This window comes from Equus caballus, chromosome 25 (assembly GCF_041296265.1).
Source record: "Equus caballus isolate H_3958 breed thoroughbred chromosome 25, TB-T2T, whole genome shotgun sequence".
Classification (NCBI taxonomy): domain Eukaryota; kingdom Metazoa; phylum Chordata; class Mammalia; order Perissodactyla; family Equidae; genus Equus; species Equus caballus.
Window position 1 is genome coordinate 12,070,178 of NC_091708.1, and position 144,179 is coordinate 12,214,356.

At 43.3% G+C, this 144,179-nt stretch overlaps 1 protein-coding gene and 1 long non-coding RNA gene across 3 annotated transcripts; one reads left to right on the plus strand and one right to left on the minus strand.

The window, feature by feature from the left end:
- The first annotated feature begins 27,392 nt into the window (after positions 1-27,392).
- LOC138920732 (uncharacterized) lies at positions 27,393-93,757 on the plus strand. Of its 2 annotated transcripts, XR_011432436.1 has the most exons (10): positions 27,393-27,578; positions 39,428-39,523; positions 40,034-40,091; positions 41,866-42,082; positions 51,727-51,858; positions 55,323-55,427; positions 59,624-62,633; positions 64,324-64,390; positions 89,080-89,171; positions 90,724-93,757. It is a non-coding gene; the product is annotated as an uncharacterized lncRNA (long non-coding RNA). The 2 variants fall into 2 exon arrangements; XR_011432437.1 differs by lacking the exons at positions 40,034-40,091; positions 41,866-42,082.
- LOC106782581 (uncharacterized) lies at positions 40,353-96,838 on the minus strand. Its single transcript, XM_070250878.1, has 10 exons — positions 96,480-96,838; positions 90,795-91,556; positions 79,866-80,078; positions 76,634-76,775; positions 75,481-75,694; positions 46,657-46,732; positions 43,765-43,813; positions 43,179-43,296; positions 41,969-42,088; positions 40,353-40,718 (listed from the first exon to the last, which is right to left on the minus strand). Exons 2-10 carry the CDS (start codon positions 90,852-90,854, stop codon positions 40,496-40,498), a joined length of 1,215 nt encoding a protein of 404 aa, XP_070106979.1. The 5' UTR covers positions 90,855-91,556; positions 96,480-96,838; the 3' UTR covers positions 40,353-40,495.
- Positions 96,839-144,179: the final 47,341 nt, after the last annotated feature.

The following is a 144,179-nucleotide window of genomic DNA, read 5'->3' on the forward strand; positions in this document are numbered from 1 at the left end:
ATATATATATATGTGTATTCTATTGGTTCTTTTTCTCTGGAGAACCCTAATACAGAGGGCTAACACTACCTGATTTGAAGACTTCTCATAAAGCTACAGTAATCAGTACAGTGTGCTATTGGCATAAGGACTGATAAATAGACCAAGGGAACAGAACAGAGACTCCACAGACCTACACATATATGGACAAATGATTTTTGACAATAGAGCAAAAGCAATTCAGCGGGAAAAGAATAGTCTTTTCAACAAGTGGATCTGGAACTATTGATATCAATATGCGAAAGCAATTCATTTCAATCCATTCCTCTCACCACATACAAATATTAATTTAAAATGGATCAGAGACAAAACAATGTGAATGTACTCAATGCCATTGAACTATACACTTAAGAGTGGTTAAAATGGTAAGTTTTATGTTATGTACCTTTTACCAAAATAAAAAAAATAACAGATATTTGACTGTGGGGCAAAAGTCTTTACAAACATATATTATTTGTGGCTGCAATCGGCCCCTTGTATTTGTGTATTCTGCATCTGTGGATTCAACCAAGCGGGGATTGAAAAGCCTACAACGGTTGCTTCCATACTGAACACGTACAGACTTTGTTTTCTTGTCATTATTCCCCAAGCAATACAGTATAACAACTACTTACATAGCATTTACATTGTATGAGGTTTTACAAGTAATCTAGAGATGATTTAAAGTACACGGGAGGATGTGAGTAGGTTATATGCAAATACTACGCCATTTTATCCAAGGGACTTGAGCATCCGTAGATTTTGGTACCTGTGGCAGGGGGAGGGGGTCCTGGAACCAATCCCTCAAGGACACCAAGGGACAACTGTATTCTTGTGCTAAGACCCATGCAGTACAGCAGAATAAAAGACAGTATTTACTATTCATTTTTTGATATTATCTTTGTCAGCTTTTTAGTATCTACATAGTTTTTCCTTAGGAAATACGGGATATTTCCTTTTAAAAAAATCAATATTAATATATGAATGGGGAGGTCTCTGCAAATATCATTTAAAATTGAAACGTTTAGTTTAGTTTTAACTGTTTATGGAATTTTTCATGTAATGCTATTTGCATTTGCTGAGATCTTGTGTTATTAATAGAGAAGATAAACTGGCATTTTTTTGGTGTAAAAAATTCTATTGGATGCAGCCCTTCTAATGAACGGTTTCTTCAAAAATACAAAAAATCAAAGAACTAAAATAAAACCTAAAACTATAAAACGTCCAGAAGAAAACATAGGAGAAAATCTTTGTGACCTTGGGTTAGGCAAAGATCTCTCAGATATTACACTGAAATTATGATCCATAAGAGAATAAATTGATGAATTGGGCTTCATCAAAACTAAAAACTTCAAAACCAACATTTTGAAAACTCTAGTGAATTAATGGATCTAGTCATTAATCATCAAACATCACTGACATCATAAACAGATAACCAGATACTATGTGCTTTCCAAAGGAAGAACACACAACCACCTATGAAGTATTCTTGCCAAAAAGAATTAAATTTAAATCTGATCAAACCTCTGAATCTAACTACCAATTAATAGGTAATACAGAGGACAAAGAAACATCCTAAACCATAGGGATGCAATCACCAGAATCAAGACTATAGATAACTGATCTAGTTTCTTCAACCAAAACATTTTTAAGGAAAAAGAGTAAAAGCAATGGAGCAGAACCTACGGATTAAGAGACTTAAGGGACATTTCAACTAATTGCCATTTATGGACTATACTTGTAGTCTAATTCCAACAAATAAACTGTAAAAATAAAAATAACACTTATGAGCCAATCAAGGGAATTTAAACACTGATTGGATAATTGATGATATTGAGAAATTACTGTGAACTTTCTAGCTTTGATAATGGTAGTGCAGTCATTTTTTTAAGTTTGTATATTTTTAGATACGTACTGAAATATTTACTGATATAACTGCCTGATGTCTGGGATTTACTTCAAATTAATGGGGTCAGAATAGTGTGGGGGTACAGAAGAAACAATTGTGTACCCATAAGTGTTAATTGTTGAAGTTGAGTGACAGTTATATATTCTCTTAACAATTGTAATATATTTGAAATTTTCCTTCATAAAAATATAATTAAAAACAGAATCTTCCAAAATAAAATGCTTTAAAATACCTTACTAACAACTAAAAACTGTCACAAGACAGGAGATGTTATGTTAAACATAAACATATGTAAAAATGCTTTTGAATTAATATACATATAAAGCTTTTTATAATCAAAATGATTAAATTTTATTCATGTCTTATAAACAGCATATTACTCTGATTAAAAAATGAATTTTTATTCTTATATAAAATGTGTTATTCTATTGAATATTACTGAAAGTTACCCATTCAATCAAAGAAAATATAATTACCTTCCCATTTGCCTTAAATAATATACCTAAAAGAAACAGCTATAAAAATTAAACTTCAGTCATGATTTCAAAAATGTTTTCAGGAGCTACATCTTTTTTTTCCCACTTAAAGACATACTTCTAAATGTTCTAAAATTTAACTCCTATTTATGATGGTTTTTAGTTAAGAAAAAGAAAAGAACTCCCATAGGGAGGGGTGATAGCAAAAGACCCATAAAATTTAAAGCAACTCTCAGTGGATCATATTGTGAAACATCTTCCTATAGTAGGTGAGTTTGGCCATCTCTGGCAATGATCTAGCCTTGACAGTGAACTATAAATGGAGGTTAAGAATTCAGGAACACAAGGAAGAAAGGGGAATTAACCCTGATGAGCAAAGCTACCATGTGTCAAGCCCTTTACACACATCACCTCAACCAGTCCTTACCACCAACCGGACCCAGGTATTGTTATCACATGTTATATATGAGGAAACTGAATCACTGAGAAGTTAAGTAACTAGGCCAAGGTCACACAGCAACTTAGTGATAGATAAAAAGTTTCTCTCTAAACTCCATCAACCTTGCAACGTCCATTTCAATCAAGTTGAAAGAACATAGACATGCAGTATGATTATAAGAAGATATCTGAAAGTGCAGACTACTCACACGCCCAGTAGTTTCTGAAGAGGAGGGCCACAGTAATAAGTGGAATCTAAGACAGGAGCCAAAGATCAAGGCTGGGTCCAAAGGTCTGCAATGCCATCTAGGCACACACCTGCTTCCCCTCATCAGGTGTGTCCCCTGGTAGCAACAGGTGTCAGGCTGCCACAGCACCTGAGATTGTCCCATTCACACCCCTGGCTTGATTACAGACAGACTCATCATTCCGACTAGAATCTAACTTTCAATTTAATTGACCTATAAGAAGAGAATGCCCTGACCGGCAGGTGGGAGTACACCAGGATCCTTGGAATTATATTCCCAGCATAAATTAGTATATGAGCATTGCGATTTATGCCTCAGACTCTTTTCAGTTTAAGTACACTTGGCCTATCCTGAAGAAATCAGTTGTCTCCGAGAGCCTTGACAAGATGGTGCCTTTCTACCGTAAAGGTGAGGAACACTGACTCCTAGCTCTCCCTCCTGTCTGTTCCTCCTAGTTAGTGTCAGCCTCCCGACCGGCCACACGGGCAGGGAGTGCAGTCCTAAACATCTGGCTGCCACAGTGACCACAGTCCCAGCCTCTTCACAGATGAGAGTGAGTGCCACCATTTCTCAGTCTAAGCTGCCTTCCTCTTGGGCTTGAGTTGTCCCCATTAGTGTAAAGTGGTATCTATTAAAGGCTATTTATTGAATAAAGTCTTGGGGGGAATATGAAGGTTATCTAGAAGTGAATCCTGATCACTTAAAAGTTGTATCTTTCCAGCCAGGTAGGGAATAATTGGTAGTTATACAAAAACACTCCAAATATCTCAGAGTGTGCCTGGTACAGATAAACTGTTACATAAATCTCCTATAAAGATGAAAGAGATTATTTTTGGCTGAAGTGATCTGGGGAAGCTTCTCATAGAAAATGGTATTTAAGCTGGTGCTTGAAGCAAAGAGAGGCTTTTAATATCTGAAAGTGGAAGAGAAAGTGATCCAAGTGCAGGGATCAGCATGCACAAAGTTTGCCGGTGTGTCTGTCTAACGAGGACAACAGAAGGATTCCTGAAGTATTTATTTCACTCTGGGTACATTTTAATTTGCATATAGTCGATCTCAATGAAGTGAGCTTTAGGTTTCGTTTGTGTTTGTGCGGAAACTGACTGTGGACGTCTCCTTGTGGGTGTATTTTTCTGCATCACGTGGATGTGAACTGTGGAGGTGGGTCTCCTGAATCTGACCACGTGTGTTTCCAGGTATAAACATCCGTGTGGGCGCACTTCTCTATAGGTTTTTTGGTCTTTGTGGGTGTGTACACATGCAGTCCTGAGGGGATGAGAAGGAAAGACAGAGGAAAGATTAGAGGGGAGAGGGAGAAGGGAGGGGAGAAAGGGAGTGAGAAGTTGAAGCCCAAATGTGAAACCATGACACAGCGTTAGTATTTGAAGTAATTGATAACTGATTGTCCCATCGACATTGGAAGTTCTTTTTCTAATAATACAACATTTATTGGTAAAAGGCTTGTGTTTCAAAATGCCATCTTTTATCCATCACAATCTATCTCTTTTCTTGTCATTTGATCTCTCTTTCATCCAATTTAATCCTCTTTTTGGATTTTTTTTCTTTTAGTTTCTTCTTCCTGTCTATTCTTATCTTTCTAGTTCTATTTCTTTCTTCATTGGAGTTTTCTCTTTCTGTAAGTTTCTCCTTTCTCTTCTAACTTATGGAGATAATACCACACCCCACCTATAGCCCAGAAACAAATGTTTTTAAATTGGGAAGAGGGGTACCTCTTGTTGTAAAGATACTTTAGGCTCAGTCTTAGGCTTTTGTATCCATTGCCACTGCCACAGTCAATTCATTCATTGACTCAGCAAATTTTAGGGGCCAGACCTGTGGGCGAGTGGTTGAGTTCATGCACTCCGCTTCAGCAGCCCATCATTTTGCTGGTTTGGACCCTGGGTGTGGACCTAGCACTGCTCATCAAGCCATGCTGAGGTGGAGTTCTATGTAGCGGAGGCAGAAGGACCTACAATTAGAATATACAACTATGTACTAGGGGGCTTTGGGGAGATGAAAAAGAAAAAAAAGGAAGATTGGCAACAGATATTAGCTCAGGAGCTAATCTGTAAAAACAAAAAACCAAAAAAAACCCCAAAGTTTAATTGGGCACTTTTATGTATGTTAAAGGCATTGCTCTAGTTACTGGAGAAACAGAAAAAATATCTAGCGTAGTCAACCAATTATATTATCATCTTTAACTAAAGTAACCAACTTTTCTTTTCTTCAGACATAAGAGAAAACTAGAAGACAGAAAAGCAATAGTGATTCAGCTAGTTTTTTCATGGGCATCTACTGCATATTAACTTAATAAAATTGAGGTAGCAAATAATCATCTAGTGCATTTGCATATTTGTTAATACACTGCCATTCTAAGAAATGAGGATAAATCAAAATTATGTTTAGTGAATAGTATTTTTGCATACACTTATTATAAATAGTTCAGGCATCTAAAGATTGTTTATTAATTAACTTAATCATTTGTTTAATGACTAAGCTCTTAAAGTTAGTTAAGGATACGGAGCTCTAGAATTTTAGGAATTTCATGAAATTAAACCCCTTCAAAAAGATATCCATTATTACCATTTCATTTAGTCTAATACACATATATATACACACACATCTCTATCTATCTATCTCTCTATACATCATGGGTACAGGAAATACATGAAGAAATAATGCCTGAAAATTGCCGGAATTTAGTGAAAGTCACAAATTTACAAATTCAAAAATGCTCAATAAACTGCAAACAAGATAAACTAAAAGAAAACCATGCCCAGACACATAATAGTCAAGCTTCTTAAAACCAAGGATAAAGAAATCTTGAAAACAACCAGAGAAAAACAACATGTTATAGTTTGAATGACTGTGGATTTTTCATCAAAAACCATATAGGCCAGAAGACAGTGTAACAACATCTTTAAAGTGTTAAAAAAAGAAAGACTATCAACCCACAATGTTATATCCAGCTAAAGTGTCCTTCAAACATGAAGATGAACTAGAAACAGTCTCATATGAAAGAAAACTAAGAGAATTTGTCACCAGCAGACCTGCTCTAAAAGAAACACTAAAGAAAGTTCTTCAGACTAAAGGGACATGATCTCAGAAGGAAACTTGGAACTTCAGGAATTAAGAAAGAACAACAGAAAGGGTAAATAGACTATTTCTCTACTCTTAAGTACTTTAAAATATGTATGAATGTTGAAAGCAACAATCACAACATTGTGTTTATAGATGTAATACATACGACACTGACAAAGGGAGAAGATAAAGGGACTTCTGTGGTTGCAAGCCTTCTGTGTTTAATTTGAAGTGATAAAATATTAAATCTAAGTAGACTGTGAGAGCTATGTATGTATATTATAATCACTGAAGAAATCACTAAAAAATAATGCAAAGCTATATATCCAAAAGCCAATAGATAAATTAAAACAGACACTAATAAATAGGTAAAAATTCCAAAAAAGCCAAGCAAGAGGAAAAGAGAAGCAAGAAACAGAGAAGACAAACAGGAAAATAATGTAATAGTACATCTAAATCCAACTATTTCAATTATCACAGTAAATGTAAATGGTTTATACATATCAATTAAAACAGAAATTCTCAGATTCAATTTTAAAAAGACCAATCTATATAACTATATGCTGCTGTCAAGAAACCTACTTTAAACATGATTTTATATATGTATAGATTACACATACATATGTATAGATTTCATACACATATATATAAAGATAGCCCATGCAAACACTAATTGGAAAACAGCTGGACTGACTCTTTCAATATCAGACAAAACCTACTTCAGACAAGGAAAATTACCAGCAGTAAAGAGGAAAATTATATAGTGATGAAAGGGCCAACTACCCATGAAGACATAACAATTTTAAATATGTATGCACCTAAGAACAGAGCTCCAAAATACGTGAAGTGAAACTGACATAACTGAAAAGAGATCGAGACAAATCCACAAACATACCTGGAGACTTCAACACTCCTCCCTCTGTAATAGGTGGACAGAAAGTTAGCAAGGATATGGAATACCTGAATAATACTATCAACCAACTTGACCATATTGACATTTATAGAGCAATCCATCCAACAAGAGCAGAACACACATTCATTTGTATGATGGAATATTCATCAAGATAGACCATATTCTGGGCCATGAAACAAACCTTAACAAACTTTTAAAAATTGACATCATAGAAAGTATATTGTATGACTATAACAGAATTAAACTAGAAGTCAATAACACAGAGATATCTGAAAAAATCCCCAAATATTTGGAAATTATAAAATGTTGATGAAAGAAATCAGAGAAGACCTAAACAAAGAGATATATTAAGTTCAAAGATTGGAAAAATTAATATTATTAACATTTCAATTTCCCCAAACTGATCTGTATATTCCCAGCAGGAACTTTTTGTAGATTTCTATGGAAAGGCAAAGAAACTAGAACATCTCAAACAATTGAGGAAGAGAAGAATAAAGTGGAAGACTTACGTTACCTGATTTCAAGACTTACCATAAGGCTATATACACTAACACAGTGTAGTACCGGAGAAAAGAGAGAGAGAAAAAAAATCACTGCAACAGATTAGAGCAGGAGTTGGAAAACTGCAGACTGTGGACCAAATCTTGTCCACTGACTATTTTTGTAAATAAAGTTTTATGGAATATAGTCATGCCCATTTGTTTACATATTGGCTATGACTGCTTTCATGCTACAATAGCCAAGTTGTGTAGTTGCTACAGAGACCATATGGCCTGTAAAGCCTAAAATATTTACTATCTGGTCCTTTAAGAAAAAAAGCAGTCAATTCCTGTAATAGAGTCCAGAAGTAGATTGAACACATAAATGGCCACATGATTTTTGACCAAAGTGAAAAGTCAAGCCAATGGAGAAATGATAATCTTTGCAACAAAATGGTGCCAGAATAATTGGGCATCCATTTGCCCCCCACCAAAAAATCAACTGAATCTTGGCCTATACTTCACACACTCCAAATTAACTTAAAATTGATCATAGACTTAAATGCTAAATATAAAACAATCAAACTCTTAGAAGAAAACACGGGAAAACTTTCATGATTTTGAGCTAAGGTCAGAGAGTTTGACCCATAAAAAGAACACACTGAAAAATCAGACTTCATCAAAATTCTAAACTTCTGCTCTTTGAAAGACATTGTTAAGAGAATGAAAAGACAAGCCACAGAGTGGGAGAAAACACTTGCAAATTACCTGTTTGACAAAGGACTTGTATGCAGAATATATAAGAACTCTCAAAACTCAACAACAAAACAAAGAACCCAATGAAGATATGGGCAAAACATCTTAACAGACACCTCACCAAAGAAGATGTACAAATAAGCATATGAAAAGATGCTCCATATCATATGTCAGCAGGGAAATGCAAATTAAAACAATGAGATACCACTACACACTTATTAGAATGGCCTGAATCTGGAACACTAACACCACCAAATGCTAGCAAGGATATGAAGCAACAGGAACTCTCATACATTGCTGGCAGGAATCCAAAATGGTACAGCTTCTTTGGAAGGCAGTTGGGCAGTTTCTTACAAACTAAACATACTCTTACCCTATGATCTAGCAATTGTGCCCCTTGGTATTTACCCAAAGCAGTTGAAAACTCACTTTAACATAAAAGCCTGCACACAGATGTTTATAGCAGCTTTATTCATAATTGCCAGATCTTGGAAGCAACACAGAACACAGATGTCTTTCAATAGGTGAGTGAATAAATAAATTGTGGTAGATCCAGACAATGGAGTATTATTCAGCACTAAGAAGAAATGAGCTATCAAGTCATGAAAAGACATCAAGGAACCTTGAATGTATATTACTAAGTGAAAAAAGTCAATCGGAAAAGGCTACATACTGTATGATTCCAACTATATGATGTTTCAAAAAAGGCAAAACTATGGTGACAGTAAAAAGAATAGTGGTTGCCAGCGGTTAGGAGTCAGGGGAGGAATGAATAGGCAGAGCACAAAGGATTTTTAGGGCAATAAAAATACTCTGTATGATACTATAATGACGGATACATGTCATTGTACATTTATCCAAACCCATAGACTGTGTAACACCAAGAGTGAACCTTAATGTAAACTATGGACTTTGGGTAGTTATGATGTGTCAGGATAGGTTCAATAATTAAAACAAATTTACCACTCTGGTGGGAGATGTTGATAATGGGAGAGGCTATGTATGTGTGGGGGCAGAGGATATCTGAGAAATCTCTGTACCTTCCTCTTGATTTTGCCGTGAACTTAAAACTGCTCCAAAAATATAGTCTTTAAATTAAAGAAAAGGTCAGCGGGAACTCTTGACCCCAAATTTAGTACTTTGAAATAAGGAAAGGAAACCATCAACAAAACAAAAAGACAACCTACCAATTGGAGAAAATATTTGCAAGTTATATTTCAGATAAGGGGTTAATATCCAAAATACATAAAAACTTATATAATTCAACAACAAAACAACAAAATTAAAAAATGGGCAGAGGATCTGAAAAGACATATTTCCAAAGAAGATATACAGATGGCCAAAAGGCACATGAAAACATGCTCAGCATCACTAATTATTAGGGAAAGGCAAATCAAAATTACAATGACATATCATCTTACATCTGTTAGAATAGCTATTATTAAAAAAGACAAGAGATAACAAGTGTTAGAGAGGATGTGGAGAAAAGGGAACCCTTGGGCAGTACTGGTAGGAATGTAAACTGGAACAGCCACTATGGAAAACAGTATAGAGAGCTCTCAAAAAATTAAAAATAGAGGGGCTGGCCCCGTGGCCGAGTGGTTGAGTTCGTGCGCTCCGCTGCAGGCGGCCCAGTGTTTCGTTGGTTCGAATCCTGGGCGCGGACATGGCACTGCTCGTTGGGCCACGCTGGGGTGGCGTCCCACATGCCACAACTGGAAGGACACACAACAAGGAACATACAACTATGTACTGGGGGGCTTTGGGGAGAAAAAGGAAAAAATAAAATCTTTAAAAAAAAAATTAAAAATAGAACTACCATATGATCTAGCTATTCCACTTCTGAGTATTGATCCAAAGAACATGAAAACACTAATTTGAAAAAGATATATGCACCTGTATATTCACTGCAGCATTATTTGCAACAGCCAAGACTTGGAAACAATCTAAGTGCTCATCAATGGATGAATGGATAAAGAAGATGTGGTGTATGTATATACAATGGAATACTACTAAGCCATAAAAAGGATGAAATTTTGCCATTTGTGACAACATGGGTGGACCTTCAGCATATTATGCTAAGCAAAATAAGTCAGAGGAAGAAAGCCAAATACCGTATGATTTCACTCATCTGTGGCAGATAAAAGAACAACAACAAACAAACATGCAGATACCAAAAATAGATTAGTGGTTACCAGAGAGGAAGTGTGTGTGGGGGTAAAAGAACACATTTGTATGGTGACAGATGGCAACTAGACTTTTGGTGGTGAACACGATATAGTCCATACAGAAGTTGAAATATAATGATGCACACCTGAAATTTATATGATGTTATAAACCGATGTTAACTCAATAAAAAAATAAATTAAAAAAAAATCAATGGGAACTCCTGACCCCAAATTTAGTATTTTGATATCATCTGTAAATTAAAAATTAAAAAATGGTCAAAAAGACTTGAAAAGACACTTAACCAAAAAAGATATATAGATGACAAATAAGCACATAAAAAGATGCTTGATATCACTAGTCATTAGGAAAATGTAAATTAAAACCACAGTGAGATACCAATATACACCTAATAGAATGCCTAAATACCAAATCAAAACAACAGCAAAAACCTGACAATAGCAAGTGCTGATGAGGCTGTGGAAGAACTGGAACTCTTATATTGCTGGTGGACATGCAAAATGGTACAGCCACTTTGGAAAACATGTTAGCAGTTTCTTATAATTTTAAGGAACCTACCACACAACCCAGTAATCCCAGGCCTAGGTATTGACCTAAGTGAAATGAAAGCCTCTGTTTACACAGAAACCTGAATGTGGACTTTTCTCATTTTTCTCTCATTTTCAGCCTTGAGCCTGCCTCCAGATGTTTCAGTTCCTTTTGGCTTCTCAGCTCGACTCTCAGCTTTGCTCACAAACTTTCTTTATAACTCTCCCTCTAATCATCCTGCACTTGCTGCCTTCAGTAGCTTACACCCTCTTAGCATGAGCCCCTGGAACCCAACCCCTACCAGTGGCAAATGCTCCACCAGGAGGACCAGTTTCAATTGTAAGCATGACATCATGCAAGCGCATTGCTCTGTTTCATCCATGGGCATTTTATGAGAGCGCCTAATAGTTTACTAACTCCAGCTTCCCTTATCATCTTCCAGTCTCTTAATATTTATCAGGCCCTTAATGTTATGTAAGATTCCATAAAATGGAGTCCTGCATGGAACCTTAATGTCAAACAAGGTTCCTTATTAAAAATATCACACACAGGGGCCAGCCCTGTGGCCTAGTGGTTAAGTTGGGCACATTCTGCTTTGGTGGCCTGGGTTCAGTTCCCAGGCATGGACCTACACCACTCATTGGTGGCCATGCTGTGGCAGTGACCCAGATACAAAATAGAGTAAGACAGGCACAGATGTTAGCTCAGGGCAACTATTCCTCAGGAAAAAAAAACAAAAACAAAAACAAAAAAACCCCACAACAAACCCACAAAAAACAAATACAGTAAATAGTAGTCTGAAACAAAATCTGGACTCCAGTTTAGCTTCTTAATTGTACATTATTGCTTTTCTTGTTCTACTCCGTTTGCCATCCTCAGGCACCATTAAAACTTCTGAGATTAGTCAAACTTCATCCACTCACTGAATTTTTCAGTCTGTACTTTGAGCACACCGTCCTTTGAGATAGCTTTTGAACACTGCCTCCAAGAAGCCAGCAATTAGTGAATTTGACAACTGTTTATTCTGTGCTTCAGCACCAGAGCAGCCTCAGAGGGTAACCTTCCTGAATGGGTGGCAAAAACCTTTCAACCTAAAATATTTTCTAAGGAAGAGTATTCATACATGGACTTGGTTTTGCAGCCACTGGGGGTATCTTGCCTTGTAATTAGGTTTTCTTGGCCAAGTACAATACATTGTATGATTTTGTACATCCGTGAGTGTAAGCGCTTATAACATGGGTGGGTGGGTGGGTGTGGGCCCAACCTCTCAGTGGCAATCTCAGCTAGGAGTTCATGCTTCAGAGAGAAGAAAATGGTTACTTCCTGCTTGGAACTCACACAGGATACTGGGAAGAAACATTTTTAAACATACTAGACCTACTTGTTGAAATAATAGATTTTTTTGTATTTAGGATTTATAGGGATTTGAGAGAATTCCAAAAGGTTACTTAGCCCAAGTCCCTCTTCTGAGCCAGGTTCAGCTTTTGTGAGAACCAGAAGATGGGTAGGAGGTGCAGGGAAATATCTTGGTTCACACAGAGTTCAAGCTCTTATGATCTGAAGGTTTCTGTTTTCTGACCTTTAATCTTCTGTGTCCACCAGAGTATCACATAGTGCTGGCTCTTAAAATAAATTTGTTTGATGATGACTTCCACTGTCCTGAACTTGTGTTCTGAAGTTTTAAGTGCTAGCAATGAATACAGGTATGAGACCAAATGAACCCTCACATTTTTCAGTATTCCTTTAAAATGAGTATATATCCTCTAAAAATCATAGTATTCTCATAATAGTTAATCGAATTTTAAGATAGTAAAAGGATTAGGACTAATTTTATAGACATATAGGGTATAGGTAGTCTTCACTTGTCACAGTCACAATATGCACAAATTTCAGGTACCATGGTTTAGTCAAATAACACCAGTTCCCAAACATGGTTCAAATCTCAGTCACCACAGTATATTAACCACATAAGTGAGTAACCGCATGAAGTACAAACTTCACTGCTAACATTTTAGTCCACAAATCACTACATAAATAACAGATGAGCACCATGGTCAGTGGCCAGTGCATCACTTTTTTCAAAGCCTGTCAGTGATTGTCACTGTGCATCAGTCATTCAGTTCACACAGACAACAAAGAGAGTACAGTTGTGTTGCCTCCTTTTCTCCAGGTGATAAACTACATGGCACTTTACCAAAACAGATATCCAAGAGGGAATTAGGCAACAAAAATGAAAGTACAGTGACTGATGTCGGCATCAGGGTGGAGTGAGTTGTTCCCTTTGTCTCTCCCCTCTAAGTTACAACTAAATGGGCATTTCATTAACCAGCAGAGGAGTCTCTGCACAGGACAACAGGACATCTGAGAGATTCATGCAGCCATGCATCTGAAGGTGGGAGGACTTGATCCCCGGGAGGCAGTGGAATTAGGTGAGCACTCCCCTCCCCATCCCTGGTGGCAGCAAGCCAGGTTGTGGATCCTCACACAGTGGCGGGTGCAAATGTAAGAGGAGGCAGGGGCAGCCTGGCCTGCGTAAACTCTTTCAGAGTGGTAGCCTGGCCTGTGGGAGCACCCACTGTGCTGTGGCAGCCCTGCCCATGGGAATACTCCCAACTGAGTCATGAAGCTCAGCCCCAGTGTAAGCAAACCTCCCACCTAGTGCAGCAGCTCAGCTGGTCCCCTGCTGAGCACAGTGGCCCTGCTCATGCAAGAGTGACACACCCACAGAGCACAGAGGCTTTGCCTATGGTGTGCAATCTGCCTGCTCAGCACAGAGGTCCTGCCCACGTGAGCGCAATCTACAGAGCAGCTGTGGCCAACCCTCACAAACACAGAGCAGCTCTCCCTGAACAACTTCCAGCAGAGGGGGCAGGATCAGAAAACACAGCTCCTGCTCCCTCCCAGTGGTAGCAGGTGATACTGATACTGAGACCTGATACTACCACAAATGTACTGGCAAAGGATCAATTCATCAAACATCATGAAGAACTATAGTAACACTTCAGAGCAGAAGGACAATGACAAGTCTCCAAAAACAATCCTGAAGTCACAGGAGTTTACAAACTAAATGACAGAGAATTCAAAATAGTTTTCATAAGGAAACTCAATGAGTTACAAGAAAACTCAAAAAGACAGTTCAATGAGCTCAGGAATAAAATTAATGAGCAGAAGGAATACTTCACCAAAGAGACTTACACTCTAAAAAACAAAAAACCAAACAGAAATTCAGGATATGAAGAACACAATTAATGAGATTAAAAATACTCTAGAAATCATAAAAAATAGAGCTGATATTATGAAGGAGAGAATTAGTGACTTAGAGGACAGAAACATAGATGTGCTTCAGGTAGAGGAGGAGAGAGAACTAAGATTTTTTTTAAAAAATTAAGAAATCCTTTGAGAAATATCCAACTCAATTAGGAAAAGAAATATGAATATTATAGGTATTCCAGAGGGGGAAGAGAGAGAGAAAGGAGCAGAGAGCTTGTTCAAAGAAATAATAGCTAAGAACGTCCAAAACCTGAGGAAAGAACTGGACGTATAAGTACATGAAACCAATAGAACTCCTAATTACATCATTGCAAAAAGACCTTCTCCAAAGCATACACTATTAAAACTGGCAAAAGTCAATGACAGAGAAAAAATATTAAGGGCAGCAAGGCAGAAGAAAATAAGCTACAAAGGAACCCTTATCAGACTTTCAGTGGATTTCTCAGCAGAAACCTTACAGGCTAGGATAGAACGGAATGATATATTCAAAATATTGAAAGACATACACTTTCAGCCAAGAATACTCTATTCAGCAAAACTATCCTTCAGATATGATAGAGAAATAAAAGCCTTCCTGGATAAACAAAAGCTGAGGGAGTTCATTGCCACTAGACATCCTTTATAAGAAATGATAGCGGAAACCCTCCTACCTGTAACAAAAAGGCAAAGGTTTACAAAGGTTTGAGCAGGGACATAGATAGACAAAATTAAAAAAATTGCAGCTATCTATTGGAAGAGGTTAGCAAACAATTATAACAAAAAAGATAAACGGAAGGAAAGGATCAAAAATAATTATAAACACTTAAATTTAGTCACAAACTCACAACACAAAAAAGAATAATTTGTGTCAACAATAACTCAGAAGGGGAAGAGGAAAGAGATGGAATCTACTTAGGCTAATGGAGATAAGAGGCTATCAGAAAATGGACTATCTCATCTATGAGATATTTTGTACAAACCTCATGGTAACCACTAAAAAAGAAAATCAGAGCAGAATTACAAATCATAAATAAAGAGAAAACAGAAAATCATCACTGAAACCCACCAAACTGAAATGGCAGTCAGAAAACAAGGGAAGAGAAACAATGGAAATATAGAACACCCAGAAAACGAGATAAAATGGCAGTATTAAGACCTAATATATTGATAATCACTCTAAATGTGAATGGATTGAATTCTCCAATCCAAAGACACAGAGTGGCTGGATGGATTAAAAAACAAGACCCAACAATATGCTGCCTCCAGGAAACACATCTCAGCTCTAAAGACAAACTTAGGCTTAGAGTGAAGGGATGGAAGACGATACTGCAAGCAAATGGCAAGCAGCAGAGCGCAGGTGTTGCCATACTTATATCAGACAAAGTGGACTTCAAGATAAAAAAGACAATGAGAGACAAAGAACGGCACTAGATAATCACAAAAGGGACATTTCACCAAAAGGACATAACAGTTATGAATATATTGCACCTAACACAGGAGCACTAAAGTTTATAAAGCAGCTACTAATAGACTTAAAGGGAGAAATTGACAGCAACAAAATAGTAGAGGAACTCAACAACCCACTTACATCAATGGATAGATCATCCAGACAGGAGGTCAATATGGAAACGGTGGCCTTAAATGAAACACTAGACCAGATGGACTTATTAGGTATATATAAATAGAACATTCCATCCAAAAACAGAAGACACATTCTTCTCAAGTGCACACGAAACAAGGCAAGCCTCAAAAAAGTTAAGAAGATTGAAATCATATCAAGTATCTTTTCTGACTACAATGCTAAGAAACTGGAAATCAATTACAAGAAAAAAGCTGGGAAAGGCACAAATATGTGGAGACTAAACAATATGCTACTGAACAACCATTGGATCAGTGATGAAATCCAAGGAGAAATAAAAAAATACCTGGAGACAAATGAAAATGAAAACACAACATACGAACTCTTATGGGATACAGCAAAAGTGGTCCTAGGAGGGAAATTTATAGCAGTACAGGCTTACCTCAACAGACAAGAAAAATCTCAAATAAGTAATCTTAAACTATACCTAATAGAAATAGAAAAAGAACAAATAAAGCCCAAAGTCAGCAGAAGGAGAGAAATAATAAAAATTAGAGCAGAAATAAATGAAATGGAAACTAAAAAAACAATAGTAGGATTGATGAAACTATAAGCTGGTTATTTGAGAAGATAAACAAAACTGACAAGTCCATGGCCAGACTCACTAAGAAAAAAAATAGAGAAGACTCAAATATGTAAAATTAAAAATGAAAGAGGAGAAATTACAGTGGATCCCACAGAAATACAAAGGATTTAAGATAATACTATGAAAAACTATATGCTGACAAATTGGATAACCTAGAAGAAACGGATAAATTCTTAGACTCATACAACTTTCCAAAACTGAATCAAGAAGAAATAGAGAATTTGAATAGACCAATCACAAGTAAAGACATAGAAACAGCAATCAAAAACCTCCTGAAAAACAAAAGTCCAGGACAAGCTGGCTTCTCTGGAGTATTCTACCAAATATTCAAAGAGTTAATATCTATCCTTCTCAAACTAGTCCAAAAAACTTGAGGAAGACAGAATGCTTCCTAACTCATTCTATGAAGCCAATATTACCCTGATACCAAAACCAGACAAGGACAACACAAAGAAGAAAAATTACAGGCCAATATCACTGATGAACATAGATACAAAAATCCTCAATAGAATATTGGCAAATTGAATACAGCAATACATTAAAAGAATCATACACCATGACTGAGAAATACATTAAAAGGATCATACACCATGACCAAGTGGGATTTATACCAGGGATGCAGGGATGGCTCAACACCTGCAAATCAATCAATGTGATACACCACATTAACAATATGAGGAAACAAAATCACACGATCATCTCAATAGATGCAGAGAAACCATATGACAAGATCCAACATCCATTTATGATCAAAACCATCAATAAAATGGGCATAGAAGGAAAGTACCTCAACATAATAAAAGTCATATATGACAAACTCACAGCCAACATCATACTTAATGGTGAAAAACTGAAAGACATCCCTCTGAGAACAGGAACAAGACAAGGGTGCCCACTCTTTCCACTCTTATTCAACATAGTACAGAGGTTTTGGCCAGAGCAATTGGGCAGAAAAAGAAATAAAATGTATCCAAACCGGAAAGGAAGAAGAAAAACTCTCGACGTTTGCACATGACATGATTCTCTATATAGAAAACCCTAAAGAATCCACTAGAAAACTATTAGGAATAATCAAGAACCACAGCAAACTTGCAGGGTACAAAATCAACTTAGAAAAATCAGTTCATTTTTATACACTAGTAATGAACTATCAGAAAGAGAAGTCAATGATATAATCCCTTTTACAGCTGCAACAAAAGGAATAAAATATCTAGGAATAAATTTATCCAAGGAGATGAAAGACTGATACACTGAAAACTATAAGACATTATTGAAAGAAATAGAGGAAGACATAAAGAAATGGAACGATATTCCATGCTCATGGATTGGAATAATAAAAATAGTCAAAATGTCCATATTACCTAAAGCAATCTACAGATTCATGAAATCCCAATCAGAATCCCAAAGACATTCTTCATGGAAATAAAACAAAGAATCCTAGAATTTATATGGAATAACAAAGATCCAAATAGCGAAAGCAATCCTGAGAAAAAAGGACAAAGCTGGAGTTATCACAATTCCTGACTTCAAAATATACTACAAAGCTATAGTAATCAAAACAGCATTGCACTGGTATAAAAACAGACACACAGATCAAGTGAACAAAATTGAAAGCCCAGAAATAAAACCACACATCGATGAACAGCTAATCTTTGACAAAGAAGCCAAGAACATACAATGGAGAAAGGAAAGTCTCTTCAATAAATGGTGCTGGGAAAACTGGACAGCCACATGCAAAAGAATGAAAGTGTACCATTATCTTTCACCATACATAAAAATTAATTGAAAATGGATTAAAGACTTGAATGTAAGACCTGAAACTATAAAAATCCTGGAATAAAATATAGGCAGTACACTATTTGACATTGGTCTTAGCAGCATCTTTTTGAACACCTGTCTACTCAGGCAAGGGAAACAAACAAACAAAATGAACAAATGGTACTACATTGGACTAAAAAGCTTTTGCAAGGCAGAGGAAACCAGGAACAAAACGAAAAGACAACTCACCAACTGGGAGAAAATACTTGCAAATCATATATCTGACAAGCGGTTAATTTCCAAAGTATATAAAGAAATCATACAACTCAACAACAAAAAGTGAACAACCTGATCAAAAAATGGGCAGAGGATCTGAACAGACATTTTTCCAAAGATGATATACAGATGGCCAACAGGCACATGAAAAGATGTTCAACATCACTAATCACTAGGGAAATGCAATCAAAACTACTATGAGATATCACCTGTCAGAATGGCTATAATTACCAAGAGAAAAAATAACAAACGTTGGAAAGGATGTGGAAAAAAGGGAGCCGTCAGACACTGCTGGTGGGAATGCAAACTTGTGCAGCCACTATGGAAAACAGTATGGAGATTTCTCAAAAAATTAAACATAGAAATACCATACAATTCAGCTATCCTACTACTGGGTATTTATCCAAAGAAATTGAAATCAATGATCCAAAGAGACTTATGCACCCCTATGTTCACTGCAGCATTATTCACAGCCAAGATATGGAAGCAACCCAAGTGCCCATCAACTGATGAATGGATAAAGGAGATGTGGTATATATATCCAATGGAATACTACTCAGCCATAAAAAAGACAAAATCGTCCATTTGAAATCACACGGATAGACCTTGAGGGTATTATGTTAAGTGAAATAAACCAGACAGAGAAAGACAAATATAATATGATTTCACTCATATGTGGAAGCTAAACAAACACATGGATAAAGAGAACAGATTAGTGGTTACCAGAGGGGAAGGGGTAGGGGGTGGGGAAAAGGGGTAAAAGAGCACATATGTACAGTGACAGATAAAAACTAGACTATTGTGCTCGCTTCGGTAGCACACATACTAAAAACTAGAATATTGGTGGTGAGCATGATGTAGCCTATGCAGAAACTGATATATAATAACGTGCACCTGAAATTACATAGTTATAAACCATTATGACTAATAAATTCTTTAAATCAATAAAATAATTTAAAAATCAAAGTACAGCAAAGAATCAGAAAGTGATAATGCTGGAGGTGAAATCTGAATCTATCGTAAATGGAGTTATAGAAGAAACAGCTGACCATGGATGACACTCACTATTCAAGAGACCCTAGATATGCAGTGAGAGGAGTGCAGTGACGATGAATTTATCAACATAAATGAGGAAAGGATGACTACGTCCCAGAGGAAGTGATGCCAGCAAAATACTTCACATTAAAGTGACTCTCAGAGATATGTCATGACATTGAAAGCATAAGGGATAAAATGTTGGAAGCTGATCCAAACTTAGAAAGGAGTATGGTAATTTGTAAAGGGATAGAAAAGATGCTCACTCTGTACCGTTCTAGTTACATTATAAGAAGAAGGCCAGCACTATTCAAATCATTCTAGGGAAGTTTGTGTGGTTTTTCTTGGTAGAAAGTGTTTTATTAAATCTCAGCAAGACAGTTCAAAGGGCGTGTGAGAAGATTATCTTCACTCTTACACTATGGAACCTTCTTAAAAGTTAGTTTTTCAAAGAGAAATACATACTTTCCATGTACGTGGAAAATAATATTGCAGAAAGAAACATCCTTCTTTCTTATATAAATTACTTCATAACTTTGAAAAATTTTAAACATCACTGAATAGTTTAACTTAAAAACTCAGAACCTTTTGAATACTAGAGTATTCATGAACAAAAATCATGGGGGATTTTTTGTTTAATGAAGTTATTAAAGTACTCACTCCCATAAAATTCCTCAGTGTTAAAAAAAAAGATATAAAATACATCTTCCAAAGTGTCTCCTGTAAGTAGGAAAGACCAATCTGTATGCCTTGAGACATCAGTTAAGAATTTAGAGACAGAGGAAAGGAAAATCCTTAGCAGTGGTGTCTTGGTAAATTTTCTTTAATAATAAAACAAAAAAGCACTTTAAGTCTCAATATTCCCAATTACAGTGTACTAAATATTTGTTTTAGTACTTTTTTCATTTCTCTATTCATTATTACTGACAATAAGAGACTTTTTAATGTTTTGACAAAAAAATTTTAAAGGCCACTAAACAGTGGTAATTTTTCCCATTGATTATTAAGGTCACTTTGCACGGCTTCAGCTTGCACGGTCCCACTCTATTGTGCAGAGTACACTGAATTACCTCAAGACTTGTTTACATTGATCAGACCAGGAGTTTCATGTGTGCTTTGCCAAACTCTGGGTTCCAGCAAAGTGTTCCAGAGCTTCCAAACATTTTTGGATTTAATTTCATTTTTAAAATGTAGGTTAACTTGTTTTTAAATTAATAGACTATTTCTTAGAAGTTTTAGATTTACAGAAAAATTGAGCAGACAGTGCTGAAAGTTCCCATTTACCTCCTTCCCTCTCCTGCCTCCCCGAGCACTGTTTCCCATATTATTAATTATTATTGTGTTAGTATGGCACATTGTTACAATTAATGAACCAATATTAATACATTATCACCAATAAAGTCCACACTTTACCCAGATTTCCGTAGTCTTCACCTGGCAGCTCCTTTTGTTTCTGGACCCATCAGGACACACACCACGCTCAGCTGTCCTGTCTCCCTGGGCTCCTCTTGGCTGCAACAGTTTCTTGGGCTCCCCTGTTTTGATGGACCTGACGGTTTTGAGGAGCACTGGTCAGGGATATTGGAAGACGCTCCTCCACTGGAATTTGTCTGGTGTTTTTCTCACGATTAGACTGGGGTTATGGGATTTGGGGAGGAAGATGACACAGGTAAAGTGCCATTTTCATTGCATAGTAACTTTTTTTTAAGTGAAGACACAATAGCATACACCTTCTACTAACTTGTAACACACTGGAAACCAACAAATTATGAAGTTTTACAAAAATTGGAACAAAGCATCTCTTCTGATACGTGTTTGAAGAAAACCCTCAGATTGCAAGACAGTAGATAAAAATAAATTGTTACCACTTACAACTACTTGTCTACTTGTATAAGGACTTTCCTAATGCTGTTCAAAACAAAAGTCAGAAATACAAGGGGAGAGAGGCTGGAAAATAAGATCAGATCAGTTGAAAAGAAAAGCTACTTTTTTTTGGTATATGTGTTTGAGTTTTAAAACTCTCGTCTGCTCTCATCACCCCTATTCAACATCATCCTGGAAATCCTGGGCAGTGCAAGAAATAAAAACAAAATAAAAAGCATACAGATTGGACATAAATAAATAAAACTGTTTCTAGTCACATATAACATGATTGTCTAATGAAAAATTCCAAGGGATCTAAAAAAAAACCTCCTAGAACTAATATATGAGTTTAGCAAGTTCACAGGATATAAAGGCAATACAAAAACCAATTATATGTCTCTATACTAGTAATAAATAATCAGCAACTGAAATTATGAAAACTGCACAAAAAACATTAAAGACTTATGACTAAATATAACAAAATATGTGCAGGAGCTATATACTGAAAACTACAAAACACCAATAAAAGAAATAAGAGGAATCTAAACAAATGGAGAGATATACCATGTTTATGGATTGTAAAATTCAATGTTGTTAAGATGACAATTTTCCCCCAACTCATCTAAAGATTTAATGCAATTCCAAATAAAACGTCAACAGGATTTTTTGTACAAGTCGACAAGCTGATTCAAAAACTTATATGGAAAGGCAAACGAAGTAGAATATCCAAAACCATTTTGAGAAAGAAGAATAAAATTGGAAGACTCACACTACCTGACTTTAAGACTTACTACAAAGCCACAGTAATGAAAGCGACAATATGGCATGGGTTTTCACCCATGGAGACAGAGATCAGTGGAGCAGACACTGATCCACACAAAAACGCCCAATTGATTTTTGACAAAGGTGCAAAGGCAATTCAACGAAGAAAGTCTTTCCAACAAAGAGTGCCCAAACAATTAGGCATCCACATACAAAACAATCTCAATCCATATCTCACACATTATGCAAAAATTAATTTGAAATGGATCATAGACCTAAGTGTAAATAATGAAACTATAAAGCTCATTTTCCTATAAAACATAGGACAAAACCTTTTGTGATCTTGAGTTAGGCAAAGAGTTCTGAGATATGACACCAAGAGTGTAACCTATAAAAGATAAAATTGATAAACTGGATTTCATAAAATTAAAAACTCTGCTCTACAAAAGATACTGTGAAGAAAATGAAAGGACAAGCTACCAATTGGGAGAAAATTTTTGTAAATCATGTAACTGAAAAGGGAATTATATACAGAATATCTAAAGAACTCTCAAGCCAGCCCCTGTGGCCTAGTGGTTAAGTCTGGCACATTCTGCTTCGGCAGCCTGTGTTCAGTTCCCAGGCACGGACCTACACCACTCATCAGAGGCAAGGCTGTGGCAGTGCCTCACATACAAAAAGAGGAAGATTGGCAACAGATGTTAGCTCAGGGAGACTCTTCCTCAGCAAAAACGGGAAGATTGGCAACAGATGTTAGCTCAGGGAGACTCTTCCTCAGCAAAAAGGGGAAGATTGGCAACAGATGTTAGCTCAGGGAGACTCTTCCTCAGCAATAAGGGGAAGATTGGCAACAAATGTCAGCTCAGTACCAATCTTCCTCAGCAAAACAAAACAATAGGGGCCAGCCCCATGGCTTAGTGGTTAAGTTTATGTACTCTGCTTTGGCAGCCCAGGGATCACAGGTTTGGATCCCAGGTGTGGACCTACACACTGCTCATCAAGCCATGCTGTGGCAGCATCCCATATACAAAAAATAGAGGAAGACTGGCACAGATGCTAGCCTAGGGACAATCTTCCTCAAGCAAAAAGATAGAGATTGGCAACAGATGTTATCTCAGGGCCAATCTTCCTCACCAAAAAAAGAAGAAAGAAAAGAAAAAAAAATAAAGAACTCCCAATACTTAATAAGAAGACAATCCAATTTTTTAAAAGTCAAAAGATTTGAACAGACACTTCACCAAAAATGTCAAATGGATGGCAAATAAGCACAGGAAAGGAAGTTCAACATCATTAGTCACTATAAAAATTCAAAGAAAATCAATGATTTACCAATACATACTTATTATAATGGCTAAAAACAGAACAAAAAACTGATAATACTAAGTCCTGAAGAGGATGTGGAGCAACTGGAACACTCATACATTGCTGAGGGGAATGCAAAATGATCCACCTATTTCGGAAAACACTTCATAAGTTCCTTATAAAGTCAAACACACACTTACTATGCCACCCAGCAATCATACTCCTAGGTATTTACTCAAGTGAAATGAAAACTTATCACACGAAACCTGTACATAAATGCTTCTAGTGACTTTATTCATAATCACCAGAAACTGGAAACAGCCCCAATGCCCCTCAAATGGCTGGCTGAAGCGTAAGGAACAGGGATGGAAGAAAGATAAGAACCACCAAGATGCAGGAAGGGCAGGGACCCACACAGCTCCGGGTGAGAGCAGCAGCAGCAGGTGGATCTTCTCTTCAGGACACTCTCACTAACCCGGGTCCAGCAACTCCCAAGCTCGTGCTGCTTGGTTCTGAGTTTCAAATTTCTTGGAAAGACTATGATTGCACCAATTTAAGTTGGATGTCTACTTCTGGATCAACTGGTGGCAGCGAGGGGATGAGTCGCCTACATCTAAGAAGGCCACCGGGACCTTGTCCCTGTGCGCTGGAGCCACTCACAGCAAAGGGGAATTGTGTGCTAGGTAGTTGCCCCGAGGGATGCGCATTGTAAGCAAAAAGGGGGCACTGGTTCTCTTCCACTGGAGGTCACCACCAGCATATGAAAAGGACAAAACAGGGTTCAGGGGCATTCTGATCCACCCCCCCCCCCCAGTCTCTTTAATATCCCAACAGGTTTTTGCCTAAGGCCTAAGAGAAATTACCCTCACACTCACGTTATTTTAAACTTTCGTTTAAACTAGTGATGAAAGATCATATGCACTCTCATTCAGTTTTTTATCTAAAAGATAATGTTTCTAAATGTTTAACGTGGTCTTTTATTTTTTCCCTAAGTAATTTTATTGAGATCATAATGATTTATAATAGTGCGTAATTTCGGGTGTACATTATTGTTCATCAATTTCTGAATACACTTCACTGTGCTCACCTGCAGTAGTCTAATTTTTATTCATCACCATACATATGTGCCCCTTTATCCCTTTCATCGAACCCCCAATCCCCTTCCCCTCTAGTAACTACTAATCTGTTCTCTTTATCCATGTGGTTATTATCTTCCACATGAGTGAAATCATGCATTTGTCTTTCTCTGTCTAGCTTATTTCACATAACATCATATCCTCAAGGTCCATCCATATTGTTGCAAATGAGACGATTTTGTCTTTTTTATGGCTGAGTAATATTTCATTGTATATATATATACCACATCTTCTTTATCCATTCACCTGTAGAAGGGCACTTGGGTTGCTTCCACATCTGGGCTGTGAATAATGCTACGATGAACATAGGGGTGCATATTCTCTTTGGATCATTGATTTCAAGTTCTTTGAATAAATACCCAGTAGCGGGGTAGCTGGATTGTATGGTATTTCTATGTTTAATTTTCTGAGAAATCTCCATACTGTTTTCCATAGTGGCTGCGCAAGTTTGCATTCCCTCCAGCAGCGTATGAGGGTACCCTTCTCTCCACATCCTCTCCCAAATTTATTGTTTTTTGTCTTGGTAATATAACCATAAAAATATGGCTATAATTAACACGTTCTTTAACATGCTACCACCCTGCTCAAAAACTTGTATGGGCTCCCTCTTATGTACCATGTTAACATCTAACTATTTAGAGTTCTTTATCAAATAGCCCCTCTCCGCCTTTCCCAGCTCCCTACTTATTAACCGTTTGTTGAACATACAACAATCTCTGCTTTCTAGACACTAACATGGACATGGCGATCATACTTGTCAATCTTATTGACAAGGACGTATGGGCATAATGGAATCAAATAACTGAACTCAGACCATCCAAGACTATTTGTGGCATATGTTTGCCATAATTAAAGTATATGCCAAAAAAAAAAAAAGTTTAACACACAGTCTGTACTTTACAAGAGCAGTTCTCTGTGGGACAAGCTACTGTCCCACAACCTTTGACCCTGTCCAGTCAGAGTCCTGGCTTCCCCCAGACCTACCTTGTTCACTCCCACCCTGCTTTTGCTCATCCTTTGACCTTGAAAATCTTACTTTGTGCATCATCGTTCTACTCTGTGCCCACAACTTGAGGAGATAAAGGGAACCGTCTTCAGAAAGTTTGCACTTACGAACCTCTCCACACCCCGAACATTCCTTCTAACACGGTAAAAAGCTGTCTTCTGAACATGAGAAGAACTTCGCAGGTAATTTTAAAAGAATGAAGGAATCTGATAAATTTTTACACTGTTTCTAATTCTTGATCACCAGCAGGAGTTAACGATCATTACGTGGTTTCCCTGACCCCAGCCCCTCCCTGCATGGAGTAACGTCTCCTCCTGGAGCTCCCCTCGCCCTTCTCTCGCCTCTTGAGCGCGGAGCGCGACCCGCGTTCCGTCTTGTGCTCAGGTCCCTGTCAGCACTGCTCCTCCGAGACCGCGGCCCCGTGAGGGACGGCGCCCTTACTCTTCTTTGCAGCCCTCGAGCGCTCACACGACGCCCGGCGAGCTAAACGTGCACAACACCCGTTTCTGCAGGAAGGACGGAATTAACCAGCAGGGTCTGTGGCGATGTTACTGCAGCCGCCCCTTCCTTGTAAACCTGTCGAAAGGCCTAGAAGTAAAACACCGAAAACGTCCCGAGAACGCGATCTGTGAAACACACGTGACGCCAAAGCTCAGGGGCCCGGGCTGCACAGAGGGCCGTCCGCTCTTCTGTGCTCCTTCCACAAGACAGAGGACAGCGGTTCCGAGAAATCAGGGCTCACGTCAGGATCCCACACGTGGGGCTTAGCAGCCTCTCCTTCGTCAGCGGCGCTCAGCGAAACGGTTAGGAACTTGGGGTCTGAAGTCAGAAGACAGCTTTCGACCTCACCTCCCCCAGGCTAGCTATGTGATCTTGGGCAAGTTGTTGAACCTCTCTGTGCCTCATTTTCCCCATCGGCAAAACGGAGAAACTCACAGATGAGTCCCCCAAAGGGTGGGGTGAAAATTAATGACAACACACTGAGAGCGTTTGGAGGGGCAGCCGGCGCTGCGTTTACAAGGGACGGCAATGTGCGGCACTCCTCTTCCCTCATACTCCCCACTGGCAAGTTCCACGACGTCCAGGTTAAGGAAGGCGTCCTCGCCTCCGTCCTCCACGGCACCTAGCACGGGGCGGACCAAACACGAACGCTCCAACAGCGACGGCGCGGACCGTGTTCGCGGCACGGCGACGGGACGCACCAGCAAACGAAGCCACGTCAAACCGGGAGCGCAATTCCCGCACAGAAAGGGCTCTGGGCGCGTGGCGGCCCCGCAGCGCCTCCCCCGCGCGGGTCGCCGGCCGCTCTGCCGCCTCTCCCGTCCCGCCCTCCGCAGAGGCCGCAGCGCGGCGCCTGGCCCCGGCTGCTCGACGGCCGAGGGCAGCGGCCGAGCACAGGGCTCCCGTCCAGGGCCGCCTCGCCGCGGGAGCCGCGAGGCCACAGCTGCAAGGAGCAGCGCCGGCCGCGCCGGGCCAGCCCAGGCCTCTGCGAGGCGCGTCCGCACAGCCCGCGGGGGGCAGCGCGAAGGGCAGCGCCCGGACGCCCGCTCGGGGGCCGGGGCCGGCGCGGGCAGCGGGCTCGGGCAGAGGCAGAGCCGGCCGCGGCCCCGCGGGGCTCAGGCCCCCTCCCCGGGCACGCCGAACCCCACGCGTCGCCCGCCGCCCGCCGGGCCCCTCAGCGCCTCACTCCCGCGCGGTCGCGCCTGCGGCGCCAGGGCCCCGCCTCAAAGCGCCACAGGGCGGGCGCGGGCGCATGCGCGGAGCTGCGCGGCGGGGCGGGACGGTGGGCGCGCGCCGCCTCAGCCCGCGGCTCCGCCCGCGCCACCGCCTCCCTCAGCCCAGCGTGCCGGCTCCGGAGCGGACCCGAGAAGCGCGGGGCCCGCGGGGTAGAGGCCGCCAGCCCCGGAGCGCGTCCCGCAGCCTGACGGGCCCGGTAAGCGGGGGCGGGGCGGCGGGCACCCCGGGGGCCGGCCTGCGGGCATTGGACAGCGCTCCGGGGGCTCTCAGGCGTGGGGTGGCGCCGTCCCTGGGGGTCGGTGTGCGAGCGGAGGGACCCCGAGGGTGACCGCCTCTGCCCCGGAGAGTCCCGGAGGCGGGAGCGGCCGGCCCCGGCAGACCCCGTGTGAGCGGACACTCTCGGGGCGCCCGCTCCCCGCGCTGGCGGAGGCCGAGCGGGCAGCGCCCGGTCCCTGGAGAGGCCGTCGGAGCCCCTCCGGGAAGCGGCGCGTCTCGGGGCGGGCTGGGTGGACAGCCGCTCGGGAGCAGAGGGCAGCCGCGGGCGCCTGCGTGGGGGAGACCGTGCCCTGGGGCCGCCGGGAGGGAAGCTCTGCCCGGAGGAGAGGACCCTGCCCTGGGGTCCGGCCGGGAGTAGCTTCCCAGCGCCCGGAGGACTTGCTTGGCCTTGACCTCTCTCGGGGCTCAGCGCGCCCTGACCGCGTCCCTCCAGCGTGGTCGAGAGGCGGCGGCCCTGTGGGCTGCTGCCCTTGTGCGTCGCCCCCTCTGTTGGGATGCTGATCCTCCGTGGTGGCCCGTTGGCCCCAAGCTGGGTTTCAGCGGAGGCAGGAGCTGGCGTGAGAGCCCAGCGCACAGGGGAGGCCCATGAGGCCTCTGAGGGAGGGAAGGAGGCTGAGCCCGGGCCTGACCTTCCGGAGGACGGCTGCGAGAGCAGGCGGAGTAGTGACGGGCAGGTCCTGTCGGGAAAGTCCTCGGGAGCAGGGAAGGGTAGGTAGGGTGACTGCGCGCGGTGGGCCGGGTCCCGTGCCGGGGTGTGGAATATCTCATGCCATCCTCACAGCAGCCTCAGGACTTTATCCCCTTTTGAACATCAGGCTTGAGACTCTGAGAGGTTTAGCAGCCTGGAGCCATGAAATCTGTGTTTGGAAATTTTGGGGGGGAAAAGTGTCAAGGAGAGGCAGAAGCAAGAGTGTACGTTTGTTAATAAGTCGCACTGAGATCCCAAGCACAGGGCTTTGCAATAGTATGTGCTCAGGAAATGTGGTGATTAAATAGGCGGATGAGGACAGTTTAGGGACGAAACTGCTGCAGGAACTGGTTTCCACTGAATCCCCCGATTTCGGAGTGTGGCTTCCTCCACTGGCAGCCCCCCTGTGACGATGCCTCCGGGTGGCTCTGGACTTAACTGGGCCTCGGAGAGGCCTCTGGGTGTTCTCTCTGACAGGACGTGCTCTGGAGAACTAAAGGGACCCTTGAGAGGATGGGGTGTTCTGAGACAGAATCCGTGAGAAAGAGGAACGAGACAGGGTCACTGAGGAAGCATGACCCACAGTGTCTTTGTGGCCGTCTGACTATGTGCACCACAAACACTGGTCCACAGACACCACCCAGGACGCTTTTGCCCAGCAGTGCTTCTGAACGAGGAGGAGGAGAGCGGGAAAGGTGCAGAGCCAAGGAAGGCTTATTGGGAGTCCGTTGTCTGGGGAGCGCAGAGGTCTGCGCCTGACACAGTGATGCACCCTCATCTCGTCCCCTCGGCTGTGGTAACCCTTCATTCCACCCCATTCCCACGGGTGCGAATTGGGGCCCAAGGATAGACTCTGGTTTCTTGTCCAAAAATGGAGTGGTGAGAGAGCTAAGCGATGGAATTCCACAGAGCCATTCTGGGAGAGCTTCCATGTTCCCCTGCCTCCCTTCCACACTGCCAAACCCAGTGACATCCTCCGTTAGTAGAAGTGGCTTCCTTGGGCTCCTGGGCTTACATGGAAGAGAGATCAGGCTGGTGAGAAAACATAAGAACCTGCTTTACCAATTGCTAGCTCTTCTTTTTAACTCCATGGCGGCCTGAAGCATGTGTGTGGCACCTCATGCACAGCTCAGTGGAGTAAATTCCGAGGTGTAAATGGGTTAAGCACCTCCCCATTACAGAGCTGTCCCCTTTCAGTTCCAACCCCTCTCATCAGCCTAACACACTAACCTAAACAGGGATATATTTTTTTTTAAAGAAAATCAGAAGGAGCAAGGCTGCAAATATGATCTTTGCTCCAATTCAGAGATTTGTCATTGGGATTTTATTCCTAAACTGGTCTTTTCACTGAGGGCTCTTGGTGTCACACCCACTGATAACCCTGGAAAAATTGCTGGATGGCTCCAGGTGCTCCCCAAATATTAGACCTTGGATATCGCCTCCTTGATGTCCAGCATTGGGTAAACATTAAGATTACAAAAATCCTAAGAATATTAACTCTCCCCTAATCACAATATAAGTGCAAATCAAATCACTCAGGATGGATGTGAAGGATGTCACCAGGTGGCCTTAATCTCCTCAAAACAACAACAACACTCCCTCCAAAGGAAGATAAAAGGGCAGAGATGGCTCACCCAGTTTCACTAGAGTATACAAAAATGTGTGTGGGTTTTTCAGCCTTTAATCTTCCACATCTTCTCTGACCACGTTCTTAGGGTTTTCTTCCTCCTGCTTTTGCCATGTTTTTGACAGTGGTTCTTTTTCCTGGAGCATGAATGGTAGGACCTTCCCTGGCCCATTTCCCACACTCCCTGTATTTTTTTCCAGTACACCTGTTCCTAAGAGGATCATATTTATACAAATAGTTTCCTTTCTCTTTAGCTACAGAATCTATTATCTTCCAGCCCCCCATGCTCTTTTCCAGCAGAGCTCTTGGTTTCTGCTATCTTCATTTCCCAAAGTGACTTACTCTTTTCTCATAGGGATATCGTTATCCACTCCACCTCTCAATCTTAATGACCAACTTCTGACACAACTTGCTTACCAGCTTTGGACCAAGAAACCAAGACATCAGTGTACGGCTGGAGACGTGGTTATTTTTTCCATTATAACATCGCCCTCAATCCTTCCTCCCTTTTCAGCAGTCGCCTCAGGGACCCACATACGTTTACTAAGTGCTGCCTACTTGCCAGGTGCTATGCTAGGTAAATATAAGGGCCCTTGCCCTTGAGGAGTTCACATAGAATCAGTCTGCATTTCTCTAATCATTTACTATAAAGAGTTGGAAAAGAAAGGGGAAAATTACAGCTTTACAGAGTATCTACAGGGATCAGTGTAGAGTGTGCCTCTTCCCAGGCATCACTGAAACGCAACTGCTGTCCTGTGCTGCTTCGGGCAGCCACATTCTCAGTCCACCTGCCGTTGCCCTGCCAAAATTGCTTTTGCCCATATGCTTCGAGTGAACTGGCCACACTCCTGGCTTCCTATGATAGGGATGACAGTACCTTGTATTTGGATATCACGTGACAGTGTAGAAAGTCCTTTTACATAGGTGATCTCTATTTAGTTTTGAGAAATGTTTCATCTTACTGGGGTCTTCTCACTAAAACAACAGCGTGTAGGTTGGCTTGGCACTCTCACCGCCACAGCCCGGATTAGTTTCCAGTCAGGGAACCACACCCCTTGTCTGTAGGTTGTCATACTTGGGAGGCTGTGTGTTATTGTGATGCTGAAAGCTATGCCGCTGGGATTTCTGATGCCAGCAGGTTCACTCACTGTGGGCAGGTTTCAGCAGAGCTTCCAGACTAAGACAGACTAGGAAGAAGGACTGGGTCAGCCGCCTCCAAAAAACTTGGCCATGAAAACCCTGTGAATGGCAGCAGAGCATTGTCTGATGTAGCGGAAGGTGAGAGGATGGTGCACAAATCCAGGCAGGGTTCCGCTCTGCTGTCCACAGGGTTGCTAGGAGTCAGAATCCTCTGGAGGGCACTAAACAGAATCAGGTTTACGGGTCTCCTGGGGGAAAGCCCCGGGGATTCACTACAGTCACCACCTCCCAGCTCTTAGGCTGTGGAGGGGCGTTTCCTGTTGGTCCAAAGGCCAAGCAGTGTACTTGCTGGTTAGCCCTGGGACTTCTCAGGGCTGTCCTGCTACCTGGCCTCAGAAAATCCAATTCTCTGGGGGTGTTTTCCCCTTGAAATCCAAATACATATTCCCTTCTAAGCAAATATTTTTAGCATCCATCTCACACTGATTCCTTGGGCGGATTCTTACGTGAAAACAGGTTTCCCTGCCTGTTTCTACCCAGCACCCGGCTGGCTTCATACTCCCTAAGCCACAATGGATCCCCAGAAGGCTCCGTGCCTTGGCATGTGCTTTTACCTCTGCTTGGATGCCTTTGTTTTTTTCTTATTCACTGGAGTAACTCCCACTCATATTTCAAAATTTAGCTCAAGCAACACCTTTTTTTTCTTTTCAGGAAGATTAGCCCTGAGCTAACATCCGTGCCCGTCTTCCTCCGTTTTATATGTGGCACACCTGCTGCAGCATGGCTTGACAAGTGGTGTGTAGGTCTGCGCCGGGGATCCGAACCGGCAAACCCTGAGCTGCCAAAATGGAGTGCGTGAACTTAACCCATTCGCTACCGGGCCGGCCCCAACACCTTTTTTTTAATCCTATACTTATGCCCCCTACACAAACACGTACTCACACTGCATTCTCACAGGCTGAGTGAGGTTCCGTTTGTTCATTCTACCAGCAGTTATTCAGTGCCTGATTTGTGCCTTTACACAGTAGCCCGCATTCAGCAAATATTTGTAGAATCAACAAACAAGTCAAGTTGAGATGGTGACAGTGTAATAGCTGCATCAAATGGGACTGAATCGGTGCTTCCAGGGCCCAGAGCAGAGAACAGGGGCGCCCCTCCATCTTGCTGAAAAGCTCTGCTTGCTCAGTGCGATCACACCCGCTGATCACTGGTGGTGTGATGTTCCTTAACCATCGCTCTGCTTCTGTGGGAAGTCGGCACTGTAGCTTTTCATGAAGATTCATCCCAGGGCTTCTGAGGCTAAAGATCAGACCATAGATTTGTCCTCATGTAGATTTGAACTTCGTGAGCTTCCAGTAAATGTTAAACAATAGCAGCACCTTCCTCACGCCTCAATCTCTTGAGCTGACTCCGGGAAGATGGTTTTCCTCAGTCTTTAGTAGCCCTTCTGCTCCTTAGAAACCCCAGAAGAGCTCTGTGCAGTTGGGGTGACTATGTCTTTCTGGGCTGACAGAAGCCGGTGCTGCTGTGCTGGATAAATGGGAGAATGGAGGAAGACGGGGAGGTACCAGGTAGACCCCTTCAGGGTCTGTAGACATAAAAGCGAAAAGGAGTCTGTAGGCTACGGCCAGACAGCAGAACTGACGGGGAACAGGCTCCACGAGCACTGCGGTGTGGAACTGGAGTCCTGAAGGACACCCAGGCCCTGGAGAACAGCTACACCATTTCCGGCTTGAATTTCTCAAAGACCAGCAGAGGGTAAGGAGTCTCTTTTTGAGGGTTTTTGTTTCAAGTCTCGAGATGGATGTTGATGGGCGCAGTGAGCTTAGGGTCTATGCTGTGCATTCTGCATTTTTTACACCCTGGTTCTGCTGGTTTTCCATACCCTTGTGGCCGGTCACCTTCCTTAGGTATGTGGCTTTCCCTGAGGCTCTCAGACAGTCTTTCAGGCAGGTGCCTCGTGGAGCCAGTTGTCAACCACCTTGAAATTTTTCACCCTTATGTGCAGATGCTGCTTGTCCTCAATTTCTCCAGCCCAAACCCAGGAGGGAGGAGACATTTTCAAGCTTCCTACACATGCCCTTGGGGCAGCTGTCCTCCTGTGGGCCAGGCCACAGTGCCCCAGGACATACAAAAATGCAGGGGACGTTGACTTTGGTAATGTTAGTCTCTCTTTTCTTATGATTGTGGTTGTGGAAACTGGCTAAATTCCAGAATTCTGTAGCTCTCCCCTGTGGTCACAGAAATCACTCCTAACTGCTGTGTGCTTACCTGTTCTCACCCCTGTTGACCCTGAATTAACAGTCAGGGTCCACCTCGGGGAAGCAGAGTAGATGTGATGAGATGAGCTGGTGACCGTGTAGTGTCTAGAAATGAGTTCTGAAGATTTGGTCCGATCAGTCTCTGGCCAACTTTGAGGAAGAAAAAAGAGTATGGACACCACGGTCTCAAATAAACCTTTTATGTTGCCCAGTCACTCTGCAACGTTCCTTCAACAAAGGTTTATAGAACACATGCTCTGTGGGAGGCAGTGGGAACCATCTAGATTTTTCTCCCTCTTGATCTCAGTGAAATACTGGGATTCCTTTTTCTACCTGCCCAACCCACTCTCTGGTTGTTTTCCTCTGTCCCCCAACTCGGAGGTTTTCTTTGCCTTGTTCCTGCCTAGGGAAGCCCTCATAACCTCCAAGCAGTCACTTTCAGTTGCTTTGGAGCCTTTTAGAAACAGCTGCCATTCGCACATCAAGAATCAGATGAAAGCAAGTAAATGTACTTTACCTTTAGCATGCCGAATGAGGAGACTCCTGCCTATTAGGAGGGGTGCCCCGTGCTCGTCGCAGCTGTGAATCTTTATAGAGAGCTTGGGAAGAGGTTCCCTAGCTGCCTTCCCACTTCCTTATTTCTCCAGCAACTGCTGCTGTGGAGCAACCCCCCTCCTCCTACTCCCACAGCTTTGCCCTTATAATAATCGCTCTGCGTTGTGAGCATGTTCTCTGCAGAGGATGGGTGTGTCTTGCACACACACATTCCAAGCTGCCCACATATGTCGTTCTGCCTGACAAACACATCTAGACAGGCTTCTCTTACCCGAAGAAAGATTCAGGTTGTCAGCTTTTCATTTCCTCCAGATCATATAGTCACACGGCCCTATTCTACATTCTTGTCCCTCTGTTATTCATCACCACCTGCTCCTGCCCTCTGAGGTTTTTTTCCAAGTTTTCCCTAGATGCCGCAAATTCTCTGACAGTCACATCATTCTTGGGACAATGTCTTTTTATCCCTCCTTCATCCTTGTTAGGGAGGGAGAAAACCCCAATTCCACCCACCAGCCAAAGAAGTAGTCATTAGGTATCATTTGTGGGATCTTTGCATCTTGATTTCCTTTTAACTCACTCTTCTTCCTGGGAATTCTCCCAGCACAGGAGAGGCCAGGTTTTTCTCACCAGGCACTTGTTTTTACCCATCGCTAATCACTACCACCTGTTTCTCTAGAAATTAGAGCTGGTTTTGTTACTTTCTCATACATCCCAGGTGCACAATCTGGATATTTCAGCACACTTGCTTTTAATCAAGCTGTCTTTTGTATCCAGGTTTGATCCTCTCCATTAAGGGTTTTAGCCTCCCTCTCGAAGCCTAATTCTGTTGTGTCCTCACAGTTTATCTCAAAATCAAAGCCATGTTGATTCAAAATGACTTGGGGTCTTCTTCGGATTTTGATAGTTTCTTTTTAATGGTTCTTTTCTACATTTTTCTGCCCGTATGGGCATAAAGTGCTCTAGAAAATTGAACCATCTCAAGTAAAAGGATAAGCAATACTCTAAGATCCTGCGGTCAGGACTAGAAAGTGGTTTTTTGTTTGTTTGTGTTTCTTTGTTTTGCTGGTGGATGGCATCTTCAGTCTTCACTGAACTTCATTTAAGGATAAACTCCCAAAACCATTGCAGTGACACGACTAACAACTGAGATAGCTTAACAGTGATTCTTGTTATCCTTGCAGAGACTAATGGTTGTGGCAGGACTACAGTGTGTTTTGGGATGCCTGTGGTTACTTTGCTAATACACTATTAATGAGTCAGTTCCCTTGCAGAGTAACCCTCCTAATTGGCTGGCCTTTGTTCAGGACTCTTACTACATTATCTGAACAAGCCAGTAAGAACCAAATGCATACCGCTGATTTTCCTTCAATGAATCTTTCTTGAAAAAGTGAATTTTGTGTGGTTATTCCAGGTCTCCAAATAAGTGTTCTTCAACTTTTTTTTCCCATCTCATGCCTTCTTGCTGGTAAACGAAAATGTCTTAGGCTTGCTCCCTAAAACTTCTAATACAGGTTGTGGGAGGGGGGTGCCCCAACTGTTTGGAGAACTAGCACCTTCTGTATATCTCTAGGAACCACAAGGATACTGTCAAACTGTGCTATTTTGTAGTCTATGTTACCAAAAAAAAAAGGTGATGGTTTATAATATTTGCTTTCCAAATATAAGTATATATTATAATTGATGTGCTTTTCTAGTTCACTATTTCTCTTCTCCTCTTGGAGTTCTGATACATACCTCCAGCTGCCCCAGGATCCGCCTGATGAGAATCATTGCACTGATCTTTGTGTTCCTATTGGACTGAAACAGTTTTTTTCTCTTTTTATTTTTATAGCATGAATATATCACAAGTTATTCAATAATTCTCCTATTGAGGTTATTTCCACCTTTTATCACTGTAAAAGAATGCTCCACTAAATATTTTCTTACATATGCCTGCAGGTCAAAGAGGATCAGCCTCTCGTATAGAGAAAGGTATATTAGTAGCTGTCCATCTCTGCTAGACCTTCCAACCACACAGACTCTAAGAGAAGCTTGAGAATTCTGTTCTTGCATCACTCCAGTCAAGGGGAAAGCTTACCTTATACCCCACAATGCTGTCCTTGTCCTTTAGAGGTAACCATCTTAAAAGACGAAATGCAGTTCTCTAAGCAAAAATGTAAAATGATCCTAAGCCTGTGTTTTTCAAATTGCAGGTCCAGACCCACTAGGAAGTCCTGAAATCATTTGAGAGTGTCACTGTCAGGATTGTTCTAATGAAATAGGAGAGAGAGGATAGGAAATACCAGGGAGCATCACTTGTAGTAAAAGTAGAATTCTTTCCCAAAACATTGAGTTTAGTTATAGATCTATGAACAAATGTTTATAGCTCTGTGTACAGGGTCACATTGTAAACTCTATTTCTTACTATGGGTCACAGTCAAAAACTTTGAAAAACGTACCATGGAAGGTTTCTGAGGAAAACGCTGTGGCCTTGGAAATAGTAATTGATCGTGAGGAAGGTGGGCAGTGAAGCATTGTGTGTCGGGTTTGCGTTCTCCCTCTTGGTGTGCCTGTTCCTCTCACTGCTAAGTTGTGGACTTGTTTTCCCACCTAACAGAGCTGGTGCTCTGGAGGCATGTGGGCAGCCTCTGGGGACTACAGGCCCAGCCTCTTCAAGAACTCCCGGGTCCACAGCCTCAGCAAAAGCTCTAGGGGTGTCCTCTCTACCCCGAGCCCCACCCCGACCCAGGCTGCATACCCTCATTAGGTCACATGGACTTTTAAAAGAATATGAAAAGAGCATTCTAAATGAGCATTCTGAATGCTTAGACTACATACTCCAGGCACACTCATTAACACATAGGGAACTGACACCCAAAGCGGCAAAGCAACGTGTTCCAGGTCACAGCAGATCCAGAACTAAAGCAAGTCACCAGGTTGCCAACCCTAGGATGTTTAATTATGTAACTAATGTGCAATGTAAAAAAGTTAGAAAATAAAGGTCAACAAAAAGATGGAAAAAATATATATGCATTCTTTCTTACAAAAATTAGGTCATAACATGAGCATTTTTGTGATGCTTTTTTCATTAATATGTTCATATATTTTGAATATCTTTCCATATTGATATATAGGCTTCTACCTAAATATTTTTCATATTGTTTGGTCTTCCGCTGTACCATAATTTAACCAATATTTGCAATCAGGGATAAAAAGGACTTTTTAATCACAGCTTATTATTAATTATCCACTGAGGTATGAATACCTTAAGTGATTTCCTGCATTTGATCAATAAACCTTTCCTCAATAAATCTCCTTCGCCACCGCTCTTTAAAAGACAATTACTTATTCAAAATAAATATTCCTTAGTTGTATACTTTAATTTTACAAATGAGGAGAGGGAATCTTTCTTATCAGTCAGTTTTTAAATTAAAAAATATGGATTGGGTTTCTTTGGCAACAACCAATGGCAGGGCAAGCACCCAGGCAGTGTAGGAATTTGCACCACTGTAGTGCATACAGGAGTTGTTTCTGGAAAGAAGATGTGGCTATCATCAGATATTATTGTGTATTAAGGCTTTATTATAAAAAATCAAAAAGACTTCTCCACAGTTAATTGGGAAATGTTTGTTAAGTGCCTGTTCTCTTCCAGACACAGTGCTAGGCAGTGGAGACAGGCATTGTGCAGGGTAAAAACGATCTCGTAGAGGAAACTGACATTGATCAGATAATCATCCTATTGAATATGTAATAACGAAGGTAAGTGTGCTAAGCAGAAGAACGTGATGGTGTGAGGGCTTTGAGTTGGACTGGGACGTCAGCAGTGACTTCCCCGAGGACCCAGTCCTTGAGCTGAGCTCTGACAGATGAATAGGCACTAATCCGGTGGGAAGGAATGTTCAGAGGTCCCCCAAATAGTGGGAGCAGGGCACACAAAGACTGAAAGAAGGCCAGAGTGGTTGGAATAGAGCAGAAAGGAGGGAGCCCAGGCCAACAGGGCGTGACAGGCTGCGGTAAACAGGCTGATGAGGAGGGCTTTATCCTGAAAGCTTAGAAAGCCTTTGAAAAGTTTTAAGCAGGGGAAAACATAACACCTGAACATCCCAGAGACATCTTTAATTCAACATGTGCAAAATCCAATCTCACTGTCTCTCTTTCTTATTTCCCAATTTCTGTAAATGGCATTACTATTCTTCTAGTTAGTCGACTTAAAACTGCCCTCTTGATAAGTCAGAGAAAGACTGAATGAAATACTGTATGATTTCACTTATGTGTGGAATCTAAAAACATCAAACTGATAGAAACAGAGTTAGTATGATGGTTCCCAGGGGCTTAGGGGTGGGGAAAGTGGGGAGATGTTGGTCAGAGGGTACGAACGTTCAGTTATAAGATGAATACATTCTGGGGATCTAAGGTATAGCATGGTGACCATAGTTAACAATACTGTACCATATACTTGAAAGTTGCTATGACAACAGGGCTTTAATGTTCTCACCATAACAACAACAAAATGGTAATTAGGTGAGGGATGTGCTAACTAACCTTATTGTGTAAGCATTTCATAATATATACGTGTATCAAATCTTCACATTGTACACCATAAACTTATACAATGTTAGATGTCAGTTATAAAGCTGGGAAATAAATACAGTCATGTGTCACTTAACAACTGGGATACGTTCTGAGAAATGCATCCTTAGGCAATTTTGTCATTGTGCGAACATCATAGAATGTACTTACGCAAACGCAGGCAGTATAGTCTACTACACACCTAGGCTATGTGGTACTAATCATATGGGACCACTGTCATATCTATGGTCCATCCTTAACTGAAACGTTGTTTTGCCATTTGTATTTCTATGGAAATTTTGAAATTAGATAGTGGCTACCAGATATCTGCTGAGATACTTTATTATGATTGGGTGAATCTATAGATCAGTTGGGGAAGAAGTGACATCGTAACAATACATAGCAAAACAGCAAACACCAACAAAGCAAAGGAAGAAATGAGAAACTGGGAATAAATATTTGCAATTCCTATTACAAAGGGGGCTCACATCCCCAATATATAAAGAGCTCCTAGAAATGGATAAGAAAAAAACCCAGAAAAATTGGCAAAAGACGTGAACCTACAGTTCACAGAAAAAGAAATATAAATAGCCTTAAATATATGAAAACATGTTCAGGCTCAGTCATAATATGACAAAATTGTGAAATTTAAAAGTTTGACAATACATTCTAAAGCTGGGGGAGAAGTAAGAGTGAGTCCCTCCTTTCCAGACTTTTCAGGCCCACCATGTCCAGTGCCCTCTTTACCTGCCTGATTGCACTGGGGGTCCCCAAGGGGCTCCAGAGGACTTGGGGCACTCAGAGGTGGAGGTGGAGAGGATGGCAAAGAACTCACTTCCTGAGCAGAGCCATTGGTCCAGGGCACATGCGTGCACAGCAAGGTGAGGCTCAGCTAGAGCAGGCGGGGCTCCAGCTCCCCACCTCACAGCTCATTCTCTTCCCCTCCCCAGGAATGCTGAGTCCTCAGGAACTTCTCACTATACACCATCCTCTGCTCTGCAGAGCACCTCCATGCACCGTCTGAAGACATGGGGATAATTTTCCAGGTGGGTAGGCCTCTTTCTATAGGAGCACCAGGGTGGATGAGAAATCTCTCATGGGGCTGGCATTGTTCCCTCTTTCAGATGGGACCTCCTGGGAGGCAGCGAACCTTGGGGACTGGGACTGGGCTGGGGGACAGGGTCTCTAAGCCTCCCTAGGACCTTAGGCCACCAGTTCTGCTTCAGGAATCAGTTTACTTAAATGTCAGAGACTAGGTTGAGCCAAATTGGAGATTTTCAGGTATTTACTTTATAGCAACAAACTCTATGTCCAACTGAAACCAAAACTGGTCAAACAGAGCTGCTCAGAAGAAATGAGAATGGAAGCCCCAAGTAACCAACATGAGGACTCCCCTCCCCAGGCCCACGGAGCCCTTTGAGCTCGGAGGAACGTGGTGGAAACCCTCATCCAAACAGTTTGGATCTTTTGGGTTCTCAAATAAAAGGAATTTGTACTCACGCCTGTCCCCTAATTCCCAAATTTCTCCTTTCTTCTTTCCTTTCCCCTCCCCTCAGGAAGTGCTCCCAAAAATGTCAAAAGTTGTGCAGCAGAGACAACTCACTGGACTGATGAGTGAGTGAGTGAATGGACACTGCCCAGAAATAGAACAAAAAACATTTTTGCTCCACAGAAATGCCTTTGATTTTGGAGTATTTCAACTGAACAGACCATTTTCTTAACTAAATAACTTTCCAACTAACAATACTAGTAATTCTGAGATGTGTTCTTTCTCAAAATTTTGAGGGCCATGCATTCGTAAATTACCTGCTGACTGTTTGGACAGAATTCCACTACCTCTCACTGCCCGCCGTGGTACCTCAGAGGTCTGTCACGTGTGAGGGGTTTAATAGCCTGACCTCCCTTCTGAATGAGTGTGTTTTTCCTACTCAGCTTTGTAGCCTCCATGGGAAGATAAGCTCTGAATGTAAGTGAAGAGTGTGAACTGTGGCCTCTGACCCCTGCCCTCCAGGCAGCTTCTACAAAGGTGAAGACCAGCCCTCGCCAGATGCTTGGCCATTAGGGGCTGGCCACTCACCCATGTCTGCTCCCTCATAGCCACTCTGCATGATGGTCCTGTTGATGCGGGCGATGAGCCACGCGCCCAGGATGCAGCTGATGAGCAGCCTGGAGAGGCAGGCGCCCAGGCCCAGCAGCACGTTGTAGAAGAACAGAAAGTAGTTGAAGTTGTGGAACGCTTTCCTGCAAACGGAAGCAGGCAGAGGGCAGCACCCTTTCAGTATGGGAAGGTGGCTAGGCAGGTGGGCTCAGGGCGTGCCCAGACCTGTGGTCAAATCCTACATCTCCTGTCTGCTAGCTGTGTGACCCCGTGCTGTAAGCAGGAGCTGACCGTTCCCACCTCACAGCACTGGTGAGAGGACCAGCTCAGAAGCAGTGTAGGGGGCACTGAGCGCAGTGCAGGACAGACGTTAGCAGAGACTGTAAAGTTGCATGGAATCCTTGGGTTTTGGGGTTTCCTGTACGATAAGAAATCTCATGTTGCTACAGCTCGTTTTGTGGCTATAGCAGAGGCTGTAACAGTGGAAAAGCACTGTTGTGACAGTGACATGCCCCTAGTGGGGACTGCTCCAGGTCCTCCAGATGAAACTTCCCAAATGACCACCTGATCCCATGGTTTCCTGTTGCCTATGGGATAAAGCCCAAGCTTTGCATACTGAATTTCTAGGCCCTCTCTGAGAGGGGCTTTCTGGCATTGTCACTTTGTGCTTCCTCCCTGACGCTCACCACCTGAGGCCATTGCACAGCCACCATATTGGATTCTCACTCTGCTCCCAACATGTCCTGCCTTTCATGGCTTCCTGCCTGTATCCATGCAGCGGGAGCTGCCAGCCATGCCCTCTCCTCATCTCTACCTGTAGGAATCCTGCCAACCTACTCAGCTCAGCTCAGATGTCCACCAGCAGCTGAGTTAATACTCCTGCCTCTCCTCCATTACTTGCGTTTCTCTAGTATCCTCCCACACCCTCTGGAGTCTACCGTCCCTATGGCTCTGTGTCTGTCAGCTCCAGTGGACTGTGAGGAGCTCACAGGGAAGTCATGTGGGGATATCTCTTTATCCTCAGTGCCCATGTGTTTGCTCCATGAGTGATGAACTGGAAAGGATTACCATGGGCCAGGCACTGTTGTTCTAAGTTCATATCTTAACATTTCATCCTCTGAACACCTCTTGGGGTATGCACAGTTATGTGTAAAATGAGGCAGCTGAGGTTCACAGATGTTTAGTAAGGTCACATGAGGTCACACAGCTCATAAAGGGTGGAGCCAGGATTTGAACCAGGCAGTTTGGCCCCAGAGCCCACTCCTGAACCACTGCCCCTCACCCCCTCAGAGAGTGCAGAGTCCGCCCAGGAACCTGCCACGGGTGGAGAGGAAGGAACGAGAGACTGCCGAAGCCAAAGCCCTACAGTGCCCGTTCCCTTCTCTGCCCACACTTGTTGTTGAGAGCCAAGGGCTTCTGCGTGTCGGCTGTGCCCATCTTTGGTTGCAGGAAGAACCTGGTGGCGATCCATACCTGCAGCATCATGAGACCCAGGACGGTGGATATGGTGAGGCTGAAACACAGGGTGAGACCATCCTGAGGTGGCCTTGTCCGCTCTTCCCAAGCCCTTCTCGAATGCCGAGTGATACAGAGGGGACAGGTGCTGACGGCCCGCCACACTAACAGTAGCACAAGCTTTGTGCTTTCTGCTTACAGAACATTCTCACACTCATTGTGCAGATGAGAAAATTGAGGCTCACAAAGGGGAGATGACTTTCCTGAAGCTGCAGAGTCAGGTCTTCTGGCTCCTGAGCACAACTCCAGGGTTTAATTGATGTCCTTTTGTCCAGAATGCGGGCACCTGGGATGAGTGGTTTAACAGCACGGGACTCCATGAAAGGAATGGGGCTTTGAGAAAAGCTCACAAGGCCATGAGAGAGTGGACAGGGCAGGCTCTGCCCCAGGCTCACAGGGGGCTCTAGAGGAGGAGGGAACTAAGGAGCTCAGAGCAGGGAGGTCCCCAGACAGTACCACATCCCGTGTGTGCATCCTCTGAGCACCAGTGTCAGGTAGGGCTTAAGTGAGGTTTTGATGTTGATTGCCCAGCTCCAATCCTGCCTCTTCCCCCTCCTTGGACAAACTGCTTAGCCTCTCTGTGCCCGTTTCCTCATCTGACAAAAGGGGGCTAATGTAAGCCCTAACCTCAAAGGGTTCTTAAGAGAAAAGATGCATAGTAAATTCTCAATAATGGCACCATTCACCTTCATATTCCATATGGGTAACCTGAGGCTCAGAGAAGCAACTTACCCAAATTCAGAGCTGATCTAAAACCGAAGCTCAGATTCCCTCTTTCCTTCCACTATACTGTCCTATCTCTCACTTCACCTCCCTGAACCTCAATCTTCCCAGCTATAAAATGGACATACATATATCTTCCCACACACAATTGTGAGGACCCTGCTGGACAGTGAGAGTGGAACCATCCTGTAAACTCTAAGGCTTCCATCCTGTGAGTTACTATGATGGCTCATCCCTGCATCAGAGCTGAGAGCATGGTGTCACAGGTTGGTGAGAGCCCAGAGGGAAGGGGCATTTTGGAGAGGGGTGGCAAGAGCCCACCAGCCCCCAGGCCCTGGGTAATGACAGAAATGCCCAACACTTACGTCCCGATGCCCAGTCCTCGGAGCATCTCCAGGCCCTGGTTGTGGATGATGGGCAACACTAGGCCATACATGATTGCCAGGCCACACAGGCTCTGCACCACGTGGATGATGAGGTAGCCTGTAGGCCAAGGGAGCCCGCAGTCACTCAAGGTCCTTCATGATCCAGTCCTGCATGTCCCTCCTTGCAGTCCCCCTCTATCCTCCTCTCACCGAAGCCCTGGCACTTATGCTTATGCTGCTTCTCCTGCCTGGCATGACTTCCCTTTTCTTCCTGCTCATCACCTGCTCATCCTGTCAGGTGCAGTTCAAATGTCAACTCCACTAGAAAGCATTTGTGCCCTACCCTGGGCGTGAACTGTCACATCCCCCTCTGGGTCACCACCACCCTTAGTGTATACGCCCTGTGGGCTCAGGACAGATGGTGATGATGATCTATGTGAGTGTTGCTTCTCCCTCCTTCCTGCAGGTCCCTCAAGGAAGGGCTAGGGCTGCTTCTGCCTCACCTCTCTCCTCCCTGCCCACACCAGGAGTCTACAGGTGCCCACGGAATGTGGGTTGACCGACTGGGTCACGTAATGGCACTTACCCCACAGAATGTAGGCTATTTGCCAGCCTGGGTACCTTGCAGTGGCCACCTGAGATTTAAAAGAAAGGAGGGTCTCTCAGAGGGGAGAAAACCTTGATTGCCTCTGACACATGCATCCAGCATCCCTGTCTCATTTGAGGTTCCCCCGCCAACCCACTGAGGCAGGTGTTGTGATCATCCTCATTTTACAGATGAGGAAAGCGAAGGCCGGATGGGCACAGTGACTCATCAGCAGTCAGCAGGAGAGCGTACTAGAATCGAGGACTCTGGACTCCAGTCCGGGGCTCTTCCTCCCCCAGCTCCTGCCCCCGTCTGAGAGGCAGGAGAGCAGGTTTTGGCAAATTTCTTAGTGTCAGCAGAGAGAAGCCTCTGCAGGCTTACCACACTCTCTAATGAGGAAGGATGGTAGAACTTCAAAGGGAGAAAGTATTTATCTCCTGCCCACAACCTCCTCATGTGCTTTCTAGAGAAAGAGTGGGAAATCAATAATGTCCATAACTACGGCTCTTTATGCACCTAGAGCTCAATAGATATAAGCTAGAAGGCTTGTGGAAGGAGATGACGGGCAGCTCAGCCCCCCTGTATTGACCACAGCTCATGGGAGGGTTCTGATTAGCCTTAAAAATCTTAAATTTACTGTATTTTGTAAAAAAAATAACATATAGTTTCCTAGTCTTAATGGAGATTGAATGTGATAGTTGAGACTGTGTATGTGGCTTTTATTTTCTTCATTTTACTCCATTTTCTTATTTTTTCTGTAATGAATATGTATTACTTAAGTAATAATCCTTTGAAACAAAAACAAAATCTTATTTTTATTTTTTTGGTGAGGAAGATTGGCCCCGAGCTAACATCTGTTGCCAATCTTCCTCTTTTTGCTTGAGGAACATAAGCCCTGAGCTAACACCTTTGCAAATCTTCTTCTCTTTCTTGTATGTGGGATGCCACCACACCATGGTGTGTGTGTGTGTAGTGGTATGTAGGTCTGCGCCCAGGAACCAAACACGCAAACCCATGCTGCTGAAGCAGAGCATGCAAACTTAATCACTACACTACTGGCAGGCCCAGAAAGCCATTTTTAATGATGGCCCTGCCTTATAACATAAAGGGAAATTAAAAAGGGGCCACAACCCTTCACAATCCCACACCCCAAGAAATCTCGTGTGCTAGTCTGGCCCTTTGCATAAAGATTAGGTCGGCATAGTTATGATCACAGTCCACATCCACACCTGTGTCCTGCTTTTTTCCTAAGCTCCGGTCTCCAGCATTTCCCAAGTTGTTTTGCAATTTCATGACCACTGAATTGGGAAGACTTAGTATGAAATAAAGGATGTAAATATCTCATTAATAGTTTGTATTTTATTACATGTTGAAATGATGATATCTGGGTTATGTTGGGTTAAATTACTAAGTTGTTTTCACCTCCCCTTTTACCTTTTTAATAGTGTCTACTAGAGAATTCAAAATTGCACCTGTGGCTTTCGTTGTGTTTCTGTTTGGCAGCACTGGAGTAGAGTGCGCTACCAGGAACACGAACACATGCAGATATATTTGACTACAAAATTCCTGGAAGGAAGCTCAGAAAATGAATGCCAATGTTTAGCTCTGGGGCAAAAAGTTGGGGTCTGAATAGCAGGAAGACTTAGTTGACACTAAATATTTTTTGTAACATTTTTTTAAAAAGAGCCCGTATGTAGGTTGGAATAATGCTAAGGAAAATAAAAATACTGGCACAGTGGTAGTGCTTCCCACTTTTTAGGATGCTTTCCCATCCAGTATTTCCTTTGCCCCACAGTCCTGGAAAGGAGACAGGGCAAGGATCATCACTCCTGGGTGACAGGTGTGGGGGTGAGGGGCCAGCCTGGACAGGAAAGAGGCCTCCTCAGCACAGGTGCCCTCTCTTCCCTGTGCCACCTCCACCCACGTCCATGCAGCCGGCTCTGCACAGTAGTTGTCCCTGGTTGTGGTCAAATGCCTCTGAAAATCTCCCAGCCACTTGCAGCCTGATGAAGGAGCAGACATCCCTACGTCAGATGGGGTGGGGAGAGCAGCAGAGTGCCATCCACCCACTGGGTCCAGGGAGAAGAAAGCAGAGAGAGGGAGCAAGCCAGGGTGGGGATGGAGAAGTGGGCCCTCTTCGTGCCAGGAGAGTCTTCTCTTGGATGCCAGCTGCAAGAGACCCCACCCTTTGGGCAGCCAGGTGGGGAGCATGTGAAGGCAGGATGCTCTGGAGCAGTGGGAAGTGGCCCTGGGCTTCCTGTGAGTGAGTATGAGTTACAGACTCAGCCAGAAAGACAAAGAGGCAGAGGCAGAGAGACAGAGACAAGGGAGCAGTAGATACCTAAAATTCATCTGCTATCTGCATGCAAATGCTACCTACAGATTGAAGGCCATCGCCTCCTCCTGCACTGCTGTTCTAGAACCTGCTACACCTGGGCCCCTGGACTCAGTGTCCTGTGAGGTCCCCTTGAGCCAGATTCACCTGCTGGGAGCCCAGTGTGATTGGTTCTGAAGAGCAGGGCACGTCTGACATCCAATAGAGATGCCAGAGTGGACAAGAAATGACGGTCTCTGGGGTCAGAAGACATGATTGGCTGCTAATTGCTTGGGTAAGTTATTTTGTTGAGTCTCAGCTGTAAAAAGGGAGAATGAAACTACCCCTCAGGGTTATGGTGACAATCTAAAGACGATTCTAGCACAATGTCTAGATAATAGTAGAAGCTCAAATCAATAGTTTTCTTTTTCTTACTACCAAGAGATGTGGTTGTCCCTGGATCTTGCATATGCTCCTGGTTCCAGTGCGGCCACTGCTGCACTGCTTGGGAATTCTTAGGAAAGTCTGTCAGATGCTTTCCTGGCAGAAGACACAAATGACTCCCAGAGCCCTCTTACCTGTAACAGGCCAAAATGTGGAACAGCTGGCTCACACACATGAAGGAGGCAGGCAAAATGGTCACCACCCAGACTCCTGAAATACAAAAAGAGGTATGAGAGGCCTCAGAAGATGAACCAGAAACAGTATTCTCAAAATGCAGAAACTGACATCAGAAAGGTCTGGGCAAAATACATTAGACCTCCTTTAACACGTTTCTTGTGTAAAGTTTTGCTTATATTTCTGATCCATCTTAGCCACACAAACCCTTGATATACTTTACTTCCTATACAATCCTCTCCTTCGGTATTATTTTCAATCTACAGTGAGTAACGGGAAGAGAAAATTATGGAGTATACACATCACAGGTCGCTTCCATCCTTGTGAAACCGTTAATAGTTGAACTTCTAACTGCCACTTTTCGGGTGGTGGTGACTCACCCCCAGTTAACCATCAGCCACGTGCTAGGATAACTGGAATCGAGAGGGCTGGAGTATCCATTCACCCATCTTCCAGCAAGTTTTTAATACTTTGTATCTAATTTGCTTTCAGAGGGATTCTGTGTATTTCTGAGAGAGTGATGGAGAAACAAGGAAGGACAATGATTTGTGGTTGTAAAAGCTTCCATACAAGCTGGTTCTCAATAGGTGCAGAGAAGGCTTTGAAAGAACCCAACACCTCTTTATAATTAAAAACATTCTATAAACTAGAAATAGAAGGCAACTTCCTCAACCTGATAAAAAATGTCTGCAAAAACCCACAGCTAACATCATACTCAAAGGTGAAAGATTGACAGTTTTCCCCCTAAATCCAGGAATAAGAAAATCAATATCCACACTCGCCAATTCTATCCAGTACTAGACTGGAGGGTCTAGCCAGGGCAATCGGGCAAGAAAATGCATCCTGACCGCCAAGGAAGAAATAAAACTCTCTCTATTCCCCAATGACAAATCCTTATATACAGAAAATCTTAGGGAATAAATAAACAAAACATTAAAATTAATTGAGTTCAAGTTTGCAGGACACAAGACCAATATATAAAAATTAATTGTATTTCTGCACACTAGCAATGAACAATCTGAAAATGAAGTAAGAAAACATTGCATTTGCAATAGTATCAAAAAGAATACTTAAGAATAAATTTAGCAAAAGTATACAACCTGTACACTGAAAACTACAAAGATTGCTGAAAGAAATTAAAGAAGCCCTAAATTAATGGAAAGACAACCCATTTTCATGTATTGGATGTTCTCTGTTTACAGGGCAATACTCCTAATACAAATGATCTACAGATTCAACCCAACCCCTATCCAATTCCAATGCCATTTTTGCATAAATTAACGAGCTAATCCTAAAACTCATATAAAAATGAATGGACCTAGAATAGGCAATACCATTTTGAAAAGGAACAAAATTGCAGAACTCAAATTTCTTGAATTCAATCATACCACAAAGCTATAGTAATGAAGACAGTGTGGTACTGCCATAAGGCTAGACAAATGGATCAATGGAATCAATTGAGAATCCAGAAGTAAGGCCTCATTGTCAATGTATTTTCCACAAATGGTAATGAGACAACTTATATTCACATGCAAAACACTGAAGTTAGACCGTTACCTCACACCATATACAAAAATTAACTCAAAATGGATTGTAGGCTTAAATGTAAGAGCTAAAATTATAAAGGTCTCAGAAGAAAATATGAGAGTAAAACCTTGGATTAGGCAGTGGTTTCTTAGATATGCACAGGTGATCAAAGAAGAAAAAGATATGTTGGACTTCATCAAAATTAAAAACATTTATGTTTCAAAGGACACCACCAAAAAAGTGAAAAAGCAACTCACAGAATGCGGGAAAATATTTGCAAATTATATTTCTTAAAGGAATTTGTGTATAGAATATACAAAGAACTCTTACAGCTTAATAATAAATAACCCAATTTAAAAATGGGCCAAGAGGGGCCGGCCCAGAGGCACAGCTAAGTCCGCATGTTCTGCTTTGGCGGCTTGGGGTTTGCCAGTTCGGATCCTGAGTGCAGACCTACGCACTGCTTGGCAAGCCATATAAAATAGAGGAAGATGGGCATGGATGTTAGCTCAAGCTCAAGGCCTGTTTTCCTCAGCAAAAAGAGGAGGATTGGCAGCAGATATTAGCTCAGGGCTAATCTTCCTCCAAAAAAAAAAAAAAAGGGCCAGAATTTCAATAGACATTACTCAGGGCAGATGGTCAACAGGTACATGAGAAGATGCTCAACATCATTAGAGAAGTCAGGGAAATGCAACTAAAAACCACAGTGAGATGCCAGTTCACGCTTACTAGATGGCTATAATAGAAAAGATGGATACTAACAATTGTCGGTGAAGATATGGAGCAATTGAACCCCCCGTACATTGCTGGTGGGAATACACAATGATGCAGCTGCTTTTGAAAACAGTCTGGCAATTCCACAAAACATTAAACATAGTTACCTTATCCAGAATTCCACTCCTAGACATATACCCAAGATATATGAAAACATATGAAAAACTTGCAGAGAAATGTTCATAGCAGTATTATTCATAAAAGCCAAAAAGTTAAAACAACCCAAACTTCCATCAACTGATGAATGGATAAATACAATGTGGTATATTCACACAATAGAATGAAATTCAGCAATAAAAAAGAATGAAGTTCAGACACATGCTATGACATAGATGAACCTTGTAAACATTTTGCTATGTGAAAGAAACCAATCAGAAAAGACTACATATTGTATGATTCTATTTATATAAAATGTCCAGAATAGGCAAATCCGTGAAGCCAGAAATTAATGGTCATCTAGGGCTGGGAGAGTGAAGGAGAAATGAGGAGTCATTGCACATGGTCGCGATTTCTTTCTAGGGTGATGAAAAGGTTCTAGATTTGATTGTGGTGATAGCTGCACAGCCTTGAGAATGTAATAAAACACAAGGAATAGTATATTTAAATGGGTGAATTTTAAGTTATGTGAATTATGTTTTCATAAAGGTATTTTAAAAAGAAGGGAAAAAGGTGATTTCCATTCCTTTCAAGTTTCAGATGTGTCTTTGTCTCAGCATCACCAGGATTATTGCTTTCTCTCAAACCTCAACCAACACAAAGGATGCCAGTAGATAGCCATGAATCTCCTGCCTGGGGATGCAGGGGAGACATCCTTAGAAGGGAAGGATGGGAGGAGTCTGGCCACAGGAGAGTGAGTGAGGACTTGCTCCAGCAAGCAGCAAGAACACGACTGCACACCTTTAATGTAATGCCCTCATCTTCCCCAAGGGGAAGCACGTTCAGCTTAAAAGTCTCTCTTGGCGAGAGAGTAGCTGCTTTAATGCTGGAAGAGATTGAGATACAGTGAAAATTTTACGTTCTGATCCTCAAAGTGCTTAAACATGTGAGAAGTATATCAAAGAGGGAATAAAACATGAGTGAATATGGTGATGTATTCACTACAATTCACCCAGACCAAGAAACTGAGGTTTGCATGAAAAACTTGCCCAGAACAGAGATGGAAATGTGTATTTTTAAAAGTATGACTTGGAATAGTGTTACTGAAATCGTAGAATGTGCTAGCTGAGTATTACACTCAAGGACTCATCAGGCTGAACATAAATCCACATTAAAGATGAATAAAAATGCTCAAGGGCAACAATAAAGTATGGTAACACAGGAGAAGCAGTACCTGCCTGTGTTCATGTAAAAGGTATTCCATGTCACATATATGTAAAAGAATTTTCCTCACATGATTCATAGACCTATACCCCTCGCGTTTTGATGTTCTACTAGCTTATGAATTTTAAGTAAAAATATCATTTGCATCACTTGTTTCATGACTTAAGGAACATTTGGTAATTCACAGCCATCAAATATTAGAGCTCAAAGGCTTTTGGAAACCATCTAGCACCCCTATCCAAACCCCGTTTTAAATATGAGGAAACTGAGGCCAAGAGAGGTGACCTGACTTGTCCAATGACACAGAGTGAGTTTATCCTGACATCTTGTCCGGGGTCCTTTTTCATCAGGGAATAGTGAAGAACTCTCCCTCCTCCATGGGCAAGGGACATATAATTAGAATATGTCATTTTCAAAGAAAGGTGAAGTGGCTGCTATGGATGGGATGTTTGTGTCCCCCTGATTTTCATATGTTGAAACCCTAATCCCCAACGTGGTAGTGCTTGGAGATGGGGCCTTCAGGAGGTAATTAGGTCATGAGGATGGAGCCCTCATGAAGGGATTAGCGCCTTATAGGAAGAGACACGAGAGAGCTTGCTTCCTCTCCTTGTTCTCCAGCATGTGAGGATACGAAGAGAAGATGGTCAAAGCAGGAAGCAGGCCCTCTCCACACACCAGATCTGCCGGCACCTGGATCCTGAACTCTGAGAAATAAATGTTTGTTCTGTATACCACCCAGCCTACGGTAATTTGTTATAGCAGCCTGAACTAAGAAATAAAATTTGAAAGACACAAACTTTTCATATAATCTTAAAAAAAAGTCAAGACTTGGTGTTTTACTTTTTCCAAAGGGAAAGATATATGATGATTTTAGTTGTTCCCACTGGCATTAAAACAAAATAGGCTATTTAGGATGAGAAATTCTTAGGGCTTATTCAATTCAGCCCCAAATGGGTTTTAACAAAATGGCCTGTGTCCTGACCCCACTGACCTTCTAGTCAATGTAGGCAGGCATTTATCAGTTGTAACACATTTTTCTCCCAGACCAGTCACCTCATGCATGTAATATCAATACTAGCAGCAATAATTATACAGGTGTGCACCTGCCAGCAGTTACAAGTCCCTCTTTTTCCCACGCAGGTGGCAGGAACAAAGGTGGCGGGATGGTTTTACCTTTGGCGACGTTCATCAGCTCTTTCACCTGCAGGATGACTGGGGTCAGAGTCCCCGTCTGGTTCACGGAGGCGATGTAGCTCTCCAACTCTCCCTCAAACAGGTCTAGCTCATCTCTCACATACACGAACACGCAGAACTCAATGGCAGTGAACTGGGGACACAGAGTGAATGTTTCAAGGTCTCACCTGAGTCCAGCTCAGTACGTGAATAACATGGGTCTCTCTGGTTTTAAGGCCAAAGCTCACTGAAGTTCGAAACTCATCTGAAATAGACTTCAGATTGGCTATACCGAGATGAACGGGATTGTGACTTCTTTGGAGACAGGAGTTACCCCACGCTCTGTTCTTCACCCTCTAGCATACAAGGTTAGGCCCCACAAGGGCTCAAGGACTTTTCAAACATTAATGAAATCAGAGTGAAATGAATGGCTCACTTTGAATAAGGGGTGACCTTGGGGACAATTCCAGCCATCTCTCTCACGGCTCCCCTTCTTGCATCTTGGTGGTAACCAAGTTGGAGAAGGTACTGCTTCCTGTACACATATCATGCTTGCTCATTCCCACCATCCTGTCACCATGCCATCATGCCTCCTATCATCATGCCACTGCTTCTAGAGTTCCTGCTGCCATTTTACTTCACCAACTGAATCTTGTTTGTCTCTGAATATGGAGCTCAAATGCTATCATCTTCAGGCAGCTTCTCAATCTGGAATAATCACTAAACTTTTGGAGCACTTTCACCTTTCCTTTTTCTCTCTTTAGAGGGCACGTGCTTTATACCATATCTTAGCTCCTTCTCTTAGACCATGGGCTTCTCCCAGGCCAGGACTCTCTTCCAGGTCTTAGCATAGTGATTGTCACAGAGTAGAGAACCAATAAAAATTTAAGAAACACAATAACTCCAAGTGAGTTATTTATTGTTGCGAAGAATTCTAGTTGTCCATTAAAATCCATTCTCCCTTCCTTGGGCACAAAGCTGGACCACATTTCCCAGCCTCCCTTGAGTTAGATGTGGCCACCTGACTGGTTCTTGCCAATGGAAGAGGAGTGAGTGGGAGGAATGTGTGCTGCTTCCACATGGCCTTTGAAAACCTCCCACATGCATTTCTCCACGCACTTTCCCCTTCTGCTGACTGGTTACAGATGGTGAGGGTTCTCGGGCATGATGAAGGCCCACGATGGAAGAATCTGGGTTATGGAATAACACGGAGAACTGCTGCCTCCCAAACCTGAACACCACTCAACATTGCTATGTGGGCAAAAATATATAGTGTTAAGTCATTGAAATCTGGGGGTTTATGTGGTACTCCAGCATAACTTAACTAATATATTCACCTAAAACTTAATCACAGGATTACTTTACATAAACATCATCCTAGAACATTTAAAATGAGCAGAAGACAATTTGGCCTTGCTATTTTTATCCCTCCATTTTGACTCAGACATTTTAGCTCAGATAACTTTGACCACATGAAATGTTTTGATTCTGTGCTTAATAAAATATTGAAGTCAGAATGATGCCAACATTTAAAATTTCTTGTTGAGAAAGCAAACTTAAATATGAGCAAAATGAAATAAGACATTTAAATTCTTGATCCATTTTTTGAAATATAGTACAGTAAACCAATTCGACTTTATCCATGTTTATTTTCAATTCAATGAAATTATTAGTATCAATAACTTTATGTTTAAATGACGTGATTTTTGTTCATGGCATAATTTGGTGACTATAGATTCTGCTATTGTAAGTTTCCATTAGGTATCATTATTTCTACCAAGTCAACATTCTTGGGTTGAATTTTGCATATCAAAATGTTTTCAAATATATTTCTCTCCCATCAATTTTTAGTCAATGATAAATTTTACCATGTGCAGGTTTAACCATTATCAGTTTGATTTTGTGTGGATTACTTTTTTAAATTTAAGATTATTAAAGTTTATTATTATTCAAGATTACTATTAAAGATTTTATTTTTTAAGAGGGGTTTAGATTCACAGTAAAACTGAGAGGAAGGTACAGAGACATTCTGTAGTCCTAACTGCCCCCACACTTGTATAGCATCCTGCATTATCAACATCCCCCACTAGAGAGGTACATATGTTACAATTAATGCACCTATATTGAAACACCATTATCATCCAACGTCCATAGTTCAGCATCATAGTTCACTTTTGGTCTTGTACATTCTATGGATTTGGACAAATGTCTAATGACATGTATTCACTATAATAGTATCATACAAAGTATTTCCATTGCCCTAAAAATCCTCTGTGCTCCGTCTCTTCATCCTTCCCTCCCCTGAAACCCTGGCAACCACTGATCTTTTACTGTTTCCCTAATTTTGCCTTTTTCAAAATGTCATACAGTTGGAATCATATCGTATGTAGCCTTTTCGGATTGGCATCTTTCACTTATTAATATGCGTTTAAGTTTCCTCCATGTCTTTTCATGGCTTGATAGTTCATTTCTTTTTAGTGCTGAATTGTATTCATGTTGTCAGGACGGTACCACAGATGATTTATCCATTCACCTGCTGAAGGACTCTTGGATGCTTCTACATTTTTGCAATTATGTGTAAAGCTGCTATAAACATTCATGTGCAGGTTTTTGTGTGGACATAAATTTTCAGTCTCGTTTTAGCTTGCATTTCCCTGATGACATATGCTGTGGAGCATCTTTTCACATGCTTATTTTCCATCTGTACATCTTCTCTATGAAGTGTCTATTAAGGTCTTCGGTCCTTTTTCAATTGAGTTGTTTTTCTTATTGTTCAATTTTAAGAGTTCTTTATATATTTTGGCTAGCAGCCTTTATCAGATGTGTCTTCTGCGAACATTTTCTCCCAATGTGTGGCTTGTCTTTTCATTCCCTTGGCAGTGTCTTTCACAGGCAGAAATTTTTTATTTTAATGAAGTCCAGCTTACCAATTCTTTCTTTCATGGATTGTGTCTCTGGTGTCGTATCTAAAAAGTCATCACCAAACCAAGGTCATCTAGATTTTCTCCTATGTTATCTTCTAGGAGTTTTATAGTTTTTCATTTGACATTTAAGTAGGTCTGTGATCCATTTTAAGTTAATATTTATAAAAGATGCAATGTTTGTGTCTAGATTCATTTTTTGCATGTGGATGTACAGTTGTCCCAGCACCATTTATTAAAAAGCAAATCTTTGCTCCATTATATTGCCCTTGCTCCTTTGCCAAAGATAAATTGACTATATTTATGCTGGTGTATGTCTTGGCTTACTATTCTGTTCCATTGATTCATTCGTCTATTCTTTTGTCAACGCCACACTGTCTTGATTAATGCTGCTTTATAGTAAATCTTGAAATCAAGCAGTGTCAGTCCTTCAACTTTCTCCTTCTCCTTTAATATTGTATGATTATTAATGAGTCTTTTGCCTCTCTATACAAACTTTAGAACTAGTTTGTCAGTATCCACCAAATAACTTCCTGGGATTTTGATTGGAATTGCACTGAATCCCAATACACAGATCAATCTCAATATACGTAGATCAAGTTGGTAAGAACTGACATCTTGACAATATTGAGTCTTCCTATCCATAAATATGGAATAATCTCCCCATTTATTTAGTTCTTCTTTGATTTCTTTCAACAGAATTTTGTAGTTTTCCTCAGATTGATCTTGTACATATTTTGTTAGATTTATACCTAAGTATTTCTTTTTTGGGGGGTGCTAATGTAAATGGTATTGTGGGTTGGTTGTTTTCTGTTTTTTTTTTTTTTTTTTTGGGCTTGAGGAATATTGTTCCTGAGCTAACATCTGTGCCAATCTTCCTCTATATTTTTATACGTGGGATGCTGCCACAGCATGGCTTGGTGTAGGTCTGCACCTGGGATCCAAACCTGTGAACCCTGGGCTGCTGAAGCAGAGCATGTGAACTCGACCAAGATGCCACCAGGCAGGCCCCAATGGTATTGTGTTTTTAATTTAAATTCCGCTTGTTCATTGCTGATATACAGAAAACCAATGGACTTTTGCATGTTAACCTTGTAGCCTAAAAACTCACTATAATTGCTTAGTAGTCCCAGGAGGTTTTTTTGTTGATTCTTTAGGATTTTCTACATACACAATCATGTCATCTCTGAACAGACATTTTTACTTCTTCCTTACCTATCAGTATACCTTTATTTCCTTTTCTTATCTTATTACATTAGCTAGGATTTCTAGTAAATGTTGGAAAAGAGTGGTGAGAGGGAACATCCTTCCTGATCTTAGCAGGAGAGTTTGTAATTTGTCACTATAAAGTATGATGTTAGCTGTAGATTTTTATCAGATTGAGGAAGTTCCCCTCTATTCCTAGGTTAGTGAAAATTTTTATCATAAATTGGTGTTGGATTTTGTTTAATGTTTTTTCTGCTTCTATTGATATAATCATGTGATTTTTTTCTTCTTTAGGCTGTTGATGTGATTGATTACATTAACTGATTTTTAAAATATGAGGCCAGCTTTGCATATCTGGGATAAATCCAACTTGGTTGTGGTGTATGCATTTTTATACATTGTTGGACTTGATTTGCTAATATTTTGTTTAGGGTTTTGGCATCTATGCTAATGAGAGACATTGGACTGTAATTTTATTTTCTTGTAAGGTCTTTGTCTGTTTTTGGTATTAGGATGATGCTGATCTCATAGAATGAGTTAGGAAGCATTCTCTCTGCATTTATCTTCTGAAAGAGATTGTAGAGAATTTGTATAATTTCTTTATTGATCTTTCATAGAACTTACCAGTGAACCCAGCTGGGACTGGTGCTTCCTGTTTTAAAGGTCATTACTTACTGATTCAATTTCTTTAATAGATATAGGCCTATTGTCTATTTTTTCTTGTGTGAGTTGTGGCAGATTGTGTCTTTCAAGGAAATAGTCCATTTCCTCTAGGTTATCATATTTGTGGGCACAGAGTTGTTCATACTATTCTTTTAATGCTCATGGAATCTGTAGTGATGTTCCCTCTTTCTTTTCTGACATGAGTAGTTTTTGTCCTCTCTTTTTCTTAGTTATTCTGGCTAGAAGCGTATTGATTTTATTGATTGTTTTAAAAGACCAGCTTTTGGTTTCATTGATTTTCTTTACTGATTTCCTATTTTTGATTTCATATGTTTGTGTTCTAATTTTTATTAAATCTATTCTTCTTTGTATTTAAATTGCTCTTCTTTTTTAGTTTCCTAAGGTGGAAGCTTAGATGATTGATTTCACATCTTTCCTTGTTTCTAATATACACATTCAATGCTATAATTTTCCCTCTAAGCACTGCTTTTGCTGCTTCCCACAAATTTTGATAAGTTGTTTTCATTTTAATTTATTTTTCATTTTGCTTGAGATTTTTTTCTTTGACTTATGTTACTTAAAAGCATATTATTTAATTTCCACTACTTTGGGATTTTCCAATTATCTTTCTGTTATTCATTTCTAGTTTAATTCCATTGTGGTATGACAGCAGACACTGTATGATTTCTGTTCTTTTAAATTTGTTAAGGTGTGTTTTATAGTCCAGGATGTGGCCTATCTTGGTGAGATTTCCTTGTAATCTTGAGAAAAAGGTGTATTCTGCTGTTGTTGATGAAATAGTCTATGTATGTTCCAAAATATCCAATTGATTGATGGTATCAATTACAGTTCAGATTTTCCTACTACCTTGGCACCAGTTTCCATGGAGTTTCTGCTCCATTCTGTTGTGACTCTCTATATCCACCTGTCTCTCCAATTTTAGAAGCAATGATTTTCCCCATGACCTCATTTCTCTGACAGATCTAAGAAGAGTTGTTGACTTTTCAGTTCTGGGTTTTGCTAAGCTCTTTTATGTGTGGAATTGGCAACTGGAAGTCTCCATAAATAATTGAATTATATTTATTAGTTACATTCGCCACATGAGTTAATGTGTCCTTGGAGTCAAAATGGTGGGGTCAAAGAATTGTACTTCTTTGATTTATACAGATTCAGTTTTGACCCAGCTTTTTAAGAACAATGCCTGCCCTAGCCCCACCCCATTTATAAAACAGAAAAGGATTTGCTCAGATCTACTTACAAGGTACAGGCAGATAAAAGCCAACACAGTGGTTCTAATCATTCTGCTTGGGAAATGAAAGCAGGGCTCCTACTCATATGTCCTAGTTTGGCATCAAGACTTTTTTTCTCCCTTTGAATGAATAAACACTAAGAAAAAACAGGTTTTGGTTGGTAAACAAATGCCTGAGTCTCCTGAAAATAACCTCATTTTCTCCTCTTCATCTTAGAGTTTAGTGAAGAGAAAGAAACACTGGGAGATTCCACAGTTTTCATTCTCCCCTTATTAAGGACAGAGACTCAGTTTTATTCAGTACAGCAATTCACCAAACTAAAAGGCTGTAGTTCCTGACCTTTCTTACAGCTAAGAAAGAGTGACCAAGACTAAGAAATACAGGCCAATTAGTTGTGCCAGAGGTGTGGTGTGGGACTTCGGGGAGGGTGCTTAGATGGAACCGATAAAGCTGGGAGTGACCCCATTGCCCTTCCCTCTTTTTTCCTGCCTGCCGTCTGAAATGCAGACACGGTGGCTGATCCAGGCTGGAGCCCCAGCATTTATATGTGACAAAGGACAGCCTTCATGATGGAAACCACTAAGACGTTGGAGTAGAAAGACAGATGATTGGTAAACTGCCATGGTGAACAGTCCAGGATCAGTATTAGACTGCTCGCCTCCAGAATTCTTTTACATGAGAAAGAAATAAACCTATTATTTTGTGGCTTTTGCCATATGTAGAAAAATGTAGTTCTAACCAAAGCACTAGCTTTGGCACTGTGTGACCTTGGATTAGACACGTCCCTTCTCTGGGGCACGTCCCCTTGCACATAGTGCCAGTGGCAGGGGTGGGGTGACCTGTATGATCACTGAAGACCAGGTGCCTTTGCCTGGCCATGAGCTCTGTCCTCTTTTACTGGTAACGACATACGAGTTTTTCTCTAGGAGTCTACTTCTCCCCACCATCAGTCCTGTGGTTCAGTGAGGCTGAACCACTTCCTGGTTCCAGTGGTGAACATGTGACCCATGCTTAACAATCAGTTTTCTCCAATCACCCAGCCACAGGAATTGGTTCTGGGATGGCATGTGGTCCAATTTGATCCAGTGAAACACATTCATGGGACTTTTGTTTGAATTATTAGAAAGGAAAATTTCTCTTTCTTGTGAGCTTAAACCAGGAGGGTATAAGTTGAGATTCTGGGGGCCACCATGGGAAGGAAGCCCACCTAACTATGAGGCTAACACAGATGAAAGCAGAGCCAAGAAGAGGTGAGGCCAAGAGATCTAGTTCTGATGATGGCAATTAAGCCCCTGGATCCACCTGTGTCTGAAACTGACTACGTCTACACATTTAGGTTCTGTAAGACCCTAAATTTCCTTTTCCTCTTTCATCCAGTTTGAGCTGGGTTTCTGTTATGAGCAAACAAGCGCCCTTCCCATCATCCCAGGGTCTCTCCCACCATCAGGGCCCATCAGTATTGCCGCACACACTGAGGGGCGAATGGACCATCCATGGCTTACTGCCCAGGGGACTTTCTCAGGAGCTTCTTGACGTGCTCTGCCTGGTGAACTTCCAGGAAAGGCTTTTCTTCCTGTGAGAAAAGAGAGAGGTCTATGCTTCGGCTCACATAGTCTTGTTAGGGTTTTGGTCTCTTTGAGGGGCTTTCACCACAGAGGGCAGGAATTTGGGTAATACTGAGCCATTCCCAGACATCTGCCATTTCTTCAAGAGAGGGGCAGGGCCCAGCCTCCTGTTTAGCAAGCACTTGCTTTCATGAAACGCCAGGGGTCTGGCCTTCCGTGACTCTTCTGCTTACTGACCGCACCAGCCATTGTTCTGTGAAGTCTTTTTCCTTTGAGATTTGGTGATTTCCCATGATACTTCAAAACATTATTTCAGGAATGAAACACCCCAAATCCCACTGTTTTTACTTCTTATGAATAGGAGTTTCTTTTGTTCATTTCTTATTTTGCCGTAATTAAAGAAATAAACATCATTGATATGTTTTGAAATGTTTTATCCAAGGGTGATAAGCTTTCCACAAAAGTCATCTATTTTGCTACATATGTTGAATATGTAAATTTTATGAGATGAAATCTTATATATTGCAGATATGTAAGGAGGAAGTTTACTGCAGTAAATGCCTACATTAAGAAAAAAGAAATATCTCAAATAAACAACATAACTTTATACCTCAAAGAATTAAGAACAGTGAGTTCAGCGAGAGCCTCAACAACCAAGCTGTCTGGGTTCCCATTCTGGCTCTGCTACAGACTACCTGCGTGACCTTCGGCAACACAACTCACCTCTCTGGGTCCAAAATTTCCAATGCAGAATGGAAGACGTAATAATAGTGCCTACCTCACAGGGCTGGGAGTCTGTCTTGTTTACTGTTGCCCCTAGCACCCAGGTGAGTGGCTGGCTCAGGGAAGCATTTTATAAATACTGGGCCCAATGGGCATTCTTAGATTCCAGTATCCTTGGTCTACAGGCTTACCATCACGGGCTCTTTGCCTTTCCAAACAGCTTCTGTACAATTTCCATTTCCCTCACAAGTTGCCTAGGAACACTATGAACAGTTCATCGTCATTAATATGACTTTATATTCTCTTTAGCTTTCCTAACTCTCAGTCCATATTTTGTTGTTGGGGAGATCCAAAAGGTTGAGAACAACAGATTCAAAGCATCCTTCTGCCTGCATTAAAATGTCATCCGACATCCTTGTGAAGCGACTTGTAGCAGGTAGCTGATTAGAGCCTCCATGAAGGTAAAATTTCTGAGCTGCTATTTGGTCCCTGAAGCTGATGCTGCCCATTCTGACGTTCCAATGGAAATCCCTGCAAGTTGTTATCTCTGCGAGATGGGACGATAGGTGATTTTTATTTCTTTTATAACTTTATTTTTCACTCTTTTTTATATAGAATGTTTTACATGATTGAGGGAGAAAGCATTTTTTTTTAAAGAAAGAAATACACTGCACTTGGATTTCTTCTTCAGCTACACAAGCAGCCATACAGAGAGAAACACATTACCAAGTCTTTCTTACCCTAACTTTTCTGCACAGTGTTTGAGACTGTCTGACTCCGCTTGCCGCAGTATCAGCCCTGGGCATGCTATCAGTGTTTCTGCTTTTCAGCAAAGAAAAGCAAGAAGTAAGAAGAAAGGGAAAATAACCACGGTGTAACTGTTTAAAACTCTCTAAAAATAACCATGGTGTAACTGTTGAAAACTGTTTACCAGTAGGCTGTTAAAACATATTCAGAGGTTATGAAAAAACAGTTTTGAAAAATATCAATACATGTTAATAAGATTGGCATTTTTTTGGCATCCTGGACACAATGCTTCACTAAGCAAATTCTCATACCTAAGAATTAATAGTGATTGCATTGAAACATTCCTATCCAAAGTTGAGAGAAACAGCATATAGATAAGAAAGCTATTATTATATTTTTGCTTTATGTTCCAGCTTCACTGCCCGGACAGAAAATAATCATGCAACTAAGATGAATTTGAGCAACCAGAAAATAAAAAGTCAGTTGTTTCAGCACCTGAAATTTAGTAGGAAACCACTCATTTTAGCTAAAGTTTTAACACCAAAGAGATAGATATTCTCTCACCTACAATCCTAGCAAGAGAAATCTGGGGGCTTTGCAGACACATAGAGTAGCAAGGTTGAAACCTTCTCCCTCCAAAAAGCCATAAATTCAGCTACACAAATACTAGTAATTACCATGGAGTATAAAATATTAAAGTAACCAGAGACGTAACACATTAAGAAGAATCTGTGAAGTTAATTTTTAAAATATTTACTCCAAAGATGATTTCTTCATCAAAGCTTAATAGTGAGTTATATGTGTATCTTGACTATAAAAAAGAGCTCTACGTTCACTGAAGATAAGTTATTAGTTCATGAATGTCTACAGATTTAAAAAATAAAAGAACCATATGCATTCCAAGAAGGATCTCGAAGCCCTGAACCTTCAAATTGGCAGCCTGGCGAAACCTCAGAAGGCCCCTCGAGTTAGGGAAGTGTGAGGGGTTCATCCTTGACATCAACACTGCTAAACCTGCATCGAGAGAGAAAACCCTTCCCAGAAAGGAGTAAAAATGGAATGAACCGAATAGCAACCTTAGAAATTCCCATTATAAGAACCCCACATCCCACATAAATCAGAGCTAACATTCTTATGATTAATAAGCATTCCTGACTTTATACGTAGGGGAAGAGCCATATTCCCAGAGTTGGATATTTCTTCTTGTTTTCCCACTTCACACCGTATAATCTAACATCACATAGCCCTAGATGTTCTTAGCCCTGAGGCAGTGACTGGTACCTACGGGTGCATAGTGAATGATGTATGAATAAATAGGATGGATGGATGAATCAGTGACTCTTGTCTGGAAAGTGCATGGGACTCAAGTGGGTGTCAGTGGCCTGGAGGAAAAAGTGGTTACACAAATACAAACTGTCTTTAGGCCAGCTGCTTATAAAGAGGGAGTGGTCTACACTTTGCCCAACAGGGTTGTGGGCCAAAACATATATTAAAGAAATAAAAGTCCTCTACCAAACAATAATTGTTATGCATATTTAATTCTACAAATTTAGAAGCACCAAGAGCTGCTAATGCTACCATTTAAAACAGTTATGTTGTTGAATATATTCTATGAAAATAAAAACACTAAGAAACATCTAAAAGTCAGTTACTTTGGTTTAACAATGTAGTTGTCTCCATCTTTAGCTGAACTAAGATTTCTAATAAACTATTCTGATCCATCATTTTATTTATTTATTTATTGAGTGTGTGTGTGTGTGTGTGAGAGAGAGAGAGAGAGAGAGAGAGAGGGAGGGAGGAAGACTGGCCCTGAGCTAACATCTGTTGCCAATCTTCCTCTTTTTGCTTGAGGAAGATTGTTGGTGAGCCAACATCTGTGCCAATCCTCCTCTATTTCGTCTGTGGGATGCCGCCACAGCATGGCTTGATGAGGGGTATGGAGGTCTGCGCCCAGGATATGACCCTGCGAACCCCAGACAGCTGAAGTGGAGCGCGCGAACTTAACCATTGTGCCACCAGGCCGGCCCCCATCATTTTATTTTAATAATAGACTCTCACGTAGGAACAGGTATGGAAATTGATGTCAGCTCACTTTTCAATTTTGTTCTCCAAAGAAGTTTGTAAAAATTTTAAGTCTGAACTCTATATTAATTTTAAAACAAAAATCAGGTACTCTATAAATAATTAGCCAAAATAACTTTGTTCAGCTGAATATCTTTAAAAATGCTCAGGGAGAAGCACATAAAATTTGAGGCTAAATAAAAGAGTTTCATTACTAGTAAGTTCAACTTGTTAAAATGGCAAAGCTATCAGTAGCTGTTGGTAGCAGTTTACTACAAAATGGTATATATATTATCACATATTAAATGCATTTAAATAGTAATTTAAAACAAAATATATAAAAATAGCAATTACAACACACACAACCCTCAACCTTGACATACTTCTCCTATAAATAAGAACCAATATGTGTTAATCTTAGAGAGAAGATTAATGGAGCAATACTACATAAAGTGCTTCGTGCTCCTTGGATAAAAGGTGATACGACTAATAACTCAAAATCTGAAAGTGGGGCAGGAAGGAGGCAGCAGGAGGGAGGAACAGGGAGAAACGTACCGTGCAAACATGAGGCCAGTGTTCAAACTGCTGTAAAATTCCTTGATTAAGTTCTTCTTTATATAACTCTTTGTAAAAATGTGGAAGCTTAGATATCCAAATGCCATTGTTATTCTTGTTTAGTATTTCCTTTATGCGGTTTTGAACCTTATCCATTTTATAAGTGTAAGAGGCAGGAGGCGCGACATTTGGTTTTTCAACAGTCTGATTTAAATTATCTTTAAATTAAAAAAATGATAGAATTAACCAAAATGCTTAACATTTTAGGTCATCCCCATTACTCAGTGTTGGTGTCTTTAGGCTTCGTTATACTTCAGGCTTGCCGGGGTCAAAGGACTTAGAAGGAGCAGGATTAGGCAAAGCAGGACCATGACAGCTTCAGTCTAAGTTTTAACCCTGAAATAACCAGCAGGGTCAACAGCCACCACAGAGGAAACGTGGCCCCTTTATTTTGCAAGGGTGCTTCATAGTTTAATTTAAACATCAAGGTGATCTTGCTTTGTAAAGAATAATGAAACATTATTTAATCAATCATTTTCTAACTGCAACAAAGAAAGGTTAAATTTTAGACAGTAATGGTATATAGGTAATGATGAATTTGAAGCTGTATTCCACAGAGCATAAGGATAATGCCTTAATAGTAAGATCAAACAACATTTTATAGAAATTTAAAAATTGTCCAGGTTTTAAGATATAATCAATTTTCCCCTTTATTAATGAGAAAAAATAATTTAGTAATACACAGAAGTTCAAAAATTGATCCACCTACAATAATCATCCTAGCCTCAGTTTATGAACATAAATAAAAGGTTTGGTGCCCACAGATTAATGATTTGTTTTTATCTCCCCAATCCAAATCATTTATCTTTCATAAGTGAATATTTATAAAGTTTTGGCTCACTCTCTTACTCACATTTATTTTGTATTTAAAACTCAGAATGGCTGAGTTAACATTCTAAGACAATAAGGAAACTTGAGTGTCCACTATAGCTGACAGTTCTAGTATTTTAAGAACTATGAAATTCTTCCAAACCTTTTCTGAATCTCAATGGGATACAGATCAGAGTATATTAAAATATATGTGCATATTTTAATCAGATAGTATTTCCACTGGGATTCAACGATTTTTCTTTGATTTTAAGCTGGCTGGTAGAGACACACAGGCTGGTGTGGGGATGCTGGCCCCTGAGGATGCCAGGAAGCCAAAGGGTGAGCTTCCTTGAGGATGGCTGGATGCTGACTCTGCTTCACCTACCACGGGGAATGAGACCTGGCCTTGCCAAGGCTTAGTTTGGCTCAGAGAACAGAAGGGTTCAGGATGTCCATATATGTTTGCTGTTAAAGGCATGGCTAATTTATTTAAGTTCTTCCCAAATAACGATATAAAAGGGTAGGAAGAAGAAAAAGATGAGTTTCTCAGAAATGGCCAGACCTTCCCTTAAAGCGAGAGTGTCAGCAGTTGATGAATAGTCCTTGCAAATGTACCTGCTCTGTGGGGCCACTGGAGTCACCTAAGCTTCTGTACCTTTCGTTAAACAAATAAAGGAAGTAATCTAGGTAGGAGAGGTTGTGTATAAGTGTGTGCATCTCAGCTGCCAGGTTAAAGTTACAACATTTAAAATAGTTGGACAGATAAGTAAAACCATAGAGAGTTTAGAAACACTGAATTTACATTATGTCTTAACACATGATAAAAGTGGCACTTAAACCAGAGAGGAGATTGCTCAAATAACTACTTAGAAAAGAAGAAACACATTTCTCACCTTATATCCTCACCAAAAGAATTTTATATGAATTATATTGCATATATTTAGGAAGATTTTTCCAAATATGAGGACAAAGAAATAAACCACATACACACAGAGATATCCTCTGTGTTCATGTCTGTCTCCCTCAGTAGACTCCAAGTGTCTTAATTATCTGTGTTCCCAGTGCCTAGGGCAGGGCTTAGTATACGAAGGGAGAGTGAATGTTGTAAGAATGAAGAGGAGGATTGAATGAATCAATGACTATGTCTTGCCCAGCAGTGGGTCGGGGACTAGAGTGGGTGATAGTGACACAGCACACACATTTCCCAATTTTTGGATGGTATGGAATACTCTAAAAATTAGATCAATTCTTTGAAATGAGGCACACCTCCTTATAGTATTTTAATTTTAAAAGGAATGATTAGATTGCAGGCTACCAATAACAGTTTCTTTAGTATATGATGCTACGCAATTATAAGAGGATCACGTTTGTGGATAATGCATCTGGGAAACAACAGAAGATGCCAAAATCATATCCATCTCCTACTGTTGCTGAACTGGTAGAGAGACAGAACTCCCTTCCCTTGAGCCAGAGCCCTAAAAATGTAAACTGAAAGCTTGTCCTGCTTCGAGTCAGCTTTGAGGGCTCTAGTAGAAGCAGAGGGTTGTGAGCAAAGAGCGAGAGTACGGGAGACAATGGCAGAGACTGCTATTGGTAGGTCTAACGGACAGGAAAGAAAACAGTCAACACAGCAAAAGAAAGATATTCAAGGGAAATCACAGGGACACATGAAAAGCAAACACAGTAATATGACTGTGAGCTCCAACCAATTTTATAACAATAAGAATAAAAGACTTATTTTGTTTCTTAAAAGACAAATGCTTAGACTGGTCCCCCCCAAACCCCAAATCTAAACATATGCCATCTATTAGAGACATGTTCTTATCCCGCAAATATTTATTTGGGACCTACTGTGTGCCAGGCATTGTGTCCGACAGTAATGATCAATGATAAGCAAAAAAACACACCCCTACTCTCACGAACTACACACTTCATTGAGAAAACTGACTGTGGTGAGCAGCTGTTAGACGGCCTCAGTGATCCTTGCCTCCTGGCATCCACAGGCTGTGTAATCCCCTCCCCTCGAGTAACTTGCTTCTAGCCCAGAGAATACTTCAAGGTTGAGGGCACTACAAATAAGTAGGCTACAAAAGATTTTAATTTCCATTTTGCTAGCATAATCTCTTCCTTGCTGGCTTTGATGAAGCAAGTGGCCATGTTGGGGAGGCCTACATGGCAAGAAATGGAAGGTGGTCTTTGGTCAAGAGCCAGACAGAACTAAGTAACAACTCGAAAGGAACCGAAGCAGAGGACCTAGCTAAGCGGTGGCTAGACTCCTGACGCACAGAAACTAGGAGATAATAAGTATGTGTTGTAAGCTAAACTTGTGGTAATCTGGTACACAGCAATAGAGAATTAATGCACTGACAAAATCTCTATATAAGAACAAAGTCTACTGAGCGCTCTGAGAGGAGCAGCAGGTGTAATAACAGCATTGATAGAACCAACAAACCAAATTAGGAAGTAGAGAATGGTTGTTGCGAATGGGATGATCTTGTCTTTTTAATGGCTGAGTACTATTCCATTGTATATATACACTACATCTTTATCCATTCATCAGTTGATGGACACCTGGGTTGCTTCCACTTCTTGGCTATTGTGAATTATGCTGCAATGAACATAGGGGTGCATAAGTCTCTTTGAATTGTCGATTTCAAGTTCTTTGGATAAATACCCAGTAGTGTGATAGCTGGTCATATGGTGTTTCTATTTTTAGTTTTTTGAGAAATCTCCATACTGTTTTCCACAGTGGCTATACCAGTTTGCACTCCCACCAGCAGTGTATGAAGGTTCCCTTTTCTCCACATGCTCTCCAACATTTGTTATTTTTTGTCTTGGTGATTATAGCTATTTGAATGGGTATAAGGTGATATCTTTGTGTAGTTCTGATTTGCATTTCCCTGATGATTAGTGATGTTGAATATCTTTTCATGTATTTATTTGCCATCTGTATATCTTCTTTGGAAAAATGTCTGTTCATATCCTCTGCCCACTGTTTGATCGGGTTGCTCGCTTTTTCGTTGTTGAGTTTTGTGAGTTCTTTACATATTTTGGAGATTAACCCCTTGTTGGATATATGATTTGAAAATATTTTCTCCCAGTTAGTGAGTGGTCTTTTAATTTTGTTCCTGGTTTCCTTTCCCTTGCAGAAGCTCTTTAGTCTGATGAAGTCCCACTTGTTTATATTTCTTTTTGTTTCCCTTGCCTGAGTAGTCATAGTATTCGAAAAGATCTATTTAAGACTGATATCAAAGAGTGTACTTCCTATATTTTCTTCTAGGAGTTTTATGGTTTCAGGTCTTACCTTCAAGTCTTTCGTCCATTTTGAGTTTATTTTTGTGTGTAGTGAAAGATAATGGTCTACTTTCATTCTTTTGCATGTGGCTGTCCAGTTTTCCCAACACCATTTATTGAAGAGACTTTCCTTTCTCCATTGTATGTTCATGGCTCTTTTGTCGAAGATTAGGTGTCCATAGAGATGTGTGGTTTTATTTAGGGGCTTTCAATTCTGTTCCATTGATCTGTGCACCTGTTTTTGTACCAGTACCATGCTGTTTTGATTACTATAACTTTGTAGTATATTTTGAAGCCAGGGATTGTGATGCCTCCAACTTTGTTCTTTTTTCTCAGGATTGCTTTAGCTGTTTGGGGTCTTTTATTGCCCCATATGAATTTTAGGATCCTTTGTTCTATTTCCGTGAAGAATGCCATTGGGATTCTGATTGGGATTGCATTGAATCTGTAGATTGCTTTGGGTAGTATGGACATTTTAACTATATTTATCCTTCCAATCCATGAGCATGGAATATGTTTCTGTTTCTTTATGTCATCATTGATTTCATTCAATAATGTCTTATAGTTTTCATTGTATAGGGCTTTCACCTCCTTGGTTATATTTATTCCTAGATATTTTATTCTTTTTGTTGTGATCATAAATGGGATTGTATTCCTGAGTTTGCTATTAAGAGTATAGAAGTGCCACTGACTTTTATATGTTGATTTTGTACCCTGCAACTTTGCTGTAGATGTTGATTATTTCTAATAGTTTTCTGAAGGATTCTTTAGGATTTTCTATATACAAAATCATATTGTCTGCAAACAGTGAGAGTTTCACTTCTTCATTGCCTATTTGGATACATTTTGTTTCTTTTTCTTGCCTAATTGCTCTGGCCAAAACCTCTAGTACTATAAGAGTAGTGGGAATGGGCACCATTGTCTTGTTCCTGTTTTCAGAGGGTTGGCTTTCGGTTTTTTCCCTGTTGAGTATGATGTTGGTGGTGAGTTTGTCATGTGGAGGTACTTTTCCTTCTATACCCCTTTTTATTGAGACTTCTTGTCATAAATGGATGTTGGATCTTGTCAAATGCTTTCTCTGAATCTACTGAGATGATCCTGTGGTTTTTACTCCTCTTTTTGTTAATGTGGTGTAGGAAATTGATTGATTTGTGGATGTTGAACCATCCCTGCACCCCTGGTATAAATCCCACTTAATCATGGTGTATGATCCTTTTAATGTATTGCTGTATTCAGTTAATATTTTGTGGAGGTCTTTTGCATCTACATTCATCAGTGATACTGGCCTGTAATTTTCCTTCTTTGTGTTATCCTTATCTGGCTTTGGGATCAGGGTGATGTTGGCCTCATAGAATGTGTTAGGAAGTATTCCATCTTCTTCAACTTTTTGGAATAGTTTGAGAAGGATAGATAATAAATCTTCTTTGAGGGTTTGGTAGAATTCTCCAGAGAAGCCATTTGGTCCTGGACTTTTATTTTTGGGTAGGTTTTTGATTACTGTTTCAATCTCTTTACTTGTTATTGGTCTATTCAGATTCTCTATTTCTTCTTGATTCAGTTTTGGGAAGTTGTATGAGTCTAAGAATTTATCCATTTCTTCTAGATTGTCCAATTTGTTGGTGTATAGTTTTTCATAGTATTCTCTTAAAATCCTTTGTATTTCTGTGGTATCCATTGTAATTTCTCCTCTTTCATTTATATAATTTTATTTATTTGAGCCTTCTCTCTTTTTTTCTTAATGAGTCTGGCTAAGGGCTTGTCAATTTTGTTTATCTTCTCAAAGAACCAGCTGTTAGTTTCATTGATCCTTTCTTCTGTGTTTTTGGTTTAAATTTCATTCATTTCTACTCTAATTTTTATTATTTCCCTCCTTCTGCTGACTTTGGGCTTTGTTGGCTCTTCTTTTTCTAATTCTGTTAGGTGAAGTTTAAGATTGCTTATTTTAGATTTTGTTTGTTTGTTTGTTTGTTTGTTTTGGTGACGAAGATTTTCTCTGAGCTGACATTTGTTGCCAATCTTTCTCTATTTTGTATGTGGGACACTGCCAAAGCATGGCTTGATGAGTGGTGTGTAGGTCTGTGCCTGGGATCTGAACCAGCAAACCCCAGGCCACCGAAGTGAAGCATGGAAACTTAACCACTATGCCACTGGGCTGGCCCCTTTTATTTGTTAAGGTGGGCCTGTATTGCTATGAATTTCCCTATTAGGACTGCTTTTGCTGCATCCCATATGAATTGGTATGGTGTATTTTCATTTTCATTTGTCTCCAGATGTTTTTTGATTTTGCCTTTAATTCTTCAATGACCCAATGGTTGTTCAGTAGCATGTTGTTTAGTCTCCAGATATTTGTCACTTATCCAGCTTTTTCTTGTAGTTGATTTCTAGTTTCATAGCATTATGGTTGGAAAAGATGCTTAATATGATTTCAAGCTTCTTAAATTTATTGAGGCTTGCCTTGTTTCCAAACATATGGTCTATCCTTGAGAATGTTCCATTTGCACTTGAGAAGAATGTGTATTCTGCTGTTTTTGAATGAACTGTTCTAGATATATCTATTAAGTCCATCTGGTCCAGTTTTTCATTTAATTCCACTGTTTTCTTGTTGACTTTCTGTCTGGATGATCTATCCATGGATGTAAGTAGGGTGTTAAGGTCCCCTACTGTTATTGTGTTGTTGTTAATATCTCCTTTAAGGTTTGTTAATAGTTGCTTTATGTACTTTTGTGCTCCTGTGTTGGGTGCATATATATTTATAAGTGTTATGTCTTCTTGGTGAAGTATCCCTTTTATAATTATATAGTGTCCCTCTTTGCCTCTAATTGCCTGCTTTATCTTGAAGTCTACTCTGTCTGATATAAGTATGGCAAACCTGCTTTCTTTAGTTTGCCATTAGCTTGGAGCATCGTCTTCCATCCCTTCGCTCTGAGCCTATGTTTGTCTTCAGAGCTGAGATGTGCTTCCTGAAGGCAGCATATTGTTGGGTCTTGTTTTTTAATCCATCTTGCCACTTTGTGTCTTTTGATTGGAGAATCAATCCATTTATATTTAGAGTGATTATTGATATACGAGGGCTCAATGCTGCCATTTTATCACTTGTTTTCCAGTTGTTCTGTATTTCCCTTGTTTCTTGTCCAGTTTATTTTGGACTACCAACTCAGTTTAGTAGTTCTCTATGATGGTTTTCTCAGTTTTCTCTTTATTTATCATTTTTGTCTCTGTTCTCATTATTTGTTTAGTGGTTACCATGATGTTTGTATAAAAATCTCTAGGTGAGGGGCCGGTTCTGTGGCTGTGTGGTTAAGTTCACGCACTCTGCTGCAGCGGCCCAGGGTTCAGATCCTGGGCGTGGACATGGCACCGCTTGTCAGGCCACGGTGAGGCAGCGTCCCAGATCCCACAACTAGAAGGACGTGCAACTAAGATATACAACTGTGTACAGGGGGGGTTTGGGGAGATAAAAAGCAGAAAAAAAAAGATTGGCAACAGTTGTTAGCCCAGGTGCCAATCTTTGAAAAAAAAATCTCTGGATGAGATAGTCCATTTTCTGATAGCCTCTTAATTCCCTTAGTCTAAGCTGACTCCTTCCCTTACCTCTTCCCTTTCTAAGTTATTGTTGTCACAACTCATTCCATCTTGTATTGTGGGTTTGTGGTTAAAATGACAAGATTATATAGTTATTCTTGATGTTTTCCTTCCCTTTATCTTTAATGTTATAATTAAGTGTTTGCTAACCTGTTCTGATAGCTGCAATTTTCAGATTTCATCTGTCCATTTGTCTGTTTGCTCAAGGCTTTGTAACCCCCTTTTTTTCCCCAGGTATGAATTCTTCACAAAAGAAGTTGAAACTATAAAGAAAAATCAGTCAGACATGTTGAAGATGAAAAACACAATGAATGAGATAAAGAAAAACCCGGACTCCCTGAATAACAGAGCTGACATTATAGAGGACTGAATTAGCAATCTGGAGGATTGCTATGAGGGCCTTCTTGGTCATTTCTTGTAGGGGGTGTCTTATGGCACTGAACTTCCTTAGCTTTTGTTTATCTTGGAAAGTTTTTATTTTTCCATCATATCTGAAGGATCTTTTTACTGGATAGAGTATTCTTGGCTGGAAGTTTCTATCCTTCAGAATTTTAAATATATCTTTCCCCTCTCTCCTAGCCTGTAAGGTTTCTGCTGAGAAATCCACTGAAAGCCTGATAGGAGTTCCTTTGTAAGTTATTTTCTTCTGCCTTGCTACCCTTAATATTTTTTCTCTGTGATTGACTCTTGCTAGTTTAACTACTATATGCCTTGGACACTGATACAGTTAGGAGGTATATTAGCTTCTTTTACCTGTATTTCCAGTTCCTTCCCTAGGTTTGGGAAGTTATCAGCTATCATTTCTTTGAACAAGTGCTCTGCTCCATTCTGCCTCTCCTCGCCCTCTGGAATACCTATAATCCTTATGTTGCATTTCCTAATTGAGTCAGATATTTCTTGGTGAATTTCTTCATTTCTTTTTAGTCTTAGTTCTCTTTCCTCCTCTATCTGAAGAATTTCTATATTTCTATCCTCCAGATTGCTAATTCAGTCCTCTATAATGTCAGCTCTGTTATTCAGGGAGTCCGGGTTTTTCTTTATCTCATTCATTGTGTTTTTCATCTTCAACATGTCTGACTGATTTTTCTTTATAGTTTCAACTTCTTTTGTGAAGAATTCCCTCTGTTCATTAATTCCATTCCTGATTTCATTGAACTATCTGAATTTTCTTGTAACTTGTTGAGTTTTTTTATGATAGCTATTTTGAATTCTCTGCATTTAGATTGCAAATTTCTGTGCCTTCAGGATTGATTTCTGGGGGCTTGTCACTTTTCTTTCTTGTCTGGAGTATTAATATATTTCTTCATACTATCTGATGATGTGGATTTGTGCCTTTGCGAGTGATAATATCTTGTTGCAGATTCCACTTGCAGCCACGGGGTGGAGTTGGGGGTCAGGAGCTATGTATTCTGAGCCTTCCATGATTCCTGGTGTCTGTTCCTGTCCTTTGGAATCTATGCTGGCCCATCTGTGATTTCCAGTTTACTCACTCACAGCTGCTGCTTTTCTAACTTATGCATGGGTACTCTGACTGACCTGCTGAGCTGGAGCAACTGGAGGGGTGAGGGGCATTTTCTTTCGTGTGCACAATCCCAGGGATGTTCTCTCTTTGCTCTTGCTATCTGCTCTCCTGGGGTGCTGGCTTGAAGACCACCCTGCAATAGCTTAGCCTCCTCTGTGTGGGGCTTTCCAATAGGCTGTGAGGGAACTTGGAGACAGAAGGTGTTCCTGCTGAGAGCTGCCCCTCCCCACTCTTTTCTCAGAGCTGCACTTGTGGTCCTGCACCCTGGGTTGCTGCTGGGGAGGGAGATGAGATCCCTTACCTCCTCCTACTTCCTCCTGCGGGGTCCAGCAGCTCTACCATCAGAGGTATGGCTGCATGGGTCTCTCAGATCTCTTTTGTGTTGTGTGAATGTCCTCTGTTAGTTTATGAATGTCTTTTTCATTGTTTCTTAGGGGGGAGAGTCTAAGGGGAAGAGCTCAGTCTGCCATTATGCAGCTGTCACTCCCAGAGATTCTATTTCTACCAATTTATTCTAAGGAACTAGTTGTGAATAAACATAAGGATTGTTCTACAAATATGTTCCTTGTAGAACTGCTTACAATAGTGGAAATTATTCATATTCAACAGCAGGTGATAGGACAATGGATTACCCTGACAGTAAAAATGATAACGTAGGGGTGGCCCCATGGCCTAGTGGCTAGGTTTGGTGGCCCAAATTCAATTCCTGGGCACAGACCTACACCACTCATTGGCAGCCAGGCTGAGGCAGTGACCCACATACAAAATAGAGGAAGACTGGCACAGATGTTAGCTTAGGGCGAATCTTCCTCAGGAAAAAAAAAAAAAGATAATGTAGAAGTATACTCGATGATATGGAAAATCTTCACAATAGATTGCCTTTTGAAACAGGATATACATTAGTAACATATAGCATGCCCAATTTCTATTTTAAAAAACTTATATAGACATAAATAAAAATAATAGAAAGATACTTTTATTTATTTATTTATTTTGAGGAAGATTAGCCCTGAGCTAATTACTGCCAATCCTCCTCTTTTTGCTGAGGAAGACTGGGCCTGAGCTAACAGCTGTGCCCATCTTCCTCTACTTTATACGTGGGACGCCTACCACAGCATGGCTTTTGCCAAGCGGTGCCATGGCCACACCCAGGATCTGAACTGACGAACCCTGGACCGCTGAGAAGCAGAACGTGTGAACTTAACCGCTGAGCTACCAGGCCGGCCCAGAAAGATACTTTTAAATGTTTACATTAATGTCTGGATTAGAGGTGACTTTTTCCTTCCTTTTATTTTCTTATATTTTGCAAATTTTCTATACTGCACAAATAATACTCTGGTAATCAGAAGAAAGCAATAAATGTTTTAGAAAATGCTTCCTACAAATATTTAGTACATGAGTTTTAAACATACAAAGACTCATAAATCAACAATAAATTTACATTCATTTACTTTAGCTTAATACTTGAAAGATGCCTTTCAGTTGTGTGCCTGTTGGCTAATGCCAGACAGTCAGTACTATCCAAAGTCCATGATCTTACTCACTACAATAAATATACAGCAATTTCTTCTCTTTTTCTAGGCTTAACAGGACCTCAGCCTCCAGCACCATACTCATCTATGTTTTATGCATAAATACCTCATTTAACAATATTACCACTTTAACAAAATACAAAGGTCATGAATTTTTTTTTGCTGAGGAAGATTTTCCCTGAGCTAACATCTGTTGCCAATCTTCCTCTTTTTGTATGTGGCCTGCTGCCATGGCATGGCCACCGACAGGTGAGTGCTGTAGGTCCATGCATAGGAACCGAATCTAGGCCGCTGAAGCGGAGCATGCCAAACTTAACCACTAGGCCACAGGGGCTGGCACAATATGGAATTTTCAAACTCTGATTCAAAAAGATGTTACATAAATTCTTTTTTTTAAAGAACAAATAGGATGGAAGAACTTGATACTGATTCTTCTATATCCTGACTTGGCAAATCTTTTCTGTAAAGGAGCCAATTGTATATATTTCAGGCCTTGCAGGCCATACAGTTTCTGCATAACTACTCAACTCTGCAGTTGCTGTGCAAAAGCAACCACAGACAATACATAAACAAAGGGATGTGGCTGTGTGCCAATAAAACTTTATTTACAAAACACAGGCAATGGGCTGGATTTGGCCCATGGGTCACAGTTTGCTGACCTGAGTTACCTTATAAAACCACAAATTTAGAGCCAGAAAGGAACTTAGAGATCACCTAGTTTAACATTTTCATTGGTCAAATGAGGAAAATACAGCCCCAAAAGATTAAATAATTTCACTTATTTCACCTGGCTAGTGAATGGCGGGACCCAAACTAAGACTTTAAGGTGGTGTTATTACTGCTGGTCCAGTATTCTGATGCCTGGATGTATCGTGCTATTGTATAATTATGGGTAAGTTATCGGAGCATAGTGTAATGTGCAAATCAATCATATTTTACTTAAAACTTACAAAATTAATTATAAGAATGGTTTTCAGAAAAAGTTGTAAGTTATGCTGAAGTAGCATCTTACAACAACCTGTGAGAGCTTTTAAAATTAGTTTTGGTTTTTTTGCCTGCTTTTTCTCCCCAGATCCCCCCAGCACCTAGTTATATATTGTAGTTGTTGGTCCTTGTAGTTGTAGCATGTGGGACGCTGCCTCAGTGTGGCCTGACGAGCCGTGCCATGTCTGTGCCCAGGATCTGAACCAGCGAAACCCTGGGCCGCTGAAGCGGAGCAGGTGATCTTAACCACCTGGCCACGGGGCTGCCCCTAAAATTAGTTTTATAAGGAGAGATTGCCAACAATTCAGAGAAAATATAAAATGGAGATATATTCAGAGAACGACGTTCAGGCAGCCAGGAGAAGTGAACATACTAGTAATGATGCATCTTTCCCCTACATGTGAACTTACATTAGACAAAACAGAAAGTATTTCCTTCTTAGCATGAACATACATATTTGACTTTTATTATCCCACATTCACCAAACTTCTCTCAGCCAGACAAAGCCCAAATACCTGTTGTTGGCAGACATGGTCACATGCCTCTGCACTGGAGCATCTTTGAATACTTCGCTTCCAACAGTTGTGTGTAATGTGTAGGGCGGCATTTCAGCATCAGACTTGACTCCAAAAGAGTTTCCTTTGTCTCTTAACAGTGTTGGATTAGGTTTTTTGCTGATAGAAAGATCTGAAGAAAATCCTGGTTGTCTGAGAGTTGCTTTTGGTTTTCCTATGAAGTTAGGCACACATAATGGAATTAATTAGCTTCCCCAAACCCTAGTTTCATTATGTCACTCCCCTATCCAGATGTTTTCTGTGGGTCTCTATTCTCGAACAGTCTGTAAGAACATGAGCAGGGTGCCACTAGAGGGTTGGGTGGTCAGCAGGGAAAGAGTAGATGGCAAGGATTTGGCAGATGAGGTTCTTCAAAACGCGGCTTCATCTGCCAGACTAGCCAGGAACCTTTCCTCTACTCACCGACTGACACTTCAGTGGCAGCCCCTCCTGCTCCTACAAATGCAGCCCACTCAGCCGTATCTCGGTCCTCCCATCTCTTCTGCATCACTTTAAATTCTTCCTGTTGTTTGAGTTCTGGGTTCAAGTCTCCCCTTCACCTTGAAGCCCTCCACTGCCATTCTCACTCATGATGATTGCTCCCTTGTCTAAAATGCTCACTGTGGCATTCAGGCATCTCCTCTTATATTATCATTACACTGTTTCTTGAGAATTTAGTTTTAGAGCTGATTAGAAGCTCCTCGAGATAAGTCTTCAGTAAACACGGGCTGAGTTGTCTATAACAACTTTATGTACTATACAATTCACGTTTTTCTGAAAATAAAGGATTTATACTAAAATACATGATTTGTTAAATAAGACATTAAATCATAGGTTCTTGGTTTATCCAACATTCTAGATGAGGCTTTCCCCCAAATAACCTAAAGGAATAAAACCACACTTTGCCATAATAAGTTTAATTAAAATCTACTCTGAGTTATTTCACACTGTTTGCTTAATTTCACATGGAAATACTAGCCTTAGGATTTCTCCCTTGACAGATGAATGTTAACAAATATAGGTGTTTATCACGAATATAAGCAATATTTCCATAATTCCATATAAGTGTATTCATAGACAGGCTTATAAACTTTAGCAGGTGAAAAGACCTTACCTTCCAGAGGAAACAGCATGGTTTTCTTGACTCTCATCTGACAATTCACTTGCCGCCCAGTTTTCCTTTTAGAACTCCTCTGACGAGCCACAAGCTGAGCAATTCTTGCAGTTTCCGTGCAGGCCACGGCATAGCAGGTGATCTGTTCATGAGAGGAAGGTGAGAGGGGAAACACTTCTCAGATTACCCGGTGCCTAGAGGTTGACTTTTTTTTTTTTTTGAGGAAGATCAGCCCCGAGCTAACATCTGCTGCCAATCCTCCTCTTTTTGCTGAGGAAGAATGGCCCTGAGCTAACATTCGTGCCCATCTTCCTCTACTTTATATGTGAGATTCCTACCACAGCCTGGCTTGATGAGCGGTGCCACGTCCACACCCGGGATCCGAACCGGCGGACACTGGGCCACTGAAGTGGAACGTGAGAACTTAACTGCTGTACCACCGAGCCGGCCCCAAGAGGCTGATTTTTGAAAGTGGATCTTAGTGAGTTTACACGTTCCAAATCAAGCCGTATGCAAATATTCATGTCTTTCTCTCCTTGACAATGTTAGAGCAAAATTCTATTTCCTACAAGAGAAATCGAGCATAGTCTAGCACACTGAATCATCCTCTTTCCCCAAATTGAAGATTTCATTTTTTCCACAAACAGGTAGTTATTAAACATCTCCAAAGTACTAGGTGCTATGGGATTAACAAACGAACCAAAGGAAACCTGTGATCTGCATATAGTATCTCATATAATCTGAGATATATTTGATTCCCATTTTATATGTGGGAAAACAGAGACGCAGGAAAGTTAAAGAACCTTCCTAAGTCACACAGCCTGGCTCTCTCTCTGAATCCAAAGCATGTACTCGTAGCCACTATCTGTATCACCTCTCAAAGGCCACTCGATCCTAGTCTTGCCACTGCACTGGCTTAGCTGGGTGACTTGGGATAAATCAGTTTACCGGCCAAATCTCAGTATTCTCAGTTGTAAAACAGGAGTGGGCCTAGATCTGGGGTTTTCAAACTTCATTGGAGCCACTGGATTCCATGGAGGTGGCCCGGGGCCCTCACAGAGGCAGGGCTATGAGGGCAAGGCAGGGCAAGTGGAGCCTGGACCCTCTGGCACCTGCTTAAAACACAGCAGCTCGGCTTTTTATCTTTTAAAAATGGGTGTGATATACAGGATATGTGAAAAAGTACGCAGACTATTGGGACCAGGTGACCTCTAAAGCCCTATTTGTTACCGAACCTGAAGTGAGTTCGCTCACCTGTTGTGCAGTAAGCCAATTTCTGACACCGGGTGTGGTGGAAGAAAGTAGGAATTTTATTTTTGCACAGCACTGAGCAAGGAGAGAGGGCAGCTAACGCTGAAATCCCAAACTCCCCGAAAAGCTAAAAGGAAGGGTTTTTATTTGGGGTTTTAGGTAGGGGAGGGGGAGCATATGGCCTTGCTGGTCGGAGCTTTCCCATCAGCCTGTCTTTGGTCTTGAGACACTTGCAGAGAGGAGGGAGCCCATGACCTTGCTGGTCAGCAGCTTTCCCACCAGCCCGTATCTCTTTGCGGGAGGAGATAGTCCAGGTGCTTGTCCTTGACGGTGTCTGACTCCATGGAGGATAGTGGATTCTGGAGCCAGGAAGCCAGAGAGTAAGCAGGGAATGAGTGTTTTGGTTTTAACCCCATATATGCTGGGAATAATGTGGGGAAACTGATATCAGGGTCGATATCACACTTAGTGTTAAAGCCTTTGATTCCAGGTTGAAATCAAGAACATGAAAGCAATAAGGCTTCACACCACAAGCCAAAGTATGTTCCCACTCTTTGGCCCAGTATTTCTACTCCCAAAAATATATTACAAGAATATAATTCAAGAGAAGAAAAAGTTATACACCCAGATATTTGTAATAGGGTTTAATAGTCAAATCCTAGAAACATTAAAAATGTCCAAAATAGGGGAATAAAGAGTCGAGTAAGTTATAGCATACTAACTATATGAAGCATTAATTTATTAATTCATTCAGACATTTGATCATTCACACTTTCACCACATATTTATTAAGCACCAGCTATCAGAGGTGAAAAAACAATCTCTCATCCTCAAGAAACTTATGAAGGAAAAAGAGAGGGTCTCAGAGACTAAATAGAAAACACTGTGTCAAGTGTTATATTAGCTGTATGACAAGGTTCCAAATAGACAGAAAGGAGGGCTTCACTCTGTCTGGGAGAACCAAGGACGCTGCAGCAAGTCTTATTATTCATACAGTATTTAATTAATTTACACCTGCTCCTTACAACAATGACTACAGAGCAGGTGAACTTCCTCTTGGACCACTCTCCCGATCCTGGTGCCCTTTTTCCTCCTCCACCCACTGCCTCCCCAACCTCCCACCAAACGGAGGAATGACTATCACAAGTTTTGGTGAGAAATACTCCACATCTGTTCTGAGTGTTTACACATGTAGAAATGTACGCAGAAAAATGGCTGTTTCAGGGGTGGGTGCCTTTTTGTCTTCTGGACGGTGGTCTGTCCGTCTCTTTCCTACTGTGCACTGGGCAGACACCAAGGAGTGAAACTGCTGGGTCACAGGCATGTGCAACACAGGATTTATTGGCCACCAAACTGCCCACGTTATACATAAAATACTCTTCCAGAGAAACTAAAAGATTTACAATTGTAGAGAATTATGATCACATTGGTGTGAAGGTGAGAACAGGTTGAGACAGGAGGGACTAAAGATAAGGCGACAGGGAGAGCCCTTAATAATCGAAGGTGCTGAATGATCAATTAGGGACTGAACTAGGGTCCAGATGGTAGGACTAGACAGCAGTCAGGTCAAACGGAGAGAATTTAAAAGTCTCTATTAGATTTGGAAATCAGGAGGTCATTAGTGACCCGGGCAGGACCAGCTGCAGCAGGTTCATAATGGATGGGTGTGACCTTTAGGCAGTTAATGGCTCCAGTATGGTTATTTTGCTCGGACATGGAGACTGGGTCAACTTTATCTTTAAAATGTTTTATTTAATGTGGTTAAATCTGATTTTTACAATGGAAAGAACCTGAGGGATAAAACAAAAGACATCAGAATCTGGGTTGTGCTTTGGATGCTGTTCTCTCCATCAGCACCGATCTCAAATCACGTACTTAGTACTTTTCGCTTGGACTTCTATCCTGGTTATGAGATTGGAAGTGCCAGACAGGCAACTAAGAATTGGTCTGACTCTTCTGACATGCACAATTACCTTCTTACCTCTCCAGATCTACTAGTCTCTATCCTGACAACTGCGGGCACGCTTCTCAGATACGCTTCTAGTGTAGGGTAGCCCAACTGCTTGAAGGGGATCCAGTCTCCGGTCAAGGACCTGTACTCTCCTTGGAGCCGGGGCAATGCTATTCCGTTCTTATGAGACTGTAGAACAGCTCGTAGGATTTTTGAAACCAGATCTGCGTCCAGCATCTTCGCCTATAACAAGAAAGTAGAAGGTTACTATAACATGATTCATTAGGTTAGAATTCAAATAGATTTTCAGAATTTACACTTGTTAGATTATTCCATAAACTGTTACTGAGAACTTTCTGTGCTACTACAATAGAGGGAAGTAACTGCCATGGTAGAGAAAAGCTCAGAATACTGTGAGAACACGAGGGAAGTCAGAAAGGCACAGACCAGCCTGGGGAGGAAAGACCTCAGGGAATGTTTCCCAGATGATGGGAGGCCTGAATGGAGTCCTGAAGTGGAAGGTAGAGATGGGGAGAGGCATCAGCCCCAAGTAAAGGGAACAGAGAGTTCAAAAGGCACAGAGGTGAGAGAGAAGTACACGGTTGGTTCAGAGAATTCCAGGCAGTTAAGTGGCTGGACATGACTGAAAGAGAGCGATGGATAGATGGGAAGAAGCAGACCCAGAAGAGACTACTATATTATGCTAACATGTTTTCATTATTGCCAAACATAATGTGGGGCCTTAGAGGGATTTTAAACAGGGGAATAAAGTGATCAACTCTGCATTTTAGAAAGATCACTCACCATTCAGCAGTGGGGAAGATAAATTGGAAGGAGAAAGATTAAGTTGTAAGAATACTGGCAAATGTGGAGGACCTGAAAACAGAGCCTTGGGAATAAACAAAAAAATCAATTTGAGAGGTAATTAGGAGGTGGAATCAACAGGAATTGATTAACTGGTGTGGGCGATGAGGGATGTTCCCAAGTTTCTAGAAGCACAGTGGACACTAATGACCCCACTGAGTGGGGTAGAGGCAGGTTTCAAGAGAGGAAAAGAGTGAAGTCACTTTGGACAAATGGAGGCTGGGATGCTCGTAGGGCAGCCACGTAGATATAGTCACCAGCAACTCAGGTGAGAGGCCTGAGCTGGTTACAGATTTGCTGCTCTTCAGCACATATATGGTATTTGGTGTCCAAGGAGTCAAAAATAAGGTTAAGGATGGACCTCTGTGGAAAGCTGTCATTTAAGGGATGGGCAGAGAAAGAAGAACCTATAAAAGGAGAAGAAAAAGCAACCAGAGAGATAGAAGCAGAAAAGGCAGAGTTGGTGTCATATAAACAAAAAGACGAAAGAACCAAGAACATCCAAAAGTGTCACACACGGCAGACAGGTCAAGTGAAAGAAACAATGAAAAGTGACTACTGAATATTGGTACCTAGGAAATCCATGGGGACCCTGGCTAAGGATTTTCAATGGTCAGTAAGAGGTATTTTTCAAGATTACCCACTCATATTTTCTTTGGACTAATGGTAAACAGAATGGAGATACATTCAGAGAACGACATTCAAGCAGCCGGGAAAAGCGGACTTAGCCTTCCATTAAAGGAAGGAGAAAGGCCAGCCAGGGACACTTGTTAACTTTTCCTTCAGCAGTGCCACGCAACAGAACTGCCTGTGCCGATGGGCCCGTTTTATAACTGCAAAGTCCAGCACGGTAGCCACTAGTCATATGTGGCCACTAAGCACTTGAAAGGGGGCCAGCATGACTGAGGAACTGAATTTTTAATTTAAATTAAACATGGCTAGTGGACACTATATTGGACAGCATAGAAGTCTAGACCGTCTTGTTCCTTCTCTGGTTTGGAAAACAGAAAGGAGGAATAGCATACAATTCCAGCAATTTCCTCATTTGTCTCTTTTAAAAAGGAGACAAAATATCAGCTCATTTGTGGGTGCTCTTAATTATAAATGATACTCAAATGACAGAAAGGTTTAAATGCAAATAACCTAAGTATTCATTATGTACTTCCCTCTGCTAAATATTAACTCTCTTCAAATTGTTACCACTAGCACCAACATGTAATTAATACTATTAATTAAACAGTAAATTAATTAAATAGTACATAGTTTAGGAAAGTCCTATACTAGGTCCATATTCTCATTCTTTCTATAGATAGACACATGCGCATATATATATATATATATATATATATATATATACACACATATAAAATTATATATTCAAATCTTCATTTAGGTATAATTTACATACAATAAAATTCCCTCATCTTCTGTGTGGTGTATACTGAGTTTTGAAAACTGTTTACACCCATGTAATCATCACCACAATCAAGATAGAGACATTTCCATCACCAAAGAAGTTCCTCATGTGGGGTGCGTAAGATATGTAAAAGTAAAATGCACAACAATGACAGCACGAAGAATGAGAGAGAGGGACTGGAAGTTCTTAGACTATACATGAAGTAGTATAATATTATTTGAAAGGGGAATGCGATAAAGACATTTTTGTAAACCTTATGGCAACCACTATAATTTTTTTAAAGAAGTATAACTAATAAGCCAGTAGTAAAGATAAAACAGAATAAAAAATGAAATCAAAAGGCAAGTAAAAAGGAATCAGGCATGGAAAACATCAACAACAAAGAACAGATAGGGCAATTAGAAAGCATCTAGCAAAATGGAGATTTAAAGCCAACCATACCAAAAATTACATTAAATGGAAATATTCCTATATTCCACACGGATATAAAAGCAAGACTTACCTATATACTATTCACAAGAAACTTATTTTAAATATAAATACACAGGTTAAAAGTAAAAAGAAAAAGACATGCCATGCAAATACATGACTATATTAATATCAGAACAAGGAACATTACCAGGGATAAAGAGGGATATTACATAATTAAGGAGTTAATTCATCAGGAATATATACAAATCCTAAGTGTGACTGCATCCAACATCAGAGTTTGAAAACACATGAAGCAAAACCCAATGGAGCTGACAGAATACATAAACAGATTCACAATTACTGCTGGAGACTTCAAAGCTCCTTCCTCAGTAACTGGTGGAACCGGTAGACAAAAAATCAGTAAGGATATAGGAGAGCTGAACAATACCATCAACCAAACTGATGTAACTGATATTTATAGAACACTTTGCCCCAACAATAACAGACTATACATTCTTTTCAAGAGCACATGGGACATTCACCAAGATAGAATATATTCTGAGACTTAGAACAATCCTCAGCCAATTTAGAATAACTGAAATTATACAAAATGTCTTCTGTGACCAGAACAAAATTAAACTGGGTATTAGTAACAGAAAGATGTGAACAATCCCCATGTATTAGCAAATTTAATGGCATACTTCTAAATAACCAAGGGTCTAAAAGGAAGGCCCCCTCCCTAAAAAATCAGAAAATAATTTTAAATAAATGAAAATACAATATATAAAAATTTGTTAATTCTGTAAAGCAATATTTAGAGGGAAATTACAATATTATATACTGATGTTGGAAAAGAAAGTTTCCAAATCAGTAATGTAATCTACTACCTTGAGAAAAAAGAGAGCAAATTAAACCAAAAGTAAGTAGAAGGAAGGAAGTAATAAAGATGAGAGCAAAATCAACACTGAAATGATGAAATAGATATTATGTAATAGAAAAAAATCATGAAACTAAAACTAGTTGTTCAAAAATATCAATAAAATTGATAAACTTCCAGGTAGATTAATCAAGGAAAAAAAGAGAACACACAAATTACTAATAATGGGATTGAAGAAGGGACCATCAATACAGATCCTACAAACATTAAAAAGAGGTTATTATGAACAACTTATGCCAATAAATTTGGAAAATTAGATGAAATGGATAAATTCATTGACAGACACAAATTCCAAAGCTTGCTCAAGAATAGGTAATCTTAACATCCCTATATCTATCAGAGAAATTGAATTTGTAGTTAAAAACCTTCACACAAGAAAAACTCAAATCCAGAAGGCTTTATTGGCAAATTTTATCAAATACTTAAAGAATTAATGCAACTTCTATATAAAATCTTCCAGAAAACAGCTGGGAAGGCAACACTTTTTAAGTCATTTTATGAGGCCAGAATTATGCTGATACAAAAACCAAAGACATTACAATAAAAGAACAGCACAGACCAATATCCCTCGTAAACATAAAAGTAAAAATTTCCTAACAAAATATTAGCAAATCAAATCCAACAATATGTAAGACAGGTAGCACATCAGAATCAACTATGGTTTACTCTAAGAATACAAGGTTGGTTCAACATTCATGAGTCAGTCAACGTAACTGACTCTATCAACAAACTAAATGAGAAAAACCACATGATATCAACAGGTGAAGAAAAGACATTTGACAAAGTTCAAAATCATTTATGATAAAAATTCTCAGAAAATAAGAATAGAGGAGAACCTCCTTAACCTGATAAAGAGCATCTGTAAAAAACCCACAGCTAACATCATATGTAACAGTGAAAGAGTGAATACTTTCTTCCTAAGACTGGGAACAGGGCAAGAATGTCTCCTCTCTTCACTCCTAGTCTTTATCACACTGGAGGTCCCAGCCAGCGCAATAAGGCTGGTTTCAAGACTTACTGTAAAAGCATATTACTCAAAATACTGTAGTTTTGTCAAAAGGACAGTCACATCAATGGAACAGAAATAAAATCCAGAAATAGACCCACACATATATGGTCAACTGGTTTTCAAGAAAGATATCAAGGAAATTCAATGGAGAAAGTTCAACAAATAGTGCTAGAACACTACTCATCCACATGCAAAAAGTTAACCTCATTCCATACACAAAAATTAACTCAAAATGGATCATTTCGGTCCTAAATGAAAAAGCTAATACTGTAAAACTTGTAGAAAAAACAAAGGGGTAAATCTTTGTGACCTTGGGTTAGGCAAAGACTTTTTAGAATCATAGAAGAAAAAACTGACAAATTGGATCTCATCAAAATTTAAAATTTCTGCTGTTCTAAAGACTGTTAAGAAAATAAAAAGACCAGCCACAGACTGAGAGAAAATATTTTCATAACACACCTGGTAGAGGCCTGTTAACCAGCATATCTAAAAACATTCAAAACTCAATAAGAAAACAAAGAGCCCAATTGAAAATGCGCGAAAGATCCAAACACATACTTCACTAAAGTAGAGATGCAGACGGCAAAAAAAAAAAAAAAAAAAAAAAAAAACATGAAAAGATGCTCAACAGCATTATTCATGAGGGAAATGCAAATTAAATCCACAATGACGTATCACTACACATCTATCAGAATAGTTTAAATTTTTTAAAAAGCTGACAGTATGAAGTGCTGAAGAGAATGCAGAGCAACTGGAATTCTCAGACATTTCTGGTGGGCACGCAAAACAGTACCCTGAAAAATCGTTCGGGAGTTTCTTAGGAACTAAATCATACACTTATCATACAATCCAGCAAAACTGCTCCTAGGTAATTCCTCAAGAAATATGACCTACGTCCACACAAAAACCTGGACTTGAAATGTCTAGAGTAGCTTTATTCCTAATTGCCCCCAAACTGGAAACAATCCAAATGTGTATCAACAGGTGAAGGAATAAACAAACGTGGTATACCCAACACAGCGGAGCGCTATTCAGCAATAAAAAGGAACAAACTATTGTTGCATAAAACCATAGGGATCACTCTGACATTATGCTCAGTGAAAGAAGCCAGACACAAAAGACTATATACTGTATGATTCTACTTATGTAACATTCTGGAAAAGGCACAACTATGGGCACAGAAATTAGATCAGTGGTTGCCAAGGGCTGGGAGTGTGGCAAGGGGATTGACTATAGAGAGGGCACAAGGCAATCCTGGGGTGATGGAAATATTCTATATCTTGACTGTGGTGACAGATATACTACATAGTTTGTCAAAATTCAAAGATCTGTAAATCAAAAAAGGGTGGCTTTTACAGTATGTAAAATATATCTTCAATAAAACTGGGGAAAAAAAGTTTCTTTGAGTTGTCTTCCTTTGCAGTCAACTCTTTCCCCCTCACACACTACACTGTCCTGGCTCCCAGCAACCACCGATCTGCTTTCTGTCACTATAAATTAGTTTTGCCCAGTGTTCTTGAGTTTCGTCCCTGTTATCGCATTTATCAGCAGTTCATTCCTTTTTACTGATGAGTAGTATTTCACTGTATGGATATACCACAACTTGTTGATCCATTCAAATGCTGATAGACAACTGGGTTGCTTCCAATTTGGAGGTATTATAAATAAAGCTGCTTTAAACAGTACAAGTCTTTAGGTAGACATGTTTTTCTTTTTTTAAAAAAAAATTTTTATTGAGTTAATGATAGGTTACAATCTTGTGAAATTTCAGTTGTACATTATTGCCTGTCAGTCATGTTGTAGGTGCAACCCTTCACTCTTTGTGCCCACCCCCCCCCACCCCCTCCTTTCCCCTGGTAGCCACTAATCTGTTCTCTTTGTCCACATGTTTAAATTCCTCATATGAGTGGAGTCATACAAAGATTATCCTTCTCTATCTGGCTTATTTCACTTAATGTGATTCCCTCAAGGTCCATCCATGTTGATGCAAATGGGACGATTTTGTTCTGTTTTATGGCTGAGTAGTATTCCATTGTATATATATACCACATCTTTTTTATCCAATCATCTGTTGATGGGCACTTAGGTTGCTTCCACGTCTTGGCTATTGTAAACAATGCTGCAATGAACATTGGGGTGCACGGGACTTTTGGAATTGCTGACTTCAAGCTCTTTGGATAGATACCCAGTCGTGGGATAGCTGGATCATATGGTATTTCTATTTTAATTTTTTGAGGAATCGCCATACTGTTTTCCATAGTGGCTGCACCAGTTTGCATTCCCACCAGCAGTGTATGAGGGTTCCTTTTTCTCCACAACCTCTCCAACATTTGTTACTATTTGTTTTAGTTATTTTTGTCATTCTAATGGGTGTAAGGTGATATCTTAGTGTAGTTTTGATTTGCATTTCCCTGATGATCAGCGATGATGAACATCTTTTCATGTGCCCATTGGCCATCAGTATATCTTCTTTGGAGAAATGTCTGTTCATGTCTCCTGCCCATTTTTTGATCGGGTTGTTTGATTTTTTGTTGTTGAGTTGTGTGATTTCTTTATATATTATGGATATTAAGCCTTTGTTGGATGTATTACTTGCAAATATTTTTTCCCAGTTAGTGGGTTGTTTTTTGTTTCAATCCTGTTTTCCCTTGCCTTGAAGAAGCTCTTTAGTCTGATGAAGTCCCATTTGTTTATTCTGTCTATTGTTTCCCTTGTCTGAGAAGACATGGTGTCTGAAAAGATCCTTTTAATACTGATGTCAAAGGGTGTACTGCCTACATTTTCTTCTAGAAGGCTTATGGTTTCAGGTCTCAGCTTTAGGTCTTTGATCCATTTTGAGTGTATTTTGGTGAATGGTGGAAAAGAATGGTCAATCTTCATTCTTTTACATGTGGCTTTCCAGTTTTCCCAGCACCATTTGTTGAAAAGATTTTCTTTTCTCCATTGTATGCCCTCAGTTCCTTTAGGTAGACATGTTTTTCTTTCTCTTTTGTAAATACTGAGAATTGGGTTTTCCAAAAATTTAATATCCATAATAATTCTGGAAAGAAAGCGTTATTCTCATTCTATAGATGAGAAAACCAAGGCTCAGAGAAGTCAAATAAACCACATATCACAGGATGGATGGAAGCAGGATTTTAGTCCTGGTCTGTCTGACGCCAAAGTCCACATTCTTTCTGTCATATCACTCTGCCTTCTGGTACTGAAAAAAACAGAAACAAAAGACAAACTCTGAAGAATTAACAACAGGAGACAAGACTGTCAAGAAAGACAGTAAGCAAGGTGAAGAGAAAGAAACAGGGATGTGAAATCAACAGCAGACTCGGCCTACTCACAGGGATGGTACGGATTCCAAATCAGGGAAGCTGGAGACAGGTGCTCTACAGACTAAAGAGAAAATGTATGGCAGAGAAAGATGAAAGCGGTAGAGCGGGGGCACCTCCGTCACCCCCGACGTCCATCCACACTCTGAGTATGCCAGGGAGCGGGGAACAGACGACAGCTTGGGATCTGTACCTCAAGGCTGTCAGATGTTAAATCTGACATATGAGTTCTGGCTCTTAAGTAGTGAATTCCTGATTACAAGAGAAATACATGACTGAAAGGTCAAAGATCACTGAAGTTTTACTGTAGTTATTTCCTCACATAGGAAAAACCATTATGGAGGCTGGCCAAGTTTAATTTGCAAGAGGAGAAACTAAAGGATCACTTACTAACCTGCCAGTGCCAGGACTCCCCAATGTTCTCTCTGTGACCTCCACCTTTCCCACCTTCTTTCCTTCAAAACCCAGTGGCTCCCACTACTCATCCAGAGTTCTGAGTAAAAGTGGACTTTGCCTCTGTGGATTATCTGCACATCTGGGTGAGCCTTGACTATGAATTATGCACACATGATGAGAAGATGTGATGTCAGGTGGTCAGGACACGGTAGGAACAACCCACTTGGGTGAGAGCAGGCACCCGGGTCAGCTAGACTGCTTAGCATATCTGGCTCCTCCCCAGGAGAACCACTTTCAATTCCCCTGCCAGAGTTTCAGTCTGAAGGACTCACACTTCACCTTGAGAAGGGAGTTTCTAAGGCCTCCTTCTTCCCTTCTTTTTGGAAAGAGCATCCGTTCCATTACTACCCCTCCACTGTGGTCTACTTTCCCCAGCTATATTGTGGGGTGAACACCAATCACTAATTGATGGGGGGAATCTCTGACCAACGCATCTACTCATCAATGGAAATTCTACGACTAACACCTAACAGAACCCCAATATAATGCTGGTTTGAAAGGACAGGTCTAAGCTGATCTTAGAAGCTAATCAGAGGCGTTCTACAGGCCGCTCTATACGAAAGCCTTCTACTCCTTCCACCATCACAATTCCAGGCCACTTTTTCTGAACCATCCCCTTCTATTTTGCGAAGTTCTGCCCTGAACAGCTGCCAGCAGGGATCTCCCAAACAGAACACAACAATTTCTTTGGGGGCGTGGGGGCTCACACAACCACATACAAAACCTAGTTGCCACAGAGTATAGTAAAAGCTGGAAAGCTTTGCCCAATGCCTGCTTCCTTAAGCCCACCGTCTTTAAATGCGTTGTCTTCTTTTGGGAACTCCTAGACTGCCAAGATCCAGTGGATGTCTTACGGCCTCTATCCTAATTATCCTACCCTTCTGCCGCAAGACTCGCGGATGTTTCATGCAGATACAAGGTACGTATTTACAGCGTGCAACTGACAGTAAAGTTCAATGAATACAACACCAGTGCTAGTCACTGTGGCACGGAAGTGCTCATCCTTAGTTTTCACTTTTCCCACCCTGTCTAACCTCATGTTTGCCTGTCTTCCTTTCTTGGTAATTAGATGGTTTTTCCTAATTTAGACTTCCCAACCAGACCTGAGAAAGGCTCATGCCCCACTCACACCTCCTACTTTAACTTTTTCTTTCATGCACATATCATCATAGCTAAAACCCAAAGGCGGTGAACATTTCTTTCAATAGTCAAGCTGCTGACAACTAGTAGTTGCTATGCTGATTTTGACTTTATTTGGAGGGAGAGACATGGTGATGCCTGTGCTTCCTCTTGCTCGTGTGCCCAAGCTCAACATCACTGCGCAAAGAACACTTATTTTCCTGGGACAAATCCCTTCTCCTGGGCCTCGATCTCCTTATCTGTAAGGTGAAGGAGTTGGATATGAGTGGTCCACAACTCCCTACCACCAGCACCAAGTGATACCCGAAGATGCACAGGCTGACGCCCACGAGGCCCCCACTCCTCACCCCCTCCATGGTGATCGCCCTCGTCCATGCCACCAACATCTTTTCCCTGGATGGGGCAACTGCCTCCTAGCTACTCTCTCTTCCACTTCCCCTCCTAGAGGCTATTCTCCCCGTAACAGCTGGAGTGATCCCTTTATATCATAATAATATAATATCCTTTTATATTTCTATATCCATAATGTAATGTCCTTTTTTTCTTCTTTTTCTCCCCAAAGCCCCCCAGTACATAGTTGTGTTTTCCAGTTGTGAGTGCCTCTCTAGTTGTTGTAACATCCTTTTATATCACAAATCCTATCACGTCATTCCTCTGCTCAAAACCCTCTAAGGGCTTCCTGTCTCACTCAGACAAAAGGCCAGAGTCTTCACAGGAGTCAAAAGCGCCCTACACGACCCGCACTCCCCCCACTTCTCTGACATCAATTCCTCCTTCCCTTCCTTTCTCTCGTTCCACTCCACCAGGCAGGCCGCCCTGCTTTTCCTTGAATGGGCCTGGGCAGCCTCGCAGCAGGGCTTTTGCACTTGCCGTTCCCTCCGTCTGGGAAGTCCCTGCCCGGGGTCCACGCGGCTCCCTGCCTCACCTCCTTCAGGTACTTGCTCAGATGTCAACTTCTCAGTAGGCCCTTCCCTGGCCACCCCACTCAAAATCAGAACTGGTGTGCCAGCCGCCCAGTACTCCCTGTACCCCGTCTGCCTCATTTACTCCTGAGCACTTGTCACCACCCAATATTCTTTTCTTTAGTTTTCCCATCTGTCTCCTCGCCTGGAATGTAAGCTGCACGAGACCAGGGATTTGTAAGGTTTTGCTCGCTGCTAAGTGCCTATGCCCACACAAGAGCTCACTCAATACTGAATGGGTGAATGAGAAATTCTCCAGCTAGTTAACACCACTCCTTTTCTCTCCTACTCACTAAAATATAGCACAAGGCATGTGAGCTATTAAAGGAATAATCTTTAATTTATTAAAAAATTATTTGCAAATTTTAGTGATTGTTATAAACTGACCGCGACAGCCAACTGTACCACCAAGCTGTGGTCGAGAGCCATCAGGTGGATACCTTCTGGGCCTTTCCACTCCGAGCCAGCGTTCTCAGTGAGCAGGCCCAGGTCCGGGCCATGGCGTTCCTGCAGGAAGGCCACGCATCCCGAGGAGCAGCAGGCGCCGCCTGAGCGCTGGAAGAGTCTCTGTGCGCAGACACTACTGGGCTTCACAGACACAAAGTGACGCTGAATTCCCAACAGCTTCCGGTGGTGAGACGCCACCAACCAACGGACAACAGAAATGCAACTGCTGGTGTGCGACGTTTCACAAAGTTTTTACAAAGCTAAATACTATACTTGGGGGTACCGGGAAGCAATGCTTGAGCGCACAGCTGCAATCTGAATTAAGGCTTCCCTCCCTCCCCTCCTGCCTTTTTAAAGGCTGCTATTTCATGGAATACTGTAATTCCCTACTTGAGAACAACTTTTTGGAGGGAAGGGCAGTCCCTTGGACTGTAAGACTGGGCCTCTCAAAGCTGCTGAGAAGCAGTACAACGCAGTAAGACCTGGAAGCGTGTCCAGCAGGTGTTTCAGGTCTGTCTGGGAGGTGGTTCCGGCATGTCTGGCACGTGGTTCTGGCACATCTGAGCGGTGGTTCCGGCATGCCTGGCATGTGATTCCGGAGTGTCCGTCAAGTGGTTCTGGCGTATCCGGCAGGTGATTTTGGCGTGTCCGGCAGGTGGCCTGAAGACCTTTACATCTTGTTCAGAGACATGTCTTACGCTCAGACTTGTCCATTCCTTCCAGCCTGCTGTGCACTTCCTATGTTAGCAATATGGCTTTAGGCACGGAACAAAAAGAAAGTTACAACTAAAGGTTAAAAAATCATCACTATTTTGTAATCTATTATGTTGCTTTAAAATGCTCTAAATTTTGATTCCTTGGTTATGGCATTTTTTGAGATTTTCTGAAGATGGCAATTATACTCAAGAACTTTTGTAGAAATTATATAAAAATACTTTCCTCTAACTACAGAAATCAAGTTTAGTATCTTCTACGTCATCCATTAGAAGCACGAAAGGAAGTTTATCATGGGAATTTCAACTATTAGTGTCTCAATGGCAAACCTGTAGGCATTCTCCCCCAAAAAAATTAAGTTTGGAAGTTTCTCAAAAGTGGCTCTCCATATTTCTTAAGTTACCATTTTGATCTTCCAATTCTCTTCCCCCTTATTTCTACTCTCTAAAAGTGTTATGATAAATATATTTAGAGTTTAACAGAACTCACATTACTCGTAGTTTGAGAATTTTATGCAGGCGCTGCTGACCTTATATAAGTTAGGTTAGGTTGGGAGACAGGAGGTTGGCCATCTCTGTTTTAGACCACAGGTTCTCAGGTTAAAATTCTGAAGTGTTTCCTAGACAATATGGGGGCTGCTTGAGCTGAATAAGAATCCTAAATAGCAGAGTAACACGGAGGTGGGTCAGGGGAATTATTTAATCAGAGTAGTTCTGATTTTGAAAACTGACCAAGGTCAGCCAGCGAAGACCTTAGTCCCGGAGGAAGAAACCGGCCACCACGGATCACAGCACACGGCACCTGACTTTCACCTCCTCCCCTCTCACTCTTTCTCCTCCTCCTTTCCTTTCCTCTCTTACTGAATGACAAGTGTTAACAGTAGAGTTATATGTGCTTACCACAATACTTGGCATTCAGTAATTAGTTAATAAAAAACATTTTCCTAGAAGCATGGCATGGAAGGGAAACTACTTAGAATATATGCATTAAGTGGCTAAGAGTACAATGATATAAGCATTGGAATATTGGAGAAATTTTTAGTACAGCATTAAATTTGAAATATCAGAACTTTCCCAGATTTTCTTACTTGCCTTCTTAACATACTTATCAAATGGCAAGCTTGGTAAGAAAGCTACTGGATCTCCTCCAAGATCCCTCACCTAACTAGCAGGCAAAAAGTCATTCACTGCTTTGGCAAAGGGTCTTGCAGCAGAGTCCCTGCTGAACTGCAAGCCTGCCATGTCCCCGGCCCCTGCCTGGCTTAAGAAAGCAGCACAGGACGGTGGGCCCCACCTCAGAGTGGGGCGCTGAGACAAGCACTGAATACTAGTGGGCACCTTCAGACCAACCTCTCCCAACTCTTCACTTTAAAATGAGAAACTGAAGCCCAGGGTAAACATCCCAGGCCTCACATATTTTTATGGCCAGAACCACAAGAAGCCCAGTCTTCTGGCTCCCAAGCTTAGGGCTTCCTTTCAGACAGCTGCTCCAGAAGTAGAGCGCTGGCTTCTGAAAGTGAGTGTGACTCAGGGAACACGGACAGCAACCCTGGGGCAGGCTTATCGACTAGCCCTTAAAGTGGCGTGAAACAGGGATCTGCCACAGTTTGATTTAAGGGTGTGGCATCCAAATCCAAAAGAACTGCCAACTGTTGCAAAGATTCAGTGGTGGCAATTGACATCTCTCTTTATCCTCTCATTCTGTCCCTTTTCTCTTTGCTACGCAGTTAATCAGGAGTGCTCCAAAGTGCCAGCAACGTACAAGAAGTGGGGCAAGGAGGAGGGGGAAGTAATGACAACCTTTAGGAAAGTAAGAAAAAGAATTTAAATAGCTTAAAATCACTCTCACCTTCAAAACTGCAGTATTTTGGAAATTCACAGCTTTTCTTCTTACCGCCTGAAAGTGGCCCTGAGAAAGTCTTACTCCAAAGAACCTCCTCTGGCGCACCCTAGACACCCGCCTTTACCACTGACTGCTCCCCTCCGGCTCAGTCACATGCAGGCTATCTGCTTCCTATAGCTTGAGTCTCCCCACTACTGGTGCCCGAAGACCTGTAGCCGAGCTGGTCTGGTTCTCATCTACGCTTTCTCTTCTCTCAACTATTTCCAACTGTACTATTTGGCTCCTCTTCCTCAGTGTATTTTTCATGTCAGAAATCTGAGTTGTACGGATGAATGGATAAAAATGTGGTGTATACAACGGAATACTGCTCAGCCATAAAAAACGATGAAATTGTCTCATATGTGACAACATGGGTGGGCCTTGTCAGTATTATGCTAAGCAAAAATAAGCCAGACAGAGAAAGACAAACACCGTATGCTTTCACTCATACGTGGAAGATAAACAAACACACAGATAAAAGAGAAGGTTGGTGGTTACCAGCGGGGTTGGGGGTGGAGGGAGGGCAAAAGGGGTAAAGGGGCACATGCGTATGGTGATGGATGGAAACTAGACTTTGGGTGATGAACACGATGCAGCACAACGCAGTCTATACAGAAGCCAAAATATAATGATGAAATTTACACAATTTTATAAACCAATGTGACCTCCATAAAATTTTAAAAAAAGTGTCTCAAAAAAAGAAAGAAAGAAATTTGAATTGTAGAGTGGCACTAAACCCCAAAATAAATCTGAAGAATTATTAGGGCAAATTGAAATCACCAAGTATTCTCTTCCTTTCTTCAGTCAGCTAGTCAATTTTTAGTGTCTCATCAGGCATATACTTCTGGTAACTGGCGGCCCATCTCCTTGAGGACACTATTTTAGCAACAAGTCAAGCCCCTAAAGTGCAGGATGTCTGCGCTGAAAAGATTTTAGACATCAGCTAGTCTATCTCAAACCCTTCATCTTACAAATCAATAAACTGAGCCTAAGAGAAGGAAGGTTTTTCTCAAGACCCTTCCAGTCCATTTCTCATCCTGCAACACTTTAACATGCTATCTTTTCTTTCCAATTAAAGTCTACCTGTTTCCACCTGAATTACTCCTTCACCAATTATTTTTCAAAGGAAAGACCATAATCAATGCCCTCAGGTCGTAATATACTTCCTTAGGATTTCTTTAGGGAGTTTTCTTTTCTTTTTTTTTTTTTTAAAGATTTTATTTTTTCCTTTTTCTCCCAAAGCCCCCCATTTAGGGAGTTTTCTTTTTACTTAATTTCAAACTCCAAATTATGTGTGCATTACTAACTACGTACTATGAATGTATAAGTAAGGGCTTTCCGTAAATCCACATACTAGAGAAAAGACTCAGATGATAAAAGCGGCTTAGGAGTCCAGGTCTTAATTCTAGCTCTGCTACTAATTAGCTATGACCTTTTGAGCAAGTCACTTCAGTTTCTTTTTTCACATGGAAGATAAGGAGGGTGGACAAGATGTGTGTTTCTCAGCTTTCCTTGGAGTCCATCAAGTTCTGAAATGGGGTCCAAAGATCTAATGGAAACCATGGTTCTGCTTCCTCCAGACAAAGCTGCACAGCTAAAATATTGAGTTTGCTTTGGGGTCACACTAGGTATCTTGTGCTGATCAGAAGCTCTAACTGGCACATACGTACACCTTCAGCTAAAAATGGCAACATAAATTACTTTTAAATAGTTTGTTTGAAAGACCGAATTAACAAAAAACAACCATTTGGCTCACTGGAGAAATAAAAGAAAGCAGCTTTCAAAAGCACAATTGTGGGAACAGGAGGAGGAGAAAGCAGATTTTGCATGGAGAAAGTAAAATCAATTCACATAAATATGAAATTAGATTTCACTTGAAGGAGCAAGCAACTTCTGTCCTTCCTGTGTTTGTCTGCTGACGCTGGAAGTGCCCAGATGCACAGCACTCACTCTGTGTCCTCCCAGCTCCTGGAGACAGCACTCGATCCAACAGAGGAGGCACTTAGACTCGGATTATCAAGTATTTTTCCTTTACATTCATATTAAGTCTCCAACTAGATTACACTGCACAGACAACGTAGAGAGAGGTCCTTTAAGGAGTTTAAATCTCTTAGTACAAAATACAACAGTTCACTTGGCCAATACTCAAAAGGGCATTAGCAGGGATTACATTTCATTTCCAATCTACAGGGACGGAAATCATAAGGTTCCGCCCGCTGCTGCCTCACAGTCTCACTGTTTCACCCGCAAAGAGGGAGGCTGTGCGCCGGCAAAGGGCCCTGGACTCGGGCAAGGAGATGTGGGTTCCAAACCAGCTGGCCCCAGGAGCAAGTCCCTGCACCCAGAACAGTACTTTGCATGAAGCTGATGCTCAATGAAGGTCAGTTGGCTGGCACTGTGACAATTTCCACCATGAGCCAATTCATATTATATAGAGAACTTAAAGATGTGTCCCTCCAAGAAACTGAAATCCAATTATGTGAAATATGGGAAGTTGGGTGGAAGGAAAAGAGTTAACATTTCCTGACTCTTATTATAAGCCAAAGGATTTAGAGCAGTTATCTCACAAAAGCCTTGCAGAGTAAGTGAAATATTTCCATTTGATACTGAGAAAACCAGACTCAAAGAAAGTACTACGTAATTCGTTCAAGATCACACTATTAGTAAGGGGAGAAGCCCAGATTCCAACTCAGGTCTGCAAAGCCCACACCATTTGCAGAAGGCAACACTACAGGTGGAGGCGGCCCACGATGAGTTGGGGACTTGGGTCGAAGTTTCACTTCTGTCACTAAGTTGTTGCATACTAAGCAGAACACCTTTCTGCAATTTTCACACCCGCACATGGAGGGGTGAGAGAGGCTCAGGTCAGCGGTTGGTTGTTTTGCTTTGCAGGGCTGTTATCAGAATCCTTTTGGGGCAGGACTTTTTCCAACACAGGCGCTTCCCTCTCCTGCGCTCTGAAATTACTTGGGAGTGGGGTCCTCGGTTACTAAAGGAAATGTTGACACCCCTCAAGTGGGTCGGAGCAGAAACGCGGGGCGGGCTTCAAGCCCCTCCCATCAGGTTGCGGCTGAGACCCTGACCTGTCGGGGGGATCCCGGCGAAAGCCAAGAGACGGCTCACTCGCGGATTCACGTTTCGCCCCGGCCTGGCGCTCTCCGGCCGCCCAGCGGTCTGGGAGGAAGGGCTGGACCTGCGCCCGAGGACTCGAGCGTCTGCGGGCCGCCCGTAACGAGAGGCCGCGCCGCACGGACCGCATCGAGCGCACCGCGCAGCGAGCGAGCTCCAGGAGCCGGGCTCGGGCGGGGCGGCGCGCCGGTCCCGGAACCACTTCCCGGTCAGCGCCGTGGCCGCCGCCCACTTTCGGTTTCCCCGCACTGCCCGACCGCCGCCGCCGCTGCGACTCGGGAATCGCCTCAGCCGCCGGCCCCGCCGCGCGTGGGAAGGGAGACCGACGCCGCCTAGCGGTTTCTGCGCGTGCCCACGCACGGGCCGACGGCGGAAGACGCAGCGGGGCGCGCAGGACGCCTCCCGGTGGGCGCCGCGAGGGCGGGCGGGCCTGGGGTCGCGCTGACGCCCTCGGGCTGGTGGCTTCTCCCGCCCGCGGACGGTTCGTTCGGCTCCCGCTCCTTCTGCAGTTCTGGAACAGTCACTGTTTGTTCTCCTGGACGTCTGCCTCCTGGTCCGCTCATTTACTTTAGGTCTTTTCTCAAGCGTCATCCTTTCAAGGTGGTGGCCCCGCTCAGACGCGTCAGCCCCCTCCCCTGGCGTTCCCGTCTCCGTCTCAGCTGCACCCTCCTTAACGCCCGTGCAGCGCGCCACGTGCGTGCCTCTCACTCACCTCATTGACTGCCGTCCCCCCCGAAGTCCAGCTCCATGAGCGCGCGGATCTTTGTTCTAGTCCCTAATCTGTTCCCAGAGCCTAGGACAGCGCCTGGCAGGTGATGAGCGTGCCATAAATACTTGTCAGTCACTCGTTATAAAATTGTTGAACACCTAATATTTATTCAGTAATTTATTCTGCACATTAATTCTACCAATATTTACTGAGCATCTGCTTTGTATTCCTTAAGCCAACACTGAACCCTTCTCTGCATCCATCCCGTGTGCATTGACTGAGGGCCTGCTGTTTGTTCAACCAGCTTTTTTACAGCTTTATCGAGGTATAATTGACATACTATAAACTGCACATTTAACATGTACAATTTAAGTTATGACATGTGAGTAGAGCTGTAAAACTAACAGTGCTATAAAAATGACCATCTCCACCGCCCCAGGGAGCTTCCTCCTACCCCTCTGTAACCCTCGCCTCTTGTGCCTCCCGGTCCCTTGCTCCCTCACCCGCTGATCTGTTTGTTGATGTAAATTAGTTTGCTTTTTCATGAATTTTCTGTAAATGGCGTCATGCAGTATGTGCCATCTTTCACTCAGTGTGTCTGTTGGATTCGTCCATGTCGTGTGTACTGGTAGTCCATGGCTTTTTATTGCTGAACAGTATTCCGTGATATGGATGTGCTAAACCTACCATAGGACCCAGCGATTCCATTCCCAGGGTCTCCCCAGAGAAAGCACATGTCCACACGAAGACCTGGACAAGAATATTCACAGCAGCTTTCTTTGTCACAGCCAAAAATGGAAACAACACAAATGTTCATCTGGGGGTGAATCAAACAGTATATATTGAATCCCTGCCGTTAAATAACACACTTTCATGGAGCGCCTGCTATGTTAAGGCACACGCCTGTGCTTGAGGGCTGTTGATTCCGTGAAAGGCTGTAGTGGGCAGTGAAAAGGTGGACTGGGAGCAGATCATGGAAGGCCCGCAGCCCGTGCTCAGGAGTTCGGGCTTTTCCCCAAAGGCAATGGGAACTGTTCAGAGTCTTCTTTGAACGCTGTTCTCTTTTGCACTCCCGCATCTCGTCCCTGGCTGAGTCTGCCCAGATGTCTCTCCCTGGGCTTCTCTGCATCCCTGCTGCTGTGTTTCAGTCTATTTGAGATCTCTTTCTCCCTTCTCTCCCCTCGAGTCTGCTCCAACGCTGCAGCGGATTTAATAGCCCTAGAATACAGCGAGACCCGGTTTGGACTCACAGTGCTCGTAACACCCCCTGGCTCCACGTTTAAGATGAGAAAGATAAACAAAGCAGCTCTCAGCTGAAAGAGTGCCAGTCGGAGTAGGAAATTAGGGAAAAACTCCAGAGTCCAACATTCAAAATAAATCATAAAACAGTGGGAGTTGACCCCAAGCCTGAGATCCTTCATCCTTGCAAAGGGATTCCAGGGTTGGGCTGTCCTATATAGAGAGAAAAACGATGCTCTGCAGCTAGGTTTTTCAAAGCCAGCTTTACTGATGAATAGTTTACATATAACAAATCTTTTAAACGTATGGTTTGATGAATTTTGACAAATGGGTTCAATCACGTGTCCGCCACCACAATCAAGATATAGTAGTAGTTTATCACTCCAAAATGTCCCCTGTGCCCTTTTATAGTCCATTTCCTCCCCCTACCTCCAGCCCCTGGAGGCCACTGATCTGATTTCTGTCCATAGCTTTGCGTTTTCCAGAATGTCATAGAAATGGAATCATACAGTATGTTGTCTTTTGGGTCCGGCTTCTTTCACTCAGCATGATGCTTTTCGGAGTCAGCCATGTTGTTGTGTCTATCAGTGGTCTGTTTCTTTTTGTTGCCATCATATGTGTGGCTATGTCACAATTTGTTTATCCATTTGCATTTGGTACCCGTTTGTGTGGTTTCCAGTTGGGGCTATTCTGAATAAAGCTGCTATAAACAGTCACATGCAGGGCTTTGTGTGGTTGTATGTTGTTCTTGTGTAAAGATTTAGGAGTAGAATTGCTGGTTGTAGGATAGGAGTGTGTCCACACTTGCACTTTTTTTGACAGAAAACTGTCAAACTGCTTTCTAAAGTGGCTGCACCATTTTGGACTCCCCTGCAATGTATGAGAGGTCTGGTTTCTCCAAATCCTCTCTAATACTTGGTGTTGTCAGTCTTTCTAATTTCAGCCATTCCAGGGGCTATCTGGAGATATCATATTGAGGTTTAATTTGCGTTTCCCCATGACTAATGATGTTGAGCATCTTTTCACGTGCTTGTTGGTCCTTCGTATGTGTTCTTGGGTGAAGTGTCCTTTCTACAGGTAGGTTTTTGGCTAAGATGTATCAGGAGGGTCTCAGAAATCCCTGGGTAGCTGACATAGCAAGGACAGGTTAGGAAGCTGTGTTTATTGTCTTTGGGAATGGTCCAAGGCCCAAGAGAGTTCAAGAATCAACCTCCATGCCCTGGACGTAATTGGATTTAGGGGGAATTAAGGGACATCAGGGATGACACAAATTCGTTATTCTTTAGGCACAATGCTTCTTACCTCTTTTGGGGGAAGGAGGTCAGACTATGTGAAAGCAACACATAAATACCCAGTTTGGCATACAATTTCAGAGAAGATTTTGTGGTCCCCGAAGCTCCACTGTGAACTGTGCTAAAGCTGCCTTAGACGGAGGTGTATTCCTGAGGCCAAAGAGCAGAGTTTTCAGAACGGATGAGACTCAGGTGGAAGGCATTCTCACTCACCAACCCCAGCTCATCTTTGGACGACAGGGTGGGGGCAGGAGCATCTGGGTCTCTCTTTCAGGAGAGGCAGGCACGTTTCCCATCCCCTAGGGCTGTCGAGAGGGCCTCGGTGCTCTGCTCAGGTGGCTTTTGGGGGAGGCAAGGTGGATGGGGGATCAGGCACAGCTGGCCAGGAGGCAGCAGCCTGGCAGGGACTCCGTGCCTGCCCAGATCCTTCACAGGAGAGAGGTTCCCACGGAAGGGGAGTGCCAATCAAGGCCCAGGTGTTAGGAAGGAAGACGGGTCTGTTGCCAGCTCATCCTGGGCTGAGGAAGGTGGAAGTATTTCCAGTGCGAACCCTCCGTGTACAGCCCTTCATGCGTTTTTGTCCACACCTGGGGAGCCCGCGTGTTTGGAGAGAGCCACACTGGACGCACCGTAACCCTTGTACGAGGCAGGCGGGACCAAAGCTACTGGCTGAGGGGAACCTCTGTCCCTCTGTCCCTCCCTTCTCTCAGTTCAGCAAGCGACATTTGGACTGAAGGGGAGACTGCAACCGCATTCCAAGAACACATCTGGAGCTCGCTTTGTTTTCATCTCACCCGATGGATGGGCTTTTTGGTGTTTTTGATGCAGCCCAAGAAAGAGATAGTCCTCGTCCTCCCTCTCAGAGCCTCTCCCGTAGGCAGCTTTGCAAACATCTCTTCCACCCTCCACATTTCAGAGAGGGAATTTTAGAGACCTTTTAGCTCGCGTCCCACTTCCTATTTGAACTCGTCTGTTTCTTCTCTACATTGTTTCCAAAAATAAAATCAAAACCCAAACTCTCCTTTCTGTCACTTTGTGAACCAGCGAATGAGCCGCAGGGGCTTGGTTGGGGCATTGTTCAGTGTTTTGAGTAATTTCTCTCCTGGGACGTCTTCCTTGCAGCCCACCTGAAAGCGATTGCTCCTTCGGCTGAACTCCTAGCGCGCCTGATTTGTTCCTCAACAGTGTTCACAGAGGAGAGGACTGTGGCAAGTGATTCTGTCTCATCTCCCTTGTGAACAACCTGAAAAGAGTTTAGATCTTATTCGTCTTTTTTCTCTGAGTTATTTAACTGCAAATAATTAGCAATAGTAATTTTACTCCTTTTTGAAGCCAAACAACATGTTCAAATGTATGTATGTGGACGAAACCCAGCCTCTTGGGTGCTTTCTGCTTCCATAAGGTCAGGAAGACAGATCCATGACAAGAGGAATCTGTGGGCAGATCTGCTTTTGGTTAATTGTTAACATCATGGCCAGGCCATTCCCTCTGCCATCAGCTACAGCCTCACAACAAGTGCAGAGAAATTTCTAGACAATTGCATTTGTTTTAACTGAGTAAGGAGAAACAAAACAAGACAAAGAACAGCAGGGAGAGCTGGCCGGAGCCCTGCTGAATCCAGGCCGCGTACAGCTGAGGATGTGCTGACGGAGCAAAACGCCCTAATCTGCCCACAAAGGCCTCCAAGGTGAGTCAGCTGAAAGGGGCTAATCCCCGGGAGGGACTGACCCCCAAAGCTGCAGAGGCCACACAGCCACAGGACGCTGGAGAACAGGGGACAACGAAAGCTTAAAGGGACGTCGTGTAGAGAAAGGTTGTAGAACCGACAGCGGAGGGTCTTGGCTGTCTAAGAGAGCGCCTCCGCCCCATCTCAAGCTGTGGGCCGTTCACACAGCTCAGCCTTGGCCAAGGCCCAGATAGAAGGGTGATCCCCACGGTGTAGATACCGAGTTGTCGGCTGGCTCAGGCGCCCAGTCGTGGGGCGGGGCGTGGAGGTGGGGTAATTAATACTTGAAGCAGGGCAACCGACTACAGTATTACTGAGTCTGTAAGAGGCAATAAATCAGCTGGTGCAAAAGCTCTACTGCACTAGATGCTGGGGTGAGGAAGGGAGGAGGCGGTGGGAAGAAACCACAGAAGTATATAGGAGGCGCAAGGTGTAGGTTAGTGGACCCTGAAATCAAAGACAGACAGTGTCCAAAAGGTGTGGGTTCAGATGCAAAGTGTACTGTTCAGGGAGGATCACTGCCCCTTAGTTGTTTGGCCTTGGATAAATCATTTGGGGATTGATCTTTTGTTAAATAGGAGTCCTTCAGTCTGATCCTAGACTTGAGTTCCCTTACGTGGCAAAGTTAACCCATTGAGTAGCAACAGAGCCTTCCTCGGGGTCTGTCTGTGGGCGGGGCTGGATGCTTGTTGTCCTGCCATGTACAGAACAGCTCCCCACATCAGAGAAATTTCCCTGGTCCCAACCAACATGGGAGTACTTAGCCAGTCACTCATGTAGATGACAAACCTCTGCTTTACTTGTAAACACAAATACCTTTTTCAATTTTTACTGTACAGTGAATGTTCTGGGTTATTTATCTGTGAATTTCACTTCAGGAGAGTAAATACAAGTATTGTTACAAAAGAGGGGTGCTGGGTCAGACAGGGCTGAGTGTTGCTTCTAGAAATCCCCCAACAGCCAATCCTACCCAGAGGGAAGCTGAGCAGGCCGTTCCTGTTTAGCCCAACAGACATGGGAGTGGAAACGCGTACTTGTCTGTATGAGAATCTGCATCACCGATTACCAAATTGCCTGGTTTTCGCGGGCACGCACAGCCAGTTGAGGAAATTAAAACCACTCTTTATGGGTTCTTCCTGGAGTTCACTTAGCCCAAAGTCAGATCTCCTGCTATAAGGGGAAGAGATGGTCTTCCTCCCGGTTCTCTTCTCGCCCCTCACACTTAGTCTTTTTCATTTAAAACTGGAGCCCTTGCTCTCAGCAGCTTCCTTAAAACAGGATGTTTTATATTTGCACCTAGAAAATTATAACACCTGGGGGCTAGCTGTTGCGTAGGAAGGAGCCAGCAAACTGCTGGTCAGGGTGAGCCACTGGGGGAGATTTCCTCGAGGAAAGTGGTTCCTAATCTGAGAGCGACACGACACATCAGCACTAACACGGCACTTCCCTCCCTTTGTACAGTACGTGTCCCTGAAAATGAGTTTGAAGGTTGAACTATAAACCCACTTGTAAATATCACTTTACTTATGGGCACTCTATTTACAAAGTAGATATGTCTACTATACTAAATTATATACTATATGTCGTATGTGTAAAATCCCTAATCATGACGACTGCAGTGTTCCAGTGCTTGGCACATACAGGCTTGTAGTAAGTATTTATTCAATGAATGAATAAATGGGGGAAGGACTCAAGTCCATCCTCTTTCTATAATGCCAAGCTGCCTCTTTGGCTACCTGATGAATGAAATAGAGACTTAGGAAGCAAACCAAGGAAAATGTATAAAAAGCATAAAAACAGAGTAAAACTTCTTTCCCCTTTCAAAACCTCTACGGGGAGCCATAGACCTATATAATATAAGATAGCAAACAGCTGCACCAAACCAGGTACCGATTTGTGGGCTGACAATTGTTCAGAAAGCTCCTTGGTCTTCACTTTGTGACTCTATATCCATAGACTCTTGCTTTTCAGACAGATCTTCAAAAGTTTCCTACCAGTTCTTTCCGTTTCCTTGTCTGCATCCTTTCCTTCCTGGGGAAGCTGGACGAGCAGTCTGTTCACCTCCAAGCCTGGGGGATCCTGAGAGGGAAGGTGGACAGCAGGCTGGAGGAGTGTGACCTGCTGTTTCGCCAGATACCTGTTGTCTTCAACAGGCCAACAACTAGACAGAGAGCCCATCTGGATTATTTCCAATCGCTCCTCTGCGTGGCCCACTCTGTATCAGTGGAGAGCTTCCCCTTGTGTGAGAGCCCTGGGCGTATTGGGCAGGCAGCTCTGAGTGTCAAAAATGCCGTTTTGATGTAAGAGCTCCCCCTCTAGAGTGTCTACCATGGGCCCTAGTTCTACCTGTGGGCTAAAGAGAAGGAGTGGAATCCTCACTATGGAGGGAGGCTTGTTTGACAATTGGAGAATACTGTCGCAACCTTCCTAATGTCTTCTCTTGGCAAAATGTCACACTTCTCTCCTCTAAGCGAGCTTTAATCAAAATCTTTCTTGAAAGTGGCTCCCAGAACAAAGTTCTAAATTCCAGTTGGTCATTTCCTTGCAAATAAACAAGACCCATTGAGAAGTTATTTGTAACTTAGTCAGACAATGGCTGGATGTTCTAAATAGCAGAATTAGTAACTGTTTGGTCCAGATCTTTCCCTGGGGTTATTTGGAGCCTATACTGCTAAAGATGAGAAAAGCACGGCTGAGCGATTCCCAGTGGTCCTCTCTCAGTCCTGATCTTGTAGTGTCTGGGACGGCCAATGGTCCTCGTTTGAAACTCCAAGGCTTGTGGCCAGGCGGTATTGCATGTTGCAGAAACCCTATTGCTGGGAAGCCGATTGTACAGCTTGTGTGCGATGTTCACAACATCAGCAGCAGCCGGTTTAGGACTGTGGTACTGATGAGATAGAGGAGAAGCAGAGTCCAGGCCAGTGTTGGGCAAACTGCTGTCCTTGGATTTACTCTTAGGGGTCTGAGAGTTTGCGACAAGAATGTAAAATATTTGCATTTTCGTTTAGGTGATCATCTAAATAATCACGACTGCATTTTGCATCTTCTTGATGACGATTTTATAACAAAGTATCGCCACGCTAATTCAGCACTGGAATTTGTTTTTATGTTTATGATGGCAAAGCTCCACATATTTACCTAAAGTGATAGCATTTTAATATTCTGGGAAGCATTTCTGGCTGTCCTTGTTTTAGTGTATCCTAATGTCAAAATTACAATATTATCTCAGAAACTGACTTTTTGTTTATGATGAAATATTTTATCAGGGATTAAGAGAAAATCTCCTCTTTGCAGAGATAATTCATAACTGAAGCCATATTCACAGAAAAAGTCCTATACTTTTAAGGTTATTTAACCAATTAAATATCATCATAAATATATCATAAAATGATACATTGCAAGGGAGTAACACACTAATTTATCATGGGCTAATGGTAGAGGCAGAATTAATATGTTTTTTAAAAAGAATTAATACATTAATGATGCATTTTATACCAAATGAAACCCAAATAGTGACTTGGCATAAAGTATAAATGAAAGTTTTATAGTAGCCAGAAAGAAAAATGGTGAGAAAATTAAGTAACCACATGGCCCTATGATAATACGAGCACAAACAGTTCAAATGAACACTCAATAGTAGTAAATCTCTGCTCAGTTTTGCCAGTGGCTGTATCACACAGCTTCTGTTCTCCATGTCTCAACTGTGAACAGTTAACTAACAGGAAGTAGGTGTTAAATAGTCAGTGAAGAACTTTTAATGGCATTTTTTCCAATGCTGTATTTTGGGGTATGTTATCAAGTTGGTCAATCCGTAAAAATAATACATGAATTGTCAAAAAGAGTCTTCTTGTTCAAGGAGAAAAATAACAAAAGTTGTGATGACAGTGACTCAAATGATGGTTCACCAAGAACAAAATCAAATCAGGCCAACTGTAAATGAAAATGCAGATAACTTTACTTGTTTTGTAGATTCATTTTTTTAACAAACTATTACTCCTGTACAATTTTCTGGCTCATCCTCAGCCCTGTGAGGATCGTCATATCGACACACATGCATCCAGTTGATCTCTATCCCATTTCCCATGTTGTTTTCTTGTTAGCATACCATTTCCTAAAGGTGCCCATTTGTTTATTTGTTTACTGATTGTCCCAACCCCCCCCCCACTGCAAGCCAGGAGAGGGCAGGAACCTTGTCCATTCTTGTACAAGGCTGAACCCCCAGGACATAGAGTACACAGTAAATAATAAATATTTGTTGAGTGAAATTTAATTTGTAAACTTATTTTGTATAAGGGACATTCACATAAGGCTTTTTGTGTGTACACATTTGAGTAATAAGATAAGAAAAAGTTAAGCCTTTCACACCAACACTTATACATGAATGTTCATGGTAGCATTATTCATAATAGCCAAAAAGAGCAAACAAACCAAATGTACACCATCTGATGCATGGATAAACAAGAGCTGGTATATCCATGCAGTGGGACATCATCAGCCACAAAAAGTAATGGGAGGGATGTCATGGAAGGTGGTGGAGGAGGAAGATCCAGGAGTCTGTCCCTCCACCTGAACAACCAGGGAACTGGCAGTAACCATCTGAAGTCACTATTGTCGAGCTCTGGAGTCCAGTCCAACACTTGCAGCATGCAACAGAGAGCTTGAGGAGGAGGCTGGCAAATTTTGGTGAATTGGAGCAAATTTCTCATGGTATAGCTACAATCCCCCAACCTCCATCCCTGTGACAGGCAGCCTTAGGAATGGCGATCCATGTCCCTGGTGTAACTTGCTGGAGCCAGGATGGGGGATAAGGATCTTGTCCTCTGAATAGTGGGCCGTGTGTTCTGAGTGCCTGATCACTGCTTTTGATTACTGAAGGGCCAGCACAGAGGTTGGCAGCCATTGTTTTAACCCCATGGCTGACATGCTGTCCAGGGGATTTAAAGAGCAGTACCTTCTGCCTTTCGTGAGCCAGATATTTAAGAATCTTTGTCAGGTTACTGGCTGACTGCAGAGACAGTGGAACAGAAACTTCAGTGACCACGCACAATAAGGAATGCACACTTTGCAAAAATAGTTTGTAAAAATCACAAATGGGAGGCTCCAGTTCTCAGAAAGTAAGACTCAGAAATCCCTGAGGAGTGGGAGAGTTAGATTTACAGTTACTACAGCACAATACTTAAAATGTCCAGTTCTCAACAGAGAATTACAACACATACAGAGAACATATGACCCATTCACAGGAAAAAAAGTATTTGACAGAATTCTTTTCTGAGAAAGCCCAGATATTGGAATTCTTAGTCAAAGCTATTAAATCAACTGTCTTAAGTCTGTTCAGTGAGGTAAAGGATGGACAAAGAATTAAAGGAAATAAGGAAAATGATATATTAACAAAGTGTGAATATTAATAAAGAGATAGAAATTATAAGAAGAGAACTAAACTGAAACTCTAGAGCTAAAATGTTTAATAAGTGAAATGAAGAACTCATTTGAGGGGTCAACAGCAGATTTGAGCAGATAGAATAAAGGATCAGTAAACTTGAAGACAGGATAATTGAAATTATTCAGTCTGAGGAGCAGAAGGAAAAAACAATGAGGAAAAGTGAGCAGAGCCTAGGAGACCTGTGGGACACCATTCAAGTGGATCAGTATACATTATTAGCATTTCAGAAGGAGAAGAGAGAGAGAGAAATAGGCAGAAAGAATATTTGAAGAATAATGGCTGAACACTTTCCAAATTTGATGAAAGTCATGAATCTATAGATCCAAAAAGCTCAACAAACTCCAACTACTGTAATTTTAAAGAGATCCACACTTAGACACATTATAAGCAAACTGTCAAAAGCCAAGGACCGAGAGAGAATCTTGCAGGCAGGAAGAGAGAAGTGATTCATCACATACTAGGGCTCCTCAACAAGACTAACAGCTGATTTCTCATGAGAAATCATGGAGGCCAGAAGACAGTGGGATCACATATTTAAAATGCTGAAAGAAAAAACTCAAGCAAGAATTCTCTATCTAGCAAAACTATGTTTCAAAAAGGAAGGAGAAACCAAGACATTTCCACATAAACAAAAGCTCAGGAAGTTTGTTGCCAGTATTCTTGCCCTATAGGAAGTACCAAAGGGTGTCCTTCAGAGTGAAATGAAGGAACATCAAATGGAAACCTGAAGCCATATGAAGAAATAAAGATTTCTGGTAAAGGTAACTACAAAGGTTAATATAACAGCTACTAGTATTATATGTTTAGTTTGTAGCTCTTCTTTTTATTTCCTATATGGTTTAAAAGGCAAATACATGAAAAATAATCATAAATCTATGTAGATGGGCACACAATGTAAAAGGTGTAATTTGTGATAACAACAACATAAAGATGGTGGGGGGGAACGGAATGAGCTGTATAGGAGGAGAGATTTATATGTGTTGAAGCTAAAGGTATCAATTCAAAGCAGATTGTTATAAGTTTAGGATGCCCAGCCCTTTGAGTATCTCCAGGCTCTGGTCGTGGGTGACAGGCAACACTGACTTGTACATGATCACCATGTCACACAGGCTCACATCTGAGGTGGCCTGCAGGTGGAGGGGAGCTGGTGCTCACCCAAGGACCTTCATGTTCTAGCCCCACATACTCCTCCCTGAAGTCTACCCTTTAACCTCCCCACCCAAAGGCCATGCAGTCTCCTGCCTTGGCATATTTGCTTATGCTTTTTCTTCTGCGTGGCATAACTTTGTCTTTCATCCCACTGACCTCCTACTCAGCCTGCCAGGTCTAGTTCAAATGTCAACTCCTCTGGCAAGCAATTGTGCCCTGCCCTGGGAGTGGATAGTCACTTCCTCCTCTGAGTCACTACCACCCTTGGCATATGGCCCTGTGGGCTCAGGACAGATGATGTCTTATCCGAGCATGTGTTTCTCCTTCCATAATGAAGGTCCCTCAAGGGCACTGGCTAGGGCTGCCTCTAACTCACATTTTCCCTCCCTACCCACATGCAGGACTATGCAGGTGCCCAAGGAGTGTGTGTTGAATTGAATGGGTCAAGAAATGGCATTAACCCCACAGAATATATGCTATTAGCCAGTCAGAGTACCTTGCTATTGCCACCTGAGATTTAAAAAGAAAAAGATATCTAACAAATATGTATAATATCTTTATGAGGAAAAAACTACAACTATGATGAAAGGAACCATAGAAGAGTAGAATAAATAGAGATATTTCATGTTCATGGATAGGAAGACTCAATATTGTCAAGATGTCAGTTCTTCCCAACTTGATCTGTAGATACAATGCAATCCTAATAAGGATCCCAGCATGTTATTTTGTGAATATCAACAAACTTATTCTAAAGTTTATATGGAAAGGCAAAAAACCCAGAGCAGCTAACACAATATTGAACAAACTTAGAGCACTAACACTACCTGACTTTATGACACTGTAAAGCTACAGTAATCAAGACGGTGTGGTACTGGTGAGAGAATAGACAATGGATCAGTGGAACAGAATAGGGAGCCCAGAAATAGACCTACACAAATGTAGTCAAGTGATCTTTAACAAAGGAGCAAAGGCAATTTATTGGCGAAAAGATAGTCTTTTTACGAAATGGTGCTGGAACAACTGGACATCCACATGCAAAAAAAGTGAAGCTCAATACAGACCTTTCCCAAAAATTAACTCAGAATGGTTCACAGACCTAGACGTAAAATGCAAAACATAAAACTCCTAGAAGATAACAAAGAAGAAAATCTAGGTGACCTTGGGTTTGTCAGCAACTTTTTAGATAAAACACCAAAAGCATGATCCATGAAAAAAAAATTTATAAGTTGAACTTCATTGAAGTTAAAAACTTCTGCTCTGCAAAAGATATTGTCAGGAAATGAAAAGAAAAGCCACACACTAGGAGAAAATATTTGTAAAACACATATCTGATAAAGGGCTGATGTCCAAAATATAGAAAGAACTCTTCAAATTCAACACTAAGAAAACAAGCAATTAATCATCCAATTTAAAAATGAGCAAAAGATCTGAACAGACACCTCAGCAAAGAAGATATAAAGATGGCAAATAAGCATACCAAAAACATGCAAAGAACTTGTAAAACTCAACAATATCTCAGCAAACAAGGTCTCACAAACAAAACAAATTCTTACAAACTCAAGAAACAAAAACTCAAACAAACAATTAAAAAATGAGCAATAGATCTGAACAGATATCTCATCAAAGAAGATAAGCAGATGGCATAAGCATATGAAAAGATGTTCAACATCACATGTCATCAGGGAATTGCAAGTTAAAATAACAATAGATACCACCACACACCTACTAGAAGGGCTAAATGCCGAGAGCTGACAATATCAAATGCTGGTGAGGGTGTCGAACAACATTGCTGGTGGGAATGCAAAAACGGTCTAGCCACTTTGGAAGACAGTTTGGCAGTTTCTTGCAAAGCTAAACATAGTCCTAACATATGATCCAGCAATTGTTTTCCCAGATATTTACCCAATAAGAGTTGAAAACTTATGTCAACACAATTACCTGCACACAAATATTTATTTATTTATTCATAATTGCCCCAAACTGGACCAAACAAGATGTCCTTCAATAGGTGAATGGATAAACAAACTGGTCCATCCATACAATGGAATATTCTTCAGCGATATAAGCAATGAACTATCCAACCACAAAAAGACAAGAAGGAACTTTAAATAATGTTGCTAAGTGAAAGAAGCCAGCATGAAAAGGCCACGAACTGTATGGTTTTCAACTATATGACATTCTGGAAAGGGCACAACTATGGAGAGAGTAAAAGATCAGTAGCCGTGGGTGGTTCGGGGGAGGGAGAGAGGAAAGCCGCGGTGGAGCACGGGATTCTAGGGGGGCAAAACTGTTCTGTATGACACTGTCTCGGTGGAGAAACAACACGACGCATTTGTCACAACTCACAGAACTGTGTAACACAAAGAGGGAAGCTCGATGTAAACTACGGGCTTTAGTTGTTAATAACGTACCTCCATTGGTCCATAAATGTTAACAAAGGAGCCACACTATCGCAAGATGTTAAAAATAGAGGAAACTTGAGGCGGGGGGAGAGGATATATGGGAACTCTGTACTATCTGCTCAATTTTTCTATAAAACCTAAAACCACTCTAAAATATGAAGTTTATTAAGCATTCAAAAAGTAAATGAGATAATATTGGAGAAAAAAACATACAGCACAGAAATCACGTCTAGTTTATCCACTTTTATTCTTAGTTTGCTGAAATTGTTTTTATCAGGATCAATTATTTTTTATATAAATCACTTGATCTCAGGTCCGTATCATACTTTACTGACTATACATTCTACTGGTGTAAATTTGAAGGATTATTATTTCTACCAAGTCACTTTTCTGGGGTCAAATTATGCATATCAAAGTGTTTTCAAATATATTTTTTCTTCCATTAATTTATGTCAGTAATACATTTTACCATGAGCAGTTTTAACTACTATCAATTTTATTTTGTGTGGATTATTTTTACTAGCATAGTCACCATGATGATCAAAAGTCGGGTCAATGCATTCTATGCTTTGATTTACAGAGATAATTTTGATTCAGCTTTTTAGGAACATGCTGCTTGCTTAAAAGTCTTCACGACCCCTACCCCTACCTCACCCCATTTATGAAATAGAAAAGGATTTGCTCAGATCTACTCACAAGGTACAAGCAGATGAAAGCCAACACAGTGGTTCTAATAATTCTGCTGGGAACTAAAAGCAGAGGTCCCACTCATGTATCGTGGTTTGGAACCAAGACTTTGTTTTCTCTGTGAATGAACAAAACCAAGAAAAGAGGGGCTGTGGTTGGCAAACAAATGCTCTATGCTTCTGGAAATAACCCTGTCTCCTCCTCTTCATCTTGGAGTTCTGGTGGAGAAAGAGCGCTGGTGGTTTCCACGGTTTTCATTCTCCCTTTGCTTAAAAACAGACAGTTTTATTCAGGGCAACAATTCACCCAGCTGAAAGACTAGAGTTCCTAACCTCTCTTGCTGCTAAGAATGACCAGATGAAGTTCAGGCTAGTGATGTGTGACTAGTCCAAAGGTGTGGGACTCTGGGGAGGCTGGTTAGATGGAACCTACACAGCTGGGAGGGTCCCCTTTGCCCTCATTCTTTTCTTCTGCTGCCATCTGAAATGCAGATGTTGTGGCTGGTCCAGGCCAGAGCCCCAGCAGCCATCCTGGACCAGGGACAGTCTTGATGATGGAAATCACATGCCAAGATACTGGAGCAGAAGAACAGACGATCTGTGATCTTCCGCGATGAGCAGTCCAGGATTACTATGGACTGCCCACTTCTAGGGTTCATTGTTATGAGAAAGATGTAAGTCTCTCTTGTTTATGCCACCATTATTTGGTGTTTTCTAATATATGTAGCCAAATCTAATCCTAACCAAAGTATGAGCTTTGCCGCTGAATCACTATGTGACCTTGGACAAGACAGATCCCTTCTCTGGGACATGGCCCCTTGTGCACAGTGGCTGAGGCAGGTGTGGAGGCGGCTTGTATGACTCTGAGATCTGGTGCTTTTGCCTGGCCGACATCCATGCCCTCTTCTCTTGGGAACAGCACATGAGTTTTTCTTTGGGGAACTGCCCCTTCCATACCCTGAGTCCTAGTGGTCAAGTGAGACTGACACCACTTCCCGGGTCTAGTGGTGAACATGCGACCCAGCCCCCAGCAGCTGCGGGGCTCACAGAGCTGGTCGCAGGAGATGAACCTCATGTGCAGAGCCACTGGTGCATTGCACATGTGCACACAGCAATGTGAGTGCTCACATGTATGCACTCTTCTTGGATCTCTCACAGGGCCCCTCGTGTGCACCTGACCATGGACACGAAGCCTAGCTGTGATGCATGGGGTCCCCCAGGGCCCACCTGTGTTAGGAAGGCTTCTGCACCCATGCACACCTAAGTCACTCCACGCCAACATCCCAGCTTGTTTTAATGGAGCCTGGTTTTAGTGAGCATCCGCTTATGCAGCTGTGCATCCAGTCTCTCATTGCACAATTGGGAAACTGAGGCCCAGAAAGAGGCAGGGACTGGCCCAGGGCACAGGCGGTTGACAGAGTCCAGAGGATAGGGAGGGCTTCAGTCCCCTAGGTTAGGGCTCAACCCTTCCCTAAAGAGTTTCTTTGGGAATGAGAGCCTCTAAGATCCTTGGGGGGACCTCTGCCCACCACGCCCTTTACATATGGGGTCACTTTCCTCTCGCATCCCCATGTGTGCACAGGCACACTCACTCCCACTGACTTCTCGGTTGGGGACTATGGTGGTGTGGTCAGGGAAGGCGAAGTCACAAGAGTGAGACAAGAGGTTGGAGGCAGCTCTGTCACGGGGCAGTGGCATCCATTCCCCTAACTACCTGCCCGGGGCCCCAGAGACCGGCAGGGGAATCCCTAGTGTCCTAAAGGTAGTCTCTAGAGGACAGGACTGGGGTCCTGCAGTCCACGTCTGTGGGCACCTGGACTGTGACGAGCCACAGCCCCTAGTGTGGACAGTGGCTAAGGAGAGAAGGCCTCAGTTTTTTCCTGTGTAAGCCAGGGTGCTTGGAGTGGGTGCCCTGAGGGCTCCACATGTTCACAGAGTGTCTGTGGGCCTTGGTTCTCTGTCGGTGACCCCCTGTGCTCTGAGACCCCGGGAAAATGCTTTCCATTCCCAGAGGTCCTTTAGAGCAGAGAGGAGCTTGTGGGCTGGGGTGGATGAGGACTTGAGATTGGGAAGAACGTGACAGAGCATCATACATGGAGTCCAGGGTCCAGGGACAAGACCAGCTCCTGTTGGACCCTCAGGGTCCTCATTTGGAAGTAGGGGCATCACTGTCCTGGCTGAGGTGACGACGCCTCATGACTGAAGAGGATACCCCAGGGTGGACAGAAAGAAGGGGGTAAGGGAGGCTTCCAAGGTCCCTTGCACTGCCTTCGAGGCCTGCAGGTCCTGCTCCTTTGCTCATCCAGGACTCAGAGAGCCATTGCCTTGAGGTCACCCAAATAGAGGTGCCTGTTTTGTTTCACGGTGCTCCTGCCTTGGCCGCAGTGCTGGTTCTGGCCACCAGGGGGCAGGCAGCCTCCAGAGTCAGCAGGGGCCACGCAGCTTTCTTTGCTGGAACAGTTGGAGCAGGAAGGGTCATGCAGAGGTCCTGGCTGCCCCCTCCTCAGAACCAACTTGTGCCTCCTGTTACTAGCGTCCATCTCCACAGACCGAGCTGGTCAGAGTCAGGAAAGGGGGCTATAAGATCCTTTCATTCATTCACCAGCTGTGCGCCAAGCACTCACCTGAGCCAGATGCCCTGGCGGGCCACGTGCGGTGCTGAAAACGACTGAGTGGTCCCTGCCTGCCAGGATCTCACAGTCTGGGGGGGAGGTGGACGAAAGCAGGAAAACAATGCCAGGAGACAGAAAAGAGCAGGTGCTGTACCTAAAATAAAGCCAGGAGCTGTGAGGCACGGCTGGTGGTCACTGGACAGAGGGTCTGAAAGGCCTCCCTGAGGTGACATTTGCTGGGACCAGAATGATAAGCCCTGCACAAGTCTGGGAACAGTGTGTCAGGAGAAGGCCCCACTGGTGCAGGGACTGGCAGGCTGAAGTGAGTCTGGCCAGAGGAGGTTAGAAAGGTGGCTGCATGGCTGGGGGAGCCTGGGAGGAGAGAAAAGGGCAAGGAGGAGAAGGGCAGGACCAGATCCTGGGGCCTGGTAGACCGTGTTGGTTATCTGTTCCTCTCTGACAACACTGCCCTGCAAGTTAGCACCTTTATAAAATTACAAATATTGAATATCTCACAATTTGTGTGGGCCAGGAGTCTGGGCACAGCTTAGCTGGGTGCCTCTGCCTCAAGGTCTCTCTGAAGCTGGGGCTGCGTCTCAACTGAGGCTCGACTGTGGGAGCATCTGCTCCCAAGCTCACTCACGCGGCTATTGTCAGGATCCAGTCTGGATTTAGAGCCTGACTTCCTGTCTGTCTGTTGGCCCAGGCACTCCTCCAGTTCTCTCCTCTGGGGGCCTCTACATAGGGCAGCTCAAAACATGGGTGCTTGCTTCCCCAGATCCAGAGACATGACGGAGAGAGAAAGAGAGAGAGAGAGAGAAGCTAACCAAGCAGGGCCTCACTGGGTACAGTGGCCAGGAGAGTGGGGTTTGCATCCCCAGTGGACAGGTGGGGGAACTGGGCTCAGAGGTCACACGGCAGTGAGGGGCTGGCCCAGACCTCCCAATTCTGTGGTTCCTTCTGCTCCCTGGCACTGCCGTACTGTTTGTAGGCTCTGTCCGGGCTGTGGTGGGCCTGTCCCAGTCTTTACATCCCCCTCAGAGTCAAGGAGGGCCCAGAAGGCAGGTACCAAAGCACTTCTAAGATGGGCAGCAGGGAGGTGGACTGGGGTCAAAGGGGCACAGGCCTGGAGACAGGCCAGGAAATAGAAGATGGGACAGGCCAGGGACAAATCAGGAAACAGGCCAGGGACAGGCTAGGGGACAGGTGATACAGGGCGGGAGACAGGTGAGGAGGACAGGATGTGCCTGGTATGGGGGAGAGAGGCCAGGAGGGAGGCTAAGGTCTCTCAGAGCAACTATGCAGGTGCCTCCTGGGCCCCTGGCATCTGGCGCAATGGGAGGCTCCTGTCCGGCAAGCAGGCACAAGCGAGCAGAGTGGGAGTGTTAACGCCAGGGGCACAGATGTTAGCTCAGGGACCTTTGCACACGCTGAGTTCTCTCCAGAGAACACTGCTAACTTTCCTCTTGGTCATATTTGTTCCTGCTCTTCCTCACAACCCGGCTTGGTGGCGATTCCTGCTCACCTCGTTCCAATGCTCTCAGAGTGGCTCTCGGCCCTATAGCGCTCCCCACAGGGGGACTTGGGATTGATTTGTGTGACTGGCTGATTGATCCCCACCTCTCCCAGCAGATGGTAAAGTCCACCAGGACACAGACCGCGGGCGTGTGCTTTTGTTCACCCTGGAATCCCCAGCCCCAGAGCGGGGCCTGCATCGATCAGCACCTCAGTACTGGGTGAAAGAAGGAATGATTTCTTACAGTGTTAATCAGACGAGCAGGACTTCCTGTTGGACCGAACATCCCCCTTCTGGTACCCCTGGCCTTTAGGCTGACTGTGTGCACACCTGGGCTTTACTAAACAAATTTGCCCGGATCCAGTGGGTAGTCCTGTCTGTGTTAGGTCAACCATCTCAATAGTGAGAGTGAGGCGAGACACAGACGTATTAGAACTGCATGCAGCTGAGGACACTTACTTTTCTACAGTGTCAGTAAATTGATACAGTGACTGCTGTATACACACATCATTGTCCGCCAATTTCTAAATATATGTGTATAGGTCACTCAATCTTTCATTTTAAAATTCATTCATCATAATTAAGAAAATTAGATATACTGAAAAACAAGAAGGAAAAATGAGTGCCAACATTTTATTGTCTTTCCTTCTGCTGATTTTAAAATCGGTTTGGGGGGCTGGCCCCATGGCTGAGTGGTTAAGTTTGCGCGCTCCGCTGTAGGCGGCCCAGTGTTTCGTTGGTTCGAATCCTGGGCGCGGACATGGCACTGCTCATCACGCCATGCTGAGGCAGCGTCCCACATGCCACAACTAGAAGGACCCACAATGAAGAATATACAACTATGTACTGGGGGGCTTTGAGGACAAAAAGGAAAAAAAAATAAAATCTTTAAAATCAGTTTGGAATTAGGTTCATGAGTGTTTTGCAGTCTGCTCACTGGTAAGTGTCCCCACATCACGATACCGTTTTAAATGGCTGTGTGACACCACTGGGTATGTAGGCACCACGGTTCACAATCCCCTAGTTTTAGACCTTTAGGTTTTTCCTATTTTTAGCTGTGATGAAAAGTATTGCGTGGTATATTTTTGTGTAAGTCTTTTCTTCTTGATAGGATGATTTCCTCGGGAAAGAGACCTGAGGAGTTGCACAAAAGGCATAATTCTATGGCTTTCACTCTACCTTCCCAAAGCGCTTTCTGGAAAGACAGTTTGATGTTGACCTGACAAAAGCAGTCTCCTTGACCAAGCATTGGACAGCTCCTTTGTATGCTTTCTCTATACCTTCCCAAACAATCTTCCACTGTGGAATCCATGCCACTGGCATCATGTTACCAAGGATAATTTGGAAGCCCATTGGTTTCTTTGGAAAACTTAAGATCTCCCAAACTGGCTCAGGTAAGACCTCTCCCTTCCCGTCACCTCTGCTCCTCCGTCCTCCTCCTACCACCTTCGGTCTAGCCTTCAGTCCCCTTGATCCTTCGATACGTCCGCTCTTCCATCCCTCTGTCCATCCCTGCCAGACTGTCGCCCTCCCACTCCAGCCCTCAGCTCCCTGCAGTCACTTGGACTTCAGGCCTCCTGTCCCCATCCAGGCTCTCAAGGAACTGAGGAACTCCTGAAAGCAGTTGCCTGAGGCTGAACAGGAAAAAGGGCTACTTGGAAACAGGCTGGATGTTTTATCCACTCTAACGCACTCCAGAATTCAAAAGCTCTTACTGAGTGTACTTATTATCATGGCAATATAATTACTTACATGAGCTCAATAAGAACCTGTCCTCCTTGTAAGGGGACATAATTGGAAACTTTGGTACATAACCAAGGCTTTGACTGGAATGCCATAAGGAGAATGATGCAGAGAATCAGATTTGACCAAAGAGTTTTAAGGAACTAAAGCTGACTTGGTGGAACCAATACTTACAAAGCCCTCTTGGGAAAACCAGTCTGATACCTGGCTTACAGGGTTCCCAGCCTCACAGGTGAGTGAGGAAGGCCACTTCCTGGCAGGCCCAGGAATGTAGGATATCGTGGGGACCTCAAGAAGAGACGGATTCACCCAAATCTATAGGCATTGCCAGTGAATCTGGCTTGGGGTCCCAGCCTCAGGGGGCTTTTAAAAGTCCAATCTGAGATTCCTTATGAAAAGTTCCAGCAACACAAACTTAAAAAGGTCTGTGTGGTCAATTACCATTCTTGCTGCACTTACGTAAATACTCAGGCCAAATCTAATGAGGCCAGACTTATTTTGTAAACAAGAATCAGAAAGAAGGGATGACAGAAATTTTACATTTCAGTGGAAAACCAGAGCACCCTCTTGTGGGATAACAGATTCTACCCCTATTCCTTGTCTTTGAGGTTTTGTTACCCACCTGTGGACTGGACTGGATCTTGCCATCTTATACCTTCTGTCAATCCTTGCCAAATTCTCAATTCTTCTAGCTTCCTTCAATATCTGGCTGCAAGTCTTCAAATTGACGTTTTCAGTTTTTCTCCCGTCCTCCTGACTTGATCCCACTGAGAACTAAAACTTGACTATGCAGATCCTTATTGGGACATTAGGCTGCTTTGTGGCTGGCTTTCCCCCCAGATCTAAAGAAGCCCTACAGATTCTTCCAAGATGGCGCCGTGAGTAGTCCTCTTTGTCTCTCGCCCTTCGAGTCTACAATTATTTGGACACTTATCGCTTGACAAAGGATATCCAGACAGCATCTCAGGACGTCTGAGACACCCACGCGACTATACATCGGAAGGCGGACGGACTTTCCTCCGGGAGGATGTGGAAATAGGTGAAAACTCTCCGACCCCGACGGGCAGCCTACTACCCGCAAGCGGCTTTCTTCCAACGGACGCCCCCAGAGGATCCACACACATCTAGGGCAGGAGCGAGAACACAACAGAGGAGCGACGGTGGAAACAGGTGACCAGAACCCTACTTAAACCCCCCGCAATTACTCCTAAACGCAGAGGGAAACTTTGGAGTTGCACACCTGAGCCCGCGGGGAGAGTCTCTCCCCGCCATTGGCGGGGAGACCCGGCCTGGTGCTCGGGGCGCCCGGAGGGTCCCAGAGAGAGACACGGTGGGCACGGAGGTCTCCCAGCTGCCGTTGCCCGCCCCGTGGGACTAGGGATTGCCGGAGATCTCGGAGAGGACCGGGGCGGGGGATCTTTCAAAGGCGGGTCCGGCGACCCGGTGGGGAAGCGCCGGAGCTCCGCCAGGCAGCAGACAAAACTCTCTGTCTGCCGGTAGCAGAGGGGCCACGCTGAGCATTCAGAGCTCCCGGCAGAGGCCCGGACAGAAGCCCAGAGGGCGGGGCGACCCCCAGCTGCCGTTGCCCGCCCCGTGGGACTAGGGATTGCCGGAGATCTCGGAGAGGACCGGGGCGGGGGAATTTTCAAAGGCCGGATCGGCGACCCGGAGGGGAAGTGCCGGAGCTCCCCCAGGCAGCAGACAAAACTCTCTGTCTGTCGGTAGCAGAGGGGCCACGCTGAGCACTCAGGGCTCCCGGCAGAAGCCCGGACAGAAGCCCAGAGGGCGGGGCGACCCCCAGCTGCCGTTGCCCGCCCCGTGGGACTAGGGATTGCCGGAGATCTCGGAGAGGACCGGGGCGGGGGAACTTTCAAAGGCGGGTCCGGCGATCCGGTGGAGAAGCGCCGGAGCTCCGCCCGGGCAGCAGACAAAACTCTCTGTCTGCCGGTAGCAGAGGGGCCACGCTGAGCATTCAGAGCTCCCGGCAGAGGCCCGGAGAGAAGCCCAGAGGGCGGGGCGACCCCCAGCTGCCGTTGCCCGCCCCGTGGGACTAGGGATTGCCGGAGATCTCGGAGAGGACCGGGGCGGGGGATCTTTCAAAGGCGGGTCCGGCGACCCGGTGGGGAAGCGCCGGAGCTCCGCCAGGCAGCAGACAAAACTCTCTGTCTGCCGGTAGCAGAGGGGCCACGCTGAGCATTCAGAGCTCCCGGCAGAGGCCCGGACAGAAGCCCAGAGGGCGGGGCGACCCCCAGCTGCCGTTGCCCGCCCCGTGGGACTAGGGATTGCCGGAGATCTCGGAGAGGACCGGGGCGGGGGAATTTTCAAAGGCCGGATCGGCGACCCGGAGGGGAAGTGCCGGAGCTCCCCCAGGCAGCAGACAAAACTCTCTGTCTGTCGGTAGCAGAGGGGCCACGCTGAGCACTCAGGGCTCCCGGCAGAAGCCCGGACAGAAGCCCAGAGGGCGGGGCGACCCCCAGCTGCCGTTGCCCGCCCCGTGGGACTAGGGATTGCCGGAGATCTCGGAGAGGACCGGGGCGGGGGAACTTTCAAAGGCGGGTCCGGCGATCCGGTGGAGAAGCGCCGGAGCTCCGCCCGGGCAGCAGACAAAACTCTCTGTCTGCCGGTAGCAGAGGGGCCACGCTGAGCATTCAGAGCTCCCGGCAGAGGCCCGGAGAGAAGCCCAGAGGGCGGGGCGACCCCCAGCTGCCGTTGCCCACCAGGTGAGGCTAGGGATTGCCGGAGATCTCGGAGAGGACTGGGGCTGGAGAGAGTTCCAGAGACCCAGCTTAGTAGCCTAGGGGGAAACCCTACAGGCTCACAGAAGCCTTAGGGAAAGCCTCTGCACAGCACCAGTAGAAGGCACCCAGCCGCCAGCCACAAGGCTGGAAGACCCCAGGGCAAAAGCAGCATAGCTAGGTGTACTAACCACAGACTGTAGAAGATGCCAATAGCTCTCCTGCGACCCATAGAGGACAAGTGAGATTTGGTGGGTGCCGACAGCAACCGAGCGACAAATAAAAGTGATCCCACCCCTGGCCGCTGGAAAAGCCCATAACACCGTTGCAGACCCCAAGGAGAGAGCGCATCTAGGTGGGCAACAACAGTAGGCACCTGCAGTCTGAAGCCCCCCGTGACGGCCCCCACGGCAGAGGAGGGAATCCAAAGGGCCACTGTGGCTACGAAGAGGGGCCCAGGCCCAGTTAGCAACTACGGACAGGGTTCCTGGTTGGTGAAGTATAAACAGCTGCTCCCCCCACCGCAGCAGCTGAAACAAGTGAAAGGAGCAACTAAACTCTATCTCCATGCGGAGGCACAAATCAACATCATCAAGCAATATGAAAAAATACATCAAATCTCCAGAACAGAAAGAAAGTAACAAATACACAGAAAACAATCCCAAAGAAAATGAGATATATAACCTAAATGATGATGACTTCAAAACAGCCATCATTAAAATACTCACTGAGTTAAGAGAGAATTCTGACCGACAACTCAACGAGTTCAGGAGCTATGTCACAAAAGAGTTTGATACGATAAAGAAGAACCAAACAGAAATACTGGAAATGAAGAACACAATAGAGGAGATTAAGAAAAATCTAGATGCTCTGAACAGTAGGGCCGATAATATGGAGGAAAGAATTAGCAATTTGGAAGATGGCAATATAGAATTGTTGCAGGCAGAGGAGGAGAGAGAAGCAAGACTTAAAAGAAATGAAGAAACTCTCCGAGAATTATCAGACACAATTAGGAGATGCAACGTAAGGATTATAGGTATACCAGAGGGAGAAGAGAAGGAGAAAGGGGCAGAAAACCTATTCAAAGAAATAATGGCTGAGAACTTCCCAAATCTGGTGAGGGAGATGGATCTTCAGGTGACAGAAGCCAATAGATCTCCAAACTTTATCAATGCAAGAAGACCAACTCCACGGCATATAGTAGTGAAGCTAGCAAAAGTCAACGACAAGGAGAAAATATTAAGGACAGCCAGGCAAAAGAAACTAACCTACAAAGGAACCCCCATCAGGCTATCAGCAGATTTCTCAGCAGAAACTTTACAGGCTAGAAGAGAGTGGAATGATATATTCAATAATCTGAAGGACAAAAACCTACAGCCGAGAATTCTCTACCCAGCGAAAATATCCTTCAAATACGATGGAGAAATAAAAACTTTCCCAGATAAACAAAAATTAAGGGAGTTCATTGCCACAAAACCTCCTCTTCAGGAAATCCTCAGGAAAACCCTCATTCCTGAAAAATCCAAAAAAGGAAAGGGACTACAAAACCAAGAGCAGAGGAGATAAGTAGAAGGACAACAACAGAGAGTAGCAGCTCTACATCAGAACAGATTAAACCATGGGACGAGAAACAAAGGAAACTGAAGAAAACCGGAAAACAAGACACAAAATGGTAGTGGTAGGCCACCACGTCTCAATAATCACTCTAAATGTAAACGGATTGAACTCCCCAATCAAAAGACACAGAGTGGCAGGATGGATCAAAGAACAAGATCCAACAATATGCTGCCTCCAGGAAACACACCTCAGCCCCAAAGACAAACACAGACTCAGAGTGAAGGGATGGAGAACAATACTCCAAGCTAATAATGAACAAAAGAAAGCAGGTGTCGCTATACTAATATCAGACAAGGTAGATTTCAAAGCAAAACAGATAAAGAAAGACAAAGAGGGACAGTATATAATGATAAAAGGGACTCTCCACCAAGAAGACATAACACTTATAAATATATACGCACCCAACACAGGAGCACCAAAATTTGTAAAGCAACTCTTAATAGAACTAAAAGAAGACATCAACAACAATACAATAATAGTAGGGGACCTCAACACACCATTAACACCAATGGACAGAACATCCAGACAGAAAATCAACAAGGAAATAATAGAATTAAATGAAAAATTAGACCAGATGGACCTAATAGATATATATAGAACACTTCATCCAAAAACAGCAGGTTACACATTCTTCTCAAGTGCACATGGAACATTCTCAAGGATTGACCATATTTTGGGAACCAAAGCAAACATCAATAAATACAAGAGAGTTGAAATAATATCAAGCATCTTTTCTGATCATAACGCTATTAAATTAGAAATCAACTACAAGAAAAAAGCAGAGAAAGGTGCAAAAATGTGGAGACTAAACAACACGCTTCTCAACAAACAATGGATCATTGAAGAAATTAAAGAAGAAATCAAATATTATCTGGAGACAAATGAAAATGAGAACACGACATACCAAATCATTTGGGATGCAGCAAAAGCAGTCCTAAGAGGGAAATTCATCGCAATACAGGCTCACCTCACTAAACAAGAAAAAGCTCACGTAAGCAACCTCAAACGACACCTAACAGAACTAGAAAAAGAAGAACAAACAAGGCCCAGAGTCAGTAGAAGGAGGGAAATAATAAAAATAAGAGCAGAAATAAACGATATTGAAACAAAAAAGACAATAGAAAGGATCAATGAAACAAAGAGTTGGTTCTTCGAAAGAATTAACAAAATTGACAAACCCCTAGCCAGACTCACCAAGAAAAGAAGAGAGAAATCGCAAATTAATAAAATCAGGAATGACAGAGGAGAAATCACAACAGATACCAATGAAATACAAGAGATCATAAGAGAATACTATGAAAAACTATATGCCAACAAATTGAACAACCTGGAAGAAATGGACAAATTCCTAGACTCCTACAATCTCCCCAAACTGAATCAGGAAGAAATGGAGAATCTGAATAGACCAATCACAAGTAAGGAAATAGAAACGGTAATCAAAAACCTCCCCAAAAACAAGAGTCCAGGACCAGACGGCTTCTCTGGAGAATTCTACCAAACATTCAAAGAAGACTTAATACCTATTCTCCTCAAACTGTTCCAGAAAATTGAGAAAGATGGAGAACTCCCTAACACATTCTATGAAGCCAACATCACTCTGATCCCTAAACCTGACAAGGACAACACAAAGAAGGAGAACTACAGGCCGATATCACTGATGAACATAGATGCAAAAATCCTCAACAAAATTTTGGCAAACCGATTACAGCAATACATCAAAAAGATTATACACCATGATCAAGTGGGATTTATACCAGGGACACAGGGATGGTTCAACATCCGCAAGTCAATCAACGTGATACACTACATTAACAAAATGAAAACCAAAAACCACATGATCATCTCAATAGATGCAGAGAAAGCATTCGACAAGATCCAACACCCATTTATGATAAAAACCCTCAGTAAAATGGGTATAGAAGGAAAGTACCTTAACATAATAAAGGCCATATATGATAGACCCACAGCCAACATCATACTCAATGGACAAAAGCTGAAAGCCATCCCTCTGAGGACAGGAACAAGACAAGGGTGCCCACTTTCACCACTCCTATTCAACATAGTTCTGGAGGTGCTGGCCAGAGCAATTCGGCAGGAAAAAGAAATAAAAGGAATCCAAATAGGTAACGAAGAAGTAAAACTCTCGTTGTTTGCAGACGACATGATCTTATACATAGAAAACCCCAAAGAATCCACAGAAAAACTATTAGAAATAATCAACAACTACAGCAAAGTAGCAGGGTATAAAATTAACGTGCATAAATCAGTAGCATTTCTATACACTAACAATAAACTAACAGAAAAAGAACTCAAGAACTCTATCCCATTCACAATAGCAACGAAAAGAATAAAATACCTTGGGATAAACTTAACCAAGGAAGTGAAGGATCTATACAATGAAAACTACAAGACTCTCTTGAAAGAAATAGGCGATGACATAAAGAGATGGAAAGACATCCCTTGCACATGGATCGGAAGAATAAACATAGTTAAAATGTCCATACTACCTAAAGCAATATACAGATTCAATGCTATCCCAATCAGAATCCCAAGAACATTCTTCACAGAAATTGAACAAACAATCCTAAAATTCATATGGGGCAACAAAAGACCGCGAATTGCTAAAGCAATCCTGAGCAAGAAAAACAAAGCCGGCGGAATCACAATCCCCGATTTCAAAACATACTACAAAGCTACAGTGATCAAAACAGCATGGTACTGGTACAAAAACAGGGCCACAGATCAATGGAACAGAATTGAAAGCCCAGAGATAAAACCACACATCTATGGACAGCTAATCTTCGACAAAGGAGCAGAGGGCCTACAATGGAGAAAAGAAAGTCTCTTCAACAAATGGTGCTGGGAAAACTGGACAGCCACATGCAAAAGATTGAAAATTGACCATTGTTTTTCTCCACACACCAAAATAAACTCAAAATGGATCAAAGACCTAAAGATTAGGCCTGAGACAATAAGTCTTTTGGAAGAGAATATAGGCAGTACACTCTTTGACATCAGTTTCAAAAGAATCTTTTCGGACACTGTAACTCCTCAGTTGAGGGAAACAATAGAAAGAATAAACAAATGGGACTTCATCAGACTAAAGAGCTTCTTCAAGGCAAGGGAAAACAGGATTGAAACAAAAAAACAGCTCACTAATTGGGAAAAAATATTTACAAGCCACTTATCCGACAAAGGGTTAATCTCCATAATATACAAAGAACTCACACTGCTTAACAACAAAAAAACAAACAACCCGATCAAAAAATGGGCAGAGGACATGAACAGACATTTCTCAAAAGAAGATATGAATATGGCCAATAGACACATGAAAAGATGTTCATCATCGCTAATCATCAGGGAAATGCAAATCAAAACTACACTAAGATATCACCTTACCCCCGTTAGATTGGCAAAAACATCCAAAACCAAGAACGACAAATGTTGGAGGGGTTGTGGAGAAAGAGGAACCCTCATACACTGTTGGTGGGAATGCAAACTGGTACAGCCACTATGGAAAACAGTATGGAGATTTCTCAAAAAGTTAAAAATAGAAATACCCTATGACCCAGCCATCCCATTACTGGGTATCTATCCTAAGAACTTGATATCAGATATCTCAAGAGTCCGTTGCACCCCTATGTTCATTGCAGCATTATTTACAATAGCCAAGACGTGGAACCAGCCTACATGCCCAGAAACTAATGATTGGATAAAGAAGATGTGGTATATATACACAATGGAATACTACTCAGCCATAAAAAAAGACGAAATTGGCCCATTCACAACAATGTGGATGGACCTCGAGGGTATTATGTTAAGCGAAATAAGTCAGTCAGAGAAAGACGAACTCTATATGACTCCACTCATAGGTGGAAATTAGTATATTGAGAAGGAGATCTGATTGGTGGTTACCAGGGAAAAGGGGGGGTGGGGGGAGGGTACGGAGGGGGAAGTGGTGTACCCACAACATGACTAACAAAAATGTACAACTGAAATCTCACAAGGTTGTAATCTATCATAACATTAATAAAAAAATAAAAAAAAAATAAAAAAAAAAAAAAAAAAAAAAAAAAAAGAAGCCCTACAAGCTGAGCTGGACGAAGGGCAACCTGAATGCCTGGAGCTGCTGCTGTGTGGGCCACTCACGATGCTTCAGGCCCAACATCTGGAAATCTTGACTGGCTACCGTGCCACGAAGCCTCAGCAGATGGTTCAGCTTGTCCTCAATGAAGAAAAGGCGACTGAAGGGGAAATGAACTTACATTGTTCAAAGGAAAGAAGAATGTCTCTTCCTTCCTTGAACAGGAAGAGGACTGACAAATTGCTAAGAAAACCTTGAGAGCTCAGGAGGGTCAGGGAAGAGGGGACAGAGACTTAAGAGGACTGACAGAGACTGTCTCCTTGACCAAACTTTAGACAGGCTCCTCTGAGCCCACTTTTTGAGTGGCCTCTTCGCTGGGCACTGTCTTTGGCCTGCTGGGTCCTGTTTTAGCAAGAATCCTGCTAAGTCAGTTTAGAGACAGTCCTCTGCCCTTGAGGTCTGCTCACCCTGGCCTGCCTGCAGCAAGAATTCTACAACCCCTGAACCTTCTTTCCATCCACTTCCCCCTCTGTCTGCGCGTTGGCTCTAGACCCCGCTTGTCCTTGTTGTATTTGGAGTTGAGCCCCATCTCTCTCTCCTATTATGACAGTCTTGACACCTATTGCAATAGCCCCATAGAAAGTCTTCCTTACTGTTTGAACAAGTGCCAGAATAATGTTTTCTTTAACACCTCCCACCTGCAGTGCCTGGGAGGGACCCCCTCCACCCTCCCTTGATAAACTGGGATCTTCCACTAAAACCTATTGATATACTGGTGAGTCTCTGGCGAAATATGGAACAGACCTGTTCCACTTTCATTTCTCTGCATTCTAATGAGAGTGTTTCCCCCACGTGTCTGTTCTAATTTTATTTCCTCCTTGGGGTATGGTCTCTTCAAATTCTCCCCTCTTCCCTGACCCTCCTGAGCTCTCAAGGTTTCCTCAGCAATTTGCTGGGGGACAGGGGGAGGCAGCCAGTTTTTAAAGGCCTTTTCTCATGTTGGCCTGTTTACCGCTGTTGTTTCCTGGCTGGTTGTTATCTAACTTTTAATTGCACTTTAACCCAGAGGAGTTTAAAAATTTATTTGCCAACATTTTCCATGTTTCCCTTGTGATTTCATCCAGTGCTTCGCGGTGTGACAATCCTGTATTGCTCAAAGGAGGCCAGCAGGTGACTCGCCGGCTCCTCGCTGCAGCTCTGCGAGGAGGGGTCTCTTCTCCCCACTGTGCAGAGGGGAAGACTGAGGCCTGGGGAGAAGTCGCTTAGCCAGATTCCATGTGGGGGTAAAACATGACCGGTCTGATTCTATTCCTGAGGAATAGCCACTGTGCCATGCCAGGAAAGTCTTCCCTTTTCAGAGACTCAATAAATGCTTGAGTTTTTGGGTTTAGCCTATGATATTTTTTTTAATCACAAAAAACTGTGGTGCTTTCATCCCATGGATTACTACTCAGTCACACAAAAGAAGGAACTATTGATACACGTGACAACTCGGATGGCTCTCAGGGGCATTACGTGGAGCGCAAAAAGCCACTCTGAAAAGCTCGTATCCTGGATGAGACCAGTTATCCGACATTCTTGAAGTGACACAGTTGTAGGGTGGAAGACTAGTTAGTGGTTGCTCAGGGTTAGGGATGGCGAGGGAGACGGGGTGGGCGTGGCTGTGAAGGGGACTCGGGGGTGGAGGAACAGTTCTGTTTCCTGATTGTGGTGATGGTTATACAAATCAAAACCTGTGATCAAATGACAGATCTATAAAAAAGGGAGAGAGTCAAGGTTTCAATGACGAAGAGTGTCTTTTGGAGCGTGGGACGAGGGAGCGTCCACTTGCTGACTTATATGCAACTAGGGCCACCTGATGCAAAAGCCGCCCTTCTCTGCACGGTGCACAGAACCCCAGAGGCGAGAGCCGTGGACAAGACGACTGGTGAGTGGGGGCGCTGTGACAGTGGGCTTCCTGACTGAGGGACGGGGCCCATTGTAGACCTCAACCTTCTTGGAGTGCTTTCAGTTGAAGTTGACATTTTGCTTGTTTGCTGAGATGTAGCCATATTAAGTGGAACAGATTTTGTTTTAATCACTGAAATTAAAGTAAAGGAAAAGAGGAATGGGGGAGGGGAAGCCATGAAAAAAAATTGCAAAAAACCCCAAACCTCAAAGTGGCACGCTGCCCTGCTGCCAGAAAATGCTTAGCTTGGAAAATGTGAAAAGTTGGTGAAAATGTGTCTCAACCAATTTAGGTGAAATGGGTGGAGAAAAACTGACTTTGATCCTTGCCTGTCCCCTCCTGACTCCTCCTTCTCTGCCCCCACTTCTTATTTTCCCCTCAGCTGAGTCAGGTTGAACTGCCCCCGACAGAGACAACAGGTAAAATGGAGTTAACGGACAAAGGCGTTGTCACTTACTCAGCCGGAGGAGGTGGCTTGTCCCCGAGTACCTGGTATTTTCTGTCTGTCCGGTTGGGCTTGGAGTACCGACTGATGCTGGGGAACAAAGGTGGGTCAGTGTTCTGGAGGCTGGGGACAGACACAGGTAGGTCTGAGCCTGTGGGAGCCCTCCCTGGATTGCTAGAGGCGCTGGGCCTGCCGTGGGGCAACCTGACTCCCAGGTCTGGGGCCGAGCCCTTCGAGATGCCCCCCTGCTCCTCGACAGCCCTGAAGACAACCTTGCCGTGGGATGAAGCCTTTACACTAAACCCACCCAAGGCCGCTGAGGGGGCAAGGGGCCAGGAACCTGTATCCTTGCTTCCCTGTGGTGAGGACCCAAAGAAAACACGGCGAGCCACCTGTAGGGCTGCTAGCTTTTCAAATAAAAATACAACACGCCCAGTTAAACTTGAATTTCACAAAGGCAATGAGCAATTTTTAGTCTTAAGTATGTCCCATGCAATATTTGGGACACATTTGTACTAAAAATATTATGTGTTGTTTATCTGAAATTCATATTTAACTGGGCATACTGAAGTTTTATCCGGCAGCTCTAGCAAGAGGGACTTCATTCTGTAACAGCTGAGAGACTGAATCCACAAGTGGACAAGGGCTAGACTACAGATGAAAACAGAATTCTGACCCATAGCCTGCAGCAACTGCCCAGGAAGCGAGCTCCTTATTACAGTAAACAGCTCAGGAAGCCAGCCTGCCAGAAGGCAGACTCGCAGGAAGCCAGATTGTCACCTCTAGTGACAGTCCAGAAAGCTAAACAATAACTCTTGTAACAATCAGCCCCAAATGTCCAAGACTTGATTAAGAACTGACAGCGTCCCTAAGTTTTGTCCCTGCTTCCAACTCAGGACTAACCAGAGAAGGCTGAGTAGGTGCCCTAAATAGTCACGTAGAAACCCCTGCCAGCTGGCCTGCCTCCAGCCTCCCCAGGCCTCCAGCCTCCACGCAGGGCACACCTGGAGCCTTCCTTTTCTCCCCCGGACGGCTTTCCCACTCCTCTGCCTGCCTTTGAGGCTCTGCTGAAATGCAGGTGCTGGCGGCTGCCTCCCTTGCGGGAGCAAGCTCTGAATAAATAGCCTTTGCCTTTCTCATTTGGTTGGCGGTGTTCATTTCCACACTGCAGATGGCTCTGTGTTCAAAAAGACCTTCTGGAGGTTTACAAAGCAGGAATTTCCTCACTGCAACTTCCTGAAAACCAGGAATTAAGCCATGTCACCGAGGGCCCACAGAGGACCCAGAAAGTCCGTTCAGCCATGTGGCTTCTGTCATCCACCTTCTGTAACATCAGAGTCAGGGGTCAGCCAGGGCCCACATTCACTGAGCTATGAGTCTAATGACACCATAGGGCACAGTGGACAGAGCAATGGCCAGGATGCAGAGGCCCAGGACTCCTCCTGCGGCTCCGTGATGCAACCCAAAGAAATGCATCTCCAATGTCCGTTTCTGACCAGGATGATGTGTGTAAGGAGGTAGCAGGGCTCGGCTCCACCAGCTGTCACCATGGAAAACCACTGAACTCAGACAGGTTCTCAAGGTGGAGGCCCGTGTGAGCCGAGTCAGCCAGCAGATCTGACCAAAGCCAGCGTCAGAGCCGGGCCCTCGCTGGGTCCCTTGGAGTCTCAGAGCTGTGAGCACAGGCTGCGCATTCTGAGGACAGAGTCTGGTAAAGCAACAAGGTGGTCTCTGGCCTCCGTTTAGGGGCATGGGTAGGGGCCTGGGAAGGGGAGACCCCGGGCAGCCCAGCATCCCTACCGCCCTGCTGAGGTGGCACTGGCACTGGACAAGGCCTTCATGGAATGTTCTCCCTGTTCCAGTGTCACTTCAAGCCTTTGGGTAACAATCATGCAGGGGAAGAGCAGAGCACCCGACGTGAGGATGTGGCAGGTGGCACCACCAGCTTCCCCACCGCCAGTGTCCTGACACCCACAGGCCTGTTTGTCTGTACCTGTCTGGGACCGAACGTTGTCACACTGCTGGGTTGAGCATTTTGAGTCAGGACATCTGAAACCAAAGGAACGGATGTGAGCTTTTCCCCAGTGACCATGAGGAGAGCTCAGGCCAGGCATTGGGCACCATCCCAGTTAGCCCACAACACCACGTCAGTCCATCCCATATGAGCCCCAATTCAGAGGAGGAAACTGAGGCTCTGAGAGGAGAAGCCCCTTGTGCAAGGTCACAGGCTGTCAGAGATGGGCTCACATGGGACCTCAAGAGCGTCCCCGAAGGTTCAGGGCTGTAGGCCACGGTGGCAGGGCCCCCTTGTGCACCCCACTGTGCCACTCACTGCAGGATCTTCTTGATCACCTCCGTGGCTGGGTCTTCAATCATGGACTTCCCCATGCGGCTGGGCTGGGCAAAGGCCTCAGGGGCGACCATGTCTACCCTGGCCTCCTCTTCAAGGGCTTCTGAAGACACCAGGATGTCACTCTCCATCTCCAGGTCAGTCAAAATGCTACCTTGCAGGCCAGAGAGAATGGCCTAAGTGTGTAGGCCCAGCCTAGGTGCCAGGGAGGCAGGCAGGCTGGGTTCACATTCCAGCACCACCTTGCCCAGGTGTGGTGGTGGAGGCCAGCCGCCTGACCTCTTTGAGCCTTTAGTCTCCCATCTGAAAAGTGGGAATGATCATATCTATGTTAGAGGGCCATTCATTCATTCATTCATGCGTGCACGCTGGCCTTCGAAAATGTTTCCTGAGCGCCTGCTCTCTGCAGGGCTCTGCCTGGGCCTCGGGACACAGGGTGAAGAGGCCACATGTGACCCTTGTCCTCATGGGGCTTACAGTCTAGTCAGAGAGACAGACATTTAATACGCAGTTTTGCAAATAAATGTTTGGTCAAAATTGGGACCAGAGCTGTGAAGGAAAAATTCCAACATCTTCTATGAGACTGAGGGTCATGGACCTGTAAGGCTGGGCAGTATATCTGACCAAATGGACAGGTGAATGAGTGAATGTGTGGACGAGGGAATGGCCATCTCCCCCTCAAGGTCCCTTGGGCCTTAGAGAAAGGGTTGGAGTGGAGCCCATAACGAGCGCGTCACGAGGCTGGTCCTCATGTCACTCTGAGTCTTGTCTCAGCAGTGGACGATAAGAGGCAAGGGCCCAGTTGGACTCCTGGTCCGTCTGGTGGGTGCAGTGCTGGTGGGGCGATGGAGGCTCAGTGTCGGGAGAATCCTGGGAGAACCTCCACATGGAAAGAAGGGGTGGTTCCAAACGTGGCCGTGAGATGCAGGGCCTGAAGAGTGGCAAGAGTGGCGAGAGCAGAACTCGCGGGGTGTCCACTACACTGCCCCAGGCTCTATGACTACCCTCCAGAGGTTGGTTGAGCGCCTCTGGGGTTCAAAGCCTTGTGTGAGGGGCTGAGTATGGGGCGAGGGCGGCACAGTCTGCCCTCTTGGGGCACACAGTCTAGGGGGACAGCCCCTAAAATGGAGACCTCACTGCATGGTCTCTGGGCTCACGGGGAAGTGGGAGGTGCTATGGGGACCAAGAGGTCCTGACCAGACCAGGGGGTGGGAGAAGGCCCAGGGGGAAGTGATGTCTTGAGCGGGGGGAAGTGCAGAGACATAAAGAGGCCACGGAGTGTGGACAGCAGAGGCTGCAGTATAGGTCCAGTTAAAGGGTTTGATTTTACCCTGAGGGCAGGAGAGTGACACAGTTAGGCTGGCCTTTTCCAGCGTTAGGTCTGGTGGCCACTCAAGGAATGGATCATGGAGAGAAGTGACAGGATAAGGGCAGCCAGGTGGGCAAGAGACGGGATCAGAGGGTGGGCAAGAGATGGGATCGGAGGGTGGGCTCGGATGAGGCAGTGGGGGTGGGGTGGAGAGAGGCCAGTAGCTGCTCACGGGTGCAGGTGAGCAGGAAGAGGCTGAGAGGTGGGGCTGTGGATGGGCGAAGTGAGCTGAGGGTCCCGATGGGGGTGAGGAGTTGGTGCCAAGAGGTAAGGGAGTCTCCTAAGAGACCAGTGCAGGGAAGTGGCCCATCTGGGATTTGAACTCAGATCTGGCTCCACAGCCTGTGGCTGTTCCAAGGCATCCCAGTAGGCCTGATGTCCAGCAGGGGCCTGGGAGCCCCCTCTTCCCTCAGGCTCTGCTGAGCCCCGTGGGTCTCCTAGGAGCCCAGACCAAACAGCTCCCCCACCCTTCCCCACCGCCCCATTCCCTCCTTACAGTGAAGACCTCTTGAGTCACAGACACCGTGTCCAGCCTCCAGTTGAGGTACCGAATCCTCTGGCTCAGTTTTTCTTTCCAAGTTTGGACAAACCCAAGGAGGTCTTCCGTGGTCACCATCTAGCAGAACATGGAGGAGAAAGCCCCAGGAAGCAGGCTGCGGGAGGGCAGGCTGGTTCCATCTGCACCACAGGGACGGGGGCTGCCTGGTCAGAACATCTCTTGGTTCGATGGGGGCCCCTCACTTGCAGGGAGGGCCCTGGGGGAGGGGGACACTGGGCTGGCTCTCGGGCAGCTGCTCTGGGACAGCGGATCCTTCACTGACGGGGCACCAGGAGTGCTGTGTGATGGGGACACAGAACATTTCCAGGGGGCTCTTCTAGCTCCAGCACTCTACGTTTAGAAGGAAATGTTTGGTCCAAGATGGCAAGTGTGTAGGAGTGAAATGGCCACAGTGTTTCTTGGGGCTGATCTGGCCATCCCCATGACAATGCAAATACACTGCCCCCCACCCCGGCCCCCGAGCAGCAGTCCCACAGACCGTGCCCCACAGGCGCTCAGGGAAGCAGCCGAGAGGACGCTCACCTTCATACACGCCACTTAGCAGTCCTCACACACTGTTCCCTGAGGGGCTCGCTGACCTGGTAGATGACCCAGCCAGGAGGCGCGTCGGCCTCTAGCGCTTCCTTCATCTTCACTGCACTCTGAGTCCCGCCCGTCCCCTGCCACTCAGCTCTGGAAGTGGAACATGCCCTGCTGGCACCTTGTCCAGGCACTATTCTGTCCGCCTCAGTCTCGACATCCTGCCCTGCTCCACCTCCCTCCCTGCCTTTCTGCCCCCAGCAACCAGGAGGCCCTCCTCAGTGTGGCACTGAGCACACAGCCCTGTTCACACCGTCCCTGGTCCCCACGGCCTTCACCCTGCATCCGATGATCGAGGCCAATCACAATCACTGCTCTGCAGAGGTGGCCCAGCAGCGCCCTCCAGTGGCACAGGACCGCCTGCCCACCCGGGCTCATGTCCCCACCTGGCCAGGAGGCTGTGCAAGCCCCCAGAGCCTGCCCCACACCCTGGCACCACCAGGAAAGGGTAGGAGGGAGCTGGGAGGCAAGGAAATGTGGGAGAGCAAACGTTTCTGCTCCGGAGGGGCGGGGCTGTCCCGAAAGGGCCTGCGGAAAGGGTCACAGCAGACTAACCTCATTTCCCTGTCCCCAGGGGAGGTGTAGAGACATCTGCATGGAAATACGGTCCCGAGCGCCCTCATAGCTGAGCACCCACTGAGCACTTACTGTCTTCTCTCCCCTTCAGTTTTGATACATTTCTACCTGGCTTTGAAGCTGTTCCAGAGAAGAATTTAATCCATCTGATTGCGAATTGGATTTTGTCACCTAGAAAGACTAGAGGTTCTACTATTTGTTTCCCGAATACTTATTTTGATCAAGAAAATGTTCAGCAAAACATATTATCTGAGAGGTGGATTAAGTACTAGAAAAATGAAATCGGGGGGAAAATACACAGTTTTATCAGAAACTAGACCAAAGCAAAATTAAAAGATTTTTTTTGCCATCAAATAGATAAGGTTTAAGCGTAAGATTAGTGACCCACAGTCCTGGTGAGGAGTTAGGAGGACATGCTCAGGCCCTGCTGGTGAGGGGATGTCTGTGGAAGCCAGCTGGAAAGCACAAAGAGCCTCAAAATGTTCACGCCCTAAGCCAACAATTCCAGCTCTGGGACATCTCCTACGGCCATAATCAGTCTCCTGTGCACACGTATTTATCGCCCCATTGGTATAATAATAAGTGACATCCACCAAATCTTCCTCCAAGAAAAGGATGGCTAAGTAAAAACGTCAACACTTCCAGGAGAGGAAAGCCATCAGTTGGTGTTTTTGAAGAATCTTTAAAGATTATCCAGCTTAAAAAATTGTATAAAGAGCCCCTTTCCCCAGTGGCCACTGCCATGATTGTCACTTTAGTGCCAGGAGCCCGGCTGGCCTGGCCATGCTCACCGGCCCAACTGCCTCTCCCAGCCGCACGGCTCCCCACTTTCTCTCGCTCCAGCTCTCTCCCCTCGGCTCTGCCCCACCAGGATTTTGCATGATCTCTCAGGACATTGCTCCCTCCCCTCCTGCCTGGCTGGCTCCTACTTCCCCATCCAGCCTTGGGAAGCACCACTTTCCCAGCCCAGGTTCAGTCCTCTCCTCTCCGCCCCACACACCTCACATGGCCCTCTTCCCCTTTTCTGGCCCAGGTGGCCTGTTCATGGTGGAGGCTGTAAGTTCTGGTGTCAGTCAGACCTGGCTTCACATTGTGGCTCCACTGTGGAGGAGCTCTGTGTTCTCACCTAGGCCACTAAATTACTCTGCTTCAGTTTCTTTCTCTCTAAAACGGGGATAAAAACAGTACTTGCTTCACACAGCCTTGTGAGGACTAACACAGCTAATCAAAATAAGTCGGGTAGCAGGGTGCAGGGTGCATAATAACTCAGTGAGTGTCAGAGGCTATTATGATTTAACCTCTGTTGTCCTGGCTGGAGTGCAGGTCCCACCCGCAGAGCCCACACCGGGATCCCAGCACCTTGGACAGTGCCTGGAGTGCAGCTGTGTGCTATAAACATCTCCCAGAGGAAGAACAAATCCGTCCTACCTCGCACTTGATGTTCACCTGCAGATTTGTGAGCAAATGCTGGATTTTCTCTACGAAAATAAGGTCCACAGACAGGTTAGGGAATTTACTTTCAAACTTATTGATGACATCACTGGCCTGTAAAGGAATATAAGAAGTAAATGAGGGGAGCAAATTAAGCCCCCCTCCCTTTGGAACTTTCAGCCTTTGGAAGCAGAGGGGACAGGCTCAATTAATGGTTGGAGAGGGGTCTTGACCGGACCATCAGACGATGAGCCAGGCGCCTGCCTTGTAGCCGGGGGCTCTGGGAGCCTGGCTGGAGGGCGGGGCTGGGCTCACTCACCTGGTCCATGTACTTACTCTCCATCTTCTCCATGTCAATCATGATTAAACTTTCAAAAAACTCTGTCCAGGCAGCTTCCTTCTCTAGTCGATGACACAGTGAGTCAATTTCTTCAGAAGAAAAGTTGCCTCCCTCTGAAAACAATCTGAAAATAATTTGGGACAAATGAAAGCCATGGATCAGACCTGAAACTTCCCACTCATCCCAAATACTGTGGTTGACAAGGGTTTAGATTAAGTGTTCAAGATCATGGTAAAATGAATGCAAGTAGTTCAAGGAAAGAAGCAGGGAAACAACCCAAATATCCGTTGATGGACGAATGGATAAGCAAATGCAGTATATACACAGAATAGAATATTATTCAGCCTTAAGAAGGAATGAAATACTGACACATGCTACAACCTGGATAAACCTTGAAGACGTTGTGCTAAGTGAAAGAAGACAGACACAAAAGGACAAACATTGCATGATTCACTTATATGAGGTGCCTACAGTAGTCAAATTCATAGAGACGGAAAGTAGAATGGTGGCTTCCAGGGGCTGGGGGAGAGGAGAATGGGGAGTTAGTGTTTAAGGGGTTCGGAGTTTCAGTTCGTGAAGATGAAAAAGTTGTGGAAATGGTGATGGTGATGGTAGCACAACCATGTGAATGTACTTAATGCCACTGAACTGGACATCAAAAATGGTTAAAATGGACAACTTTATGTTATGTATATTTTGTCACAATAAAAAATTAAGCAGGAAACAAGACCACCCCTCAGTAGAGAAAGACCGGATGCTGGCTCCCACCTGCAGTGCTTGATGAACTCAATGTTGGTGTAGCAGAGCTTGCCCAGGCTCTCCTCCAAGTACTGGCAGAAGCTGCGCAGGGACACCTGGCTGACCAGCTCCTGGTGCAGTGTGCTGCTGAGGGTGACCAGCCTAGGGGACATGGGAGGACAGAGGGGTAACCTGGACGAGAGCTGGCAGCCTGGGAGGCTGCTGTAACTCCACATGCCGTGCCCGGCCATGGTGCCACCAGGACCACTGCTTATCTTCTCTGGGTAGGAAAAGGGGCATTAGAAGGAAGTTCAAAATGCCAGTGTGCGCAAGACATAGTGTGGAACTCTCAGTGTGCTGGATTGGAGGGCACACCTCTCCTCTCTGGCCCTGCCAGCAAACTGGTAAGAGTTCCCAGGTGCTACTGGGTCTCCTCGGCTCCAGCACACTTTCTCTCTCTAACTCTCAGCAACAGACAGGGATAGAGCCTGCAAGATGGAGAGTCCTGGGGAGCAAGTGGGGAGCAGGCAGATGGGTGGAGGTTGTTCGGGAGGGAGGGGTCTCGGAAAGAGAGTCTTACAACCAGCACAAAACTGGGCAGTCAGGTTTGCCCCTTTATATCAGTGGATATTCATTCCCAATGAGCCTGAATTCCGCTGGACTTCTCAGTAAAAAGAACCGGGACTGGGCTTCAGGAGCTCTGTCCTAGTCCTTCAGAGCCAGCAGACAGCCCCAGAGCACCCTCCCCACCTCCCTATTGCCTGCAGTGGTGAAAGTGCTGTGGTCCCAGCTCTGCCAAGAATGAAGTGCATGGCTCTGTGATGGTGTTTTCCCGGCCTCAGTTTCCACACTGTGCATTGGGCCAGAGATCCAGGGAAGGGGACGGAAACCAGCCTTCAGGAGCATCTTTATTTGTATTTATATTTAATGCGCACATTTTCCAGATGAAGACAGTGAGGTTCCAAAAGTCAAGCAGGTCTCCCACGGCCATGGGTCTGGGACTCTCGGCCAGGCTGTCTGACTCCACAGCTCCGTCACTGCCCCAAGCAGCGGGAGGCTGGGTGGGACCACGCGGAGGCTCTGAGAGCTTTAAAGGTCTGTGATGGAGCTCGAAGTGTGACACGCGTGAAAGCCCGACAGGGGCCATGGAAGGATCTAACTAAAATTGCGTCCCCCATTAGGTGCCTAAGAGAGAAATGGCACCTCTTTTTGAGTGCTCTAAGCTGAAAATAACGGCTACCACTTTTGGAGGCTGCGGCTTATACCAGGTGCTCAGAATTCCTCACCGCACCATTTCAAGGAGAGTCAATTCCCCCACCGACATTGCTTCTGCAGGTGAGGGAGGGGTCAGAGAAGTCAGGTGACCTGCCAGAGTCACAGCTGGAGAGCTTGCGTCTGACGGCTGACTCCTGAGCTACAGACTGGCCTCTGGAGCATCCGCCGTGCAGGTATGGATCCAACAGAGGTGTGAGTGGATCTGGGATCCACACAGCTAAAACAGGGCAATACTCTTCTTTTCAGCATCTAACACCCTCTTTTTAAAAAACAATTAAAAAAATTTCAGACGAGGATTCTGAGTACTACCTTCTCTGCCAGCCTGGGAGGTGTGAACCCTCACACACATCTTTTGTGATGTGATGACAACATGCTAAATGTTTGGTGCAAACTTTAATGAACTTGGAGCTGTGGCGGCACAGACACTAGGGATGTGGGGCAGGGTGGCCTCCCCAGGCAGGGTCTCTACCTGCCCTCACGTTGTGGATGTCCTTTTCAATGTGCTGGGCTCTTGGCTTGTGCCGGTGCAGATGCAGCTCCAGTTCTGAATCCAGGCCATCAATCTTGGTGGCCACGATGGCCCGGGCATTGAGGGCATATAGGTTGAACCACTTCTCTAGGAGCTGGAAAAAGCCAGCTTGAAAGCTGATGGACAGATCAGTGAGGGTCAGCCCTGCCAGCAATCATGACCAGGGAGGGACCTTTCCATATTGACACATAAAATGCTTTCCCCTTTCACTCCTCCTTTTTTTGTGTTTGAGGAAGATTGGCCTTGAGATACCATCTGTTGCCAATCGTCCTAGTTTTGCATGAGGAAGATTGTTGCTGAGCTAACATCTGTGCTAATCTTTCGCTATTTTGTATGTGGGATGCCAACAAAGCATGGCTTGATGAGTGGTGTGTAGGTCCGTGCCCGTGATCCAAACCCACGAACTCTGGGCTGCCAAAGCAAAGAATGTGAACTTAATCTCTATGCCACTGGGCCGGCCTCTCACTCCTTCTTCTTTGTTTTATTTCCCAATTACTCTGTATTTCCTTGTCTGGGTGGACTATCACTCATTCATCCAGACCTCTGCTGGAGGACACTGGGTGTTTCCAACCATTTGTTCTTACAAAGAAGGCTGCAGTGAACAACCTTGCACACATGCCAAGTGTGGAAGCATTTCTACAGGATAAATTCCCTGAACTGGAACTGTTGAATCAAAGGCTAAAATGCATGTGCGGTTCCTGAAGATATGGCCAAACTGCTTCCATCACAAGGCAACTTGAACTCCCATCTGCAATGAATCATAGCTCCTATTTCTCTAAAGCCTCAGAGTGTATTGTCAAACTTTTGAATTTGACAATTTTGTCATGTTATCACTGAGACTTAGCATATTTTCATGGGTTTAAGACTATTTAATTTCTTTTTCTGGTACTGTCCATTAATATCTTTCTCCTATTTCTCTTTTGTGTAGCTGCTTTTTTTCTTATCAATCTCTGTATATAAGAGCTCTTTACGTATTGGGAACGTGAGGTCCTTTGACTGTGATATGAGTTGCAAATATTTTTCCCAGTTTATCACTTCTTTTTAAAAATGTATGTACTGTTAGGATGGCTACATATTGTTAAGATGTCACTTCTCCCCAAATTTATCTATAGATTCAATGCAATAACAAGAAAAAAAAGCTCAACAGATGTCTTCTTATGGAAAATGACAACATGATTTCAAATTTATATAGAAATACAAAGGGCCAAGGATAATCAAGACAGTCTTGGAGAAGAAAAGTTGGTAGACTTACACACTACCAGATGTTGAGTCTTAGTATAAAGTGACAGTGACCAAGCAGGGTGAGGTGGTGGTGCAAGGACAGACACAGAGAGAAGTAGAAAAGAAGCCCAGCAGAGCAGTGGGGAGAGGAAAGTCCTCTCGAATGGCCTGGGGTCAACTGGTTATCCACAAGGGAAAGAAATGAATCTGACTCATCTAGTGCATAAACAAAAACAAATTCCAGGTGGATTTTACATCTAAATGTGGAAGTTTTAAACAATAATGTTCGTAGTAGATAACACAGCAGGATATTTTCATGACCTAGGGGCAAGCAAAGGTTTCTTAGATAAGATAGAAAGTACACTAACCCTAATTAAGAAAATTGATGAATAGGACCTTATTACAAATAAGAATATCTGTTCATCAAAAGATACTTTTAAGAGAGTAAAAAAGGCAAGCACAGAATGGGATGAACATTTTGCCATGCAGTTACCTAAAAAAACCTCATATCTTGGATAGGTAACTAACTCACATAAATTAATCAGAAAAAAGGTAAACAGTCTGCCAGAAAAACATGGGCAAAAGATTTGACCAGGCATCACAGAAAGATAACCAAATGGCCAGCAAGTATATGAAAAGGTGCACAACACCATTACTCATTGTGAAAATGCAACTTAAAACCAAAATGAAACACTGCTACATATACACCAGAATGGCTAAAATATAAACTGCTGACAATACCAAGTGTTGGTGAGGATGTGGAGCAACTGGAACTCTCACGCACTGTTGTAAACTGTTCAAACAAAACCACTTTTAGAAACTCTTTGGTAGAATCTTTTGGTTGTATCTCCTCAAGATGGACACACATATAATTCTATGTCCCAATAATTCCACTCCTAGTTACATATCTAACTAATAGAAATGTACTAATAGAAATGTATACATATGTTTGCCAAAGAACTTGTCCAAGAATGTTCAGAGCAGCATTGTTGGCATATTCCCAGAGGGGAAACAACCCGAATGTGCATCAGTAGTAGAATGCATAAATAAAGTGGGCTGTATTTTTTCTAATGAAATACTATACAGAAATGAAAATGAGCTACAGCCGCATTCAAAAATATAAATGAATCTTCTAAATGAATATAATGAAAGATGCCTGACATAAAAGAGTACATTCTGTACTATTCCCTTTAAATAAAGTTCAAAAACAAGCAAAACTAACTCAGAAGTTAGAATATTTGTTATCTTTGGGGAAGAGAGGGCAGTGACATGGGCTGGGTACATGGGGGGCTCCTGGAGAGCTGCTAAGGTCTGTGTCTTGTGGATTCTGACTACCAGGTGTGTTCCCTTTGGATAATTCATTGAGCGATACACTCGTGATTTCACTGCTTTTCGGTATGTGTGCTATCCTTCAACATGCAAATCCAATCAGTTGAACACAGAACTATTTTTCTAGCTAGTCCCAAGGCCAGATGGCACAGTGTTTCTTTCAAGACTCTAGAGTTACAGGGTCTAGATTCATATCCTGGATCTAACCACTTCCTATCTCAAAGGTCTTGTCCAAGTTACTAACTCTCTGAACTTCAGTTTCTCCATCTGTAAAATGAATGAACTATGGTACTCCTCTCACAGTTACTGAAGGGATTAAATCCTCTCAGTAAATGTTAGCTCTTGGGTGGTCCTGGCTTTTCTCTGTTCTATGGGCCGTGGAGAAGATGGATGACGGCCTGTGGAAGAGGAGGGAGAAGGAGGAGGTTCAATCAAGAGACATTTTCAAAGTGAGATGATAGTGACGTGAAGGAAAAGAGTCCAAAGGCCTGACTTTACTCCTTTACTCCGTGCTCATGGGAGATAGACTAACTAGGTGATCTCTAGCTGGTTAGCCCTAGCTATGAAACTGTAGAGTCAGGAGGGCAATGGAATTGCTATCCTAAGGCCAAATTTCCACCTTTGGTGCAAATTCAAACACAAAGGCCCAGAAACTTGGGAGTTAGGGGAGGTAAATTCTCACTGGTAGAATTATGGGTCATTTCTATATTCTTCACCATACTTTTTTTAATTTTTAATTTTCTGCAATAAATGTGTCACATAATCAGAGCTGAATACCATACTGATATATTCATACCTATATTAATATATAAATAATTAAAAGAAAAAAAGAAGAAACCCCAGCTGTCCCTCATGGCCTAGTGGTTAAAGTTCAGCACTCATTGCTTCAGTGGCCTGGGTTTGCCTGTGGGTCGCGGAACCACACCATCCATCTGTCATTTGCCATGCTGTGGTGGTGGCTCACTTAGAAGAACTAGAATGACTTACAACTAGGATATACAACTATGTACTGGGGTATTGGGGAGGAAAAAAAAGAAGACACTCTAAAATTACAGGTGTGCCAAGATCTAGAACCCAGAAACATCTTGCAGGGAAAACACTATTTCTTATGCATGAGGCCCAAGCCAGCAAGGCATCCTGGGACAGGCAGAGGGGGTCACTGTGACAGAAAATAATCACTGGACATTTGTTCTTTTTTTATGGTGTTTCTCATCTCTATCCTCAGTTAACTACATGTTTGCTTTTTCCAGATGAAACAAGTCCAATCTTTTGTAATATTTCACCTTGTTAATAAAACACAGGATAAGAGCACGCATATAGAAGAGGTTTCCACTCACTATTTCTTAGTTTCTGAAACCAGCCTGGATGGAATGATCACTTGTTCCAGGAACTTGGCATTGGAAGTGTCATTGATGAGAACGGCAGAAAGGCTGGACTGGGGCCTCTTGCAACACTCTTCTTCTTGTCTCAGGGGTAGGAAGACAAAATAAGTGTTTCCACTGGAGGTTGTGAAGGACTCCATGTTCTCACGGGAGACCTCCCCCAGATTCTCTTCCCGGGCTTAGGCCTGAGCAGAAAATAAGACTTTAGATTTGACATCATCAAACAGACCCGGGGATCCCAACCACAGGTTCCTTGACATCAAAGGTTGTAAACTTTTGGGTTGAATCTTGGCTATAACTGTTTTTTGCCCATATTGTGCTTTAAATTGGGACATTTTAAACTGGGATTTCTAGTTTCTCTTAAAAATCAGAAAATCTGGTAATTCTGAGCCTACATTCCCACATGGCATTGTTGGCTGGAGCTGAGTAACGGCTGCACAGTTTCCATGCACTGAATGTTGGTGTCTCTCCAAAATCCATATCCCCAATGTGTTGGTATTTAGAGGCGGGCATTTGCTAGGCAATTAGGTCATAAGGCAGAGCCCTTAGGAATGGGATTAGTGCTCTTACAAAAGGGACCCCAGAGAGCTCCCTTCCCCCTTCCATCCTGTGAGGACATAACAAGAAGACGGCCGTCTCTGAGCTAGGAAGTGGGCCCTCACCAGACGCCGAATCTGCTGGCACCCTGATCTCGGACTTCCAGCCTCCAGATCCGTGAGAAGTAAATTTCTGTTGTTTGTGAGCCACCCGGTCTGCGGCATTTTGTTGCAGCATCCCAAATGGACTAAGACAATCATCTGCACTGCTTGTCACAGTTTTACACTTGGTCCCCAGTCCTCTTTTCTATCACGTGCCTGTGGGCACTTGAGTTGGTGGCAGAGAAGTCTCCCATGTCAGTTCTTCCACAGAAATACAGGGAAAGGGACTTTTGCAATTCGTGAGTATAGAATTCAAGCTACTGTTCTGTGAGTTTGTGTTTTGAGGACAAGATTTATTAATGCATGAGTCACTTCCCTGCATTCTAAGCAGAGCTCATAAATGGATCTTTTGTGTCACACAACCCGAGAATGGGCAGAGAGAAGGAATGGATAGGCTGAGTTGATCCATACAATAAAGAGGAGCTGGGAAAGAGTGCAGACCAGGAAGGACGAGGAAGGCCACACAGCTGGGGGATGACTTCAGAGCAGGGCGCAGGATGGGATGTGGGGAGAGGAAGGTGAATCTTAAAAGCACTGCTATGAGAGAGGAACTGGATCCCTGCTGACGAGAATAGAAGATGTGCACACGTCTGTGACTCTTTACATGCAGCCCAGTGGGGACTGCAGCTTGTGTCAGGTTCACACAGTCAACACAGCACGCTTTCCCCGCACCCAGGGATGAACCCATTGCTGGCCTACCTCATCCACAGATAAACTCTTGTGCTCTTCTTTTTCCTCTGACTTGTCCTCTTCCTCATCCCCCACCCTCTCCTCCTCTACCATGTACATCCTCCTCCTCCTCCTCCTCCTCTTCTTGAACCATCCCATTTTCCATGTTCAGGGATGGTTTTAAGAAGCTGTCTCTTTCAAGCTGCATTTCTTCCAGTCCCAGAGGAGAGTCCTCTCTGGACTCATCCATCTCGGCGCTCAGGACAGAGTCTTCCTGCTGGCTCACTGCCACCTCTTCAGCTGTGGAGGACTCGACTTCTTGATCTTTTCTGTCTTCCGTCTCTTCTGCTGGCCTGGGGGAACTTGTCCCTCCACTGGCACTTTTCCCACTTTTGCTCATTTATACTTTAGCCCTTTGTTTTCTCCTTCTCTCTGGAAGCCCTTCTAATGTACTTCTGTTGATGACGAACCCCAAAGCACAAGGAAAAGCAGGTTAGCAATGGAGCCTGGACGGGGCCTCCCCAGCCCACCAGTGCACAAGAGTGAAATCAGGAAGAATCAGACTTGAATTGTGAAAGTCTTACCTGGTTCCCTGACCTTGAAGATGACTTCCCCATCCAAGTTCTACAAGGAAACACATGGACGCTGAGTGAGCAGTGCTGCCTTCCTGCAGAGCGCCGCTCCTAAGGACACCTCTTCTTTCAGGTAAAACGACCTGCCCCTCCCCTTCGACATCTTACGTGGGCCTTGATCTTTATTTCACTGGGGTGATCACTGTTCCCAATTCAGGGAATCAGTGTTCCTTAATCCCAAGAAGACTAGCAAACCCTTTCATCACATAGCAGACGTTGATAGAATAAGATCTCATTCTGGCACATTTTGGGTAGGGATGTGGGGCAAAGAGCAAGAAAGTATAATTTAAGGGATGCAAGCAAAGGAGCAGGAGTCTGCTGCACCCAGTGCTGGATGCGAACATACGGAATGAACACGATTTACGCGATCCAGAAGCCCCCTTGTTAACCCTACAAATTCCCTGTTTCACAGGCTCTGGGTGAAATTGTGGGTGTAGTGTGTCACGGATAACAGCATGGGCTGTGGAGTTTGCAGGTCTATGTTTGAATCCCAGCTCCTTACAAGCTGGCTGACCTTAGCCAAGTCCTTTTAATCTTGTGGGGCTCAGTGTCCTCCTTTGTGACAAGGAGATCATAACAACGTTGATCCTTTAACCCAGGCAACCAGACTGATCTCAAGGGGTAGATGGCAGCT

Excerpts from the sequence above, each read along its gene's own strand:
- LOC106782581 (XM_070250878.1), bottom strand. The coding sequence starts at position 90,854 with ATGGCCCGGACCTGGGCCTGCTCACTGAGAACGCTGGCTCGGAGTGGA. Across the intron at positions 43,814-46,656 it reads CACATTTTGGCCTGTTACAG|GTGGCCACTGCAAGGTACCC; the intron begins GTAAGAGGGCTC and ends TTTAAATCTCAG. Across the intron at positions 40,719-41,968 it reads CCCTTGGCTCTCAACAACAA|GAAAGCGTTCCACAACTTCA; the intron begins GTGTGGGCAGAG and ends TTCCGTTTGCAG.